Here is a 105,950-nt window from a genome sequence, read left to right as displayed (position 1 = left end):
TCCAAGCTCTGCCAGAAGCACCTGTACATGTACTAAGGATAAGAGGAGTCTTATTCTCATGCTTATAGTGCTGATTTAAAAAAATGAAGGTTTCTGAAATCAGGAAGCTGTGATTTATAACTGAGGTTGTGTTTCTGTAGAAATTTTTTTCAACCAACTCAGAAGATCTCATTCACACTTGGGCTTATGCCCACTTGTGTGAGAAAAACAAACCACATATGAAGTTTTCCACATTCATGCTAACAGCCTGGCATTTTTTCAAGCCAACTATAACTGAAACGGTTGAGTTTGATTTTTTCAACATTTCTCCTTCTTGCCAGAAGCTTCTCAGATCCTTCTCATCCATCCCTTATAGCCCACCCACACTGCTTCAGCATCCAAGATGCCTCTGTAGCTTGGGACTTAAGGAAGGCTGAAGGAGAACTTTAAGAGCCCTTTCATGTGCTTTTTAACAGGGTCACAACAACTGAGGAAAGATGCTTGTATACTTTGTGTGGTGCAGAGGTGGAAGATGTGCTCACATCCCACAGCTGTGGAAGGCAAGAGGTATCTTCTTCAGCAAAACTACTGAGGTTTCTAGCAGAAAGCCTTCAAAGATGGGTTGAGCACAATGTTTTTGCTAGTTAGTTGCATGCTGGCAACTTTTTTTTTCTGCAGTGTATACATGCAGATGCCAGTGCTTTACAGATCGGTAGACATTCCAAACACTAGAGAGTGGAGCAAATGTAAGTTTTGATATGCTCTGTGTAATTGTAAAAATGCCAGGAATATACATATAAGAATCTAACCTGGGAAATCGAAAGACACAGAATAGAGCACTAAAATATAAAAGTACTGGTAAAAAATTTTAATAATTTTACTTCAATTGCCAAGAATATGTGTTGCAATACACCCTATAGTTACCTATACATATGTTTTTCCTTGTATGCTTTTCCTCCTTATCACCTAAATTCATCATTATTTATGCCCAAATAAAATCCATGAAAAGTAATTTGAAGTTACTATTGCCATATCTACAGCAGAATACAAATGAACATTGAACATTTTCTCCTGTACACAAACATCTGAGGTAGGTTTTGCAATTAATTGGCTTTCATCAGAATTGCTTTTCAGAAATGCTGTATTATAGTCTGTAAAGAAAAAGCATATAATATGTGTTTAACCAAGATATATCATTACATATATAATTATTTTTAAAAGCTATTCTAAAAAGAAGACAGCAGAAAATACAGGTCAATAAAGATAAAAAATACTATTTTAATGTAAATATGAAAGGAGCAAAATGACATATGGTATTTAACACAGATATTGTGATCCCATCTACAATGTTCAGCCAGATTAGGAGTCTGTAGTAGTAGGTACTGTGTAAACAAAGAAAATGACTCTCCTGATTAAACACAAAAAAACCCCCCTCAACAAAACCCTAACACCCTGAAGACAAATCATTTTGGCTATATTTGGGTACGAGAGAAATAGGTCAATGTAAAAGGTAGAAAGAGAATTCTACAGGACCCCTTGCTCAGTCTGTAGCCCAAGGGCTTTTTTGGGGCTTACCAAAATATCCCTGCTGAAGCCTGTTTCCTCAGAATTATAGATCAATTCCTCTCCCAGTGGCAAAAGTAATGCTTGTTTGTAGCAGAGTGGATGGTTTCTAGCTTCTGTTCACTAGACGTTCTAGCATAGCAAAGATAATTCTTCCTATTTCGTGCACCATCAAGTTTATAGCAATAGGAGGAAAAAAAAGTCTTCTTTTTAAGATATGGTAGAGAATACATGCATGCAGGATGAAGTTATACAGCTCAGTGACTTCGGGATATGCTTTCAGGTTTACATTCCAGGTTTATACTCTTAATAGGATTTAGTAATGTTAACATTTGCAAATTATTTTTTTATTGTGAACTTAATTTGAAGGAATTTATTCTGTGCTAAATTTATTTTGATATTTGAAATATATTTTTGCTACCTACTTTGTTATATCAAAATGCTCTTTTTTATCACTGTTCGCAAAGAAATATAAGATGCCAGTTGTCTCTTGATTTTACTGTTTGCACTCTCAACGTGCTTGTATGATCTTTCATTACAATTAAGCATGCCAGCTTGAACATTCCATTTCCAAACCACTGGTTAGTGTAGTTAAAAGAGGTATTTTATAAAACCCTAGCCTCTCAATCTTTTAAACTGACTGAAAATCCTTTTTTCTTCCACTCACTGAACTTCTGATTGGTGATGTTATTAGCTTATCAGTCTCTATAGATATTCTGTATGAACTTAAGCAAAATGTACAATACTTCATGGCTTTATGGCTCATAAACTGTACAAGCTCAAATGCTTTGTTAAACGTGCAACTAGAAGAAAAAAGTGAAATCTTATCTTTTAGTATATTCTAAATAATAAATATGTCTCTTTACAGTCAGAACTGGATGGTCAAATAACAAATTTTAGATCGAAAGGAGCCCTGGGGTTTCAACATCCTGTGAGGTGAGTTAAATCCTATCACTTGATACAGGAAAAGTGATACCTTCCAAGATAAGACATATTTCTTCTCAGGACAAGTATCAGTTTGCCTCTAGAGTATCTCTTCTTATTAATGCAGTTTAACTACTCACCAGACTCTGTAGATCTTTCTCTCTCCACAAGAAAATATGCCTGGGCTAAACAGAACCTGAAACAATATGCTAATAATGAAATAAGAAAAAAGTAATATTAAAATAAGCTATGTTCTTCTGCCTCATCTAATTTTTATTTACATTTATTAATATGATAAAAACCCTCAAAGCCCAAATAATTTCTATGAGTAGCTGCTGATGGAATGTGATTTGTTACAGATCTGTGTCCTAAGGTTGCCTAAATTCGCTCTTGAATAAAAGTTGAACTCCAGGTAAAGCTTTTCCTGTGCTGGGGGGATTTATAAGGGTTTTCACCAACATTTGGATTATTTAAGGCTCAATGACATAAAATCTCCTGATTTGGACTTTTATTTAGAGGTGGAAAATTGATTAAATATCCCTCTTCTTTACAAACACTTGTTTTTATAGAAGTTGTTGTAGCTTAAATTCTGTGTGACCTTTATCACTGTCAAACTTAATTGAAAACTGGCCAAAGAGGAACCAAGAGGAAGAGATATACATATGCACATAAAACCAAAAAGAAATACATATGTATACAGACCACATAAGTTTTGCTTTAGTGGGAAAGCTGATGAAAACCTGAAATATAAATTAAGCCATTTATTATTTCAATACAAAACAATATGAATTTTGAAATAAATCTCTCTAAGCATACACCTCCTCCACTACCTGGAAACACAAAAATCACATTAAGATCAACATCTGTGCAACAGGCATCCACGCCCAATCTTAACCTGGTGCCTTAATCTTAATTCCAGAAGCCCAATACATTCCTCAACTTCCCCCAGTTGCACATGACACTTTGATTCTGAACTGTGCTAAAAAACAAAGCAAACCGAAGTATCTCAAGCACCCATCATTGTCCTGACAACATTTTATCAGGATGGGAACTTAGATAAAACTAACACCTAATATGCCCAAAGCAACTGAGGTAACTTAAAATCAACCATACTTTTTAGTTAGCAACTTTTATTTCAGAAGACAAGAAACCCTAGGATTTTTCTCTCTTGAAAGATAAAAATAGGTTTTAATACTCAATCTAGCTTAGCTGGGAAAGTGTTGCATAATTTTACTTTTTCTCTTAAAAATATTTTCTTATTAGACTTTATTTGCCCAAGTCCAAATCCCAAAAGTTTCTTAATAACATTGGAGAGAAGGTTCTGGCAAGTTTTCCGGTACAAGCTACAATTCATTTCTACAATGACGATGCCGACTCTGAGGAAGATGAAGAAGAAATCAGTTCAGCCTAATAAGGAACAGTGGTCAGCCTTGACAAAGACAATATAAAAATCAAGAGATAAAAAAGGAGCTGCAACAAATGTATGGACAAACATCTGACTGAAAAAAGAAATACATCAAAGATCATAAGAACACTATTTATAACTATCTTAACAAGAAGAATGAGTCAATGCAACCAGAAACTAAGAGGAAATCCTTTTGTGTTTTGAGAGACTTTTAAATAAAACCCTGAAGACAAACAAAAGATTATAACGTTTTAAGTTGAGATAGTTTAAGTAACATGGATTAAGAACATTGGGAGTACTATACTTAGCTACTCACTATTTTTTTACATTGCAGTCCTGATAAAATTAAAATAGGATTGATTATGGGGCAAAATAATATACTGTACAGCCCTGAAATAACCCAAAGACTTTCAAACAACATTTGTAAGAATTTAAGTAAAGAATGATTTAAAATGCAAAGACCATTGCTTATTAGCTCCATGGTACATATCTATTCTGATATAAATGCTGTACACCAAACTGACCTAACCCATTTCAAGAGAGATTCCAGTATAAACCTCTGTCAAGACAAGTTCTAATTGTGGTATTTTCTGGGGTCTTGTCTTTCTGTTATTATCAGATTTCTCCCCTCTAATCAGAAAAGTGCCTTTTTGTCAGTAAAGAAAAAGCCTTGATTAAAAACTATGATTTAATTTAACGACACATTAAAACGTGCATTTTGTGCTACCTTTGTTTTTGTCTTCACTGCAATATTCAAATCTTATTTATACAGCTCGGAGTGCTTGAATATATTTTAATATAACTGACCTACTGCTGATTCCTGTCTAGTGGGGTTTGGATGTATCCCTCACTCCTTTGATATTTCTTTTACATTTATGTTCAGGAAGACCTAGGTTACTAATTTTCATCAGCATCTTCATGTGATGTACAATGTAGACACATCTGTTCCAACACTGTTATTCCACTAGTAAAAACTGCTTTTTCAGTATAGTTTATTTTATTCAGAGAATTGGAATAATCTCTTTGCTTGACCTTTTTGTTTGCATAAATTGTGTACGCTTGGAGAGTTTGTCGGTACTTGCCTTGTTATGCCAGCATTTTTTAATTGGCTCAAGAACTAACTATTTAGCCCCACAATGCTTCAGAACTATCATGCTTCAGGAATCTTATCTCTAATCAAAACTGCTGTAGTTTCCCTAGAGACAAGGCAAAGGCAGAATCCAAGATTCTTGGCCTTATCTACACTACTGTTGGTGGTATACGTAAGGTCATACAGTTGTAAGAGCCACTTAAAGTGTGTGTCAGATCTTCCTCTTAGTACAATGTACTGTCAAAGAAAGCGATTGTGTTATAAATTGCAAGTCTAGCAAATTAGGATTCCAAATGAATTAACATATAAGAATGGGGGATATTTTTTTAAATCTCCGTTTACAAAGTAAAAAGTCAATCTATTAATTTAATCTACACAAGGAGACAGCACCCTATAATGTACAGAATTATACATACTAGTCAAAATCATAAAGCCTGTTGTGACACTTAAAAAATTCAGCTTTTATATTTCACTCATTCATCATTTCCACCTCTTCACTCCCCAACATACAGAGCTAGAATACTGACATTTTAAAGGTCTTTCGCTTCTCTCACAAGATATCCTAAAATCATTTATGCTCCAGCTTCATCATTATTCATGGTCAATTTATTGTAGACTATGCCTCCATTTCTTCCTTGCAAGAAGCTGTAGTCTCCATCAATGCTGAGCTGAGTTCACGCCCAACATTCAGAGTTCTGCCCTTGTCTCAAGTCCTGAGCAGGGCTTTTTCTCACCTTTTAAGACACCACTGTATGTATCCGTGCTGCCATTTTAATCTGTGCTATGACACAAATCAACCTTAAGTTCACATCTTAAGTGAAGTGTGTTCTTTAAGGCAGTAGAACAGACACTGTTATTAGAAAAATAAAGCTGGATAATGGTTGATAGTCTTACTAAAGTCTGTTAGAAATATCAAAACAAATCATCTTACACAGCTGCTGAAGTCTGACAACATGGTATTGGCATAAACTGATTCCATTTCTCAGTCTCCACTACATGTTCCATTTTGTTTTCCCTGTGCTGTCAAATTCCATTTTGACATTAAGGTAATATTACTGTACCATTTACCACATTGGTAGTATTTAACTACAGTCATTAGAGGAAGCCAAAACTATTATCCTTTTCCCATCAAGCCATCTTTTTTTCTTTTTTTTTTTTTTTTTCGGCAAATGACTGCTTTTTATGTTACAATGTCAACATACACTTATTTGCACACTTAAGTAAAAAATGACTTGCAATCCCTTACCAGTTTGTTAATAATTAAGGGAAGAAAAAGTGAATTAATATAAGATCTCTGTTATTCAACTGCAGTTAACTTTCAGTTTTCAGTTCTGGTCTGTCATGTCATCTGCAACTTGACCTGGCTAAGTTTTCAGCGACCTTAGAATCATTCATCATTTATAGGAAACAGATAACAAAGCATCCCCAAATAATGAGTTTATTGTGACCTTACTACTTCAAAGCAAGACTAGAAACATAGTGTTTTACAGATTAAATTGTTGGCTCAGGATCTCTGTTCCACAGAACTTCCCTTACTATAACAGTTCAATAGCTGTAACATTTCCAGTAAATGCCACCTTTCCATTCCCATGGTCTAAAACTATGACAGTAAAAGACAAGTTAATGTTTTACTGGTACATGAATGCTGGAGAGGTCTCTAGACAGTGTCTACAATTTCATATTTCTGCTGCATATACTCACATGAAAAATCAAAATATGTTCATAAAACAGTCTTGAATTCTACTTCTAAGCTCTTTTAAGACAAGTTCCTGAAGGATGTATATATCCAAGGCAAGCATATCTTTCCATGACATTAAAGTTTGCTGAGCATTCTTTCTAATACAATGCAGTAATAATTTGGATTAAAAGAAAAAGAACTGTCACTGAAATGATGTTTTTTTCTAAATTGTGTTTATACTGAGTAACAACAGTAGCAGGACTAAATTGCCACAAATGCAAAAAGGCAGTCTTCACAATAGCAGTTTTATGAGCTCTAGAGACAAAATGCATCCAATTCACTGAAATATCTACCATTTGATTACACTCCATATAATAATGATTTCCAGACTGGATTAATCTATCGCCTGCTTTTAGCAGAAGGCTGAGAATTAAGTTGGTACATAAACTGCATAGCATACCAACAAAATTCACTTTGGCAATCTCTAAGGAAACTGACAGAACTAGACTAAATGCTTCCAAAACTTTCATCTCAGAATACGGTTCAATTCATTAATAGAGGGAGAGAGACAAAAAACTCCATTCATCTCAGTTTTAGAGCTGACTGGAAATCTAACAGCGCAGCAGCAAGCAGGACTTTGCATTAAACATTGTAGCCATTCTGACTCAAGTGCCCCTGGAAAAGATACATTATGGAACAAAATATCCATACACTAAAGTATTTATGAAGTATTCTGTTTGTAAGTTAGAAATACTTCATCATTTACACCCACAAATGAAACTAAGGTCCATAGAAATCGCCTGCTAAAGAGATCAAGTATTCAAAAAGCCTGTATCAAAAGAGCTTTGGAGGCGAGTTTCTCATTGTACCTGTAGGCGAGTGCTTTCGCATGAATGTAATCAAGAGAAACACTATATTAGGGCAAAGATCTTATAGTTTCCTATCACTCTTATAAAAATAAATTGCTACAGGTACAGCCAAGGCATTGGTTTGTTACCCTCTCCTGGGACAGAAACCTGGAGCAGGGGAGAAGAGGAAGACGACTTGGGCACTATTTAGAATGTCTCATCATTACCTCCATTCTCATATTTAATTTTTGTCAGAGATGGAAATTTTACTGTTTCTACAGTTATGATCTATTCTCTTCATTAAGGTATCTTTTCAGCCTAACTTTAACTGATTTAACTTACAGCAGCTTAAGGCCCACTAAGAATGCCAAAACCTACTAGTATTTACCGCCATTTTTAATGTTTATAGACCACCTAGCACGAAGGCGTTCCAATGAACAACAGAGTACCAGAAAGAGATCTACAATATGGAACTAAAACAAACATACATTTTCCTTCCTCCTAATCTCAGAAAAGCTTCACGCACACGACCTGCATTGGAGGCAGTATGAGTCCTCCCAATTCGGGCCAATTTTTAACTTTACGGAAATGTTGCCTGCAGCAACGGTATAAACATTTAATATTACAGCTTTCTGAAAGGGTCTTTGATTGCACTTACTGATATCTGAACTTTTGCCATAAAAAAAAGTAGACATATAATTTGTTACTCATCTTTTAGCCCATTCTCCAGCTCCAATCGCAAGCAGTGGTTATTTTAAAGACCATAAAAACAAGCTGACAGCATTCCATAGTATGCTCAAAACATTTTTAAGATGCCCTGTCTACTTCAGAATGCTTTAGGTAACAGCAAAGTGTACCTGCATATCTCCAGGAGAAAGACAATTCCATTTTACTACTGCTGAAATGAGTTTCTTCATTCAACATTGCTTCCTTCAAGGACATCACTTCCATGCCCACAAACTGTAATAACATTTGAGATGCTATGTTTCTTTACCTGCCTTATTTCAGTCATCCTATCTGTAGGAGCAGTAACAAAAACATACACATAATTATGCTAGCTTTTTATTCATATGTGCTTGCATATTTTACTCCACATGGTTTATACCTTTCAACGTCACAAAAGAGCATTTACCTTTTTTACTATAGCTCCCTGTTGATCTCAAAGTGGCAAAAGACTTCTATTAGTGCTTACAATAAAGATGAAGTTACGTGGATACACAGAGAATTTAGCTCTTCTGCTACTTCATATGCCTACAGCCTGTATTTGGACTGAAGCCTCCAAGCTTACGGCATTCAATACAGTGCAACGCAAAAGACCAAAATCCAAGATAGCTTCCCTTTCTAATCTAATCACTCGTGTGACTCCATTCACAAAGATTCTCTTTCACTACTTCTCAGCTTCAACATCACAAACACATCATCTGTGTTGTTACTATCCTTCCCTTTACCCCCCTACACCCAAGATGGAAAGAGATGTACCTACCAGCTTTACACAGATTTGGCAACCACAGCTCTGTTATTTCTTTGGTATACAATCTTTTAACTTGAAACAGTGCAACCTTGGGGTTTCTTTTCTTTTTTTTTTTAATGACAAGTTTACATCTGCATTCATATAAATACCACTTGAAGGAGGAATCTGGTTTACAAGATTAAGTTTATAGCAACACGTGTAAAATACCATCAATCTCTAACATGATACAACTGCAAAAGAATCCTAGAAGGTGCATTAAAAAGCATGGCTGAAGTTTCATCATTTGGTTTATTTCAGCAGGGACAACATAGTCAGTCTAACTCTACAGGTTGAGCTATAACAATACACCATCAGTAAGTCAGAAAGGTGAAAATAGGGGCAAATTTAGGTTTTTGCCTTTATTTATTTATTTTTCCTCAGTCTCAGAGAGGTATGGATACCTGATACCCTGTCTTTGAAGGTGTATGTTTTGTAAAGAAAAGCACTACTAGCAACACAGTTCAATCATTTCTGTTTTTTTTCCTGATGATATCTAAGGCAAAATCTGTATAAATCCCACTAAATACCTATAGCTATAAGTGGCTGTACGTTTACAAAAGGCAGAATCTCTCTTTGCTTTGCTGGTTGTTGCATTTCTTTTTCTTACTCACAGTCATAGGCAAGAGCATGAAATGATGGATCCTGAACACCTACAATTCCCTACAATACGTTTATTGGCCAGTATACACTGTTGCCTGGTTTTATTTTGATCACCAATGCAATTTCAAACATTAATGACAAACATTACTCCTAAGTTGAAGGAAAGGTCACTACAGTGTCTTTGAAGCACCGCTACACACTAATGACAGAAAAGCAAAGATTGAGTTTCATGCCTGCAAGTTTTACTTAAACAAATGGCCCCAGTTTGCCCACTCACTTAGGTGCCTCTGTCAGTTTTCCCATAATTGTGAGGTCTGCAGTTAAATGAAATGGCAGATTCATCACTGATACAATCTTTGTCCAAGGTTTACAGTCCTTTAATTTGTGTGCTTTCAGGGCTTGAGGGTATTTTCCAGTAGCTTTTCTTTATCCTGAAGGGATTTGGGTATCCTTAACAGGGGACTAAATTAATCCTTACATCAAATGATAGCAGAAATGTGGCCTTCACTTGTCAATTTAGAATTTAAAATGAAATTGCTTTGTGATAAAGCAAAAGGAATGTAGAACACAGGTAGAAATTACACAGAAAAAAAAAGATTACATCAGTGTCTACAATGTGAGTAGAGAACTGACAGAGTAAATACATTTTTGTGCCTGTTGATCATAAAATCTTGAATTCACTCTAGGTATGGGTGTTTGAACACATAAATTAAAATAGAAAGGCAAGATCATGGAAGCAAATAATAGCAACTGGGGGCAAACTAAAAAAATAAACTTCACAAACAAGTCTACACTACCAAACAAACACTGTACTGGTAACAGTCATTAGGTTTAGGTACAAATACTCATTCTTATGAGATGCCCCAAACAAAAATATATATCTAAAATCCACTATTTCGGAGTGAAATGTTAAAAAGTGTTTTTTCCTTCATTAAGAAGGTATTTTGCTCCTACCCAAAATACCTAGCATGGTTTTTTCCTTCAAATGTGGGTGAGAAAAACGTCAAACTACTAGATGACCAAGAACTACAAGTTTCATATTCATACCAGATCAATTGTCACCAGATCTTCGGACTTCCCACAGCAACTGATGGTTGTTTCAACTGATTCCTAGAGAACTGGGGTAAGCTTCCTCACACAAATTTTCAAAAATGTGCTATTATATTTTAAAGAAATAGTGATTTTTTAAACTAAATTCTCCGCTGGTCAGAAGTTGGCTTATAGACCTTACAAAAATAATGAGGCTCTATTCACTGGTCTTCATAACTAAACTAAATAACCTTGAGCACTGAAGATAACTGGATTTATGACTCTTGGAAGAAAGGAAATAAAAACTGTCTCTCTGCTCAGCAATGCATACATGAAAGACAATGCACCATCGAAGAAACATCTGAACCACTGCCATAACAAGTTACTGTGCTTTCAGCTATAACCTCAGCTATAATAAGAAGGACCTAATGGTTCCTGTATTTCCAGAAACTTCCTTGAAAGCAGTTTTTGGTATTTTTAAGAATGATTAAAAAAAAGTCATTTCAAAACATGTTTCAGAAAGTCTTCAAAACCCACCTTCCTTATTTCTGGTAATCTCGATATTTCCTTCCTTATTTCTAGGAATCTTGGTATTTCAATAAGCCCACCAATTTGAAGAAAAAAATAATCAAATTTTGCAGAATAAGTTATTGTGTAAATAAAAATACACCTTTACCCAGGACAAATATAGCACCACAGAAAAATGGCTAACTTTGAACAAGTAAAAATTAGTTACATTTTATTGATATTTACAAATGAGAACTGTATATTTACAATGTAAACACTTCAAATTAATGTACATTGTAAAAACCAAATATTTCGAACATTTGACTACTGGAAGACATTTTATCTCTCTGAATTAAAAGGGAAACAGAATCAAGCTACATCCAAAGCTATTCCTTTCACTCTCAGAGGGAAATTACAAGCAGTAATCTATAAGCAACAGAATACTATTTTAAACTCGCAAAAATGGTTAGATAAATTAATGTGGCATAATTCTCATACCAATGCAGGTTATTAAGGTGCATGTATAATAATAAAATCAAATCATCTCAATGAAGTGTGTTACCATAAATTTAGAGGGGAAAAAAAAAAAGCAGAAATTGTGGTTTATAACTTGGAGAAGTTTAATTTTCCTTATGTAACACTTTTACGAATCTATTATTCAAATAGATCATAATAATGACTATCTGCTATTGCAGATTCCTTTTTCAGGAAGGAAAAACATTCTGTTTACTTCACTGATGGAAATATCCCTCAGGGCTGGAATTGCTTCTTCTTGAAATTTCTTCTGCTGCTGCCTTTTTGCATAGTTATCTACAGGAGACAATGAAAACATTCCACACATTAAAGATTTTTTTATTTCAAGAAATGTTATGTAACACAACACTGTATAAATTTAGCTACTCTAAGCAATGCTGAAAACCCTGTTTTGTTGAGGAGTAATGAGATGGTCACCAGAAATGCTTCATATCAACACGTATTAGCAAAGCCCTTGAAGAAACTGACCCTACCCTCCTGCTGAAATCACTGTCTGGGACTTTGCTTGGTTTAAGATGCTGTGTGACATTAAATCATCACTACCCAAAAATCAAAAGAATAAACAAACAAAAAACCCCACAGTGAATAGCTCAGTCTGTAATCTGAACACTTAGTACTAGGATTTCTGCTGAGAGACACTGTCCACCTTCCCTTTATCTTAGGGAAAAAATTGTGGAACTGTTCTGTCTGAAAAAGAAAATTTTCAAATATAGTTGTCTTTCGAAAAGAGTAGGTCCCCCATCCCACCTGCCATAGAGCCATAAAAACTCTTGGGTTGACACCAAATGAGAGTGCAACATAAGAGCATGAATGAGTAGCCAGGAACACAGGAACGACTAAATGGCAGTTCTTGACTCATCAGAGTAATGCAGTCGAACTACAGCCTCAACTGATTTTTTTTTTTCCCTTTGCAGTTCAGCATAATGTAACACACTGTACATAGTTGGTTAAAATGATGCAACTTCAGCAGTCTTAGCAACAGGTAACCTCCTTGCCAAATTTTAAATTCTACATTGTTTCTAAAAAAACTGGCCAACTGTGAATAGAACACGGTGTGGAGGAAGATGCAGCTGCCTGAAGAATACTGTGAATGGCTAGAACAGGTCTCCTTGGCAGGAATAAAGATAATGTGGAAGATGAGAAAACTGATGAACAGCTTTTTCAGACAGGTAATCACTAATAATAATGCAGCATGCTCCTTCACACCCCCTTGACTCCAGCATGCCTTTCCATTCTTGCCACTGTCATGTAGGTACTCAGGCCCTTCTTCCCACAACACTCTTCACTGGTTTGTTATGCAAGGTACACATCTGGGAGAGCTTTGTATGCTCAAGTCCTCTTCCTTGTGACACTCACCCTTTATATATTTATAAACATTAAGGAGGTCACTCCTCAGTCTCCTCTTCTCCAAGCTAAAGAGACCCAGCTCCCTCAGCTTTTCCTCATAAGGGAGATGCTCCACTCCCTTAATCATCTTCATTGCCCTGCGCTGCACTCTCTCTTGAACTGAGGGGCCCAGAACTGGACACAATATTCCAGGTGCAGTCTCACCAGGGCAGAGTAGAGGGGAAGGAGAACCTCTCTCGACCTACTAACCACACCCCTCCTAATACACCCCAGGATGCCATTGGCCTTCCTGGCCACAAGGGCACAGTGCTGGCTCATGGTCATCCTGCTGTACACCAGGACCCGCAGGTCCTTCTCCCCTACACTACTTTCCAACCAGTCATTCCCCAACTTATACTGGAACCTGGGGCTGTTCCTGCCCAGATGCAAGACTCTACACTTGCCCTTGTTATATTTCATTAAATTTTTCCCTGTCCAACTCTCCAGCCTGTCCAGGTCTTGCTGGATGGCAGCACAGCCTTCTGGCATGTCAGCCACTCCTTCCAGCTTCGTGTCACCAGCAAACTTGCTGACAGTGCACTCTAGTCACTCATCCAAGTAAGTGGTGAATATATTGAATAGTACTGGTCCCAGTACCGACCCTTGAGGGACTCCAGTAGATGTTGAGGGCCTCCAACTGGACTCTGCCCCATTGATCACAACTCTCTGGCTTCTTTCTTTCAGTCCACCTCACTACCCAATCATCTAGTCCACACTTCCTCAGTTTAGCAGCGAGGATGCTATGGGAGACTGTGTCAAATGCTCTACTGAAGTCAAGACAGACCACATCCACTGCTTTGCCACCACCTATCCACCTGGTTATGTCTTCATAAAAGGCTATGAGGTTGGTCAAGCATGACTTCCCCTTGGTGAAGGCATGTTGACTGCCCCTAATGACCCTCTTATCCTTGATATGCCTTGAGATGGCACCAAGGATAAGTTATTCCATCACCTTTCTAGGGATGGAGGTGAGGCTGACCGGTCTACAGTTACCTGGGTTCTCCTTCTTGCCCTTTTTGAAGACTGGAGTGACATTTGCTTTCCTCCAGTCCTCAGGCACCTCTCCCATTTCCCACGACTTGGCAAAGATGATGGAGAGTGGTCCAGCAATGACCTCAGCCAGCACCCTCAGCACCCGTGGGTGCATCCCATCTGGACCCATGGATTTATGGATGTCCAGATTGCTTCATTGGTCCCTAATCTAGTCCTCATCAACCACGGCAAACTCCTCCATTGTCCTGACTTCCTCTGGGGCCTCAGGGATACAGGGCTCCTCAGGACAGCCTCCGACAGAGTAGAGAGAGACAAAGAAGGCATTCAGTATCTCTGTCTTCCCTGTATCTTCTGTCACCAGGGCACCCACCCCATTCATCAGTGGGCCTACATTGCCTCAGGTGTTAGTTTTATCTGCCATGTATTTGAAGTAGCTCTTTCTGTTGTCCTTGACCCCTCTTGCAAGGTTTAATTCTAAGGAGGCATTAGCTTTCCTAATTGCCTCCCTACATCCTCTGACAACAGCCTTATATTCTTCCCAAGTGGCCAGCCACTCCTTCCATGATCTGTAAACTCTCCTCTTCCACTTGAGTTTGCCCAGTTTCTTGTTTAACCAGTTTCTTGTTTAACCAAGCAGGTCTCCTGGGTCCCTTTCTTGACTTCCTACATGTCGGGATGCTCTGATCTTGAGTTTGAAAGAAGCAGAGGGCTGCCTTGGCTGCAGCAATCATGAGATGGTGGAGTTCAAGATTCCATGTGGTAGGAACAGAATACCAAGCAGAATCGCAACCCTGGACTTAATAGGGCCAACTTTGGCCTTTTCAAGCAATTGCTAGGGAAAATCCCATGGGCAAGGGTATTTGTAGTTAAAGGGGCCCAAGGTAGCAGGTTAGCATTTAGAGACTGCTTCTAGCAAGCTCAGGATCAAAGCATGTGGGCTTGTGGCTATCTTTTCAATCTAGTACTTGAGTACTTCCAAGAACTCCTTTTCTAGATCAAAATATTTAAGGGCTTAAAAATATTAAAAATTAAATATATGGCTACATATATGTATTCACAGAAATTACCAGTTGAGTATCAAAATCTTAAAACAAACACCAGTAAAATTACCTGTAATGGTATCTGTGGAGTTAAGTGGAGCTGTACTCATCATGTTAATACCAAAAAGTAATATATAACCAATTCCTACAGCAACTAGTAGGTACACTGGCAAAGCAACTGCCCAGTACCTGAGGAAAAAGATTTTAAAAGTTTACATATCATAATAACAAACATCTAATAACATAACAGTTTTAATGTAGTGGTTGTTAATGTGTCTAGCACAACAATAGCCATGAGGAAAGGAAACACCACCTCTTAATACAGACCCTGGTGCCTCCCAAGATTACTGCCTGCAGTCACTGTAGCCAGTTTGGCGTGAACCATCAAATAGATTTCTTACAGAGGGTTTTTATTTTTTTAAGTATAGTTCAAAGTTTACTGTATTTTATCAGCAAAGTTCCTAAAAACAAAGTGTCAAATTTATCATAAAACATTCAAATACTATTTCATTGCACAATGAAAAAAAATCATCATAGTTACTTATCTATATAAAATAATACTTCACAAAAATTACAGTCCTTTATCATCAGGAAAACTGGATTAAATACAAGGCCATTATTTAAAAATAAAATTTTGCTATTTGAAAAATAATTACGAGTGTCCTATACTTACACATATTCAGGCTAAAGAGTTCAATGGTTTGAACTTACTTTTGTGGCCAGTATGTTAGTCCCAACGAGAACAGCCAAGTCTCAGGAACATATGCCCAGATAATATACAAGACTGCACAGAAGAATTAAAAAGTTATAATAGTATGACTGATACTGTTTTGGACTTCCTAAGTTTTAGAGCAATACTTCCCTACTGATATGTGCTATGTTTTGCTTTTACACTATTTAAACCAAAATAGGTCTGCCAAAACATTGTAGAGTGTCTCAGACACAAAACCTGCCTAATATGGGGGTATATATCTAGCTGATTCTACAACTTTTATATTTGCTTTAACATTGAGTTTCTCATTTCCTATGTAGACATACAAGAATTTATTCCACATTGAACTGCAGAACAAGAACCCCTCAGTAAAACGTTGCCAAATTACTCTGAATATAGAAAATACTAAAGCAGAAAATGATCACAGAGTGGGTCATTTGTCTGAAATAAAAGTTGGTAGAATCGCAGTCCTTGGATGGAACTGTTCAGAAAAAGTTACTGGAAATACTTTCTGATTCTTGTTAAGTTAATAATTTTCATGTCAACAAACCCAATACTAAGAAATATTGCTCTCTAACAACAAATCCAGAGTAAAGTTTAACAAAATTTGAGGGGAAGGGGTTAGCAGCCAAATAGTGACACAAGATATGGAACTGCAGTGGCTTCCTGTGAGAGGAATAGAAATCAAATTACTTTCATTTCTACTTACCTCCTAAGGTTAAGACAGACTTACAGTAGTACTCTGTTTAATTATTAAACTACGTCGTATTTGCAGCACCTTTTCTTGTGTTTAAAAAGTGCTCTCACGCTCTCAAGCCTTGATCCTGTGTGGGCAGGCAGGATATCCCTAGTGAAATGCTAACACACCTGTCATACCAGCAAAGAAATGCTGACATATCCCGAATAATTTTCAATTGCTGTTGACTAGATGTATTTATTTATTTATTTATTTTCAGTATTTGGGAAAGGAAGGTTGCACTACCATCTACAACGGTTACTGAATAGTGACAATGTATGAAAAAAAAAAGTTCCTAAAATGAGAATGCAGAGAATTTTTTAAATAATTTGACTCTGCAATACTATTGGAGCGGACATAACAAGGTTAAAGGCAGACAAAACATGAGGAAATCACAACAGGCGATCACAGATCTTTGTGACAACTGATACATCTGGCAAGTAACCCTCCCTTAGTTCTTCATTATACACCTTTACAACAGGTGGTGCAACAGAATTTTGACCCGTTTCAGATGGTCTTATTGGAATTATATTTGCGTTGTGAGCAAAGCAACGCTTTTCGGCGAAGCACTCAGTTCCCAGCATACTTACTAAAGCCAAACCACGATCCTAAAAAAAGAGCAAATCCATATATTGCCCTTTCTGGCAATGGGGCCGGAGAGTTTTCAACCATACTGGTCTCTTCCCTTTAACTTCGGGGCGGGGGGATGGCGACAGGAAACCGAGGGAGCATGGCGGAGGGCGAAGACACAGTGAGAGGCTGTTAGAAGTTTCTCGGCACGTTCCCCTCGGGACACCCCGGCACACCGCACCCCCCTCAACAGCGGCCGAGCCCACGCACTCGCCTCCCATCCTCAGGCCCTCAGCCTTGGGGAGGAGTGGCGCGGGAAAAACGCGCACGCGCCCATCCAGCGCGGGGCGGATGGGCGCGCGCAATGGCCGTTTAGCTCGCTCCCCAACGGACACGCAATGAGCCGCGGTGCTACCGACGCCCGCCCCGTTGAAGCCGCTTTGCTCTGCCTCCTCCCTTTAGAGCTCACGGCCGGGCTAGGGGAAACCACACCCAGGATAGCCCCCCAACAAGGGGAAGGCGAAGGCGCCCAACCGTGCTCCCCGCCCCGTCCCGCTCGCCCGTCCGTGCGCCCCCCCCGCGCCAGGCCGCCCCTCGCACATGCGCAGCCACAGACATACCCCGCCAAACTCCCCGTCAGCGGGCGCGGAACCTCTGAGCCCGCGGTGGGCGGGGTCTGACGAGCTCTTGCGGCGCGTTGGCTCGTTCCCGTGACGTCAGGCAGCAACTGGCCAGTAGCCAGGGCCCGGCTGGGTGTGGCTGCTAGCGCGCGCGGTAGGAGGGGCTGTCGGAGGGAGGTGGGAGCAGCCTCGGCCCTGCGGAGTCGGCGGGAAGCTGAGGCGGGGGCTGGTGAGTGAGACAGGCAGGCAGGCAGGCAGGCAGGCAGGCAGGCAGGCTGGCAGGTGGGGGGAATAGCGGGGGCATGGCGGGCGCTCCCTTGCCGTGCCTCACCGTGCTCCTGACCTCCCCATCGCCAGTGAGGCTGGGTCCGGGAGGGTGACGCCTGTCTCCCCGGAGCCCCTGGCAGGGTGACACCCGGCCCGGTCTGGTCCCCTTTGAGGCGGGAACCGGCGCTGTCGGTCCCAGGAGCCGCGGCGGAGCCCCCTTGGCTCTGTTGGAGCTCTTTGCTGCGGGGAGGATCGGGCGCGGGCTGGGCTGTCCCAGCGGGAAGCGCCGGGCTGCGACACGTCAGTGACGAGCCTCGGGGCTTCCGGGGTCTAACGGAGGCAAGGCAGCTGCCATGAGCACAGCCCGTCCCCCTGGCCTCTGGCGGAGCTGCCGGGGTGGGACGAGCGCAGCCGGTCGGGAGAAGGACGCGCGGCCTGGGCGGGGGCTGCGCCGCGGGGTCTGTCAGGCGGGGCTGCCCGTCGGAGTGGTTGGGAGGTGTAACTCCGCTGTCTGGGGATGCGGCAATAGTTCTGAGATGCTGCCCCCAGACCCGGCCAGTGGAAACTGCGCAGCTCCCTCCTCTGCCTGTCAGGTGTGAGGTAACGTACTGGAGTACTGTCAGGCGTCAGGGACTTAGAATGTTGTTAATCGATTTGACTGCCTTGTGCTTTAGGTTGCTGTCTTCCAAGATTAATCTATGCTACGTAAAAATGAGAACGCGTATCTTCTATGAAAGTCTCGCAAAGTGTAATTTGATGTGATTATTTTAATGCACATGCTATTTGCCTCTCGCCTCCCCCTCATATATTTCTCATAATCCTTTTCTTTCAGGGTCACGTACCATGGGTGAACCTATGTCTGAATCTAAGTTTGGAGCCGCGGCTTTTTATTTTGCTGAAAAATCTTGCTGTGAATTGGTAAGTAGGTTTGAAACTAGATGAAAAACTTGAAAGGTGTTCCGATGGGATTTATACCTAGATCTGATCCACAGATGCAAAGATGCTTTATACCACTGTATGTTATTCACTTGCAAAAGTACTAAACTGAGGTGGAGCATAGAGACTGTGTATCCTTTTATCAGGCAAGTTTTACTGAATGCATACTCAACTATGTAAAATTAGACAGTGGTGCATAGGTCCTGTTAACAAAACTTGACTAACTTGTTGGCTGTATATCTGAGCCATGTTTGGGATGATATACCTCAGAGTGACAGATTCAGTTCCTTTAATAGAACAGGAAACACAGCTGAGTTCGTGGAAGCTCAGGCCTACAAATTAAGTGCAGAGAGTTCACCCATTCTTTTTTTTTTTTTTTTTGTCTTTGCTTGCGTTTTTTCTTCTGCCCTTTGTGCCCGATAATGCCTCAGCTTATTTAGTTATTGCTTCGATCAAATAAACCGTGGCACTGTCATGTCCCAACCTGAAGTATGGGTGGAGAGGTGACTCAGGTTTGTGGGTGCCCTTGGTTGGAAAACAGTACACACAGTACTTAAGGTCCGTAAACAAAAGACTTTCATTTTGCAGTTTGGCCTAATTGCCAAATGATTTGGTGGCAGAAGCATTTACGTTATTTTAGGTTCAATTGGTAAGCATCAAAAAAGTGTGTGGCACATGTAGGACTGTAAATCTATATATGTATATGTTACTATATTAGCTATAATAGGGAAAGCAAAAGAATACAGGTATAGGAAAGAGAGAGAGCTCTCACCACCCTTATGACTCCACTCTGTGTATGATGGGGTTCGTAGTCTCAGATCGAGTGACGTGCGGCATTTTCCTGTGTCTTGTTCAGTTCCTGTGGTGAGACTGGTGGGCAGGGTGGTCCTCAGGATGGTGAGTGGGCGCCACCTCACTGCTTGCACAGGTGGGCTTTTCATGGTCCTCTGGATTGCCTACTTGCCTCATCTTTGGTCTCTTGTGCAGGCATCACTGGGGGGTGACAGCAAAAGATGGAAAAGTCCCAAAGGGTCTTTCCCTTTGTGCCATGCTCTTCAATGCATCCCTCACCTCCTGTATCAGCCAGCCTTTGCCTGTGGCTCCTTAGCTTGTGGTTGATCTGTAAATTGCAATTAAACGTGAATGTCCCAGCTCCTGCGGCTGGATGAAATGGTTTTGCCACAATGTTTAAGCTATTGTCCTTTTCAGTCTCTAACACACACACTTTTGTATTAATATTTCAAAGAATGCTTTCCTTGACTTTTTTTTTTTTTTCCTTCCTTCTTGATATCCTTAAGGAGTATTACAAAACTCGGTAGTAGGTAACCTTTCTACTGCTTGGAGAGTTCAGTTACGAGTTACTTATCCTAATTATTGCTGATGCCAAGTTTAAACTAGCTGGCCTACTCTTCTTCTTCCTTTGCAGGAATTAAAAATACAGGTAAACTGAATTTCTGATTTGTAAAGCTATGTCTTTACAAAAGACTGTTACCAGTAGAGTAGTGGGTCTCATCAGAAATGGTTTATATCAATAAAGATTTTTTTTTTGATGCCATGGACAAAATAAAGTACTTTTAACAGTTAAGTTACTAGACATTTTATTTCTTAAGGTGATGTGTGTGCTGTGCTATGGAAAGAAAACCCTTGATTCTGTCCAAGTGCTCAATCTTGGTTTTCGGGTTTGCTTTAGTGGGAATTCCACCTGGGGCTTGGTGTATAGAGGGGTGTGTGTGTGTGGTTTGTTTTGGTTTTAAATATCGTAGCAAAAACTACACTGTGGAGTGAAGGAGACATTCAGTCATCTTTCAAGATTAGCTGATTTTGTAATAATAGTTAATCCTTTTCCTCTGATCGAATGTCCTGATCTGTTAAATATGTCAATGTTATAATAACTTATTTTTGAGAGTAAGCCTTGATTTACATGTAATGTTGTGATAGTTCAAAAATGCTATGTCAGGTGAAATCATGTGATTGCTTGTCATCACCTTAGGTCAAATTAGTAAGTTGTCACTGCATAGCATGCTAGCATTTCCAGAAAGTCAACCCCTGAAAGAATAAAGGCCTGTTAAATAAACATTATAAAAGATGTGTTTGATAATTAGGTTTTGTTTTTTTTTTTTTTTTACTTTTCTCCAGTCATATTCTGAAATAGCTTTGCATTTCCTTGAAATGATAATGCAGCAATCCATACACATTATATGTGGTATTTATTAAATGACACATGTGTAATGTTTGTTAAAATAATAGACTTTGTAGAGATCTGTAAAAGAGAGCACAGTGATTTATTCTGCAGCTTGAGAAGCTCATATGGAGTAATATGTTTTAAACCCTTTAAAGTATTGATACAGTGTGCTGCCATGAAATAGTAAATTGAGCACTCATTCCACTTATTTTATATATATATGTATATATTTATTATTTATTTAAATATACATGCACTAACTGTCAAAACTTAATCATCAATTTTTGAAAACCTGTGTTATCTTCTTAAGCATATTTCCTTAGGTATTCTTAAGCATTATATTGCTGCACTGTACCTAATTGTGAATTATTAATTTTTAGAATACTATTCTACTGTGATTTAATACAGTGTTTAAACTGTTAAAAGTTTTACCATCCATTCATACCTATTAATCTATGAATATTTTTTAATGGATATGCAGGTAAACATTTTTGTATAAAACAGCAACTAAACCATTGTGTTAGATAGGTCTAGTAAACATGCTTTTTCCCCCCATTTGTTTTCATTTTGTTTGCTTGCTTTTTGGCTGTGCTTAATGTGAATTATAAAGATTGGATCGAAAGGGGTTTGTTGCTTGGTAATGCAAAATATTGCAGACTTCAGATTTCCTTGTTTTCCTCAGAACACCGCTGGCAGAACTGCAGAAACATGTGGGAGAAGGGGGAATGCCAATAGTGTTTATTCTTGGGGAAATGGGATGGGGGGAAAAAGCTTGGGGAATTCACCCATCTCATGTTGGTCTTAGCAGACAACGAGATGCTGGTGGGCATTGGATGAACATTATTAACATTTTATAAAAACCTTTTGTTCAGCATTAGTAGGTACATAGAGATAATATTGCTGTCTAGGTCCATGGTATATGCATGAGTATCTTAGTTAATTACTAAAGAACTGTAGCCAATAATAGTTAATTAAATATTTTTAGTTATTATTAATTTTGTTGACTAGCGTCTCTGAATTAGTATTTTAGTTTGGATCAGGAAAATGCTTTTGAAGCAAACATCCCAATTGTACCTGTCTTTCATGTTTTGGCTTATGTTGTGAGAAGGTCTCAGAGTGAGCTGTGGGATTCATTGGGCATGAAACTAATCTAGAAAGTGCTTTTAAGAATATAGGTAATGTGCATTAATCATGAATGAGTGTTCTGCCTATGGGACTAGATTTGAACCAGTGCAAACTAAAACCCCCTGAAGAGCATGTCTTGTGAAAGCAGATTGCTCAGTACCAAATACTTTGCCTTATAGATTTGTTTCCTATTTGGTCATGCTGTTTGATTATGAGGATAGAACCATGTACCATCTTTTATACTGGTCTAAATATGTGCAATGATTACTTGTTCTTGAGGAAAGGAATTAGTGATGGAATGTAAAAATCACTTCAATTCCTCCCTTCCCCCGATGTAAACAGTTTATATTGGTTTCATATTTAGAAACAGTTGAGTAATTGTTGCTTTAGTTATTGTGAAATATTTGTAAGATATGCGATGTTAAAAAAAATTATTTATCTTTAGAGTCATGGAGTGTTTGTACAGCGATCACAGCAGAAGCCTAAAACAGGTATGTAAACTAAACCAATATTACCTAACTTTCTAATGCACTTCTTGTGCCCTGCTTGGACCTTCTGATTGCTATTTCACTCTTCTTTTTTTTTTTTTTTTTGTTGCTGTTGTCTGAATAAGTATAAAATTATTATTTCTGAGCAAAAGCATTATTTTGTTCTTTTACACTGGAAGAATTCTCATCTTTTTGTCCTAATGTAATATTCAGAGCACTGCTTTACATTTGTAAGAACAGTGTAAATAGTCAATAATATGCACATACATGCAGTAAATTAATATTATGAGGATGGAGATTTAACGCTTGCGTTCATTACCCATGTTTTAGTTGTAGCTATGTTTTAGCTATATATGTGTGAAGACACCTTTAAGTTGATCTCTATAGGTAAAGTTTTGCAGTTATATATATATATTTTTTTAATAGTTGTAGAAGAGCTCAACTGTGGCTCAACAGTTTGTCAAGTTCTTCAAAACTGTATTCACTGTACAAATGGTAACCTGAGATACATAGGAAACTCAGATGAATGCAACCAGCTGTGTAAAATGAATTTTTGCATATAGACTCTCAGATAATACTGCTTCTGCTCTGAGAGTACTTGATGCCACTTCAGTAGTCTAATAAGGATCTTTACCTTTTAAAGACAGTCACTGAAGGAAATGGATTGTATTTTTGAATGAGCCATGTATCATACGCATAATGGCCTCTGGAGAAAGAAGAATAATTTTGCTGATCTTTTAGTACCATGTTGCTATGTGCCACACTACTCTGGATTTATTGTAGAAAATAATTAAATGGGTAGAGCTAGAAGAAGGTCGTGTTTTATCTTGAAAATATTATCTCTTACAGCCATTAAACAGATCACAGCCCTTATTTGGCTCCTCATTAGAACCAGGCTGCATTTATTCATTTATAATCAATACAATTCAGAACACAGGCAATTCCTTGAGCAAGGAATGTAAAGCCTACCAGCAGGTCTCTGTTCTTACCTCCGTATAAATTCTCTCTCCTCCTTCAATTTATGAAAAACCTCAAGTTGACAGATGTATTTAGAGTGTTCAAGTTTTCTTGTTTCGGTTAGATAGTACTTAGGAAAATAGTATGGAAATAACTGATGTTTTTGAATATTTATTTGGACTTTGATTTCTTTTAATGCCTGAATTGTGTAGTCAAATTCTTAACTGTTTTCTTGAAGGTGTTGATCCCTGTGAAGTGTGGTGCAATCAGCCAGTTGACATATTAAGAGAATACTGCAACATTATTAAAATACGCATCTTTTGGCCTCTTCTCTTCAATTGTGAAAGTGATTCTTTGGTAGCTGGTTGGAGGTAAGTAATCGTTCTCAGAGTTGTTTCATCAGCCTTTACATTTCTTTTTGTTACCTGTGAAAGATCATTGTATACTTTCTGTAGTGATTAAATTGTCTGTGGGAATGTTGTTTTTACCAGTGGGCTAGGTTGGTTAAGGTCAGAAGACATAGTTCTTAAATGTACAGAAGAAAATACTAACAATGAGTTTCTGAAGTTTGGAATATAAGAGTATATTTAAGCACTTAAAAGTTACCAAAGATTTACAGCTTTTTTTCCCCATCTCTGAAGGCCTTTATCTGAGTTTGTAACTCTGCTTTTGTTTAGATCTGATTACCATAAATTTAGTAATTAAGACTATGTAACACCATTTTATTTTTCTAAATAATAACTTGTTCTGTTTTTAAGCAGTTCACAGATTTTAGAGGAAAAGTGGAAGAGACTCTGTGATTTACAGGTTTTAGAAGACCTTGTGGATTTAATGAAAAAACTTGTGGTAAGTACTGTATTTTAACTTAGTATAAGTTTTCAAATATAATAGATAAGTTAATTCTGTATGTTCTGCAGCTTCGGATTGTATCTTAAATTAGACATTTCCTTTTGCTGGAATGAATAAATCATCTGATACTTGAGTTGCAGCTTTCTTTAAAGAAAGTGTGTCATAGGCTTTATTGCAGTTGGGATAACTTATAAATATTTGCAGAGTCAATGATACAGTTGACTGGAGCCCTTGTAAATTGCAAAGAAAGAGAGTCATATCAGTGAGAAAAAATGCACCATTCCCTGATGTTCGATACTTTTTTTTTCTCATTCAACAAATTATGTTTAAATATGCTATTGTTGCTGACTTGAAACAGAAGACTAACAGTGCAGAGGAATGATGTAAGAAACATTCTTGGCAACTGAAGGGAAGAGTTTTTTTCTTTTTTTTTTTTTTAATTTAGATATGACATGCTTTTAAATAAATTTGTGGTTTGAAATTCTGTGTTCAACCCCAAGCTACACTTTTCCAGTTCATCTTACTGTTATATGATTTTCTATGATTAGGTGTTAATGTACTTTATTAATCTTGTGGATTCATACTTCTATGTGCTCTTTTTGCTGTTTCTTCTTTCAGGCCATCCGAGTTCTCTGTTTTCAGCTCCTTGTACTTCAGGATGTCCCTGCAGTTCTCCCACTTTGTGATGGGTTCTTTGTACTGTTTCCTTTCCTGGTAGTCTTCCATTTGATCTTTATACGCAAGGGCCTGTGCCTGCGTATATTCCCATTCCCCTGTTTACTTCTGCTTCCTTCTTCTTACTTCCTCAGCCTATATCTCCTTCTCCATGTAAAAGGTTTTATATCCAATAATAACATTCATTTGGAGAAGCAGAAGATCTCAGGAGAGGAAATACTGTTGTTTTGGATTGTTTTCATTGGATGTATCAACTGGTTCTTTGGTATTAATATGTTGATAACTGCAGAAGTGTTTAAAGTGGCTGACTTTACTAACTAGATGTCATAGTATCCAACCATTCTCTATTTCCTTGTCAACTTTTTTTTTTTCCCGACAAAAATGGTAGGGCATTTGCTACTGATTACAAAAATATATCCTGAAACTTTGAAATGGACCAGAGCAACTGTCCAAATGATACTGCATTCAAGCAGAACAGAAAATGCTATTGAGTTGAATCTGAGCAGATAGAACCTAAAGTTATGAGAGTTTAGTAACTTGATTTTTATTTGTTTTCGATGTCTCTTCCAGAACGTTCCACCTATTATCGGTGGCATACTGAGAATTGGCAACAGAATACACAATGTAAGTTTCTTAAACTGTTTTTTAATAGGAAGGCTTCTTTACAAAACATTTGTACAAACATCCAAAATTTTAAAATGCTTGCATAGAGTCAGTAGTTTTGGGAATATGTAGTATATAGGGCTGGGGCTGCAGCTGCCAGTTGTTGCAACTCTGATCCACAAAATTAAATCTGTGTGTGATAGGAACTGTGAAATAAATGTTGGCTGTCTAAGAAGACCAAAATGAGTGAGAACTCTAGGGGTAGTTCACATGCTGAAAAGAAATGGTTTCTCTTGGAAGTTACTACTGCAGAGTGGTGGGTGGGTTTTGGTTGTGTAGCTGAAGCCCACGTCAGCCCTCGAGTATCAGCTGTGTTGGTACCTGCTGGTGGCTTTCCTTGTTGCTTTCTCACAGATTTGATGCTTCTTGTTGAAGGTTCTTTTCCTTTGGGATGTCTCAGTGCTCTCTCTGCTTTCTGTCTTGAGGACTCCTAGATTCCATCCCATAAGCACACAGTTCTGTTTCTGTGGTGTGTTTTGCTTTGTTCTTTCTTTCTGTGCTGGTGTGTTACGCCAGAAGTCTAGGTACAGGCAAAAGGCAAACATGCTTTATATGTAAAGACAAGAAGTTGCTGTTAGTATAACTGGAATCTTCCCAAATCAATTGTTGCAGAAGAGGAAAGAAAATGAAGAAACAAATACAACTGAAAAGGATAACTCTTTTATGATGATACAGTTAAAATTGTAATATACGCTCTCCTAGTATCTGACCCTTTTCAAGGGGTTGTGTTCACTCTTGTATTGCTCCATGGGATCCTAAAGTGAATGGCTTCTGCCTGGTGCTTATGTGTGTGGGTTGGGTGTATAGTCATCAGTACCTGGAGTGTTTTGTTGCAAGGACTGCTGTTGATGTTTTCTTCTTCCTCATTCTAGGATCTATTTAAGTTAATTTCTTGTATTTGGTAATGCACTCTTATACCCTGCTTTTTATTTTCTTTGGTCTGCAGGTTTAACTGACATATGATTTTACTATATATAGTATGTTTTGTGTATGTTAGAAACTTCTTTTGCCCAATTTTGTACAGCCCTTGTTTTTTTCATTTGGCTACTTGTTTATATCCATTGTTTTTCCGGTGTCAGCTTGTGCCACATCTTTTACTATTCCATGCGTGTGCTCTTCTAAACTGCATTGTGTGTGTCTAAGATTTTCATGGTCTGTGCTCTATCATATTTGGTTTGCATTTCTGCTTACATCATATTAGTCATAGCAAAAATAACTACTTTTTACTGCTGTCTATGGGAAAGCTTTGGTTTACCATACAAAAGTAATGCAAATTAGTCATAGTGACCTGGTCAGAATAAAACTGCTGTTACAGTTAAAACTGAGCTTTAAGCAGGTCAGGACAAGCTCGGAGCAAGCCCCATGATTTGCAGCCCTGTGGTCTTGCAAACTCTGTACAAAGTCCGTGGCCTATTACTAGCAATGCCAATGCTGTATGATGGGGCTTCAGGACCATAAGTGGGCTAAGCTTGATCGCTGAAGTGATGCAAAAGTACTCCTCCTTGGAGACAGGTTGGAAATCTTTTATAAGGTTCCCAAATAGTGCTGCTGATTGATTCTGAAGGACTGTGAATGGCTGAGTAAGGGTGTGGTTTGGAAACTTGCTAATCCATCTTCAATATCAAATTCAGTATACAGTAGAACTATACTAATTACATTTTTCAGCTTGTAAACTTTGGACTGTGAACATTCTTGGTTTTCCTCTGTTTGTCACTTTTTTCCACTTTCTAGTTTTTGCTGTCTTCTGTAGGTTAACTGCAAAAGCTAAAATAAAAACATTGAAGTTAGAAGACAGTATCATAGCTCAGAGTAGCAATAGGAGAAGCAGAATAGGTACAACTGTATGTTACTGCTGGATATCCCAGTTCCTGTATTTTTAGTGAGGTTTGTCTTAGTTGCGTGGGTTCTTAAATTATTTTTGAAAATCTGCAGGCCCGGATAATGTGGGAGTATCCCAGGCAATGGCCATTCTTCACTCAATCTCTCTTTTTGAAATAAAGCTCTGTAGCTCAAACAATTTAAATTTAGTTTGAATTGAAGTAATGATTTGCAGAATTAAGTCTTAGCCCTGGCTTGCATGTGTAACAGCCTGGAGAACTTGGTGGCTTTTTTTAAAATCAGTCTTGTCGCTTCACACTGAAGCAGTTTTGTGCACAGTCATTAAAAAAGAAATTTCTAAATAAAATTGTATAATTTGATTGGCAGCCCTGTCCCCTGATGAAAGAATGACTGTTTTCATTTTGTGAATATGCTGTATTATGCTGTGCTCGAGTTATTCAGATATTTATATTTTTAAACGTTTGTTTATTTCAAAGGCTAACAAATAGGGAACATGTGCATAGTGTAAGTGCTACAGTAGTATTGTCTTTTATATTTACATGGAATGCTTCCACTATATTGTCAATGGGCTGTTGGTTTGTGTGTTGTTCTTTTTATTTTAAGACTTGGTTTTGTATAGTATTAGTTATCATTTTTTCTTTCTTTCCCTTTTCTTCAACTGAAACAGGGTTTCTTTGATATAGGGGATGCACTTGATTGGTTCAGATGCACGGGTGATGTCAGTATTCTGGAAAGGCTGGAGAAGCTTGGTGATTTTGGTTGGTTGCATCTTGAAATTTTCTTTGCTGAATGTAAGTATGAACTTTTGAAGAAACAATGCTGAGAAAAGTCACCTGTGTAGTAGTTATGACACAGTTAATGTTTGTATGCATTTCATTAGTCTGGAAGTGACTGGAAAAATAGTGGTGGTGGTGTGGAGTTTTTTTTCTTGTTTTTTTCTTATTTGAACCAGCCGATTCTTCCTTGAACCTCTGTATGTGGGTTGTATTTACAATGCATGTGTTCTTTCTGAACAGGAGTTCAGAACATTTTTTCACTTTGGTGTCCATTATGACCTGTATGTGCACCCTGTAGTCCTTTAACTTAGTTGAAAGTTGCCTGAAATATTATTTGAGTCTTTCTGTTAAACATTTGGCAGAGGATTTTGTCAAAATACTGACACATTAGTCGTATTTCAAAAATTAGCTCGTGGGAGTTACTGTAAAGCATTAACACTAGCAGAGAACTTCTGCTGAAGTGACAGAAAGCTCCTAGATCTGCTGCTGTTGATGGGTGTGAGGTGGCTTGTATTGTGATCTTACTTTTTGCATATATGCATTCTAACTCAGCTGTTGCGGTAAGTAATAGAGTGGTAGAAGTCGAACTTGCATATAAGGAGAAGAATCTTTTTATAGTTAAATACTCAAATACAAAATCTTTAAAATACAAACCTCTACAAATCCTCAAAGTGGAAATTCTTTCGAAAAACAATTGAGTTCAATTGATTGCTTGAAATTAAGGAAGTGCTGAAATGTTTTACAGTCTGCAGCCGATTATTTTGGGCTTACCCGATAATAAATAAATCCTTTTGTTCTGCATGTTTCTTTTGCCGAATTTGTTTCTGTTAGTTGCTATGTCAAATTTCACTTCCTGTCAGAAAACAGCATGATTCTTAGCAGCAGAAGATAAACCCTACTTTTCATCTTTGGTAGCTTCTTCAGGCACTGTATTTTTCTGAATTTTGTCTACAGGCAAGCGTTATATTACCAAAGTTGCTTTGGAAGATTGTAATTTAGTTGAAGAATTTAAAGCTGTGACCTGTGAAAACTGTAGGAAGGTGAGAGAAAACATCAGAATGTGTTTGTGGGGAGGGGTTTGTGTGGTGGTGGTTTGTGTTGTTTGTTTGGTTTTTTTGTTTGTTTTTGTTTTCTTTGCTGGTTTTGGTTTGGTTTTGTTTGTGGTTTTTTTTTTTTTTTTAAATTATCAAGGGTTATAAAAATGACCAAATGATTAAAGATAAAGGTTTCAAAAGCTTGAGTGAGTAACCATCCTGTCATAAATAGTGATTTTGAGAGATCTTGGTCTAATATACTGAACATTAGTTCTTTACGTGTCCAGTGTATATTGGAGAGTGTTTCCCTCCTAACTGCCAAAAAAACCTCAAGGAAATGCAGTTACTATTGATAGATGATTGTTCAACTTGATCTTTTTAACACAGAAATAAGTTGCTCTCAGATTCTTTGCCTTATATTTCTTTAGTGCAGATATTTGTTGTTGTTTGTTTTTTTCAGTGGGAGTTTAGTTAATTCCTGTGTCTTTGGTACAGTTCTGTAGTTCAGGAGCTACGCTGAAAGGCGTTGAGTAGGGAACTGGTTGAGCTATGCTGTACTCAGCCTGCTTTGCTATTTGACACATGCTCGCTTTTGATGATGACTACATTATGGAACCCAGGAGAGCTTCTGAGTTAGTCCTGCTCTTTTGTTATTGGTCATTGTATTCTTGTCTGTGTAACATTTCCGTTTGTACATTTTTAAGCTTATTAGTTGCAATGAATTAAAAGCATTAAATTACAACTAATAGTGCGTATGTAACGTTCTGTTTTTGCAAGTGTAAAGACTTAGCTGCCCCTTGCTAAATGTTTTCTTTACTTCTCATTGCAACTGAGGTTAATTACAGTGGCTGCCAAATGTGTTTGTTTTTTCTTGATTTCACAGAACAGTGAATCTATGAAACAGAAAGGAAATGAGGAATTTTCCCAAGGAAACTTTGATCGTGCTATAATGTCATACACTAAAGCTATAGAATTTTGGTAAGAACAAAAATGGTTTACGAGTGTGTGTTGTATGTATTCAGCTTATTCAGATTTACCCTGATGCATGAGCCAATCTACTTATAGGCCAAATGATTCCTAATTAAAAAAAAAAAAAGCTACATAATACATTTTTGTTTTATTTTATTTTATTTTATTTTATTTTATTTTATTTTATTTTATTTTATTTTATTTTATTTTATTTTATTTTATTTTATTTTATTTTATTTTATTTTATATCTTGTTGCTAGTGGTTGCTTATGCTTTTACTGCCCCAAAAGTCCTGTTAGGGTTTAAAACTGATCTAAAATGACTAACAGTAAGTGGGCTAAATCTGATAGGAAACAGGTTATTGGGTATGAATAGCCCCTTTTGGTATCATCCCTGCTAAATATTCTTCCAGCAGAACAGTATGGCCAACTGTTGCAAGTATTTATCATCTCATGTATGATGCAGAACCAGTGAACAAGAACAGGTTTTTAAGTATCTGCTCTTGACAACTTTGTATGCAACAGGCTTAATTTCCTTTTGGAAGTCTTGTTTAATTTCTTCTCAAAAGTCATTTGCTGAAAGGCTTTGGGGACTTTCCTGGGCTGTCTAAAGGGGCAAGACGACAGAGATTAAATGAGAATTTCTGCCCTATGCATATAAAACATATATCCCCCTACTGTAGTCTGCATGTATTATAATATGAATTAACCACAGAATGCAGGTTTGGTGTAGTCACTGCTTGTGCTGTAGTCATGCAAATGCTGCTTTTACAAGTTCTGGTGTGTGTGAAATATGGTGAAGTTCACTAAGTCCCACCTTTCATAAAATACTCATTGTGCAAACTGTTTTACTTTTTCATTTTGATGTCTGTAGCTTTATGAATGTGCAGTTGAAAGGATTAGCATTTTGCTGATGTCTTGCTTCAGATTTTATGTCACAGAGTAGGATACATTTAAATCCCAAATTCAAACTGATTTTAGCCTCCTTGAAAAGTTGGGTAGGCTGACTTTGAAGTGACTGTACCTGTGATGAGGGAGCAGGCTGAGAAGGCTTTGCTCAGGGCAGCTGATGAGGGGGAGGAAGGATCAGAATTCAGTGAAAGAGCAAAGGAAATTCTATTGCTTGGAAAGAGCAAAGGAAGCCTCATGGTTTCCAGGTGGCTGTAGAGCTGAGCTGTTGTTATAGCTATTTGATAGAAATTGTTCTTTATCCTTAAGACCCTTGGGTGAAGGCTAGCTCAGTGATTTTTGCCAGCTAGGGAATCCTTCATCCCCTCTGTGCAGTCTTCCTTTTCTCATTCTGCCAGTGTTGTCTGACTTTAATCTGCTTCATCATCACACACCTTCCCTAGCTAGCTGCATCCTCCCTTGGCTTCCTTTCAAATGGCTGCTGGCTTACAATACTGATTCCCTCCTCTCATTCTCCATTAGGTATGTTGGGTGCAATTCTTTAGCTCTTTAGAACTGCTGCTTAGCCTGACCAGAGGGTGTCAAGTCTCAGCCAGAGGTATGGGTGCAGGGAGAGGGGACTCAGGTTCGTCGGTCCCCTTGGTTGGAAAAGTGTATACAGGATTCTTAAGGTCTGTAAACAAAAGACTTTCATTTTGCAGCTTGGCCCAATTGCCAAATGATTTGGTGGCAGAAGGATTTACATTATTTTAGGTTCAACTGGTAAACATAAAAGTTTGTGGCACATGTGGGGCTGTTAATCTTATGTTACTGTATTACTTATAAGAAGAAAAGAAAAAGAATAGAGGTATAGGAAAGAAAGAAAAAAGAGAGAGAGAGAGAAAGATTTCGCCATCCTTATGGCTCTGCTTTGTGTGTGATGGGGTTCATAGTGTTGGATGCAGCGATGTGCGGAATCCTCTAGTGTCTTGTTCAGTTCCTGCTGTGAGACTAGTGGGCAGGGTGGTCCTCAGGATGGTGGGTGGCTGCCAGCTCAGTGCTTGCACAGATGAGCTTTTTATGGCCCTCTGGATCACCTACTTGCCTCATCTTTGGTCTTTTGTGCAGGCATCGCTGGGAGGGGGGTGATTGAGAACGATGGAAAAGTCACAGAGGGTCTTGGGCCACCTTGAAGGGTGTCCGAAGTCTTTTCCCTTAGTGCCATGCTGGGTCTATCAGGACACGAGGCTGCATGCCCTTCAACGTGTCCCCAACCTCCACTATCAGCCAGCTGGCCTTTGTGGTTCGTTAGCTTGTGGTTGATCTGTAAATCACAATTCCCATCTCCTGCCACTAGGGGTGTCCCATCTTCTGTGGCTGGAGGAACTGGTTTTGCCACAAAGTTTGAGCCATTATCCTTTCCAGTTTCTGACAGAGAGTTATGAAAAAGCTGTAGACCCAGTGATCTAGAAGCATTCGTGAGGTGTTTGATTTAATTATGTCTTCAAAGTTAGGAATTCCAGAACAAAATAAAATGGGATGTATGTGACAGTCGAGCTAGCTTTTCCATACTTTCCACCTTTTTAAGCCTTTTTTTGGTGTTTTATTGGTGTTTGGTTTGTTTGTTTTAAACAAAGCTGAGATTGTAGGGAACATACTAGCCATACCTTTGCCCCATTTGAGGTGTGCTTTGTTTGTCAGAGCCTAGTGAGTTGGGGAAGAAGTTTAAATATCTGTCCTTTTTTTGGTCCTGTCTTTTTTTTTTTTTTTTTTTTTAAAGGAGGCTGAGCGTGATTTGAATTGGTTTGAATTGGTTGGCCCGAATCTTACAAATCATTACATGATTAAAACTAATATTCTTAGTGACTTAACTTGTATATCAATGGGACTGTTCAAGGAAGCTTGTATGTAATTGCTGATGCTAGAGTGCTTGCAGACAATTATTGTGAAAACTCACTTTTCTTTTTCTCCTGAAGATTTTAAAAAGTATTACGCATTATTAACTTTTTTTTTTTCTTTTTTTTAAGTCCTGCAAACCATCTTCTATATGGAAACCGAGCTCTTTGTTTAATTCTTACAAGGCAGTACAAGTAAGTAACCCCTTGTTTATAATCTAAAATATTGTGGTGGTGGGCAGTTAAAAATTTGCAATATACTTAGGAGAATAGTATTTTAAAACTTAAATATATAGTAATGGTGATTACCTTATAAAACTGATATTTAGAAAAACAAATAATTAGCTGTATCTATTGGCAGTCTGTAATACCATTTACAATTTGTGTGTGTGGGTATAAAATAGGAAAAAAAAAATCTGTGTACTAGTGAGTATAATGGTTTTTATTAAACCTTTTGAAGAAGACATCAGTGTGTATGTGGGGGTTATTTTCCTTAAGCCAGTTGTTAAGCTAAAAATCTTGTGGATACCTATAACTTTTATGTAAAGCCAACCCAAGAATTTATTGTTAGTATAATTGAAGTTTGGCACTTTCAATGCATGTTACTTTTTATTTGTTACTCTTAAAGTTATGTTTGTCCAGGACTAGCATGTCTTTAACTGACCAGTGGTTAGTTGTTTACAGCCATGGAGTCTGTGTCAGGCCTGTGCCCCATCTCTTGTCATCTCATCCATGTACAGATTTGTGTTGCATCCTATGTCTCTATCTAAATCTATGGTTGTACCACACAAAGATAAACAATAGAACAAGTCACCGGTAGACACTTGGTCAATTGGACGAATTGCTGTCACAGTTCAGCCAAGTAGATGAAAACCACTGGCAGGTCATGCTGTAGTTCAGCCTGAGCAACTCCAAGAAGCCTCAGTCCTGAGACTCTGCAAACTCAGTACAGAGCTTATGGATGCTATTGGCAGTGGCAATACTGCATTATGGGACTACACAGTTGTATGGTGTTCTCCAGATCATCTGCTGGAGAGTTTGTGGCTTTATGCAGGCTGTGTGTAGTCCTCCCATTTTCAGAGCCTGTGAGGAGAGGCAGTGGTCATGTTCCCTCCCAGACTTTGGTGGGACAGGACCGCTCAGGGTAGCTCAGCCTCATGTTTTGATTTTCCAACAGGGCTTGGGAGCAACTTGCTGAGCACTGCACCAGGCTGTCGAAAGGCAGCACTGCAGGAAGGACTAGGTGGATAAAACAAAGTGTAACAGCACACGCTATAGAGAACAAAACAAGTGCTTCAATTTTTTCTGATCTTTTTACTCCTTTTATAATCTCTTACTATCTTGAGATTCTGTACCTTGCTATCTATCTTTTACTCAAGCAATTCTTCCTTGTGTTTGCTTCTTTTACAATATGAATATGGTGCAATTTCTACCATTCTAATCACTAGTTCTGCTGTGTTGGTTTTTTTTTGTTTGTTTGTTTGTTTTTGTTTAATTACTCATTTTTTAAAATGTGTTGCCACTTCTCTAGATTCTGCCATTACTACGTGGTGTTTCTCTAAGTTGGGGAGGGGTGGTTTTTTTTTTTGTTCTAACTTGCTTTCATTTAACTGAATTCTTCCTGAAATCTCTGAATAATTTTGCTGTGTGAAACATGCTTGCTGTCCTGAAATTGTCTCTTTCAGGCTTTTCTTTAGTGTCCAGCTTTTGTTACCACAGAGCATCTCATTCTCCTCCTTCAGATCCCTCTGTACAAGCTCCTCTGCTATAACTGTTACAACAAACAGTGATAGTGACTAGGCAATTTATGAACACTTTCATGCGAAATGAGATTTTTTTTTTCATGTTCCTTCCCTTTATGGAGGTAAAACAGTGAATGCCTGATAGGCGTTCTCAGGCCTCTCGAGTTAGGTGTCACTGCAGACATTTTCTAGGGACCCCACTGAGGCAGCGTGATGCAGCTATTGAAGGAGTGAGGTATTTGTAAGCTTCCTAATCTGAAGTAATCCACGCGTGACCACTCTTTGTTGTAGTTTACTACATTCTGTTTATGTGACACATAGCTGTAGTTCCATGGAGAATGAGTGGTGTATCCCAGAGTTATGTGAACTCTGTAACTGCCCGCTTTTGGCCAGCATTGGTTATCGACAGAGGCCATCACTGCTGCTCTGTTCTATCCTGGAGCTGTAAGGATACTTTGCTTCTCTTCTGACCTGACCAAAATTGTAATTCTGGTTATTCCATGACACCTTGTATATGAAAAGTCAGTTGACCGTATTCTTTGGGCTTCAGTTCTTGGGAATTTTGGAGGTTACTGTCTGTCAGTGCTCAGCAGTTAATACTTGTACCCTCAAATCTCTAGCTATGATAATGTAACTACTCTAATAGGATTTCTGTAAAAATATTTTGGCTTAATATTCAATCATTTTTAGTAAGGCTTTGCTTTTTAAAGGAGCATTTTGATGGAACCCAGTTAAGAGTTTGGTACGTATGCAGAAATGCTGGAAAACCTAGTAGGTAAGGGAAGGGAATAAATACCTGATGGGTGAAATAGTTGAGACTGTAACATTTTAACCCAGGTGAGTTTCAGCTGAGTAGTATTGTCTGACCATGCCTTTACACAGGTGAATTAACTGTTCTTTTATTTACTTTGTATTTGCATAGCACCTTGTATATCTGATCTGCAGATTTTTCTGAAATATAAATAATAAAACCCCTTATTTTTCCTCCCTTTAATAAGGAGAGCCCTTGCTGATGGAAAAAGAGCCACTATTTTGAAGCCTAATTGGCCAAAGGTTAGTTTCATTTACGTTTCAAAATTGTCTTTTGTTTGCACTGTAAACAAAGGTAAGAACTGAAAGTCTGAATTACGCATTTGACCCAGGTGGATGTGAGATGTTCTCATCTGCATTTAGCACTAATGAGAGTAGAATGAACACAGTACTTTGTGGACTAACAATTCTGCTTCTTCAGCCAAGTACCATAGTTTGCTTGTGTTCTCATATTTAAAATGTTATTTTCACACATTGTTACACAATGTTCTCTGCATATGTAGGCAGAGGAAAACATTTATTACATTGTTGCACATAGCTGTGTTATCACAATGCTTTAAAAAGAATATATGTTGTCCTTACAGTAAAAAAAATCCTGATTAATGATCAACATGTATTTCCCAGTATTGTTGGCCTAAAGAAAAGTAAATAAGGGATAGTTACAAAGTTGCAAAGTAGTAGTTGAGATTAGGGGAAAAAGTGAACTTGCAATGTTGCAAAGCTAGAGGCTAGCTGCTACTCCCAGTGAATTATCCTTCTGTTTCAGTGTGCTGAGTTGTTGAAAACTCTGATTATTTGTCATTTGACCTGAAACAAGTGGAGGAGATAACTTTTGAGTATGATAAATTTTACTTTGTATTGTCTACTGCAGCTGTTTTTTACATAAGTTGTTTTCTTCTCTGTGTGAATGCTTGAAATTGTGTCACTTGTGTCCATATAGGGTCACTACCACTTCTGTAAGGCGCTGTCATTACTGGGGGAACATGAACTGGCTTTGAAAGCTAATGAGAGAGCTCAGGAACTATGCAGGAACATTATTGATGGACTTAAGGATCTTATTCAACAAAATTACAAGTTAAAGAAGACATTAGAAGAAATCAATGGTAACCTTTTCTGATTTCAAGATTACCTTGAACATAGCAAAATTCCTTCATTGGTAACCTTCCTTTGAAAGTAGCTAATTCCTTGTATTTTTTTTCTTCCCTTCCTATGTAATTTTTATAGGTGTTAAACAAGATAAACAGAAACCGAAGAAGTCACTTCCTGAAAAAAAGTAAGCAACTGTCCAATTTGCTTTTCTTATTTTAGTGAGCGATGCTTGGTATAAGGTTTAAGTAATGCATAGCATAGATACTGCTCAATTTTATCTATCAGTAAATAAAAATGGAAAGAAAAAAAATATCAGAACTGCAACCAGAGGGCAGCCTAGGAGTAAAGAGAACTTTTAGGAACTAAATAAGCTGTCTTGAGATGTGTTCTACTTCCAAGTAGTTTCCTTCAGCCTGAAGTTTTACCCATGTTGGAAATAACAGGAAACAGGTGCATTTTCATGTTTTTTGTCTGTCCATCTTGAAGTACTTCACTGTTGAGGAAATTTAGTGTCTGAAAATGTCAGTGCAATAACAGAAAAAAATGGGCATGAACTTTGCTATATGAAGTTCACTAGGAGATTAAGCTGATCTGAGGATCTGAATGCTAGCAAATGCATTTTGGGAATGGTAAAAATGAATGTGCATGCAAATATGTAGAAACTTGGTATTGCCACATCCATTCTGTGCTTTTGCATTGCACAGAGAGAGAGTAAAAGCGAATCTATATATACCCAGATTCAGCTAATTTACAATGTATGCCATAACTCTTGTATTAAGCATTTTTCTGAAAGATATTTTTGATTTCTATTGGTCTATTTGTTACCTGTGCTACCTGTCATTTAAAAACAGTCAAGTAAGTAAACTACTAAACAGCTGTATGTAAGCCTGAAAATTCTGGAAGAGCTTAAAGTTTTGTTTTCCCTCCTATATTATACAAATAGAATGTGGCCTTGGGCAAGACTGCTTTTTTAAAAAAATAATTACCTATATTTATTTTTAAATAAACGTGCAGTAATTCAGTTCTTGTGCCTTTTATAGAAAATGGTGTGCTTTTTTTGCTGTTAGATTTTTGCATAGCCTTGGACTGTGCAATTTGAAGGTACAAAACCTGGCTGTTTGATCAAATCCTTTAAATATGCTTACGCCATTACACTTATATGAGGGGTGAACTTGTATTCATCTTTGGCTTTTTTGTGATACATCTACGGTATGTGTTTTAAATATGGGGAAAAGACATGAACATTGCAAGAACTAGGGTTTTCTCTTTTTACACGTTAGAGACGACAGTTCTTCAAAATCTCATTTAATAATCTCTCAAGAACAAAAAGAAATAGAAAAAGGCAGAAAGAGAACACAGTCTGATCCTAAAGATCATCATTGTCCTCAAAACCAGGATACCATGGTAAGTTGCGCTACAGCTGCAATTACAAGACTAACGGTGTCTTAATTTTCTTTGCCCTGGAATGTGTTATTTAATGGTGTGGGTGAAATTTTGCAGCCACTGTGTTATAATAATTGTGTACTTTCTCAGCCAAGCACTTTTTATGTAACATTTAACTACCAAGTCTATGTTCGGAACTTTGGATTTGAAAACAGGTGGGAGCTGGTTGCTTGAATGAGGAGGAGGAGACTCGATGTTATGAGGAGGAGAGGGGTCTCTTTGGGGTTACTGACAGTGAGACTGAAGTCCTGTCTGATTTGATTGACTGCCCGTTCCAATGTGCATTCAAAAGTCGGCTTCCCTTGGGCTTTAGGAGAGGATTCAGTTAATGTGTACTGATGTAATGGAGTTCAGTGCAGGAAGAGGCTTTAGCCAAAGTTAATTCACATGCAGAGCTTTTGCTATACCGGAGCATCATTTTGCATTGATACTGTGACATTAAGATATTTGTGTGGCTATAGACCACTATTTTCATGCTGTGTAAACAGATTTCATTTGTATGGGAAAAATGGTAGTTAAATAGTGTGCCTGACTGGATTGTATTTAGAACTAGGGGTTTTGTGGTTCTCAAATATACGTTTGGCCGGTGTGTTTAAATCAAGTGTAGTATAGTGATAAAATGAAAGATGGACTTGTGTTATTTCAGTAGCCCTTTGTAATTCTTTAGATGAATTCATTCAATTTAAAAGACAGTTTACAAGCACAAATATTCTATTAGATTATTACACTTTCATTAACTTTTTTGGTGAGAAAGGCTCAAAAGAGAAAGTGAAGCTGTTGTGAGGGAGATTTAGACTGCTTAAAGAACCACTGCCAAAGATACCAGTAAAAGTGGTTTTATTGAAGTGAGATGTTGTAAAAGTGAGGCTTAATGAAGTCCGATGGCAAAGTTCTATCTACTACTCTGCTGCACAGAGGATATAATAATGAATCACACACACAGAATCACACAGAATCGACTGGGTTGGAAAAGACCTCAGAGATCATCAAGTCCAAACATTGGTCCAACTTCAATCCATTTACTAGATCATGGCACTTTGGAATTACCAATACAAGACCTTAATGCTGTGTGGTACAAGATTATGTGCAATATCAGTCACTTATCAAAGATCTGAAGTTGGTAAGGGGTCTCTCAACCTTGAGATGTCCCAGCTCCAGGGGAGATGGTTGCCATACTGCTAGCTACGTAGGAGGGAGAGCTTAAAAAAAGCTCACCTAGGCTGTCATATTCATGGAATAAAGTCATTGGCCCATAGTCAAACTACATGCGATGCAGAAGATAGGCATGAGACCCCTCGTACCTGTGGCTTCCTTTGTACCTTGACCAAATTAGTTTTGGAAGAATCAACTGCTATTTAAGTGTTAATCCCATGATTGGTGTTCTGGTTTCTAAGCTCATGTATGTCAAAGCTCACTGTGTCACCCTGTCACCGTATAGGTTGGAACTAGAGAAGTTCATGGCTTGGTCATGGCCTAGGCCTTTACCTTCTTTGGAGCCTGAACAAAACTACTGCTAGTTTGGTCAGAGTTGAATGCATCTATCACAGAAGCTTAATAGAACAAACTTCATTCTCTACTAGTGGTTGAGTTTTGTTCCTGAAAAATACTTAAACTAAGGGTACATGCTAGTGAAGGATGACTGAAGAAATCCACTAACAAAAGCCTCTAATTCTGCCTTTTAGAAGGTAATTTTACTGTTGAAAGTGCAATAGCATGCTGTGTTGGCATTCTTTAACCCTGGTAGGCAGTTCAGCCCCACACAGCTTCTTGCTCCCTCCTCTCAGCAGGATGGGGCAGAAAATCCTAAGGATAAAAGATAAAATTCATGGATTGAGATAAAAACAGTTTAACAGGCAAAGTGAAAGCTGCACAAACCAGCATAGCAAAATAAGGAATTAATTCAGTGTTTCCAGGCAGATGTGTAGCCATTTCCAGGAAAGCAGAGCTTCATCGCGCATAGTGATTACTTGGGAAGGCAGATGCCGTAACTCAGAACTTCCCCTCTTTCTCCTTCTTCCCCCAGCTTTTATTGCTGAGCATGACATTATATCATGTGGAATATCCCTTTGGTCAGTTGGGGTCACGTGTCCCAGCTGTGTCCCCTCCCAAATCCTCATGCACCCCCAGCCCACTCGCTGGCAGAGCCGTGTGTGAAACAGAAAACTCCTTGACGTGCAAGTCCTGCTCAGCAGCAGCTACAGCATCCCTGTGTTATCAACACTGTTTTAATTGTAAATCTAGAACACAGCACGATATGAGCTGCTATGAGGAAAATTAACTTTATCCTAGCTGAAACCAATATGTATGATTTTTCCGTAAAAAGACAAACATGTACTCCCAAAAAAGTGGAAAGTTGGGGGATTTTGTTGGTGCTCATGTTGTTTTAGGTGGTTTTTGCTAGTGGATGTCAGTAGAATTTCCCAGCTGTTGCTGTCTTAGTTCCTATCTCATGTCCAGTGTCAAGGGGATCCTGTAAACTATTCCTGTGCATAAATTTTCCTGAGTGGTTTGTTTTGCTGGATGCATGCAGACTCTGATAATCCTGCTGTAACAGCATGGAATTAAAAATTTAGTAGTCAACTTCCAGTTTGCTACAGACAGTTCCTCTCTTTCACACAAATTATTAATTTAAAGAAACATTTGTACCTCTTTCTGATCGTCTTTACCATCAATATTGTAAGGTTATTGCTAAATTGTTATCATTTAGCATATGAAGTGTGCTAATAAGCTAAATAATATAAAAAACAAGATGATAAGTAATGCGAATCTAATAGCAAGGTCAAAATGATTTAGCATGCACATGTGAAGAAACTCTTTCAGGTTTCACGGGAGGGTGTATCAAAAAAAAGGTGACGCATTCGTGGGGAAGATGAAACCAACATACATGGGCAAAGGAAAGGAAACAAAAGTTCTCATTTGTTGAAAAGGCACTCATTTGTTGAGTGCACAAGAAGTGCTTAAAGATGTTTGACAGTCTCATGAAAACTTTTGTCTGCTTCTATGCGATGAAAATCTTCATAATGTAGGTCTGTGTAAATTTATCTTCCCTTAGGATAAATATTACTGCGAAAAAGGCTAGTATTTGTCAGACTGGTAGATAATATAAATTGATATGAATTTGATGGAAAAAGGTTTACGTGTACAAACACACTTTGATTAATGAAATGTTTTTTTCTTTACCTCTTAATTTGGGACAGAATATACCATATTATGATTGTGATTTCTTTGTTTAAGGCAGTGTTTTAGTTATTTTCTTCGTTTAATTTTAGAGATTAATATCTGCTTGTTTTCTGTTATCTGTGTTAAACCAAACTAATATATTTTTCGTAAGGTGACTGACATCCAAAGAACAGAAAGCAAAAGTTGGTCTCTGGAGTTTCCACCGAGTAAGTTGTTTGGTTTTTTTTTTTGCTATTTATCAAGTCCAAGTTGGTTTCTCTCTTGCTGTTTTTGTTACAAGCAAAAGTGTATCTGGTGTTGTTTTCAGAACAGTAAACTATCATGCTTCACTTCCTTTACTATTAGCATGCAGTTACTTAGATACTTCTCTCCTGTATTTCTGTTTTACTTCAATCATGCTTTTGTATTTTGAATCTACTTTACATGGATGAATTCAGAATTGAAACTAGAACTAAAAAGTAGAATGCTGAATCACAGACTAGAAATGCATTCCCTCCTTCTGAGACAGGTATGGGATCTAAAAGGATCTAAATTTGAGAGAAGTGTGTGGGTAATTTCAGTATTCATAATTCATTTGTGATTACTAAAAACTCCATATACACCCTTAAGAAAATAATCCTGCAGTTAGAGAGGAAGGAGGCCACAAAATATTTGTTAGAATGGATCTTTAGCTACAAACTTTAAAAGGTATAAGTTGATGTGATTTATTGTTTGTGTTTGTGTGTTTCATTTTGGTTGTTTTGTTTGTTTGTTTGTTTTAAAGTGATTAAAAAACCCAACCTAGCTCTTTAATTGAGAGAACTCTCACCCCTTAAAATCCCATAGTGCCAGAGTTACTTTTCTGTGGTGAAAGTGAAGTGCAAGAAGTTTTGATCTTCAAAGTGAAATCTTTCCCTGAATTTGCTTGGGTTTTTTATCACCTGCTAAATGTGCTGTAACCAAGAAAGCATAAGATATTTCCGTGACCTTCAGAAATTGTTCTTATTTGTAATGTTTGTATGGAATACTCCTACTGGATCTGGACGAGCTGCATGCTTATGCTGTATTCTGAAACTGTGACCTCCAAGTACTGACCCACAAGGATCATCAGGTCCAACTCCTGTCCCTGCATATGACAACCCCACAGTTCACACCACGTGTCTGAGGGCTTGTCCAGTCTCTTCTTGAACACTGTCAGGCTTGGGGCCGTGACACCTCCCTGGGGAGCCTGTTCCAGTGCTCCACCACCCTCTGGGGGAAGAACCTTTTCCTCATGTCCAACCTAAACCTCCCCTGGCACATCTTCCTGACGTCTTGGGACTTGAGAGGGTGGTACTAGACATGAACATTGTGGGCAGCGCCTGCTGCCTGTGGTGGAGGGGCCAGGGTGTCGGCAGCCTGTCTGCTGCTGATACTGGTCAAGGAGAGGGTGTCTGCAGTGCCTGTGCTGCTGATACTGGTGAAGGAGCAGGATGTTGGAAGGATAGCTGATTTTTTTTAGAGGTTGAGGAGGGAAGAGAGAGAATGAAAGGCTGAATGTTGAGAGAGAACTGAAAATACTTCTAGAGATCATAGGACTATGAAGCATTGCGTTAAATGTAGTAATTTCAAAGATACCCGTGCTGATTCCATGTTTTTTCTTTTTTCTTTTTTTCCTGTTCTTCCTTCCTCCTACTCCTCTCCCCCTCGTACTTACTATGTCAGTACCGATGTAGAAGAAAATATTTGGCTTGGCTTTGATTTGAAAGGAGGAGTTACTTGCTGAGTGACTTAGCTGATACCAGTTTACTGTGGGTGGGGAAGAAGAACCTTTTTCTTAGCCATTGTCCGCTTAAAGGCTCAAGACTTGCAGTTGATTTAACACAAAGGAACTTTATGCCAGTGTATCTTCTCTTAAAGTTGCTGTCCTTTTTACTTTCAGTTTTTGTCTGCGTGTACTATTTTCTTGAGTATGTGTATGTTTCTGTTAAATATCTTTGTTTGCTTCTAATGGGAATGTCCAGCAAAAGCAATACTACTTCTACTAATATTTTAAAATGTTTGTGGGGTAAGTGAATCATGTTTCCTGTTCAATTAATTTATCTTCTCTAGTCTATTAACAATAATTCCAAAGGATTTGCTTGTTACTCTTATTTAAAAGTATTTTTTTTTAATCTGAAAGTAGTGTATTTTTAAGTTGAGTGGTACATGGGAGTAGTAGTGTCTATAGGAAATTCTTCTGAAATAATTTTTGCTGAATGGCTTTGAAAATTAGATTATTCAATGAAAAAATAGTGCTGATTAATTATTTCTTTTGATGATGGGGGGAGCTTGTATTTCTTGATCTTTTAAAGATTTTGTTTTGAATGATAGAGCAGTTCCTTAAGGTAAAGGAAGCTTTATAATGAAGAAAAGGTGTAATATATCTCTATCTCTAAATGGTTAAATGATGATATGCTTGAAGTCTTTTCTGGCTTTCAAAAAGATTATTGCTTTCCATCATCTAAATGTTGATCTGTTATGAGGAATTTGTGATGGTTATTGGTTAGCTTTGGAGTTTTTAATGCTAGTGAACTGTTTCGATAGACACCTATTCAGACCCCTGTGAGAAAATTTCAAGAACTAATTCCTGAAATAATCCTGAGCATGTTCAGTCTTCATGATGCTTGATTTTTGTTCTGATTAATTTAAATTTTATATCACTAAATAGTTTTTAATGAGAAATTACTTGTGGCACAAGGCATGAAGTGTGTATGCATACGATTTAACTTGAGAAATGAGTACATGAGACATCCCACTGGCTTGAGTGAGATTACTCAAATGGATAGATTGGTATTTTTTCCACAATCAGTGTCTTTCAGTATTTTGTATCTAATCATATAAAATACTTTGAGTATCATGAAATTAACATTTTTTAACATAGTTAAAGAAATGTTATATATAAAATTAATAACTCCTTATGCCAAATTCCATTTTATGGTAGTTCAGCATAAGCATAGTAATTGAGCAATATGTAATGATTTAGGTAGCTGTAACTTATGTCTGTGTTCCAGTGCTTGAATAGCTTGAATTCAGGTGCTGGACTGTAAGTTATCTGTGTGATTGTGTCCAGTATTAGGAAGCCACAGTTGCCTCCTAAACTGTTTCTGAAAAATAAGAGCTGTTACTATCCCCTCTTGGAACAGGTAGCTGAGGCAGAAGGCAGCGTTCCTGTATGCCTTGTTAAATCCCTTGGGTTCAACTAGCAAAAAAATCTGCTGCTCCACACCCCTTTAACGTACCATATGTATTAAGAAATATCTGCAATGTGAGATGTTCAGCAGTTCTGCAACTGAATTCCTTAGCTGCTTGTTGGTTCCTTACCAGTCCAGAAATCCTATTCTTTTGCCTTGCTTGTCTAATTGTCTGGTTACTAGAAGGCAGCTCTCCCATAAGTGGGTTTTGTCACCATTGCTGTTGAGTCATTAACACCTTGTAAAGTTCTAACTTAAGATTCTTGAAAATTAAAAACTTACTGCCTTAGTCATGAATGTGCCTAATGATATCCAGATACCTAATGTTATGGTTTAATTCCACAGAAAACGGTTGAGAGCTTATTTTGCAGTTACTGGCATGGCTTCCTGGTTTTGACCAATTACAATAAAGTATTAAAACCTGCTTCCTTCTTCCTTGTTACTGATTAATTGTTTACTCAGTTTGTAGACCCTGTAACAGTGTTAGATCTGTGAAGCTGTTAAAGTGTATTAGTGAAGTTTTGTGTTACGTCTTTGACATTAAGTTTCAGAGTTAGAAATGAATCAGTGTCACATGATAGATTCTTTCTCATAATTGTGATGCAGTATTTCCACATCCTCAAACATTTTTATTTTGTAATTGGGGATATTTATCTTGATCTGACTCATATGTCTACAGTTCTAAGATTAATGTGGCTTGAACTTAACTCCTTTAGCAATGTATTTTTGAAGTAGCAGACTCTTGTAAATCTTTTGTAGTCACACTGGAATATCCATAGTGATCTATTATTCCCTTTAAAAAAAAATGTAGTTATCAAGTAATAGTGGATATTATCAACTGCTGTTTTTTAAAAGGTACTGATTTATTCAGCTTGACATCCACTTTATTAGTTGTTACAATATTGTAAAGTCAGATCATATCTACAGAATTTAAGATTCCTCTGTTTGAAGTATGTTTTCCCCTGTATAGGATTAATAAAAACTTACGTTACTTAATAAAATCAAATTCCTACTGTAATGCTCAGAGCTGGTTTGTTGAGAAACTTCTTGGTTGTGTTTGGTTTCCATATTGTCAGTGTTTAAAGATCTATTATTTACAAAGCAAAATGTGAGTTCCAAGAGCATTTTTTTCCTTTGTTTTAGGTGATGGTCATTTTGTTTGAAATACTTTTTCTCATTACAGGCCAAAGTCATCACAACAAAGGCAGGCCAAAAAACAAACCTGGTGTCTCTGAAAAGACCAAGTAAGAAATTGTGTTTATTTTTTAATTTATTACTATTTTGCATTATTTAATGTACCACTTGAAAGTGAGTTAATGCAACTTTGACTTGCTGCTTGCAAACAAAGCTTTGTTTACATTGTTAGTTCATGTTAAGATAGCCAATTGACATTCTCAAAATCCTAGTTTTCATGAAGGGCCTGAGTTATTACTTGAAAGCTAGGTGTTTTCCAAGGCTCAGTTGAATTTTAGTAAATGAAGGTATAATTTTAATAACTGCTGTTTAAAAACTGTTGCCCAAAAGCAAGTCACACACTATACCCATAATAAAAAACTTGCTACCCTTATAGCAAAAGAGAATAGGAATCTTGTTCCAATCGTTACATTCAAACTTCCACTGCAACATAACTGAAACTGTATCTTATTTTCAAGGTCTCTTTGTACTAATTCTTCTGTGTGTACCAAATAATTTTTAAAACTTCTCTGCCTTTCATGTGCTTTGTAAGAAAAAGAGATTTGCCTGTGAGGAAAGCATTGTGAATCAGTCTCAGAATTGAATACTAGAAGAGAACTTTTACTTTAGTTGTTTGTAGTCTTTTAGTTGTTTGTAGACTTGAATCTTCACTTAAAGCAAATCAGTGTCTAGTTTTAAGTACATAAATACTCTGAGTAGAACATGCTGAATGTCAATGAATGTTTTGATGGTTTGGGACCAAAATTAAATTAGTTGAGATAAAAAGCACAATAGATTTTATGGACAAAATGAGTGCTTCCATCTATTACAATGTTTAAAACAAGGTTTAATGAAAGAAATCATTATTTCCAACCATGCGGGGGCCAACCTGCTCCAAACAGGTTTGAGGAAATTGCTGCATTTATAGGTGATTCCATTTGCCAGTGTATTTCCTCATCTAGTAGACAGTTAAGGAGTGAAGAGCTGCTACTGCTGACTTATTTCTGAGATGACTGAGGCAAATCATGACTTCATTCTGTGTGGCCTTAAGTATTGAAGCTTTCAGTGTTTTAACTGGAGCTATGAAATCAGACAAATTAAGCTCTGACTGCACTTTTTTGCTTTTATACTTCTTTGGCTAGTGTTTTTCAGTTGTGTTTAGGATGATTAAAAACAGATGAGGGGTACAAGAAAATAAGCTGTTTATATTGAAATAGAAAAGTTTCCATTAACTGATAATTTTTAAAGGCAGATTTTTCATGTAGAAGGGTCCAAGCCTTTAGGAAACCTGGGAGCTGCACCTGATTAATCAAAGTGTGACACAAAGCCCTACCATCTTTTAATATATATTATGGTACAATCCTTTTGTTTTTCCATAACTCTTTTTGAATACCACTGTAGCTGAGAAAACCGAAACTTTGTCACAAGAGAGGTCATTTATGTTATTTAACTGGCTTGCCACTTTCTTGCCACTTTCTCCTTTCATTTTAAGTGGAGCAGGGGGGCGAAGCATTAGAGAGAAAAACATTAGAATTCACTGTGGGAAAAAATCCTCTTTAAAGTAACTCAACCATCTGCAAAATAGCTTCTCTTATATGGGTGTTTATTAGACCCATTAAAAAAATACAATATTTCTCAACAGATGAGGTGCATGGTCAGTTACAATCTTATCTCTATTTCTTTAATTAGCAAGTTGCTCAGCTTCCAAAAATGTAAGGAATCCTTTGACATGGTAAAATAATTTTATCTCAGCAGATGAGTGTTTGCTTTCAAATGTGGGCCTGAACTGAATGTATGTTAGCATTGAATAGCAAACTTGGCATTGAGGATTTAGTTTAAAGTATCAAGCAATACTTTTCATTATTCTTTCTCCATTTTCTAGTTGTGCACAGTGTTTCTGCTGAGGTAGTAGAAAGAAAGAGCTGGCAAGAACAACTCTGTTCCTCTTTTCTCTGCTCTCCCTGCCTCCACCATGTATAACTGCTACATGTATTTGATTTTAAGTGGTGGTTGTGCTAGGATAAAGCATCTTGTACTTGGGAAGAGTAGAGGGGGGGAAAGAAGCCTAAGCACCCATCTTATACAGCTGCATTTGGTGTAGGAAAGTTCTCTAGTCACCTATGCTACCCCTTCATAAGCTCAACTAACCTGAGAATAAGTTAGAAAGGATAAAAGAAAACAAATTAAAAAATGGAGAGGACTCCTGCTTCCCTGGAAGCCCTCGTGATTCCCGAGCCAGAAGTATATGAACTATATGAGTAGCATCATAATACAGTATCACATTACTTGTTAATGTGAGAGAAAGTGTGCCGTAATAATCTAGCATGTAGGTGAGTGTGATGTGGTTGATAAAAGTGCAGAAATTTGTTCCTTGAAAATAAGATTCCGTATAAAGTACACGTACAAACTCATGCCGTTGTCCTGTTATTTGTAGGGATCACCTTGAATTGAAGACAGACTCTAAAGCCATCCAAGATAAACTCTTCTCTACTGCGCAACAGGTAACTGGGAATTTATTAGCATACAACCTTAAGCATAAATGATTTGTCACCTTTTAGCAATGCTGTCCAGAATCTCGGTTCATTCAAAAATTTTATACTTCACACTTAGCCTGACTTTTATCAGGAGACAAAGATTATATGATTACACTGATTTATACTGTCTTGTTGCTCATAGTCTTCTTTTTGCTTCTCCTCCTGTAAGACCTTGCACTGGAAATTAGCATAACAAAACTCAGTGTAGTCACAGCTAAAAAACATTAATTAAAAACATAGCTCACTTGTATCTTCATTTGTAAGAAGAACTACGAAAATAACTGGGGATCATTCCCGAAGTTCTGACTAAACATGTTTTCCTGGGTTTTATACAAACATTTGGAAATAATTGTAGAACATTATATTGAATTGCTGCTTAAAATGCTGTACAATTCATAAATTGAGAGTTTTCCTTCTCAGGTCTTAGTAGTAATGGATGATGAGCATCCCAAAGCTCTTTAATGAAATCATGGGGACATACATAATTAGTAATTTCCTCTCTGTTACTTTGGGGAATTAGATACCAGAAATCTGTATTCAAAATAATTAGTTTATAAGAGAAAACTGAATTCAGAAGGTGCAGGTTCTGCCTGCATTAAGACCCTTTAATTCCTTTAAAATAGCTAGTTTTGTGAGGCTAATACATTACTAGTATAAAAAGTAACATTTTTTAGTTGGCTTAATCAGCTTCACGTGTCATGTAGCTTAACATTAAGTTAATACAGATTGTTCTGTTCTATGACTATATGCTCTGACAGAATTACCTTGTATCGGTAGTTCTAGGAAATTAAAATATTAATAAGTGTTAAGCTTTTTTTCATTGACTAAATTCTGTGTTTTGGTCTTTTTGGTATCTATTTGTAGTTTCCACTGTCTCTGACACTTGTTTATAACTGTCATTAGATCATGGCTATTTTCTTCTCTTTGTCCTTTTGGGTCAGTTGAAATGGGATGAAAGCAAAGTAAGATTGAAATTCATAGATGGTCAGGAAAATACATTCAGGACTTGCATTAAATTTAGTATGTCAAAAGCTTAATTCAGTTCAAATTAATACAATTAAGCACACCGTTAGAGGAATGTTAAAAAGACCCACAAAAAAACAATAAAAAACCCCCACAAAAAAAATCCAACTTCCTCAAAACTACAACGAAACCAAACAAAACCCATAAACCAAAACAATAACAATAAAAAAAACCCCAACTAAATGAATAAAAAACCTCAAGCCAAACCAAACCAAAAACAAAAAAAACCCCCACAATATGGGAACTCAAAAGTTATTATGTTCCAGAATCTTCCTATTCTTTCAATTTCTTTCTGCCCATGACCCTGACTACAGAATTCCAGGCTGAAAATTTAACATATTGGGGAGTAGGGGGAAGGGGGAGTGGGGCACTTTAATTAGAAGCTTGTAAAGCAGACTTACTTCATACTGAAGATTAATTCATACTGAAATGATGAAGTGGCCTAAAATACACAGTTGAGTCTCCTTGTTCTTTGTTTTTTCACTTGTGATTGCAGAAGTAGGAGTTGGAGAAGCTTTTAAAATACTTGAATTACTTTTACCCTGGCACAATGGTCTGCTTCCCAAAGCTAGTTTTATTTTAGTGTTTCAGAAGATGAAGAGAGTACAAGTTCCTAATTCTGCCACTGCCGATCTTGATTTACAGTCTCACTGCTCAGAATTCCCACAGACTTCAGGAAGTATCTATAGTGAAAGGTTGATCACATAATGCATTCTGAAACCTTCTAGCATTAACTGTTATCCTAGATGGAGACAAAGTGTAGACAGAACGAAATAGTTCTGAGGTTTTTCAAAAATGTTTGTACACAAAATGGAGTGTACAAGTGGGGAAAGGCATAAGTCTGGTGTGAGGTTTTTTAATGTGTAAGAAGGAATAAAATGATGCTTGAACTAAACTTGAAAGTTTCTGGAGGGAAAAGTATCTAAGCTTAAAACAAAAACTAGTTTCTTAAGAGATTAGCAGCAGTAGATCCATGAAAATCTTACATTTTTAGAAGTTGAATTTAAAAGGAAGTTTTATAAAAATGTACCTGAATTGCTGCTTCTAAAGTGGATTTGTGATAAAACTGAAAAAGGAAAAGATTATTTTCTTTTGGACTTACTGTTTTCCTAAATATTTTAGGTTGATTTGACTATGTTGCTGGAAGCAGTTAAATCCCTTGTTCATGATGGTTATACAGCCTTGATGGACCAGCGGTGTCACAGTGCTGAACAAGCCTTTTCACAATTGCTGAGCATTCTGAATCCTTCAGAATTAAAGGTAAACTAAGAGGAATAACTTGGTTTATTAGAGTAATTGAAGTTTATGCTTTCATTAGCAAGCTTTATTCTTTTCTTCCACCAAAATAGACATTATTATTGAATTGTTGCCTACAGTTGACTACACTGCCAAGTGTTTCACTGATATGTGTGCCAAGGAGTTTACAAATGAGAACAGAATAGTAGCACAGGATGTAATTTTGTGATGTTCAGCATACACGTGCATTTCTAGATGCAATCTAAAAAATATTTACCAAAATAATAAATATCTTATTTGACAAGAAACTACTACCCATTATCTGTTTAACCTTTTTTTCATAATAATGTATAGCAAAAATAATTTATATTCTTCAGGTCACATAATTCTTTGATGGCAAATACTGTGAAATTTTGTCTGTATGTATCTAGTAAACCAGCCATTGACCCATTTGTCATCGTTGATTTCTTTAATTATTGTACTGTAGTATTAAGTTTTGTGTGACAGTGTGTGCACATGCATTGCTGTGTTTCAAGCTCACATTTTACTAAGGGCTGCTGCAGTGCCAGCAAGGCTGTCCAAGCAAGTAATGCACCAATCCATCTGGAATTGTGACCCAGTTTGTTAGGAAGAAATTTCATGTATTTATTTTAAAAAATCTGCTCGATTTTGAACATAAAATATAGCAAGACAACACTACACCATGTTAAATCAATATAGTAAGGCTTCTAGCTGTAGCATTTCTAAACGAAGGCGTTTCAGGCTGTATCACTTTGAAATATACAGGGGTGCCAAATGACCAGCAGTAAAAGTGTAGTTAACCTTCACTTTTGATGATAATTCTAACATAAATCTGGGTAGGGGCTATGCTAAGAAGGATAAGAAAAGAGTTCCTTATCTCTGTTGGAGTGAAGATCTTCAGTTCACAGTAGACAGTAATCTAGTTACCAGCAAAGTGTTTTTGTGCATTCTGCTACAATAATTTGACTCTATTTGCAGCAACTGAATCTTCGTATTATTAATTATGTCGTCATCATCTATGGACATGCCACTGCTCTTCTTGGAATAGGACAGCCTGAGGTATGATATTAAGCCACTATATTGCTTTCGGTCAAAATTTTTGGTTAGGTCATTGGTCATCCGTTATTTTCTCTTCTTAACAGACATAAAATGAGTTGGTAAGGAAAGCTTTTGTCACATTTTAGAAAATCATACTGTTTAATATCTGAGACTTGATCTCTACTGGTTTTGGATAAATTAAGCTACCAAATAAAATTTCCTTTTAAGCTTTCAAATGAGATTCTTAAGTATTAATGAAGTATAGTAAACTATTTTTCCTCTAGTTTGTTGTAATGTGGTTATGCACTAGTCTTTCTAACACAAACATTCTGCTTCTAAAATGAGAGAAAGGGAGGGAATGCTTTTAATTTTGGAAAACACTAAACCACACATGTGAGTTGTTTGGGGTCTTTTTGATTTCTTTTTTAATTTTTTTTTTTCTTGCAGTGTTTAAAAATATTCAGTGTCTTACAATGGATTTTAAAATGTCTGGTGGTTTGTAGCTCAGTGAGCACAATCGTTTAATTTCATTATTTCAGAGGAAGCCCATGTTTACAGAATAAGCTTCTTTTTTTAAAAAAAAGGGAGGGCTTTCTGTGTGATCATAAGGTTGCTTAACTCCCTTTACTGTTCATATGACTGATCAAAGAATAGGGCATACTGACCCACTCTACTGGAGCAAAAAAAGGAGAGGAAAAACGAAAAGCTTCTGGCAAAGTGTCACATGTTTATCTGAACTTTATTTTGAAGGCATTGACTAAGGCTGAAGACCAGTTTAAGAAAATAATTGAACAGTACCAGGAAGAAAGATTCGGTTGTTTAGCATACTATGGAGTTGGAAAAGTGTACCTCAGACAAAACAGGTTGGTATAATATAAAGCTTAAAGAATTGATACGAAAAAAAAAAAAATTGTGAAACTGTGGTGTTTTATGTTTTTCATTTCTTTTTAAATAATTTTTTTGTTAATCACTAAATTCATACAGTGACTGATTTATTACTATTACGACTTTGTTACTGCTAAAGATGTAATGGAAACCACTGAACTGAGCGCACTCCAGGGCACAGGGATATATGACTGACCAACACCTGCCTGTAGTGGAGGAGAGCTGATAGGAGAAGGGCAAAAAACCAATAATCTCAGGGGAAAATGCATTGTAAAGAAACTTAACTTATCTCAACACCAGGGAGGCTGGAGGGTAACCTTGGTTTTAGATAAGGCAGCTGCACCAGTGAGTCATCGGGTTCCCTGAGACAGATAGAGAATAATGTCTTCCTGAGCTCGCTGGACCAGTGTGGGACAGTGGGAGTGTATATGTGGCTCAGCTGAATGTTCAGTGCAGAAGCTGGACAACTAATAGACCTGAGAGCAAAGGGCTTGAGCTGGCCTCAACCCATGTATTCCTACTGGGATTTCTTCCCGGTGTCCTGATGCTAAGCATATAGTGACTGGTAATGGGAATCACATTTACATCTATTCGACTGGATATTGCAATTGCTATATTGTGCTTGTGTTACGATTTCAGTATATCACTGTATTGCTCTGCCTAATCAAAATCCCCCATAAGGCCTGTGGTGGGTTGACCCTGGCTGGCTGCCAGACCCTCACCCAGCTGTGCTCTCACTCCCCCTCCTCAATGGGAGAGGGGGAGAAAATCAGATGAAAAAGCCCAGGGATTGAGATAAAGTCAGGGTCACTGGCTAATTACAGTCATAGGCAAAACAGACTCATCTTGAGGGAAAATAATTTATTGTCTGTTAAAATAGAGTTGGATAATGGGAAGCAAAGTAAGAAAATAAAATTACTTTCCTCCTACCCCCGGTTTATCCCAGGCTCGACTTTGCTCCCTCATTCCTGTCTCCTCTACCTCCTTCTCCCCCAAAATGGCCCGAGAGGATGGGGAATGGGGTTGTGGTTAGTCCCTAACATCTTCCTTCTGCCGCTCCTTCCTCCACACGCTGCTCCTGCTGCGTTGTGGGGCCTTTCCACCAGCTGCAGCTCTTTCGGGGCACATCCACCTGCTCTGAAGGGCTCCTGCATGGCTGGAGTGTGGATACCTGCTCCAGTGGGGTCCTCCCCAGGGCCTGCAGGCAAATCTTTGCTCCGTGCCTGCAGCGCCTCCTCCCTTCTTCTTACCTTGGTGCTTGAAGGACTGTCTCTCACCTATTTTTCCTTGCTTCTTGTCCTTTCTTACCCATATTTTCTCTGAGGTGCCATCACCTTGCCTGAGGGGCTCAGCTGTCCTCTGTGGTGCGTTTGCTGGAGCAACTGGAACAGGTTGTGTGAGGCACAGGGCAGCCCCAGATTCAGAGAGGCTGCCACTACAGCACTGGCCCCCACCCAGCTTTGCCAGATAAACCCAATACAATGCCAAATAAATAAGTTTGATATTACACATGACAGGGGCCTGATGTTTAGTATCTAAAAGCACCTGGTCAGAGACTGTTGGATGCTGAGAGGAGATTCTTCCTACCCACTGCTGCAGCATGGCCACCCTAGGCAGAGCAGCTCCCATGTATAGCACTACCTGAACTCGTAAAATACAAGTACAGGTAGCAGTGTGCTGTACCTACTCCCTGGCTGGTCAGGGTTGAAGGTCACTAGTGAACATACATGTGCTGTCACTCTCTAGATTGACAGGCCCACACATGTTCCTGGGTGCCTCGAATATAAGTGGAAGCTCTCAGTCTGCCTCATGTCTGTGCCTGGACTCTGGGCCCCTCAACCAGGTTGGCTTACTGGCCATATACTGAAGAGTCCTTAAACAGATAACCTAGTGAACCAGCTGCTCTTTCATTCCATGTTCTCTACACTTACAATTTTGTTTTCCTTGGTTCATAAAATGAATCATGTAACTATTTCAGGCCATGTAGAAGTTATTTGTGTATGGTTGTCAAGCACTGGAACAAGCTGTCCAGGGAAGTGGTGGAGTCACTGGGGGTGTTTAAAAGACACATAGATGAGGTTCTCAGGGACATGGTTTAGTACCAGAGTTAGGTTATGGTTGGACTTTATGATCCTGCCAACCAAAATAATTCTATGATCTCAACATGTTGTATCCATTTCAAACTTCAGATTTTCAGATGCGCTTGACCAGTTCATGAAATCACAAACAATGATTAATCACAGGATTGTACCTGGAGTATTAACTTGGCCCACAACATCTCAGGTTATTGAAGAAACACGAACAGAGAAATTAAAGGTATGTTAAAAAAAAAAAAGGCATAAAAACCTTGTTTTGTCAACTGGCCTTTAAAAAAAAAAAAATAAAAATTGTCATCCTCCTCCCTGCCTCCTCATTGTCAAGGCCAAAGAAGGATTAGGGGCAAAAGGGATGTGTCAGCCTGAAGCAGCCAGTGCAAGTACTTCTGCTTATTCTCTAGTGTTGTCAGGCCCAAGGCATGGATTTTGTAGAGGAGGACTCAACTTGCAATGATAAATTTGAACACCTGGGAAGCATCCTGTTTATAGCACAAAGGTGGAGGCTCTGTGTCAGGCTCTATGCATGGGTATTTCTATGTAATAATATGGTTCCAATCTGTTGTTTCATAATGGGTTAAATTCTTAGTTGCACATTACCAAACTTTAAGTAGACGTGAATACTATACTCAACGTAATGCTAGAGAGAACTGTTTAAAAATTTGAGTTAGCAAAGCTGTGAAGTTGAAAATTTCAGCAGTGATGCTATATTAAAAACGAATAGGAGAGCTTGACCTTGTAGTTATTGGTAGATGCGGTGGGAGTTGTATGGTAAAATTCCTTGTTTGACTTGGAAACTCTAACTTTTGATTCTGACACTACAGATTGCTTTCTCACACTGAACAGCTTTCTTAAAATTATTATTATTACTATTGCTATTATTTTTAAACAATAATTGAGTCACTGTTATTTGTGAAGGGTTTTTGGTTAAACCATGCTGTGAGAGGTAAGATGTATGAGCTGCTCTGCATGGAAGCAGTTTGACACAGTAGAATATGCTAGGTTATTCAGTGTGGGAACTTGGCTATACTATGCTGACCTGTTCTGTTTCTGGTAGAAGCAGCTGTGCTGTTGTTTCTTAAACCAAAGCTGACCTAAAGATTTCTCATAGATCCCCAGCTGACACCATTATAGCCTGGTGTTGCAAATGGAATTTTTTTACACAGCTTTGATTCACCAGCAATTTAGGATTTGTTAATACTTCATGGTAGATTACAAGGTTAGGCTCTATAATTACTAATTGCACTCGAATCACTCTGTTAAACTGGCTGATGATCAATGAAATTTGTTAGAATCAATCAAAACAGCGACTTAGTTAAAGATTCATAAATGGCAAGGTTCACACTAAACTTACAGCTGGGTTTTCATAACTGAAAACACACATAAAGGGCTAAATTAAAGCATACACAGACAAACAGGCAAAACAGTTTTAAAATTAAATCACACACACACACAAAAGGTTAACCTGTGATTAAAGTTTCCCTTTCATGAGTTTTATGAATTACCCACTTTTATGGGTCAACATTCATTGGCAGATGATCGTCAAACTGCGTAAAATTAGGTCTTCGGTTCCTTGTGAAATTGTCAGTAGATGATCATCGAATCTTCACGAAATTGGCCCTGAAGAGGTGTCCCAGTCAGGGGGAGTTATGGACTCGGAGCCTGCTGCGATCCAGGAGAGCTCCAAGGGCCTCACTTTAGGATCGCTATTTATAGAGTTACAAGGTGATTGACTTTGGTCAGTATTTTTCCATTGTGGCCACAACTTCACCAGGCAGCCCTGGGCAATGACCCAGTTTGTAGAGGTTTCAGGTGCAATCAGGGGGCACCTAATTGTCCCAATTCACTCTCTGGTCAAGACATGAACAATGTTGGCCTGCCCTGTGATGACCAGGTGCGGAGTGATTAATTGTCCCAACTCACTGCACCCTTTGATCAAGACAAGCCCATTTATCCCCTCAGCAGGCACATAATGGTGGCCTGGCTAATGATCAGGAGATGAGGAATCTCTGTTCGTTTCTACTTCCTGTGCTTGTGATCACAGCAAGAACCCTCGTAACAGGATGTTGGCTTATTCTTGAGATCTCCGGGTGGCCCCTGTGGTCTGTACCGCCACACTGGCCACAGTAATACATCAGTGGTCCGGGACTCCTGGAGAGCATACTGCAAATATCTGAAAAGCTGTAACCAGTAGTTTTTATTAATCTGGGCTAAATGCCAACACTGTGGGACTTGAACTGACTTTCCAGAAAGCCACTGAAATATTTTTACCTCAGATGCTCTTCTGGGAGATCTCACTAGATCCAGTGCAGGACTGGGTCTGAGCTGTCCCTGGGAATGTACTTGATCCTGTAATGCAGATTCCAGGTGAGGCACCCCTGAAATGCTGGGAGATGATGGAAATGAGTGGGCACTCCATTTTTGTCATGTCTGAGTAATCTGGCTCATCATTTTGACACTGGAAAACTTCCTATATTCTTACGTATTTGGAATTGGTCAGCAGGTAAAACATTGGTCCAAAATAAACCTGCATGCAGGGAAGCTATAAGTACTTAGTTGATAGCAGTTCAAATGAGCTTTTGAATATTTTGCCGTAAAAGGACAATCTTCCATAGCTTTCACTAGAAAAGAGTTGTTCTTTTGGTATTGGCCCTCTGCTGTTCAGAAAGAGACGTGTGTTTCATTGCAGTTCCCTAGAATTTTGTAAGTAGATATTGAATCTTTTTGTGGTTTCTGTGCAATTTATGATATCATTTTATGTTTCTCAGTTGACTTTAAGGAATTGTATTGAGGAATGCAAGTTCCCTCCAGAACCAGATGCAATTTGTCGATATCAGCAATGCCATGGCCACTCCAAAATCCAAATATATTTTACAGACCCAGACTTTAAGGTAAATTTTTGGTTTAAAAAGGTTTGGGAAATAAAATTTCATGTTTACATGTTTTCTGCCCACTTTCAGATTAAAGAGCTATCTGGAACACACCATCTTATCCTATCTACTGTTAAGTTGTGCAGTGTTTTTTAGTTGTTTTTTTTTTTTTTTAAGATGTTAAATTAATATTATTTCTCAACATTAGGGTTTTATACGTATTACTTGCTGTCAGCAATGTAGAGTGGAATTTCATATCAGCTGTTGGAAAAAGTTGAAAACAACAAACTACAGTGATAAAAATGACAAGGTAAGAGCTGTGTCAGACAATAAGCATTTTATTTTTTCTTGTTTTAGTCAAGATTTTATTATTCCTTTAGTTTCTGATAAGTGTAGTGCTAGAGCCTGATGTTCCACTGGCATAACAATAGCAGGAGGAGAGACAGGGAAGAGGAGTCTTGTGCTAAGTTGTCTACACATGAGTTTGGGCAAAGCTTGCTGTTATCTACAGAAGAAAGGTCTGTCTGTGTGAAGGCTTAGTATGGTTAGCCTGTTTGTCTTACATCATTTATGTCTTCCCATGTGGAAGTTTTATTCCTTCTACAGCCTTATTGTTGAACCAACATTTTGATGTTAAATGTGTCTAAAGGAACTTCACAAAATACAGTGTTGGCAGACAGTATAAAATGAAGTGAAATCCAGGCAGAATGTGAACTCGTAAAAGAGTATTCTTAAAGTTAACCCTTGAATGTGAAGTTGGAAGAGAAGGGGCTTTGCTATAGCTTTGGGAATAACAGGTATATGCCACAGATGGAGGATCCTTTTGATTTGCAGTCCTTGCCAAGTCAGCTGTCACTTGCTTTCCTCCTCCAGTATGAGTGCTAGCTTTAATTATCTTGGTCACCTTCAATTTAAGAATCTGTAGTCTGTATAAGAACATAGATTTTTATATGAATGTAAATGTCTTTATTGTCTGTATTATCTTCTCTCACAGGATTTTCTTCAAGAATTATGCTTTACTCCTGATTGTACAGGCCTTATTTCAAAAATAGTTATTTTCAGTTCTTCTGGTCTGGTAAAATGTGAAGTAAGTACATGTTCATACAAAATATGAAAATAATCTTTAAAATATTTACTCTGGTAATGGAGGTAAAGTGAAGATGAGAACGTAACTGCAAATGCATAAGTAATATGCCATCTTAAGTACAGAATCTGTGCATTATTTAGGAATATTAATTACCTGCTCTCTTCTTAGTTGTTCTTCTGGTGGAGCAGGTTAGAGATGTCATGGATGGGAACTGGAGCTTTGTTTTATATTTAGCTTGTGCAGCATGAGAGGAACTGTTAGTTTAATTCAGAGCTAATCTAGCTAAATGAAATAATTGTATTGGAAGGGTGCTCTTACCCTCTACAGAGGCACAGGAAGATGGATACTTCTTCCCCAAGTGGTATTGATCTGTGAGAAACACTGAAAAAGGATTAAAGTTTGATTTCTGCTCACTGGTAAAGCAAAACAGCCTCCATTTCTTCCTCACTTTGTGCTACCTCTCAACCCGTCTTTTCTGCCAATAGAGAAGTATTGCTATATACCAAGCTGTAGCACTAAAAGATAATTCTAGGTAGACCTTCATGAGGCTTATGTAGGCTACATTATCTCTTTCATAGTATTACTTTTAATGCTTTCCAAAGCATCAAGTATTCCTGGGTTTTGAGTACAGCAACGTTCCATTGTAACCCCAGTGTAATTAATATGATGTCACTTATTTTGGTAGTTTGAACAAAAAATCACAAAAGCCAAGGAACCACCAAGAGCCAGTATTAAACAGAAATGTTCAAGGTAAGCTCTCTACTGTTTAAAACTAAGTTGAATCAAGTTGAAGACAAAACAGTTTTCTCCAGGATTGCTTTTCATCCCTTTTTAAGAATTTCTGAAATACTACAAATTATTTGGAAAGCTGTTTTTGCCCTTTGCCGCAGATAAACAAAGAAGTCTGATAAAATATGTAATGATCCAATTATAAAAGTATAATATTTAAATTTACTTGTTAAAGAAGATACAGAGCTACAGATTTATAATGAGCATGGGAGGGCATTAGCTGGTATTGCTGAATAAATTATTGGTAGCTCTCTAGTGCTCATACAGTTCTTTAAAAACAACATCTTCAGTTTGGCCACAGGAATCTGTTTTCAGATATCCAGGATATGAGTTGGGACAAATCTGATTCCCCACACCTTTGTATTGAGGGGTAAATTGTCCACTGCACCATTGACTTCTCAGCAATTTGGACCAATAATTTTTGAATATAAATTGCTGCAGTCATCTTTAAGTCTTTAGCTCTGAAACCTGATTTCATTATGAAATCTGTGGGCAGGGAAGTAACATGTTGTTTAGGGAAAGTGAGATTTGGAGGCTGCGTGCAGAACTTGAGGACTGTTTCTTTACTTTTGCTTTCCATACACATCTTTCATTTTTGCTAGGATACTAAGCAATTGGAATGCTGAAAGAATGGGTGTCTGTGACTATTCTTAATGGATTGAGTGTGTTAATTACACTCAACTTCCACTGCATGCGTATCTAGATTGGAGTACCACCTCTATTTTCAGTCTTGAGACTGCAAGCATCGTTCTATTCCTTCCCCTTGCTGGAGGGAAGAAACTTGGCAAGATTATTAGCTGGATGGGAGAGGTATCGCTGTGTGGCATAAGTTAAACACCACAGCTTTTACTATCTAACTAACTTTTTGTGAATGTTTAAAAAGCGTAAATAAAAACTATACGTAATGAAGTTACTTCTGCTGTTGATGCACGTACATTTGATGTAACGGAGTTTATACTTTTTGGTCAAGTAAGGCTATAAATAATTAGGAATCATGCTGAGAGGATGAACAAAATTCATTTTTAAAAGTTATAAATTAAGAAAAAAACCTGATAGTATTTAAATAAATCTCAATTCAGACATCATTAATGGGAATAAAAATGATTGCATCCTGAGGATATTCTTACACTTACATGCTTGATCTTTATGAAACTTCTATGACGTTTTGTGGTCTCTTAAATTCTAAAGGAAAAGTGGCTTTATTGTGTTTGTACTTTTCAGCATAATACTTTATAGTAGAATGGAGCTTATAGCTATTGTGAGATGCGAAAAATAACTGAGATGTGCCTAACTCTTTTGGCAATTTCTCTCAGCTAATGTTAGGCTTACTGCTTAATTGCTTTTTCAGTCTTAGGAAGTTAAAAATGAAAGAAGAAAGAAAACTACAAAGAAAAGGTGCACGAGAAGAGGCACGGAATTCTGCTAAAAAGAAAATAGAAGAAAACCAGATGGGAAATGAACCGTCTCAATCCAGTGATCACAGTGGTATGTGGAAGTACAGATTGCTGTTCTAAATTATCACAAGGTAGCATAATTAGCTTTCTGAATGTCCTAAGTCAAATTATAGCAGACTACTAATATTGAATATAATGCCCCCATTAAAGACTTGCATTTTTTACATAAAGTTACTTTTATTTCGGTTCTGGTTTTAATTTCTAAATGTAAGATGTTAGTGTATGGTTAAGTTCCTTGTAGAAAACCTTTTTTCTTGCTTCACTGGCTCATGAAGAAACAGCCTGAAGAGGGCACAGGCTGAAATTTCAAGTTAGTCTATTTAAACGTGGTTTCAGAAAAAATGTTATGCTCAACAAGTTAAGACACTGCTATGTGGGGATGGGGGAAAGTACTGCATCTCAGGTAAAAAAATAACAATATCCTTACTGAAGACACTGCAGTGAGTTGAAATGTATATTTCAGAGGATTGGGGGAAAATAAAATATATCACCCTGCAAGTATGTAGCCAGTTAATTCTTCAGCTTTTGTGTTCCATTTATGCTGGTCTGCAGCATTCTGTATTTCAGAGGTGTGAACTTCCACTGCATTTTGTATTAGGGCAAGCTACAGGGCAAAGAAAAATGGGTGATTTAAAAAAAAAAAAAATTCTCTGTACTATTAACTTTAAAATAGTGCTCGCATTAATTTCCTTGTAGAATTGCATATTAAATACTTTGAGGGCATTTTTTCATCCCATACATGCTGCACTCGGAATTCTTGAAGAGCCCCATTGCCTGTTTGGTGGCATATCCTGGCACTTCCTCTTTAAAAAGCTCTTGGGTGCTCATCTTTTTGATTCTTTTTCTTAACCATTTTGTTTGAGAGCAGTCCTGTCCATTAACACCGTAGATTACTACTTTTGCTTCCCAGTGGTTTTCTAAAATCACATTCAGGTGACTTTGTTTGCTTTATTTTCCTATGGCTTATCTTTAGTTCTGATCCTTGCATCCAGTGTGGGTCACTCAGTTACATGTATGTGACCTGACTGTCCTAAATGCCCCTAAAACTCCTAAGAACGAAAAATGCCTGTTGTGTGACAAAAACACTCTGGAGTATTGTGGGTAGAAGCTGGGACACTGATGCAGGAGTGAGTCAGTGCCAGGCAACTTAACATAGTTCTGCAAAAAATCTGTGTGTTGGTGTCAGCCAGCCTTTTTTATTTGTCCTGAGTTAATTCTGTAATAAAATTGAAACCTTGCATATCTTTGAAGACAAGCTGTTACCCTGTTTTTTCACTTGGGGAAATTTTATTATGAAATGTTAAAAAAAACAACAAACATCTAATTTAATCTCCCAAGCTGTCAGAGAGGTTGAGAGGCCAATTTCAGGAGACAATTAGATCACAAAGAGGTTTGGTTTTGTTCTTAGCAGCCATAACTACCTTTAAATAAGAATAAATCTGCTTGTAAATTGGAAAGGGGTGCAAGGGACAGGAGCATTTGTTTGCACATTTGTAAGATATGGAGGTTTTTAAGGCAGACTCCTGCAGGATAAACACAAGCACAGCTTATACCTGTACAATTCATTGAGTCTGTTAGCATGCTGGCAACTGTTTGTGTTACAATGCTTAATTATTCTAGGTGTAATAAGTTGTGATTTCTTTTTTTGGAAAAATTCTTTTCAGATCTACATCTTTTGACTGTAGTTACTGTCAGTTAAGCTCTGAAAGTGGCATTCTGTACATACGTGGTGTTGAAGAATGACAGCTGAAGGCTGATGAGCCAGTAATCTTTTTCACTCTTGTTCTACAAAGAACCAGTGGCAGGGTCAGGGCAAAGATTTGCTGCTAGGTGTGTGCTCGAGCATTCAGAAGGCTTTGCTCTGGGAACTGGTGCTCGGGGGAGTTCTGTCTCCACATCAGGGCTCGTGTGCAGCCCACACAGGTCAATCTGTACAGACAATTGTTTGAAGCTACTACTACTGACAGGTATTTTTTTTTTCTTTCTGGAATCTAGTTAAGGTGCCACAGATTGTTTCTTTGTGTAAACCAAATAAAAACAAAATGTTGTGTCAAATTCATAACGCTAAGGCTAGTTTATATGGAAAGTTATATGGTTTGTAATATTCAGTGTCATGATAAAGCAAATAATTAAAATACCGCTTAGTCTAAATTATCTGTACTTCGAAGTTGATGTCTCTCCTTGTAGTAAACAAACATGAAATCTTGTTTTGTTTGGGTTTTTTTGATCTTCTTATAGGTTATATTGAGGATTTGTATGCTGGTGATCGAGTCCTGCAGCATATCAGTCGAAATGCTGAGCGAATAAAAACAGCTGTTCACGATGCTTCCAAACTATTAAAAGAATTACTTTCATGGTTTGTAATCAGTGAAGAGGATTACATGTCATATTCCAAAACTTGCAGCATGTCACATGAAGTGATGGAGCAGCTCATCAGTTACTTAATTCAAGAAAAAAACAGAGTAAAAACACGAAGTTTTATCCACGTGCTGAGTGAGCTGGAAGAAGTGGATCTCAAATTACACAAGTGGCTGAAACATCTTAACAACTTGGGTAGGCTATGTGTTTTATGTAATAGCAGAAGACCTTAGCCTGTTGTAATTTTTCAGTTTATAGATGAAAAGATAACCTCTCTATTTTTCCAGTCTTGCTTTCTTAACTTTAAATGGTAAAGTAAAACTTTCCTCTTTTTCATTTACTTGATCCTTAGCCAGGATTTCTAGAGAAGAAAGTATGACCATTGGTAACACAGGAACAACCTCTCTTGTCTCTGCAAGTAAAGCATTCTAATGTGGGCAGGGCTCTGTGGGTGTAGGAGAGAGATAATTGAACAGATTTATTTTAATGTCTTTAAATTCCAGAATAAGTTTAAATGATTATATTTGTATAAATAATAAGGTACTAAAACCTTGGACAAGATTTGGGTTCTTAATTCTATTCTGTTGCATCTGCATCTTTTAGGGAATTTATGTAGATTTATTATACAAGTAGTAATTTGAAGTTGACTAAGAGTAAAATTTCTATCAACCCCATTTATCATTTTTGTTTCCATTTTCAAGATACAAAAGGTTTTATGTGATCTATTTCAGTTACTGTATATTTAATTTCTAGAACAACCTGTTCCTCTTTGGAGAGGAATATCACACTGTAAGCACTAAAACTCTGAAGCTGGAATGAAATGTTGCTTTTTTTTCATCTCGTTTAGGTCTGACAGCTACAAAGAACTTTATTCTTCAATATGGACAATTTTTAAAAGAGCTTGACCTTTCTATTTTCACCAGACTTTGGAATGAGAAGTATGGTAGTAAATTTGACTATGTGACTACTAGTTGTGAAGACGAAGAAATTCGTGATTATTTCTTAAAACCACCCCTAGAGAAAACCCGTTGTTTTATATGGCTGTTAGAAGACAACAGAGAAGGTTTTCCATTTCTTCATCAAGCTTTAGATGAATTCTTTGATAAAATGGGTAGGTATGCAAAGCTCATCATTCTTAGAAGTATTGCATTTTGTCTGTTTGACACATTTGGTGAGTTCTGTAAAAGGCTGAAACCTCAGCAAACTACAAACCGCCCCATTACATGGGATCTTCTGTGACCAGTGCTTAAAAGGCAAGATGGCCTCAAAAGTCAGGCCACTCTTTTTTAGGTTATATTCTGATGTTTTGTTTCACGTGCTTCAACAAGCAAAATAAGTATTTAACAAACAAAATAAGTATTTAACTTTCAGTTTAAGCACAAAGATTCTGCAGCCACAGTCTCTGAGATGCTTTGGTGGTGTTTGATAAAGGATTATAATAATTATTACTATAATTTCATAGCTCACAATTATAAGTTACATAAAATATTACTGTTTCTGTTTATGGATGCAACTTTATTATCTTTTCAATAGATGACCCTACTATTATATTAAAGAAGCAGGGAAATGAAAATATATCGGTAAGTGAACTGAATGGCTCTTTGGTATAAGCTCAGAAACAAATGCGAGTGTAGTGTTTTAAAAATGTGCAAAAGTGAGTAGAGAGCTGCGTTTCTTCATTTATTTTACATCATCATCCTTCAGACCTGATTAGCAATCTACTCTTGCGTTCTGTCTTCTCCCCTGACCCTCCCTTTTCTTAAAGCATTTGAAGACTGCGTACCATTGTTCCTAAACTCCCATCAGTAAAATACTTGTTTAGGGTTTTCTTTCAGTTAAAACACAAAGGTACCTTTTAGGTTATGAGAATTTCAAGGATGCAGATGAGGAGGGTACACAGATGTGCGATATCGCCTCTTTTGGATAGGGAAAATAAGGCAAAAAAGGTGTGTAGAAATAGCATTTACATATTACTTGATAACAGCAGTTTGGTGTTAACTTTAAAAAAGTGTCTCTAAAAGTATCATCGGGGAATTAAAAGGAAAAAAAAAAGTGCCCAATTTACAGAGAGACTCTTACTAACTGCTCTATCTGTGTATTTACTATTACAACTGAACCTGAGCCGTGATTCTTCCTTCAGTGTGCTTGACTTGAACCTGCATAATTTTGGACACTAATTGTACTGTGTGTTTTACCGTCCAAAGCAATGAATGGGAAGGTAGTGTAACCCAGCTTTAACTACATTGTAAGGTTAGGAATATGACATTTGTTCCACCAGCAAGGAAAGTAAAATGAGTTAGGCGTATTTTGCATTTGTTCATTAAAATAAATAGATGCTTCTAAGATTCAGACCCATAGGTCTTAAACTGTACATCATTCTGAATCACTTTTTGATTAGTATCTTAATTCAAATCCATTCTGATTGATAGAAGTATTTCAGTTAATTATATGTTTGAGGCCCTCTCATTTAAAATTATTCTAGCCTGCAGTTAAATTTATCTGGTCAAAGCCAAGATTTGCTTCTAATCCAAAATAAATCTTTACTGTTAACTAATTAATATACATCCTAATAAGATGTGAAATCCTTCGCTTTTTCATTTCATGAATTGGAAATCCAAGAATGAAATGAAAGCCATTACAATAAAACTACTTCTATTTCAGTGTTAGTTCTATCCTAAAATACACTGTTAAGTTACTGTTAGTAGTGTTATGTCAATCTATAATCACAGTCCTATTAAAAAGCGACGATGCATGTTAGTTCCTTCGTCATTGCATATATTAAATGTTTTGGTCCCTTCAGTTTTCTGCCAGTTCTGTTTGTTTCTTATTCCCCAAATGAAACTGGTGTGTGGGGTTTCACAGATGCTTAAATATGCAATTTCAGCTGTTCCTAAGGAATAAGCATCTGAAATACTAAAATGACAGAATATTCTGTTTTTTAAAATCACTGTTCTATGCATTTAAAGAGGTAAATGGTAAAAAGGAACAAAATGGATAAAGTCTTGCAAAACTTTGCTTCTTTTTCTGTTTTCCAGTGGGGGATGGAGTGAAGAGTGGAAAGATTGTGTGCTTAAGCTTGTAAATCTTGCTGGCCAAACCAGAATGCGAATTTTAATATGAAACTTTTAAAAAATTCTACACTGGTTTTGGAAACGCATCATAATTTTATTCTAATTAAAAAAAAAAAACACAACCCAGTGACTTTATTTTTTTCTGTTTCAGACTAATGGTATCAAAGTTAAAAACAAAAACAGGAAGAAAAACTCAAAAGACTCGAGGGTTGGTAACTTTTTAGCTCCTTACTACAAACAGGTTTTTTTAGAACTGCTGGCATTCAGATGTATAGAGGCTGTTCTCTTAAATTCCTTATGGAGACTCATTCTTGAAGTAGTTTTTCCTAAAGTAAAATAATACTGTTAAGATGCCATTAATACAGTTTTGTTTGGTTAAAATATGGATTTGTCAGTATAAAATGTATTTCTAAACTTGGAAAAAAGAGTTTGGCTCTGACTGGATAACAATATGTTCAATCTATTCACTATCTTCATCCTGAATAACTGTTTTGATCTTAATTTCCCATATGGAAGAATGAAAAAAAACCACCTGTGAATACAGCACACTAACTGCACTAAGTAATTAATACATTATGCTCCATTTCCATCTGCACTGACAAATAGCAAATTTGGAGAAGGACTCTTTATCAGTCATTTTGAGAGAGAAAAATGTGTCCTTACACCTCATGAAATAGATCTGAAATGGCATCTTTAACTGCCTTTTCTGATAATTTTATGGGTGTATCAGTGATGGAAGATGCAAGCCATTTATTGCCATGTTATTAGTTGTCCAGTATTTTATAGATTTTGCTAGGAATAATATACTACCTGAAACTTATACTGTCTTTTGTCCTGCTTTTGTAGGATTTTGCTTTATTGAAATCTCCAGATAAAATCTTCTTTATTTCTTCTGTGCCCCCAACTTTTTGTAATTTTACTAGAATTTCAAGAGTAAATTTAGGATTTTTCCTGTTCTTGTGAGCCAGGTTTTTCTTTTTCTAGCTTGGATACATTTATACAAGTCTGTGTGTTTCTAAAATTATTAGACAATAAAAATTAAAAGACAACTAAAATATTAGTAATGGTGAACATAACAGATGTTATATTAAAACCATGTGGAACCAGGGATAGCTCAGACTTATTTGTAATGGAATTATTAAAGCTTGAAGGCTCTCAAGTATATAGGAAGAGATTCCTAGAAAGTCCGTGGAAGGAAGTGATACAAAATGTGAAAAAAATGAAGCTGTAATGTTTGTTTATTAATTCAAACCCCATGAAAAATCAGGCATGTCCAGGATTTTGATGAGATTGGTAAAAAAAAGAGGGAGGCTGGGCTGAACATCCCCGTTTCTTTTTCCAGAATAAGTTCTGAAGAAGGAATTAATAATTTTAAATTAGGAAGTTTCTTGATGTGACTTTGTACTGATAACAGTACTTAAAAGTGTTGCAATTCATAGTATGGCATCTGAACAAGATAAAGTTATATGAAGGTTCAGTGTAAATAAGTTGCTCATAGTCTTTACATTTTGCATATACTTTTGTGAGATTAAAAAATAATAATCTGTTTTTAATTAGTCTGTTTTAGTATTATCTAGTGGAGTAAGTACAGCAGCACGAGAAGAAGATGAGATACATATAGAAGAAAATACTTTGTAAGTACCATCATGCATCTTTGCTTTTATTGGCCAAACTCTGAAGTGCTTTGCAGATACTGGAGAGGACAGGAGTCTTAGAAACACCAAGTCTGGCTTAACATCTAAGTGTTTCTGCTATAAGCTTGTGTAGAGCCATTACTTCTCTGCTTCCGGGACAGGCGTAAGAGGTATTAGAATTTTGAAGCTCTTACCAATGTAGCAGGTAACCAAACAGGTGCCAGGCTGCAGCCCAGTACATCTTCTAGGCCAAAAGCTATTCTTTCAAGTGAGATCTTACTTGCTCTGTGTTCCATTTTAATGTAGCAAGAAATTACTTGATAAATTTCTACATACTCCATCGGTCACAGCTGAACTTTGTCATCTGTGCCGTATCAAGAAGGTTGTGATGTTGAGTCAATCTGTAGTGTATTGCTCAGAATTTGTGTTAATCAGGAGTCAAACTCTTACAACAATTTGTAAATTTTGCTCTTGCTTATAGATGTGAAAGCTACGAGGCAAGAGCTTGGCCTTATTATGATAATGATTATTATTAGCTATTGGCAGGTCAGTTAATAAGTTTAACTGTTAAGTATTTTGGGGATAGTGTCTATTCTGCTCGTCAAAAAAAAGTTTGCTATTGAGGTATACTTTTAGCACTATGTAGTTACCATACAGTATACTGTTTTCAGTATATGTGAAAAATGCAATTATTTTCAGTGACAAGAATTGTTGTTGATATGCAATATTTATTTCTTTCCTTTCTCTTTTTTTTTTTTAATGCTACAGAGATTTTACAAATCCTTATGAACCATTTGTAATCCCAGAATATCTTCAGAGTCAACTAGAGGAATTTGAAGCTCTCTGTGACATATCAAATAGTTATCAAAGACTTTCGGATAATAACCCAGCTCAAACCTGTGAGAGTTTATATGAGTATGTATACATTTCTGCGCTTAGCACTTTAAAAGGTTTAATATTATTTCATAATTTTTATAATGTATTAAGGCCAGAATTTGAGTCCTGGTGGTCTGGTGTATGTAGCTATGTACATAAAGCTATGAAATAGTTTTCAAAAGCTTTGAAATAGTTGCATGTTTTTAGTAAGGTGTGGACAAGCAAGAGTATTACAGAAAATTTTTATGCTTAGCTAGAACACCATCTTCCAAATGGTTGTTCTTCAGTAGTTGTAGAAGCTGTTTGCTTTTAAGTATTATTGTGAAAATATAACACGTGAAGTACAATTTTAGAATTACATGAAAAACCTTTGATGAATAATGACAACTCTTCTTTTTGTTTAAAGATATTTTTCTCAAATCTTGGAAGAACATGGCCCTATGGAAATTGATAATAAATTACTAATTGGGGAATATGAACATTTCCCTGAAGAAGCTCGAAAGATTGTAGAAGATGAAGGCGGTCTGAAATCTTTTCTTCTGAAATCCCTTCGTTTCATTATGGTGGATAATCTTGTTGGATTAAAAAAGCATGCAATTCTTCTTAAAGAAAATACAAACAGCAATGAGACTGGATATAACAAAGAAGAAAACAGTCTAGCCTGTAATGTGCAAGAAGATTCTTCCCAGAAAAAGCTACAGTTAAATCCAACTGCTAAGGAATTCAAACCACTGTCTTATCCTCAGCAACCCCCTATATCAACACCTAATGTCTTAACAGTAACAAGTTATGAGACTCCACAATATTTGCCCTGGTCTCTTCCTGCTTCATGTAAATTGGTGCATTCCTTGCATAGTCAGGGTATTAATGCCACAGAAAATAAGTCGTCATTTTCAGACATTGTACTAACGTGCTTTGATTCTGAAAATCCTGGTATATTTTTGCCTCAGACTTCCTGGGGTTATCAATATGAAAGAATATTGCCAGTGCATTCTCAAATGCCTCACATGTCAAATGTTGCCAAGCAACCTACTTGTGTTTATGCTGATCGTAAAGCTCATCAGGATAATGATGAATCTGCAGCTTCAGACAGAAAATACAACTTCAGCAGCCTTATACCAACTGAAACACCAATGTATGAACACCCTCCGTGCCAACCGGAGAACTCAGATAATGCATTTTATGAAGACAAAGTTGGTGTTGCAAATAGTACAAATGAAGCTGAATGTGGTATACAGGTTATTAAGGTGGAAAAAGAAAGCAAAGACATACATCTAATGAAGAACAATCCTCATACAAGGATGGTAGCTGTTCAGGTAAGAAATTCAGGTGGAACCATTATTTGAGTGCTCTTAAGTGACAAATGAGAGTGTTGAGTACTGGGAAGTGCAATTCCTTTCTGAATGATTTCTTTGTGACTTCCCAAAGGGTCAAATGTTGTGTTGAGATTCAAGAGCAAATATTCAAGTAATACTTCCAGCCACCTAAATGTAAGGAAGCTTAAAAGTAGTATTTAGCATTCTCTAGGACTTATCTTCCAAAGAAAAGGCCACAAGTTGGGAGATAGATACTCAGGTGTTTGTTAGACTGGGAACTTCCTTAGAATTTTCAGTTTAAGTTGCTGAAACTTTCTACAACAACTCTTGTTTTTCATTTGTAACTTTTTAAGAGATGATCACTGAATTTTGTTCTGCCTGAAGTTTTCACAGATCTTTTGACCCAGGATCAGCAGAGGGAAATGGTGCACATCATTTTAAACTTCACTTTAGATGCTGAGGAAAGTCTTTCTGTGCCATCTTTTTTCTTTTTTTAATTAGTTGAATTATTTTTTTTTAAACTTTCAGAATATTTTAGCCTTTAGATAGTTTGCACACTCCAACAATTGCTGGCTGATGCTTCTCTTGTGGTCTTAAAGTGGTAACTGAGCTGTAGGGTGTGTTCAGGGAGACACTCCCTCACATTTCCCTCCTGAAGTAAAAAACCAACCTGTAAGTTTAGTGCTGCAGGCAGAGGGGGTTTTGCTGAACACCCTGCAAGGCGCAAGGCACGCAGCTGATCAGCAGAGAGGGGCTGGAGCCTTCACGCTGTAACGGTGCCCCAGAGTTATATCAGCACATGCCCTTGTGAAGACACTTCAAGTGACAGAGGAATACAAGGGTCACATCCACATTTGTTACAGAAACATTTTTGGATTAGGATGGTGGCTTCTAGGGGTTACAGATATGGCAGTTTCACACATGCATTTATGAGAGTTATCGAACATGCTAGAGGGAAGAGTTCCTCATCTTAATTTGTTTCTTGTCGTTGAGGGAGGAATAGCTGCTTATAGCTGTAAGATAAATAGGTGTCTCTATTATTGCTTTCTAAATTAAGAAAATGTTAACTTTTTTTTTTTTTTTCAAACTTGTTTTGTATACAAAACTTTGCTTTAAATCTTTCCTGAGCAGTTGCTGAGAGTTAGTTTCCCATCAGTCTTGGCAGATGAATTTTATTACTAGGCTGACTGGGCTTTTAAAATGAGATTTCTGTAACATGTTCAACAAAGAGATAACAGAAGAGGCAACAGTTTTCAATTTAGTGAATTCTGGTTGGCAGAGATCAAAAGATCTCTAAGCAACAAATACATTTCTGTTTGCTAAAGCAGGGTAGAGCAAAGCATTTAACATTACCTAGCTATGATTTTTAGTAGCCTATTAGAATGGCGACATGATAAACTGGATCTTGAATATGTTGCGTGATTAGATTTTAAACTTCAGTTCTTTCAGCAGGTCCTTGATGGGTGGTACTGGAGGAAGAACAAGCAGGGAGTCTGAAGGTCGCTGAGTCCAGTCCCTTCTAAGTACAGGCACTTGGGTAGCAGATCCTGGGTTTAGGAGGACACAACACAGCTCCTCAGTGAGCTGCCAGACGCTGGTTTTGCAAGTCTTAAGTTTTCAGACATTGAGAGCACAGCTGTGTGTTTTAAAGACTCAGAGAACTGTGCTCAGTATAAATACTTCATGGTCAATTAAACTAGGGAGAGATCATGACCAAAAAAAAGGCTTTTCAGTATAGATTGAAGTCCTTTTCAGAAACACTTGCATAGTGTCTTTGTATATTGTAGACTAATCTACTTCATCATGAAGTTGGATTTGTAAAATATAGGTTTAGGTGCAAAAGCTCCAAAACAGAGCTGACCTAGCAGTTGCGTGTATAAACTGGAAAGCTTTTTAATCAACTAATGATTCTTTCTATTCTAGGTAAATCATGAAGTAGCTGATAGGGAAACTAATACCTTGCCTTTTCACCCATTTGAAATGCAACAAGTAAGTTACCTATGTATTTGTTTCTATTTCTCATGAAGAAGATTAAGGAATACTCCAAAATTTAATAGTGAAAAGACAAAGGTTCTCTGAAAATGACATGTTTTAACAGATTTTTTTATTGTGGTTGGTTTGGGGGGGTTGTTTTGGGTTCTCCTCCCCCACTTCATGTTGGACTCTATTCTGTGATGTTATTCTTGGAAAGTTCACATAGGCCCAAGATGAGGAGGCTTTGGAGCTTTGCTCTGTAGCTGTTCAGATGCTGGAGTATGCTTTATGGAAATTTAGTATTTCTGCTCCAAAAATCTCAAGGTTTGATTTAAATACTGTGTTTGGGCTTACAGACAGCTTAGGCTGAGGTTAAGGGTAATCTTATGTCTGTACCAGGAGATACAATTGAGACAATGTGGCCTTCAAACTTGTATTCCGTTCATGGTCAGACAGGAATGTTCGTTTTGGAGCTGGATTGAAACTGTTACACAACTTCCTCTTAAACATCCACCCACACCCTGAACCAACCAACAATCAAAACCCCACCCCAACCACACTCAAGATTTTGAATCTCGGCTGACAGCAGACTGCTCCTTTTAGATGTCATGAATGTTTGCTGCCTTATAGTAAGAGACAGCAGATTGGTTTTTGTAACTTGTTTCTTTTTAGGGAGATATTTTACGTATGGAAAAAGAACATCAGGTGTTAAAAGAGCAACTTAAAGAAGCACAGGAAAAATACGAACAGTTAGAAAGCCGAAGCTCGGAGGAAATCGGTGCTGTAAAGGAGCTCCTAAAAAAGAGTGTTGAAGAGACTGAGGTAAAGTTTTCACCCATGACGTGGTGGGACAGACTGCTGTGGCTCACGAGATCGGTTGTAATCGATCAAGAGTATTTGTGAAACTCGACTGGTGGTCCTTATTGCTGCGAGGTCTGACCCAGCAAACCTCACAACCTTCGTGTGTCATCTTCCTTCCCGCACACTCAAACACAGGAGGTTGGCTGCTTCCATCTAGTGGATAGGTGTTGTTTTATGTTCAATCTGAGAACAAAAAAAGCACTGCACTGCTGACACTCCTTGATTTGTTGGGTTTGTTAACAGGCTTTTTTTCCTTGAAAGTATCTGGGAGCAAGAGCAGTAGTCCTCAGACAGTGCTATCAGCCTGTTATCACTTCGACTTGATTAATCTTATAGTTAAAGCTGTAGAAGCTGCAGGCTACCCATTTGTCTACATGGGAAGGAATTTTTTCATTTAAAAAGAAATAATTCAAGTGAGACCAAATCCATCTCTCCCCATGCTCTGTCTTTAGTAAGATGGGGACTGTCATTCAATCTCAATTTGATGTATTTTGTTTTCTTTCACCATTGTAGGCACTTTAAAAAAAAATATATATATATATAAATATTTCCCAGTGATGCACTGATGCTGCTTTGTTTTTTGAAGCAGTTATGGCAGCCATAAGATTCACTTCTGTCTTGCTCTGTTATGAATTGTAACTTCCCAGTTGATAGTACTGATACAACAGTGTCAGCTCTTATTTTGAGCTGGATTTTGAGTTGGATTTCAGTATGTGTTTGTATGTGACATCATGGAACTGTTTTTCTTCTTTTAGCTGGCTGCAAAACTGGATTGCAAGTGTTCTGAAGCCAACTATGTAAATCAGGTGTGCAGGTCATGGCAGGAAAGCATTTATGAGTATGTTGCCCACACTAAACACCTGAACTAGAACAGTGAATCAAGCACTAGTAAAACTGTAATTTTTACTGGCTTAGTTTTTGATCATAAGTGTCAACAATCTGCTCTAACTTGCATTTGAATACAATAATATTTTTAGAAATAATGTTTTCTTATTTTCTGCTTTTAGGTATCAAAGAATGAACTGGACTGGCTTCATCAGGACTTAGAAATAAAAGTGAAAAAATGGCAACAGGAGAAAAAAGAAAATAAAGAGAACTTAAAAGCACTAAGGAACACAGCTAAAAAGCATACAGATACCAATGATAGGTACTAATTTTATATACAGATTTACATTACTTTCCCTTCGTTTGATATTTTTTTAAGCAGCATTAAGTCCAGTTATTTCTGATAGACTATGATAAGTTTCAGTATGTATTGATTCCAAGATGTATGCAGAGTGAAAACGCAAACTTGTTGCCCTGATTGTGTCATTCTGCAATTCTTGGATTAGAGCTACTGTTAGTAGGTTCTACAAAAAAACTTTATTTAACCTAATTAACAACTACTATTCCTTCACTATTTAAGATCTTCCCATGTTTTCCAGAGTCCTTCAGATCTGCATGGCTTTTTCCTGTTCTGCTCCATGACTTCCTATTGCTTATTGCTTCCTCAGCGTACTCTTCTACTGCATTACAATTAGGTTTAAATTTTCATTTCCATTTTCATTCTTCCTTCTTCTATTGAGAAATCAACCCAACCAAACTCTGGTCTGCATCTGTTTTTCTTACACGCTTTCTGTCTGTCCTGCCTCAGAACCTGGCTGAGGGTCATCCAAGGATGTGCGTTTCCTTCTTTTCTAGTCTCGTCATTCGTTCATTTCTCAGATTCAAGTAAAACTGCAAGAACCACATAGCTGCGTGTATTTTGTGGGTTTTTTTACCCATCCAGCAGCCTGCAGCACTTCTCATGGAACTTAAATTGAAAATATCAATGTGTGAGTCTGATCATGACCCTGTGTGCAGCAAACTCAGCTGTTCTCCTGGCTCTGGAGTAGCAACAATCAACTTGAGCCAACTTCCACCATAGTCAACAAGCATCCATGAGAACACATCACTGATGTACTGAAAAATAAATCATGTGTCATTTGAGGAAATATTATCAGTAGCTTTCCCCTAAACATTCTAAAGACTTCAGAAATCTTTAAGTAACTGTGTAACCAGCTATATGTTTTACCACAGTAATAGGCTGAAATATTTATGTCTGCTTTTATATTTTGATGTTTTGGCAAGTTACATGTAAACATCTAAAATAGCTTCTAGATAACTGATGAAACTGTCTGACTTAGCAATAATTTTTCTAATCAGATTTGATAATTCCTACTGTATTTTTAGTATTCTCTCAGTTTACAGACCTGGGAAGACTTCTGTCCTTGAATGCTGTTCTCTTATCTTCAGTCTGAGTAGTTTGGGCCAAATCTCTCTTGAAAAATCATTGGCATGCTTTTATATTAATTCCTGCTTAATGAGGAATACATTTAAATGCACTTCTAGTACTAAACAGCATATAAAACATATAGATTGTCACTGCTACATAATTGTCACTATGGTAGTAGAGGAATGTGTCACATATTTGCTTGTGAACACTTTTCAGAACAAGCTTGAATGTTTGATTTTTGTAGGTATTCAAAGACCATAGATGAGAAGGAGAAGAAGTATAATGGATATTTAAATACATATCTGGAAACCAGGTAAAACCCTTGTACCTTTCAGCAACGTTTTTCTACGTTTCCATCATTAATTGGAGTTGTCTGCTTCACTCTGGGCAAAGGCTTAGAAAAAAGAAGCACTTCATCCTATATCTCTCATTCTCAGTTAGTTTACTTTACCTATTTAAATATTATTTTCTCTTAGATATTCAGAGTAATAAAAGTCTGGGTTTTCGAAATGCTCTCATACATTTCCCCTTGATTATACGCTGCCGTGTCCTACAGCACAGGGTAGAAGTTGGGTGGGGTACAGACATACTGAACCATTGCATGTAGCTTTAGATCTTCAAACACTTATAGTCCTAAATGCATATAAGGCTATCTAAACTTTTTCTAAAAGTTACTCATCTGCACATGGTATAAAGTCAAGGCTTCATTTACAGATACATTCTTCATATATGTGATCAGGCTCAGAACAATTATACTTGCATGACTGCGGTAGTTAAATGCCTGTCAGCTTTTTAGGTTGTGCAGTGAGATGTGCTTAAGAAATCCCAAGGTCGTGTCCGTGGAGCCATCAGTGTGGCTGTGCCAGCACGATACTGTACCTGAAGGCACAGGCTGTACATGGAAATTGTTCCAAACTAGAGAGAAGTTATAGCTGTAGAAAACCTCTAAAATGCCCTAAATTTTAACTACTGCTCTGTTGTAAACGTTACTCAAATATTTAACTTCTTTTTATTTCACAGTAATAAATTTGCTAATGATAAAGTAAAATTGGAAGAGCTTATAAAAAAGAGTCAAGATGACTGCCAGGAGTGTGTGAAAAGAGCTGTTAAAGCAGAGGTACAGACTATAAAAACCTTACAACACTTTTGCTAGAGCTTGGATCATTTGTGCTGATAATAGGTGGGGAAGATAGCTGGTAAAGTCTTGTCTAACAATGTGCTTTTTAAATAGCATCTAAAACTTTTCCTAAGTGTATATCCAAAGTGTTATTCAAATACTGACAAGTGCTGTTCGTGATGTCATCCTCCAAATCTTCGCAGATCATCAAGGCATGTTGTTATTATTATAGTCCAGGATTAAAAGCGCACAGAATTTGGGGCGTGTAGTCTTGCCCCAAACAAAATAAAATTAGTAACTCAGTTTCATACTTATCCTTGAAATGAATGGATTTCATTAGTAAGAATTAACCATAGGAACATTAAAAGTGCCTTGCTAAAACTAAGTTATGGTTAGTGAATATATAGCTACTTCTTAATCAGGCGGAATCAGAATGCGACAACTGACTTGTGTGTTTCACTGAAAGGAGGACACTACTGATAAATACCAAGATCTTTTCTAAACTGGTATGTTTTATACTGGAAATACTTGGGATGTCATTAACAATTCTCCCTTCTTTAGAAGGGCTTTAAGGCTGTCTTATCTGCAGGAGGATTTTGTAAAAAGATTAGATTATTGGTCCACGTTACTCTTCAACCACGCAGTATTTAAAAAGCTGCCTTAATCACTTTGAGTGTGTATATATATATATGTATATATACACACACACACACACTTATAGGATTAGTTGCAAATGAAACATTTATGGAAACTTTCTACTGTCAGTTGAAGTGAATGCAGCCTTTTTATCCTCCCAAAGGCCTGCCAGAGCTGTTACTTCCACCTGAAATTCCTCACCATGAGAATTCTGTGTGTGTGTTGTAGTTGTACTCTGTATCATCAAACTATTGTTTCAGATGCTTGTTAAAACATATTTTGAAGTTTTATTCCTTGTGCTACAGCAGTGCTGTTATTGCACTTTTCTTTTTCCTTAAACAGTTATGTTGTGTTACAGATATCAGTACTCAAAAACTGGAAGGAAACTGAAGTATACAAGCTAAATGGCAAAGCTGCCAATGCAGAAGCAAATCTCAAGATGCTGAAATCATTGAGCAGGTATGGAGAGTTTACACCAGAGATTTCGGTACTACTGGTTACTAAACACAACTACTGAATGTTTAATCACGGTCATTTAAGAGTTTTGCTCATAAGGAGCTGCTTGCCCCTTATGTAGAAACAGGATAGTTAAACGCAGCTTTCCTGCAGCTGAATTTCTTCTTAGTCTGAAATTACCAAGATATGATAGTTCAGCAGGAGCAAGCTGCTTGTCTTGTTCTTTCTTAGCCAGGGAAGATCTGGCTACTGGGAACATTCTAGTTGCTCCTGCACAGTATCACTGGGAAAAAAGGCTGTGATGTACATAGAAGAGTGCAAACAAAACTGCTGGGTGTGTGCAACAACATTGTTTTCTTCCTTCCAAGGAACTAATTTAGCCCTTAGTGTTACCTTGTTTAAAACTTCCACCATGTTTTCTTTCCCTGTCTTTATGTTGCTGCAAAATGCTTGAGGAGTCCACTTGTAAGATTGGATAGGATCTAAGTACCAGTAATTTAACTGATTTCAGCTCAAAATTGCTGGAAGTTTTTAACTGCGATTGAGTTGGTAGGGGAAGGAACTGTTTTACTAAAACCATTGGTCTTAAACAAAAATAATGGGAATGTTGCAGTTTAACTGAAAATCTTGAATACTTCAGCAGCTTGCCTTCAGCAGCACCTAAGTTGAAGTCACAGATTGATTCTTGGGAAATATTTATCTCAGATGTGAAGAAACAACTGGAAAAAGTAGAGGTAAACCTTAATTTCTCTTAACAGTCTTTAAATTAAACTTTGGAAATTAAACCAAAATAAATACATTAATAATTCTGCATTCCTTTTTTTGAAACACCAGTGGCTTGTCCTCCAAACACTGTGCTGCATTTATTTTAAATACAAAGAAAGACAATTTCAAGTCCAGATTACTTAAGTATAATTAAGATACAATGAATATCTTCAGTTTTATAAAGGCAGAAGCCTTTATAGAAGTGTCCTTTACACTCTTCCTTTAGAACTGTATCCCACATTAACAAGTCCAGTCTGTTGGTTCTTTTGTATTTTTTAACTTTAGAAATCCATGCAACTTCTTTGAAAACTCTCTGAAAAGATGTAAAATGTCTAGGCTGAGTTTTAAGAACTAGAAAGGGTTTCCCAAACCCTTTCAAGCACAAAGCAAGTACTTTTTAAATACAGATTTATGTTTCTATAGCAAATGGCAACCTTAGGTCTCCATTTGAAACACCTGGTGTCTTTGGCATTTTGCAAAAAAGTTCTTGTGTTAATGCCATTTTCTGTAAAGACGGAGCTTTAGTTCATGATGTGGAGGATAATTTGTTTTCCTGCTACAGGCTGAGTATGAAGAAAAAATTCAGATGGTGAAAAATGGTGTACAGAACTGCCTCACTAAAATGGAAACTGTGGAGCTCCCTTCTCCTCCCTGTGTCCTAGTAAGTACCTTGCATCTGATAGCAGTTTGTTAATAAGTTCTTTAAGTTTGGATTGGCATAGCTGTCTGTTGTAGGGCACATATGTGAAGAACTTGAATGTATAGCCTTGAATACAAAGTGATCTGGCTCTCCGTAGGTCCAGATAATGTTCAGAAGGAGAAAGTGACTGCAGATAAACATGACGAGGCCCAGTGAAAATCACATTCTGAAGTCTGTTGAGAGGCTTAAGCTGTTTAACTTCAAAATGCTTCATGTTCTGTCTGAATTGGGACTAATGTAATGTTTCTGTATATCGTGACTTCCCTGTAGCACCAAACTCTGTAGAGCCCATCGCACCAACATGTGTAATTGATTACGAATACCAAAATCAACTTCCAGTCATATCTGTTAGGAACTAGACGGAGTATGGCCATTTATGGAAATGCATCTGTAATGACAACATCCCAGATAAATACTATATAAAACCCTTTTCTCATGGGCCAACAGTTCCACAAATGCTTTGCTCAAATCATGTCAGTTACTTCCAGACCCTGCAGTTGTTCCTGCTGCAAGGACCAAGTCAATGCAAGTCAGTACTCCTTGAACTGCCCGTCACTCTGCTGGTGAGGAGACGTGTGACAGTGATAAAACACTGATGGCTAAGGCAGCCGCAGTGGCGGCGCAACCCAGCTGCACGCTGCCATTTGGTGAGGGTGACAGTGAAAGCAGGGCACAGAGCTGGCACCCAGTCCTGAAGACAAAGAGCATCCAGAAACCACTGCACCTGGGACAGTTTGGAGTCAGGAAATAAGGGTTCAGTCGTCTCTCAAAATAGGGGAGATTATGGACTCAGTAAGTAAAAGACATTTATAGTACACACACAAATTAAATCCCTGAATTCACTGAAGATGCCACACAACTTTTTAGTGTATATTCTCTACAGAAAGTCATGTTTCCTTTTTTTGTTTCTTTTCAGTATAATTTAGATTTCAGGCTCTGTTTTAATACTGCAGATTTATGATTGTTACTACAGTATTTCTGGGCTTATGCAGGAGAATATAACTATTACTTGTCTGCCTTTTCTTCCCCACTGATTTCTAGGTATCTCCTTTCTACTTATTGGCACAGAACTCTTAAGAACATATAGATAACTTTGTCACCATCCTTAGGTTATCATCAATTTACACGTTGGGCAAGAGAGACTTTTGAGCCCCTTGTTCTGCATTTGCTATCTATTTTTACTGCAGTAATACAGGAGTAACCTTTTAGAAGAGAGATCTGCAATTCTTTCAGCTTTGAGAAGACTTTAATAGGCAAATACTGAGTCTAAACGAAAAAGATTTGATGAAAACCCTTCTTCTCCATGTTTAATTAATTCTGTTAATTAATTAAACACCTTCACAGAGAAGGTAAGAACATTGATTGAAGAGGATGTTAAACTAAAGAACGCAGAACAAGAATCAGGAGGTTTTTCTATGAAGAAATGTAGAATTTGAGCTCTGTTAGGACGCCACCTGCCTAGAGCAGGCACGTTCTGAACCAAACTGCAGTCATGGGGTCAAACAACTGAACTTATTTGAAGGAGTTCTTTCCATTTATGGAAGAGATGCGTTAGTGCAAAAAGAAGCCTTCCTGGATCATGTCAGCTCCAAGTTTTTCAAGATGATGACTATAGCTGACACGTGTTTCTGTTTAAAAAAAATTACACTGGATTATATATAGATTAGGTAATCCATTAAAAGCAGTGAATTTTGTATTTTCAAACTGATGGCATTTATTTGAAGCAGTTCTGTTTCTACCCCCAACCTCAAGCTATACTTCTGTACAATTTACATCTGTCTAACAGCCAGGCATTCTGTAGCAAAGCAAGAAAAAGTTGAAGGAACAGTTTGCACATCTGATGTCCTATTTAATCCCATTTCAGACAGGTTATTTATACATAGTACCAATTAAAGAGCATCTTTGTGCAATATTTTTACCTAGGTAAAGCAAGTTATATTGATGTGACCTTCCAGTTCCTTAGCGTGACCACATGGAGCATAGTTCATGCTGCGAATGCTTGGGAATTCTGCTCAATTTATTTTGATCACTATTTTTCCTGTGAAATGTGTTTATTTCCTAGGCAAGACAAGGCGGAGCTCCAGCCAGTGATCCAGCCATCGTCACATATTCCTCTGTATCTGCTCATCCTAATTTACTTCCTGCATTTTCAAATTCTGAAGATCCAAGTCCGACACATGCTTCATTTAATACACAGGCTGGAGTTCAGCCAGCGCACGGAAGTTCTAAGTCTTGTTCTGCAAGTGACGGGTCAGTGAAAACGTGCTCCACATCTCTGGAGGGATCATATTCTGATAAAGTTTCAGCAACTTGCCCGTCAGGGATTTCAGGAAGTAAAACTCAGAATGTCCAGCCAAACCAGAGCCACCAAGGTGACACAGCTGTACAGCCAAGGCCTTCTGCACTTCAAAACAACAAAATGATTCCAAAAGCATTTGAAAATATTATTGTGCGTCTACAGAGTATATTCCCCAACTATAGCAGGTGTGTTTTTTAATGTGTGTAATGTTATATTGGCTAGCAGAAGCTCTGAACATCCAATGATAAGAGTACAGAAAGAGCTGATTTCTTAGCATATGGTTCCTGTTCCACAAGAACAGTAATATCCATTGTTTCTCTTTCTCCCCTCCCATTCAGTGGGACATTCCTTTAGGGAACAGACCTACAGTGTTACGTGTGGTGTTTTTTTTCTAATTGGAACCACCAGCAAATAGAAGTAGTAGTATTGTTTTATTGTGGTGCGTGTTTGGTTGGTTTTGATGTGGGGCTTTTTTGCTGTTTGGTGGGTTGTTTTGTTGTTGTTGTTTTTTGGTTTTTAATGATTAAGGTAGCTAGATCTTAGTTTATTCAAAGGTATGGGAAAGCAGGTACCTGCTATAGTTCATTTGAGCAGTATCTTTTAAAGGCTTTGCTGTTGTGAATCAAATGAATCAAACAGGGAAGCTACAGCATTCTCTAATGCTGATAACAGCCATGTTATTGCCAGTCAGTAATTATGTCATTTTTGTCCCTTTAGTTCAGACTTGATCAGCTTCATAAAAGACATACAAAGAAGAAATGGGAATACATTGTCAGGTTTGAGCTTGGATGAAGTTCTAAGCAGAGTGACAGAACTCATTCTGGACCAGCAGAGTAAGGTACGGTGCTGTACGCAGTTGCGGCCTTTTCTGCTGTGCATATCTGACCAAGCAAAGAGCGCGGCACCGTCCAGAAAATAATGCAAACTCCCCTTTGCTGTCAAGCTCTGAAATACAAACTTGCTCAGAATTCTTTTCCAACACCTCTCTAGGCACCAACTTCAGCAGGGATACCTGTGACATCTGTGTCCCCTGCTTCACCCGTGCAGACTGGAGCTCGGAGTCGGGAGGTACCTGCAGAGGAGAACGTGCCCAGCCCACCCAAGGCAAGACCGGTGCCTAAAAATGCCTTGAGTAAAAATCCATCTCAGCCCAATCTCCAGCCCTGGGGAAATGTTGGAGCAACACCTAAATCTAAATGGAAAAAACTGGACTATACAGTAAGTTCTCCAGTGTTTCAATGAGAAGTTGCCATGTACTTCTTATAAGTCATAAAATAATCAAAGTATTGCTGGACAAAATAATTGGCTTGTTCATTTTGTGTACAAAAGTATCAATATACTTGGTTAAAATTAGTAACATGATTAACTTACTAGAATTTGCTGATTAATTGTTGCTAGTTCTCAAATAACTTAGTATTTTATGTATAGGCCTCCAGAGATGATCCTTGCACAATATGTCATGATGACCTAAGCAGAGACACATGTGAACTAGAATGCGGGCATCGTTTTCACAGAGAAGTAAGAATTTTTGTTCTTAGCACTTAACTGAATAGAGTTCATAAACATTTGCATCTATGTCCTTGTTCCCCTTTCTAAAAGTAATTGTCCCCCCTTGCTCTTCAGTACTTAAAGAACAATGCACAGTCTTCTTTTACATACTTCATACACTGAGACTTGCTATATATAGGGTCTCACTCTGTCAGAAAGTTTCTAGTATTAGATTTTTAGCTAAAATATTAATTCACTATAAACTCTGCACTTAGCCACCTGATAGCAGTTGCATGTGTAACTTCATGTAGCAAGAAAGTCAGAATTATGTTAGAATAATTTGGTACTTCTGTCCGTGACCTTTTCCCCGTATTTGTCTACTGCTTTGTTATTGCAGAATAGGTGCAAATTTAAATTGATCAGTACAGCATCAGAATTGGAGAACAGTTTTCTAACCGCCGATTTTAGCAACATAAAACACGTTGGGAAAATCACTTACCGACTAGTGACAGTTATTAACATACTTAAGCTGAACTATTTAATGTCAGACTTAGTTTCTTCAACATCACCTTCCTGTTCTTGCAGTGCATTAGAACATGGCTGAAGCAACATTCAAGTACCTGCCCTATCTGCCGCGTTCACGCTCTCTTACCTGAAGACTTTCCTGAGCTCCCTGCACGGAACAAATATGCCTAGATCTTGTTTTATTTGAATGTCTTATTATAAGATGCAAAGTGGCTGCAGAATAACCACTGTGATAAGGAACCAGAAATGTGATGCGTAGAAAGAGACAGAACCCTGGTTTTATGGAAAATTGTGGTAGAACTCAGATGGATTCAGTATTTAACACTTAGCATTAAGCTGTAAGATGCTGGTGCTACCACAGCACCTGCAGAATCCAGTTGGCATATTTCAAGATCCAGTGCTTTCCTTGTCACTGCTGAAAGGTGTGAAGCCGGTACAGCTCAAAGGTCAACAGCACACAAAACTGGTCGTTTTCTTGACCAAGGGATATTTAATTTGCTGTATCTACTTTTCTCCAAGGAAGCTGCATAATTCCTGTAGAGAGGGGTGGTTTTTTTCCTGCAGAGTTTACACCATACTGAAAAGAAATTCTAATATCAAACAAATAGGTGACCTGAGCATCACACTGGCAGGACTAGGAACAGCCACAACATTACTTTTCTCTGACATAATTACAATTTAACTGCAGGACCCAAATCAGGCTTTTGATCATATTACTGCAGTTCATAAAACTGCAGCTCCTTTCTCTGCATAAATGCATAGCTAACAATTCAAATCATTTAAATAATGACTTTTAATCATATTTTGAAGCAAGAATTTTTAAATATTCAGGTGTTTGTTGCTGTTTCTGTATCAAGTTGGAATAGTATGGCATAATTCTTTAATATTGAAATATAGTTTGAATTTCCCTCATTGATGAAGCGCTGATTTGTTTAAATCGGAATTATAGGATCTTTATTTCTGACAAAGCAACTCTGCATTTGTATTCTGTGCATGAATGTTCATCAACAGCACGAGGTAAGGAATACAAACAGCTGAAGGAACAGTTGTCCTACTGCTTTAAAAGTCTGAGCTTGTCAGAAAACCTTTGTCACTATAAAGTTTGCCTCAAATAGCCAAAAGACCAGGACTAGAGAGTGTACAGCTTAACCACTCTGAAAAGAGAGCATGACTGTTGTTTGTTTGGATACAAGCCGTATTGAACTGATTATATGAGATCAAATTAGCTAATTCTAGGGATCATTTGTTCCTGTAAGAAATATGTATCCTCCAGATTAAGTTTTAGCCTGTTTTATGATTAACCAGTATACTAAGAAAAAAAATAAAATTACTGCTGCAGCTGATGTGGGTTTTTTTATGTAATATTTTTACTTAGTCTGTGTTATTGCTAAGTAGTTTTCTGTGTATGCTAGAGAGCTATGGCACCTTGTGCTTGAAGAACGAGGTATGCTGCTGCTGCTCAGTGTTATGGCACTTGCCTCCTTTTCAGCTTCCCATAATTTTTTGGGGCAAGGGATACATACCCTGTCATCTTCTTAGCTTTTCACAGATGCAGCCTCAGTGTCCTCAGGACACTTTTCCTGAGCAGACATATCCTTGACTGGCAAAGCAGTCCCACACCTGCCATACCAGAGACTGTCCTCCAGTAAGAGTGAGCTGGCTGTGGAAGCAGTGGGGGGTCTCAGCACTGAACAGATACACACATTTATTCCTAAATAAGCAGGATGGTTTTTGATCCGTGTTCTCTTTTTCTCTTTGGTAAGACAGACGGATTTTGCTGATTTCCAGTTCACTCACACCCTTCAAAAAGAAGCAGGGAGGGGGGCAGCTGGGGAGAGTGTCGTTCTGACCCACTGTCCATTGTTCCCAGTAACTCGGGAACGTGGGAGGCGAGCAGCAGGTGGCGCTAAGGAGAAAGCAGCTTTCATCGGCCTAAAATCATCCCGGACGATTTCCTGATCTTGAGAGAACGGCTAAGTTACAGTAAATAGCATTTTTCCCCACAGGAGACTGTTTAAGACACTGAAAGAGAATTACAATGTTTATTCCTGAAATACAGATGATACAGAACGAGGGCCCAACCTGGAATTACATTTTCCTGCTTGGCAATGCTGCTGGAGAAAGCAAAAAGAAATTATATTTCAGCAGTTTTCTTAATTCTGTCTTTTCTGGTTGTCATCTTTACACTTTTACTTTATATAATGGGCCTGCCTTCATCCCATACATCGTATGGAAAATTCACAATTCAAATGAGATTCTGGCTGTTCTATTAACTTAAAACATCAAAATCCAACCTGTTTGTGTTAGGAAGGCTGTTTCTTGCTGAAATAGTTTTCCCATGTAGTTCCTTTGAGATGTACAGTCACACAAACGGCCCTGTATTTACCTTAACTTATTCCTTTCCTGGCATTTACATTTATACTTTAAGTTGAACAAGTGCCAATATGAACCTTCCTCATTGAGAACAGTGACTGGCCCGTCTCCCTTGGAATGGTTATTCATATAGTGACAAGTCCCATCCTGAAGGCACAAGGTGCCACAACTCAGAAGTTCTTAGTGCAGCTTTTCCAGCACCTCCAGAGACTGATCTGCAAAAACAGTGGGGTGCTGCTTGTCATGTGGCAGACTTTCTTCTCACATGAAAACTGACCTGTAGACATCTTATGGAATGGAAGATGGTACAATGCAAAGAAAACATATATACTCAAGGTAAAAACTTTCAACTCATCTTTTTCAGTGCCATTTCACACAAACAGCAAAGATAAAGTAAATGCATTGTTTTCTAATCTGAAAAACCACAAACAAAACAACTTCAGTTCTGAGCATTCCTCCAATACAGACACATATTCCCAATTTGACCAACATACATTTGGTGTTATTATACGTTTCACATCACTTATTTCGCATTCATCTTGTGATATTTCTCCCACAACACCACCTTGCATTGTTGTAGCACCATTTTTTATACCTTCAAAGGCATTATTCAGTATGATACACCCTCCCCACAGTATATACACAATGTCTAACAGGACTTACTAGGTTTAAGAGCTCTTCAAAGGACTTTGGAACAAGTATTACAAAACAAAATACTACATATTTCTACAGCTTGTAGAAATAAACAATCATTCCTTCACAATTTGTATGAGGAATACTGGGGAAACCGTGGTGGCTGAAGTCAGATACCTGACGAGGCTGGCTGGATAGATGTGTCCACATTGGCTGTCCTGAGGCAGGCAAAGTGTTAGCAGGATCTATTGAGAACTGAAAGCACAAGAACTGCCAGCAGGAAAAAGGAAGTGATGTGTTCTCAGTCAAAATGAGACGTATTCAATTTCACTTTGCCTCTGAAGAATTTTGTCGTGTTTCAGTCTATCCTTCAGTGATTCTCCTCTGGCTATTTACATCCTGCAGAGCTTCAGTGGGAAGTTCTCTGTGATGAGATGATCATCGTGCAGAAGGACAACAATGTTAACTTCAAACTCTGGAAGAAGGGAAAAAAAAATAGGAGTTCCATATTAAGAGGAATTGTAGAAGTGGGAGGAGAGGCAGGCAGCCCCTGCTGTCAGACACAGCACTCCACAGGGCTCTTCCAATCTCTTCCAACACGCAAGATTTTCCTGTGGCAGGGATGAACACAGACATCCCAGACCTTGGGCCATTCCTAGAGAGCCCTGGCTCATTCTGATGTTCAGGATTCCGCTGGATTCATTTCCATATCACTAAAAAACTATGACATATGGTCTTCTGGACAACAGGCAGGGTTCAGACATCCAAGATCAAAATGTTTTGAGAAAGACACCTCACACCAGTGTGTGCTGTTCAGAAGTAAGCAAGTGGAGAAGTTTGGGAACAGACTCCTCCCCTGCTGTCAGCATGTAGCGTGGCCTTAGAACCCTACATTATGTATGGCCTTAAAAACTTAAACGCCAAAATACAATATACCTGCAAACTATGAACAAAATTCAAAATAAAATTTACTGTTTAGATATTATATGATGTTGTTCAAAACCAAAATCGGTATCAGAACTATAATCAGTCCTAAATGGAGACAGAATACAAAGTCGGGTAAAATTAATAAATGAAGGGAACCAGAGAACAAAAACTAAGAATAGTCCTTTAGAATCTTCATAGCTCTATTAAGACTGATCTTATAATTAGAAGTAGATACTACACAAACAGTAGCCATTTGTCATTGTAAATTACTATTTGATAGCTAGAAATGGCAAAAGGCAGAGATGAATATTGTTTTGGGGAAAACAACTGTACTTATCAGGTGCCAAAATGCTCTCAGGTGAACAGATAAACATGTAGGTCAAGCTGAAAAATCAGTTGTGCTCATCTGTCCAACATGAACAGCAGAAAAGTAGGAGAGGCTTCCATTGGGAAGGATCCTAAAGGGACAGACTTGAAACTTCAATCTGATACAATAAAACAAGCAAAAAAAACCCAACAAATTCCAGCAGGATGAAGAGAAGATAAACAAGCTAGCAAAGAATTTTTGCAGTAATTATTTGAACAAGTGAGGAAAGTCCTAAATTTCAGATGTTGGTTAATGAAAATGTTGGATTTTGGCAGCAATAACCAGGAACAAGCAGCTGTAGATCAAGAAAAGCAAAGTCACATACAGTGACACACATACTTTTTCTGAGTCTGCAGCAAAAGAATGGGAAACAACAATGAGAAGAGATGGAAAGAGAGGTTCTCACTGGTGATGAAAAGAAGGAAGGGGTCATCTTGGCATTTTATCCATGGACTATTACTCATGCGTTTAATCACATCATTTTTTGGCAGGAAAAAATTACCTGCCATTACACTGCTTCTCCTGTCCCTTCACCATTTAATTGTATTAGAAGTAGCTTAATAGTTGCACAACTGTTTTCCATTACAATTATTTCTGCTGTGTTTTCTCTATATGAAATACAGCATACTGCAATCCCATTCAGGAAATCTCTGCAGGGACACAGGTAGATGTCCTTGGTTCTTATAGTGCCAACAGTGATTTATCCCGTTACCTGCCAGAACCTAAAGTGAAACCAGAAACTTCTCTCAGATCCAAGATGCCAACACAGCACAGAGTCCTACACACTTACCAACTTTGAAGTTTGTTGTTTCCAGGGTAGGGCAGGTGAACAGCCTGGGAAACACCATGTATATGGGAATTGGTAGGCCCCTGCAGACATCCCCATCAGCAATCTGAATATTCTGTATCTCTGTGGCATCTCTCGCATAACCTTCTGCGCAGCCTGTGAAAGTGGGAAATTCAGAGGGACAGCAGCGGAAAGGAAAGAAGAAAGCAGTGGACAAAATTTAAAACAAAAACACACCAGGGCTGGGGGGAGAGGTACGCATAGGCACAACATTTTGCACTTTGACCTGCAAGTTTTCACATTAGCACTCTGAGTCAAGGGTCATAGAGGTTACTTAATTTAATGTTTGGACTGTTCCATCTGAAGTGCAAACCTATTTCATCTAGTCTTTTTAATTGTATGTTTTTTGACAATCTTTCATGTTTAAGCTGAAAGGGTGCCAGTGGTAATTACTCCAGTCTATACACATTCCATGTATAGAGAAACTTACCACAGGTTTCCACACGTACTAACTGCAGCTCGATGCTTTTGACTGCAGCCTCTGCATTCTCCACTACCAGCTCCCCTGTTAGTGGCTGTGTAATAACACAGTTTGTAGAACTGAGATGACCTCTGATGAGAAATTTTGGAAGTGAGGCTCTCTGAAGGTTTTAGGAGGAAAAAAAGAAGACACAACTGTAAGAGCAGACTAAGAAAAAAAATACCTTTCAGAAAGACAGTTGTCAAAACATGTAGGAAATCACAAAAAGTTGCAAAGTTAATAACTCAAAAGTTCAAAAATGCCTCATGTAACTTAAATAATATAACTTTTTAAATATGTGCATCCTTACATAGATACATGGATATCTCTTAACCACCCTCCTCAGTGACATGCATCCCCCCTACCCACTCCATCCACAGGAGCATTTTTCCTGGGATGGACTGACGAAACTTGGCTGTTACAATTAACCCAGAAGTTGGGAACCGCCTGGTGAAGCAGATAGGCTGGCAGAACCTAACAGGACAGTCAAGTTAATCAGCTTGCAGTGCTCTAGAGAACTGCATTCTGGCCCCATTTTGTTATGGATTACTATATAGTCTATAGTTTCAGTGATTTTTTCCCACCTTTTAAAACTTCTCTCTCGTGGCTGCTATTGGGAGGGAAGACAGGCATTTAAAAATCTTCGTTTAATGCAAGATGTACCAAGATACCAATTAAGGACAATTAACAAAGAGCTTAATTTAAATACAGGATCACACTTAACTTTAAAATTTTCTTAACAGCAAGCGTGTTTCCTACTTTTTAAGGAAGGAGCAGTAGGAGCAGCTGATCAAGGATGACAGTCTATAAAGCAGTTTCCCTAAGAGACCAAAGCAGGGGGGAGGTGGGGTTTGCTGTCTCTGCCCTCCCCTTTCTCAGGCCAGCAAGCACCACAGATACTCTCTGCCAGCAGAAAAACTCATATGCCAGAAGCTCCAGTTCCATGCCAGGTTCTGGCAGAAGCCACACTGAAACAGTTGACTTTTTAGCCACATCTTCAGCTCATATCTTTACCATCCAACCTTCTTCACACTCTTTGAGCATCCTGCTCTAACTTGCCCCTCCTTTTGCATGCCTTATTCTTCTCCCCCTCCTGCATTTTTTTTGTTACTGACATCTTTGATGTCAGCCCCTACCTTCCAAATATCTGGTCACGCTTGTGGTGCTGGATTTTCCTTGCTCATGTAACTGATTTTCCCTTCTTCCAAACCACCTCTCTTTTCACAAACTGTTTCTCCCAGTCTCTTTTGTTTGCTTCTTAGTCCTGGCTGCCAGTAGCAATGGCAGAAAAGTTCTCCTCAGCTATTGTTTAGACTGTTTCACTCAGATACCCAACACCTCTGCAGAATGTAGCTGTTCCACTCTAAGCAAATCTTTGGGGGAAAGGAAAAGAGAGGAAGTTTAATGTGCTTAGTAAATGTGACCTCACTGGGTGTTTTCTCCTAAATTAAAGAACGGAAGTTGCATCCATGACAAATGCACCCCATGAAATATTGAGTCCTAAAAATGTACTAGTAACATGCTTTTTTATTTTATGATCCCTCACAGGTTCTTCTCGTTAAAACTATTAGTGAACACAGAGTTACTTCCCTACTTCACAGGGACATCATACAGCTGTTCACCAAAGTACATGGTCACCAATCTAAGAGACAGAGATAAAAGGAACTTGCAGAACAAGAACTTGAAGCCATTTTCCTCAATCCTAGTCTACTAGACTTGCTTTTTTAAAAGTATATTTCCCCTAGAGCCTTACTACTCTTATCAGTACTCTTCATCCTTTAATCCTACCTGGGTCTTCTCTCGTCTTCTCTCTTATGCTCTATTTCATAATGTCCAATTATGGGGTTGGCTACTGCCAACCTCCTCATCAGTTTTCTAGTAGTTTACCAGAAACTATACTTCAGTCATAATCTCCAGACAAGCAGAGAATTTAAGTTTTAATACTGTAAATATACAAAAAGAGTAACTTTTTCTACCTGTCCACCAGAGAGGCACTTCAGACTCATATATTCTTCTGAGACAGAGAGACGAATAAAAAAAGGCCACTGCTTGTGCTACCATACACATTTAATACCATTCTTTAGACAGGTCCACCATTAAATACCAAGATCTGCTGGATCAGAGATGTCAGAAGTTTTAGAATCTACTTTTGTGGTTATGTACTTAAAACGGAGAAAGGCACAGTGTGCGCTGTTAGACTCAAGAAAGAGCTTTTAAAGGACGGGACTTCCTCCTTCTTTACCAGTGAGTCTTTGCTAAGCCAACAAGTACCAAGATCCAGAAGACGAAACACAGGTTCATAGGAAGAGCAGACTGCTGAAAGCTAACTATTTAGCAGCAGTCTCAAAAGTAATTTCACCACCAAGAATAGCTGTTATATCCTTACATTTGGAAAAACACATGCTTTCAAGTGTGTGGCAGTCTCTAGAGACATGAGAGGCTGCTGGACACAACCTGCTCATCCTCTAACTCAGCAGGATTTAAGGGTTCAGCTATGACAGCTGGTTGGTTTTCTAGGGTCACCTCCTCCATGCTTAAGAATGATCCATTCCAACATGCAGAAAGTCAAGCAAAGGTAGGAAGAGACCTCCATGGATGAACATGAAGCTACTGATAAAATACTGATAAAAGGAAGTATATAAAAGATGGAATTAGGATCAGGTGACCCAGGAAGAAACACTACAGGAATGTGCAGGGATGGTTTTGGAAAAGCCAAAGCCAACCTGGAGTTGAATCAAGAAACTTGAAGGGCAGACAACAAAAAGGGACATCTATAAGTGTACCAGCTGCAAAAGGAAGACGAGCTTAAATGTCAGCTTGCTACTGAACATGGCAGGGAAGCTAGTGACAGAAAACATGAAAAAGACAGAGGTATTTAATGTCTTTTCTGCCTTGTTCTTTACTGGTTAGAATTACCTTCAGGTATCCTGGGCTCCTGCAACCACAGAGAAAGTCTGGAGCAAGGAAGAGTTATCCTTGGTAAAGGAGGAACAGGTTAGAGAACATTTAAACAGACTGATGTACACAGTACATGGAACCAGATGGAACCTGAAGGAAGCTGACCCATGTCACTGTGGGGCCAATCTTGACTATCTTTGAAAGGCTGTCATGAACAAAGAAGGTTCCTGAGCAATGGAAGGCAGTAATGTCTTCAGTTGGAAAGATCCAAGGAACTATAGGCTCATCAGCCTTGCTTCAATCCCTAGGAAAGTGATGGAGCAAATAATAGCGGAAGCCATTTCAAAACATATAAAGGACAAGAAAGTGATTGGAAGCACTCAGCATGGATTTATGAAAATGAAATCATGCTTAACCAACCTGATGGCCTTCTATGATGAAATTACTAGATTGGTGGACAAGCAGAGAGCAGTGGATACTGTTTATGTTGCCTTCAGGGCAGTTTTTGATACTGTTTCTCCTAACAACCCTGACTGACAAACTGATGGGGAGTACAGACCAAATGCACAGACACTAAGGTAGACTGAGACCAGCCTGAACTGCAAGACTCAAAGGTTTGTGATCTGAAGCACAAAGCCCAGCTGAAGGCCGGTCACTAGCAGTGACTGCGGTCACTACTGGAGCCAATATTACTTCACATCTCCAGTGATGGCTGGGATGATAGGAGACTGCATCCTCAGCAAGTCTGCAGATAATACGATATTGGAGGGAGTGATTGGTGAACCAGATAGTTGTGCTGCCCTTCACAGGGACCTCAACAGGCTGGACAAATGGGCCTACAGCATCCTGAGCTGCATTAGAAAGTGTTGCCAGCAGGCTGAGGGAGGTGATTCTCCCTGTCTCTTCAGCACTGGTGAGACAAAACTTGGGACAGTGTGTCCAGTTCAGGACTTCCTGGTATGAGAAACACACACCTAAAGCAGGGAAGTAATATTATTAACAAAAACTGCACAACAAAAAATCTGGAAAAACAGAACACGGGTTTCAGTAAACAAACAGAAACAGGTATTCAGAAAGCTAAATGACCAAGACAGCTACTACTCTTCATATAGGCCTCCAAAAGCCAGGTAGGGCTGTAAAAAAGGCATAACCAAGGATCAAAGTATACTTTTTTAAAGGATGTTGGCTACACATGGTATAGAATATTTTCCCTTGCCTCACTGGCATCTTTCACTCAGAAAAATGACAAAAGTGTTTAACCATTATTGAATAAGGTTCCACCTTATGTTAGTCACAACTATCACAAGAGATCAGGCAAAATCACTTTATTGCTTACAAAAATGAAAAAGGAGAAAAAAGAAAAATAAGAGCTGATTATCTGCAGGGTAGTATTTAATCATTCCTCTCTTGTTCTCACTCAGAATCACCCAAGCATTACATTTAAAATAATAAGAAAACTCTTACCTCTTTAACATTTTGCAGAGTTTCAGGAGTAATTGTGAAGTCTACCGGGCTTGGCATCAGCTTCCCTTTCTGTGACTATAAGTAATGAAAGAGCTAAACTGTAAACTATGATTTACAAAACACACACAGACAATATTAAAAAAGACAACAAAGCCAAGGAACTGTGAGATGTATTACTTTTCAGGCTTGTTTTCATACTGAAAATATGCACTTCTGTAATAAAAACCCAGAGATTTCCTGTCTTAGCTATTAAATAACATTATGATGTTGTCTAAAAACAAGTCGCAACGCATCACAAATCTGAATTGTAGAAACGGAACTGTGTCAATTTCTGGTTACTTTGTATTTGCCATTTCAGTAAACCACAACAAGGTCTCAATTTGTACATTTTTGGCATAAGCTCTACCTACATTAAAGAAAAAACAACAAACAAACAAAAAACCTCAAACAAAACAAACATAGTTGACTACTATAAACCACTTGGAAAAGAAAAAAATACCTTGCCTATCTGAAGCATATGACATTCTATAGAAAAAACTTAAATTTCATATTTCTGTGCTTACAAATAATTACATTTTATATGTCACTTGCAATGTTTCCTTTCATTAGTAATACTTAATAAATTTAGGCAGGGGAGAGATTACAAATGAACTTGCTCCACTGCTTCAAATACATTTTATAACATTTCCCTTCTTCTTGTTATCTTTGAGCACTGTGAACTCTTTCTGCTGCCCTTTCTCTAACAGCTCAGATCTCTTAAGAAGCCATCCTCATATTACTAGGAGATCCTCGGCTGATGGAATCAGGTGTAGCATTGATTTGGCTTAGCATTCCAGCTTCTTTAATTGTAAAATACACAAAACTTGGTCCAGGTTGGCCTTCCACACTGGAGAAGCAATTTTGAGGGCACATTATTACAGTTTTTCAGTACCTATTTAAACCACTTGTCACAAAACCAAGAAGTCTTTCTGGGCCCTGAGCTCTGCTGAGATGGCAGCCTGTACTCTGCATCAAGAAGGGAAGCTTTGCTTACCATCCACTGACCTCTGTCCATCCTTATCTCAGTGACGTGCACCGTCTTTCCCAACATACTTAGAAGAAGTGGCCAGCACAGCATCAATTGTGAGAGACCCAACTGTACATAACTGGGATTTGGCAGAGCACACCACCACCACTGGGCTTAAACTTAACTCTTAGGATCTACCCTCACTACTTAGGAATTCAAAATAGCTTCTGCTGTCCAGCTGCCAGAAGGAAGATATTAGCAAAAGACTGACTGCATTTTCCCATAAGTGACAAATTGTGCCAAAGAATAACCTAAGGGAAATGGTACATTGAGCACTGACAGTGAGAATTATATGTTGAGTAAAACCTCATTAATTCACCCTGACTAAGAGATCCATGATTTACTGACTTGTGATCTAAGAAGTGGCAACAAGAAATAAAACCAGGAAACTGCATAATATGTAATTTGTTCACTATTTTGACAAGTGTGGCTTACTTAGAATGTAATAATGGACCAATAAAATGTAACATAATATACTTCAGAAAATGAAATCTTACCAACAGGAAACTTCTTTATAGCACCTAGCTAAATTTTTTTAAAAGGTGCTAAATCTTAAAAAAAGATACTACATCACTAAAAAAGGTACTATAGAACTAGAATAACATATTCCCACCATTATTCAGAAGTAAGACAAAAGATTCTAAGACTTTACCATCCTGCTAGATTTCAAAGGAACGATACAGTATGTTCTAGCAAGTTGTGGGTAGAAAAAGAGATCCTTATTTAGGCCTGCACAGTCTGTACTGACATCAGACGCTCTGGACATGCATACAAGTCAGTGTAAACTAAAAACCAATCTGATACAGGAAGTTCAAATAACAAGCAGCAAAGCATTTCTTGTGACACAGTCAGATCTCATCCCACAATGATTTCTCCACAGAAGGAAGGCTGTCTCCATGTTGCTAACTGCAGGATGTGGTACTTGTTAACCTAGTTATCTTAGCGTATTGCCAACCATGGGCTTACTTAATAGCAAAGGTGGCAAGCTTATTTCCAACATAATACAGTCCCAGCTTTGATATTTTGAGTCAGGGCTCTAAACCACAGTTAGCCACCTGAAGAACAGAAATCCTATCTTTTCACCAATCAACTCCCATTTCTATGGCAGGCATTCCAAGTGCCTGGAACCTTTGGCTAAGAAATGCTCAGATATTCTGAAAGTGTGTTTAGATTAAAGCCATAATATTTATCCAACCACGCCATTGTTTCAGGACTGAAAGGACAAATAAAAGAATAAACTCAGTGCAGTATAAAAAACATCTTTTTGTATAAAAAAATCCTTTTTGTACTATTTTCTTTAAATGAAAAGGGAGATATGTTATTCTAGTCAGAAGCAACAGACACCCTATCTCTTCTGGATGTTTTTGTTTTGAGGCCAGTTTCTTTTACCCATATATATCCCATGTGGTGTTGCAAATTACGTGGTGTTACTTGGTTTTCTAACCTTACTGCTAAACTTCACTTAAAATGGAAAACATAAATAAATCTCATTTTGTATAGTTAATACAAACAACACTTACCAGTGAGTGGACAATGAATTCACAAGTCTTAGTTAGGTCTTTTGCCAGCAGAGAACGTCGCATATCACACCGCAGTGTATACTGGCAAGAACAGGATGGTAGAGAAAAAGAAAAGAGCCTTAGTTAAGATTTCCTCTCTCTCTCTCAACTTTTCATCACATATGTGCAGAATGTTACTGTCATTACTATTTAAGGCACCATTTACAACAGATTAGTAGGAAAGTACCTACCAGTGACAGGGAGAAGGGAAGGAGATAAGAGACATACAATGATTTTAGATGCTTCCAAATAAACCTGATTTGATACACACTTGTATCTGGGTATGTACTACTATATAGATTATCTACAAAATGGTAAATGCAAGTTCTTTCACAATAAAATCAAAACTAGATGAAAACACTACCCTGTAGGAGAACTGTACGAGATTTAACAAGCACGGCTAATATATTTTACCCTTTCTCAAAAAGCCCCTCTTTCCAGCGTGCTTTTAATTCCCTCTTGTACATCCATGCTACATCTGAATTGCTGCATTATCATCAACTATTTCAAATGAAAAGCTTAAACTTGCTGGGAAAGGAAACAGACATCACAACAATTTTTTAAAAGCAGCATTATATTGATGGGATTCTGAGCTCTCAGGATGGTTCCTTTGCCACATTTAAGCAATGTTACCACCTCTGGTAAGTGTTGACTCCTAGAAACTGGAACTGAAAAAGGCAACTAGTAACTACCTCTAAATTAGTACTTGAAGGTTAACATTTATTATTTTTAATCTAAGTTATATCTAGAAAATACAGTGCACATCAGAATAACGCTATATTAATAAAGCTACTTACTTCAAAGGATCTCTAACTTTCTGCTCATTCTTCAAATAAGAAAATATGTTGCACTACAAAAAGACAACTCTATCACAGAACTTTATCCTCTGCTTCCATGGAACAAGAGATGCTTTAGAATACATTCTGCAGATAACAAAAGTTCAGATTTTTTTTTACAGATATGACTGCCTTACCTGAATATTAACAAAGACACCATGATATGTTTCATACAAAACTTTGTTCCCCTTCATTTGCAACGGAAATTCAAACGGAATTTCTGTCTTTCCACTGGGAAGTTTCCCTGGTTTTACCATTTCAATAGTGCTGTTAATAATCTGGATAGGCTGCAAAGATAAATATCAAGAGGTTTAGTTTGAAGCAGAGTGACAGCCCCATCATTTCAAGAATCAACGACATCCACTAAACTCTAATAGACTTGCTGAATTTCCAAAAACTCAGGTATTTCTTCATGACACAAAGCTCTCTAGTCTTACAATGAAAATAAATATTAAGAATGTTTTCCTCAGGAAGATAATTTGTGACCTATTTTATGGTTATATCATGCTAACGACCAAACAGAAAGAGCTAAACAGAAGAGACTCAAGTGCTTTGGAAAGTGGAGCTCCATTTCCTAAATTATAACCCTCAATAGTAGCAGCTAGAATCAACAAGTACGTGTGTCAGCTGATCAGCTAGCCATTCCTTCTTACCTTCTCCTTGGCCCTTTGCCATCCTAAAGCTCTATATTTAGGGCTAGTCTCACTGGAACAATGGCTAACTATGATTCAACTGGGGAAGTCTGCTTGAAGATTACACTACTTTTGTCTCTCTGCAGTCTTCCTATTATTTTTTCTCTGCTAGACAGGTATAAGAAAATCCATTGCTTCTACTGTTTTGTTCTGTTTTTCAATCATTCATGGACAGATTATTCATACTGCAAACAAATTAACTATGATACAAGTGAAGACCTTAAGAGGCTGTGCACCGAGGCTATTTTAACTTAAGCAAACTGTTCTGCAAATGTAGCTGTACAGCCTCTAGACAGAGCCAGCCCAGCTTCAATCAGCACAGCCATGTTCGTGTGAGGCCTGAGACAACTTGCCTCACTAGATTCCACACATCCAAACCTGGAGAGCAGTACAGAGGCCATCCAGGTGCTCTGCAGTCAAGCAGTCTGGGCACAGCCTCATACTCCACATAACAATCTGTGCAGGTCCCATGTCATGCCTAGTAACACACAACCTCAATGACCTCAGCAGAAACTATTGTGATAGTGACTGATCTGTCACAAAAATCCAATTAAACTCAGTCACTTTAAACAAACAAAACCACCAAATGCGACTTATTATTTTTCTTTAAATCATGGTCCTTCAATGCATCATCCAGTAACCATACTATTTATGTTACTGAATTTCAGCCCTGAAGAAAACTCTCCAACCAGTGCAAGTTCTACCCGCAAAATGTCATCATATATCATTAGGTAATGGTAAGTATTTCTATGCTTTCTATCATTTACATACCACGAAGTGCTGTAACTACCAGAGATGCATTATGAAAAGATTTAATTTGAGAAAATGGCAAGAGTTTTGTGCTGAAAATATTAACCGGCACAGGTCTTACCTTGACAGAATTATAGAAAGCTTCGAACACACCCACACTTTTGGAACTAAGCTGCAGATTTACCGATCCTTCCATTGTTAAAGAGATACCTTGGTGCTGGACTGTGTCCTTACTTGTTATGACCACAACTCCAGAAAGAACTTCCTAATAAGAGAAAAGATAACATGAAAGTATTTGTTTAAATACGTTTCTTCTATAGTTGAAAATCAGCATGCTGAGTAAAAAACTCAAGAAAAGTTGTCACAGAGAACAGTCTAACCTTGTTGGAAAAGATACTGAAAGCAATGTGAGGAAGAGACCTCTGTGCTTCTAGTTTATTTTTGATAAAAATATTCTTCTCCTCCTGGCAGAAGTACTAATCTGAGCTTTAATTTCTTTCCAAAGTTTCAAGATCTTCCTCTTCAGGAGGATAACAATACCCTCATAAGCAACTATTGGGTCAGTTGGTAACAGACAAATTCCATTTCACACATTAGAATGAAATCCCAGGAAGAATTTTCATATGGGACAGTCAGCCATGGGAGATGGAAGAGAAGGCATAACTGTAAAAATGATGGCCAAGTTGAGGATAAAGACTCACCTCAAGAATGGAGTGGAACAGATTTTATATAAATAAATAGGTAGATAAACAGTTTTTCTGCCAACACAAGCAAATTCCATGCTGTGTGGTAAATAGTTTAAAAGCATATCCGAATTGAAGGCACAAGTTGTATGACTCAAGAGATGCATCACGTATCCCATTAAGAATGTTTTCTCTGTAAAACTGTATTTGCCCAAGAACACTGCATCTTGGAAATATCAACTTAAAAGTTCTAATACTGAAACAAATATTAACTGCAGAGCAACATACAGTTCATTTTACATACCCCATAGTTTATCCTTCCCCTCTCATACAAAAGAGAATCTACTCCAAGCCAGAGTTCCACGCCAAACATTCATATACATCTGGAAATAGCAGCGAGTGATCTGAGAACCTGAAGAAAGTTTCTTGGGGCCAACCCTCTCTTCTGCTCTGCAGTTACGCTCTCCACACTTTCACCAGGCTCGCAAACTAGACACCAAACTACAGATCACTCCAATCAAAGGATAATTCAGAGTGCCCACTCTACGCTTGACCAGTTAAAACCAGTCTAGTTATATTCATCTCTGACAGGCACTACTTGAATTTTGCCAGCCTTTTGTCTTTACTGGTGGTACAGGATGGCAGTACAGAAAATGGGTCAGGCAGTTTAAAGCAGAACAGGACAGCAGCAGAACATGAAGCATCACAACAAAAACTGACATGCTGTAAGTCTGAGAAGAGAACCTGCAGCAACTGGGAAATGCCAGGAACAGGCGGCACAAGCACGAAAGGACAGTAAAGAAAAGCTGACCTAAATACTGTACTGCTTTTCTAACAGGCTTTAATTAGTACAAGCAATTAGGTTATTGCTTTGAAAAATGAGTACAGATGAACTATAAGCAGCAAGGACAATCCTGAACATATGAACTGCTTTAATAAATGAGAACATTCTCCCATCACACAGGAACAACCTATTCCAGAGCTATCGCCTGCATACTTTCAGATGATAAGAGTGTATGTATTTGGGGCAGAAAGGAGAAGAATGACTTAAAGTTACATATGAATTTTTCTTATAACATTCAATGTTTCTTAGAAAATAAATTAAAAAAAAACCCCACCTCCAAACCACTTTCTAACAAAATCTTTTAAAGGTCACTAGTATAGGGGAGAGAGAAGTATCATGAAAAAAACCTATAATATTTACTTAAACAATTTATATGCAATTAGATTGTATTTCTGTTTTATACAGGGGGAAGTCAGCTATGTCTTTTCTGGAGAAGAGCCATTTTATCCTTCTTTGTGTAAAACCAGGGTCCCCTCTAAACACAAAGCTGTCAGTACACGTGTTCTTCTGAGAAGTACAACTCAAAGAATATAAGCTTACCAAGATGTTCAAATACTTACACTTAGCAAACAATTTGTGAGAAAATATTATTTTGTTATTGTAAAAGTTATGTGGCATCACGTAATACTAAACAAGTACTGTGTTCAGTCCATATCAAAAGGGGTTAATTTACCTTTAACACCACAAAACTAAAGGTACAGAGAAAGTCACCACTGGAATTAATCCTCACTTACTACAATGTAGTAACTTACAATCAGTTGTTCTCACTCACTCATTCCCTTCTCCATTACTAGGGACTCCTCATGGCTTCAGCATGTGATAGCAAAACTTTGCAAGACAGAACAAAGCTAATACACTTGTACACAAAATTATTCATCTACACAGAGTACCCACTCACGAGGTCAGTGTATTATGTGAAGCAGACAGAGAAGCCAGGTACATATGCTAAACTGCAAACAAAGCACTTTTGTGAGAAGACACAAAAGTTAACTCAGGTTAACGATTGCAAAAAAACTTTTTAGCTTTCTGTGGTCAGTTCCTTACCATTCGGATATGCACATGAAACTGCCAGAAAGACTGACACTTTTAAAGTTTTGGTCACTTTCAAGGTCGCAACTAAGATGAACACCAGCTTCATCTGATCCAGCACCACAATCTCTTGTTTCTCTGGTTGTTGAGCAGAGTTATCCAGGTCTGGCTGAAGACAATTTGGAATGTTCTTCAATCAGTTACATTAAATGGTGCATAAGATGGATCACAGAATCTCAGCTTGAGAGCGCCAAGTCACATCCAGACTTCTGACTGAACTAGACAGCTATTCAGTATCTATAAACTTCATGTAAAGACCAAAAGGATCAAAGTAAACACTATGCTGTCCCATGCATTGCTGGGAAAATTACTATTAGTGTTAAAATATATACTAATTTCAACCTGTTTACACTGCCCATGGTCAGTTGGTTACTAACAAGATGTCTTAGGTTCCTTTTAGATTCCACTTTCTACGTCACATGCATTCACTTTTAGGACAAACACTTGGCAATTTAAAAATTCCCATTGAGTTCATGTAAGTCACATTTACTAAATATGCCTGATCATTCCCTTCCACATCTATTCCTCTACACAAGCCACCTGCAAATCTTAACTACATAGTCTTCTGACTATTTAGAAAGAAAATGTCCATGCTCAATAGAAAAAGTCTGCTAGACCCAACTAACTAGTCATTAGATGCTTTAAAACCTCAGTGCTCAGATGTACTAATTAGTTTGCTTTTTTAGAAAAAGTAAAAGGCTTCCTTATGGGCAAATTCTGACTTGGACTCACTTGTCGTTAAAAGTCTTGGCTGACATTAACTCTGACACCTGTCTTTGTACAATGCATTTTTCAGGTCTTTCAGCCTAGAATTCTTTTAATTATCAATCTCAGACTGTCACAGTTACTCCAGTCATCTGTTTAGGTTTTCTAAATAAAATGCATCATTACTTGTGCCTGTCCCCTCATTCTTCTATCATTCCAGACTTTATTAAATCAGCCTCAATGACTAAAGAATTCTCCATTCAATTAAAGAAAAAAAAAAATCTCATAAACACATATCTTCTGTTTCAAGGAACTTAAACACAGTTTTGCTGCAATAAGCCTTATTTTGCTATTATAGGACTGTGTTATTAGGATCCATTTTATTGACTTTTTGTTCTTAAGCCCTCTATTGCCTTTTTTTTTAAAAAAAAAACAAAAACAAACCAAAACAATGCTATTACTCTTTTGGTCCAAGAAGTGGCAAACTTGGGTTCTTTTACTCACAATTTGAAGTATTTTGTTTAATCTAGTTTTTCTCAAATTGAAGTCTGAACAAAATAAAGGTCTTTATTTGGTTCCTCCAGCTTCTGATGATTATAACTAATGACTACAGAAAATGCTTACTGTTTATTACAGCATGTTATTTTAACCAACTTCCTTTTTAAAACCAGGAACACAATCTCAGGCTAGCATGATGCATGACTATTTTACAAGTTTTGTGTCTAATTTCTCCCAATTAAAAATGAACAGTCCACACAGGAGCAAAGAACAACTAAAATGAACAAAAACGTTGCCTATTCAACTACCTAGAACTAAAGGAAGTTTTAGGAAGTGACCTCCCCTTGGTGTAAGAGATTGCTTTGTAACAATGAAAAATACTTGTATTCGGCTAGATTTAGCATAACCACAATCACTGTACCAGGATGAGAAATAGTCTGACCCAACACAAGACAACCAGGAACAAAATTTGAAGGTTCTGTTGTATGATATTTTAGCACCAAAGAGAAATTTTAAACATCTTGCCCTGATGGAGCATGCCTATAATGAAACCTATGCATCACTCTGACCTTACAAGAAGCAAAAAAGAAGTAGTTCTCCTGGTCAGCTATTTACTTTAGACACATCGTTATCTTCTCCCCTCACCAGCCTTCTCATACGTACTTTCATCAACATTTTCCCCTAATGAGACTCAAATTCAGTTCTGCAATAAAACTAAAGTTTGTTAACTTTCAGAGTTCTTCCCTATAAGTTTATATTAAAAACTCCCACACCTTCAGAGCCTTATTCAGTATGGAATTTACCATTAAGAGATCCTGGGCACAGCTCCTTGTTAAATATGGGTCTCTCCTATATCTGTTTCCCCTCTCTCCTCTTAGAGGGAATAAAGATGCCATAGCAAATTCACTCAACAGCTGTAAAGACACTGGTTGACATACACATAACAGATCAGAGATACTGATTGCTAAAAATCCCTGCATATTTCACCCAGACTATGCACTCCTAAGAGGTACAAAACTAGAGCCTGAATGGAAGAATCAGTAGCTGTTGCCATTATCAGTTCTTCGCTCTATTATCACCTAAAATCACATGCTGAGATCCTTTAGACTGTTCTTTATCCACTCCATTTTATTATGTTTGTCAATTTTCCTGTTCCATTGGAGCCACTTCACTATGCCTCATCTCTTTTCTATAGGCCATCCAGCACAAGACCATTCTGACACTGATTGTTCAATATTCTGTGTTCTACTCAAGACGACATTTGTAAGAAAAACAAAAAAAGGATGTGCATGATTCACCAACTTTATTTTTAATTGTTTATTTTTCCTGGGTGTCAGGCCAATCAAACACTATCTGTTTCCCTGATCTGGTTTACTGCGTAGCTAATACTGCCAGCACAAGAAAGGTGGCAGAAATTAAATGGCTAGGGAGGTGAGTGACATTGTGGAGTTATGCCGGATCATTCATGGTCTTGGGCAAATTATGACTTAAAAACTCAGTAATGTTTTGGCAATCTTTTGTGCTATTGTAATGTACTAGGCATAACAAAAAGACTATTATGCCAGTGCATAATTTAGACATCACCTTTTTCCATATCCAAATGCAGCTTTAAATAAGTTGAGAAAACAAAAAGCCAAAGCACATCTGTTGCCTTCCAAATGACTAGCTAGACATACACGTTGGGATGAAGTAGTGTCTTTACTAAGGGAACTCCTTCATTTTCAAGTAGCATTGATGCAAGCATATTTTGGGATGAAAGTTGTCATATACCACAGGTATTATTAGCACAGCTACTGTCACTGAAGTATATAACAACCAGTAAACTTCTAAAAATGCCCACCACAAACCTGCATACATTCCATGCCTAATTAAAGAGAGATTTGTAATTCCTTTCTGTGCCTAGGAAACTTCTATTAAAAATTCATGTTGTACTTCTAGTGTACAGCTCTTTCATCATCGTGTCTTCCCATCAGTCAGACCTCCAAATTTCAGGCCTAGTTAATGAACTACAGTTATAAACCTTTTCACATGGAATTGAAGTGGAAGCAAACAAACAATACTGACAGATTTACTATCTATAATCATTTAATATCAGCTTAAAGAAAGAAGAAATATCCCTTTCCTGTTTAAAGTCCCATTTTGACTGATACAAAGCAAGCCAAGTGAAGAAAGAGAAAATAGGCATAGCATTATGATAATGAAATAACTAAGATCCTTCTAATAATGTGCATTAGCAAAACAGTGTGAAAGTGAGATACAGAAAGTAGTCTTTACCCCAGTATGGTGCCACACTTAAAGGGATGTGTTGTTCACAAAAATATAATTTAGATTTATGAAAGCTATTCTCCAGATGATTTGACAACTGCACAAGAGATGCTGCATATCCTTCCATTCAAATCCATTTAAAGCAGTTTTCCAGGATTAAAACCATGCAATAAATAGAAACATGCTTTATACACTGTAACAGCCAAACTACTAATGTATAGGAAAGCTGTGTGTGAAAAGGAATTAATAATACAAGCATGTGTCTGGATAGAAAAAAACAAACAACCAAACTGAAAACTTCTGCTTAAACAATACCATATTTCTAGAAAAACAGTGATAAAAACAAATCTTGAAAACATGTGCCAGGCGATTTGTATTTTTTTTTCTAATCTGAGCTTGAAGTCTTCAGCAATGAAAAAAAGGCACAAGATTTTTTCAAGTAGGTGCAAAAGCTGAAGTATACACAATCACTTTATCACTCTCAACAACTACATCAGTGAAAAGAGTAAAGAAATCAGATTCCTGCCCAATAGGAAAGGAAAAATAAAAAAGGAAAAAAAGGATCTGTTCATCTATTCTTGCCTAAGTGCTTTACCTAAGAGGAGATCTACTACCGGCGCCAAACGGCAGCTTAAGACACCTTCAGGTTTCTTGCAGAGCACAGAAACGGAACAAGACTCTGTAACAGCAACTGGCCGCACCTGCATAGCGGCGTACCAAAGCACCTGTCCTGCTGTAATACACCAGTATAACCAACGGAAGCGACACTATCCTGTAGCTGAACTCCAAACTGTCATGTCTCAAGAGGCCTCGCTCCTTCCTTCCCTTCTGAAGCCGTGCCGCCTTCCCCAGAGGCAGGTCAGCGGTACTCCTACCGCATCGCCCCGCTACCGAGGGGAAGGGGGACAAAAAGCAGCCCCTAATCCCAAAGACGTGCCGGAGCTGAGCACCGCTTTGCTACAGGCCAGCGGGAAACCCCGGCGTCCTCCGTAGGGAACTCAGGGGCTGCCACGGGGAGGGGAGAGGCGGCGGAGAGTGAAAGGCCTGAGCAGGGGCGGAGGCGAAGCTTCCCGCAGCCACAGCCCCACCACGGTGGCAAAGAACGCCACCGCAAGGCGAGACACAGAAAGAGGCGAACTGTTCCACTTTCCGAGGAAGAGCCCCGCTGCCTCCGCGCAGCCGGGACGTCCCAGTGGAAAGCCAGGAGCCCGGGCACGGCACCAGGCTGACAGACCGGCCCCGCGGCGACGGCATCAAGCCCCGGTCGGGGCGGCACTCACCCCGCAGCGGTAGACCTTGTTGGCCCGCTTGATCTTGATGTCCAGTGCGGTGCTCATCGCGGCCGCCGCGCGCTGTCACGTGACGCCGCGCGCTGTTCACGTGACGCGGCCCGCGCCGGGGAGGGGAGGGAGCCGTTCTCCAGCCACTCGCTTCCGCTGCCGGTGGGGCGGGAAGTCTGTTCCATAGACATCCGGGTCTCCAGTTGGCGTCATTTCTCAGCCGGTGACTCCGCTTCCCGGCCGGCTCCGCCTGCTTCCTGGCAGTCATAACAACGAGCGGGGGTTGGGGTGGCGCTTCCTGCCCAGGCATGTCGGCGCCTTTCCGCCGCCGCGAGGGCGGTGGAGGAGGGGGGAGCCGAGGAGCTGCTGACGAGACACTCCCTGTAGAACTACAGCTCCTGGCGCGCTCGGAGCGCGGGCAGCGCCCGCTGTAGGCGCCGCATGGCCTGACGGGACATGT

At 38.0% G+C, this 105,950-nt stretch overlaps 4 protein-coding genes across 14 annotated transcripts in view; 2 read left to right on the top strand and 2 right to left on the bottom strand.

Annotated features, from left to right (window-relative positions):
* RIPPLY3 (ripply transcriptional repressor 3) overlaps positions 1 to 3,877 on the top strand; it is a gene marked incomplete at both ends in the record, with an annotated part of 6,985 nt that extends 3,108 nt beyond the window's left edge. The window contains 3 exons of the mRNA XM_080354909.1: positions 456 to 546; positions 2,411 to 2,478; positions 3,730 to 3,877. Coding sequence (XP_080211035.1) covers positions 456 to 546; positions 2,411 to 2,478; positions 3,730 to 3,877 — 307 coding nt within the window. The remainder of the gene's footprint in view (positions 1 to 455; positions 547 to 2,410; positions 2,479 to 3,729) is intronic.
* Positions 3,878 to 11,480: 7,603 nt separating this feature from the next.
* Positions 11,481 to 17,757, bottom strand: PIGP (phosphatidylinositol glycan anchor biosynthesis class P). Of its 2 annotated transcripts, XM_080363941.1 has the most exons (5): positions 17,725 to 17,757; positions 17,125 to 17,225; positions 15,798 to 15,870; positions 15,157 to 15,275; positions 11,481 to 11,943 (listed from the first exon to the last, which is right to left on the bottom strand). In XM_080363941.1, exons 2-5 carry the CDS (start codon positions 17,204 to 17,206, stop codon positions 11,813 to 11,815), a joined length of 405 nt encoding a protein of 134 aa, XP_080220067.1. In that variant the 5' UTR covers positions 17,207 to 17,225; positions 17,725 to 17,757; the 3' UTR covers positions 11,481 to 11,812. The 2 variants fall into 2 exon arrangements, with proteins under 2 accessions (XP_080220067.1, XP_080220066.1); XM_080363940.1 differs by lacking the exon at positions 17,725 to 17,757 and having other exon boundaries at positions 17,125 to 17,505.
* Positions 17,758 to 17,896: 139 nt separating this feature from the next.
* TTC3 (tetratricopeptide repeat domain 3) lies at positions 17,897 to 84,683 on the top strand. Of its 9 annotated transcripts, none has more exons than XM_080351389.1 (46): positions 17,897 to 17,953; positions 18,824 to 18,909; positions 22,680 to 22,725; positions 23,918 to 24,050; positions 24,441 to 24,525; positions 25,774 to 25,827; positions 28,373 to 28,496; positions 29,436 to 29,521; positions 30,399 to 30,493; positions 33,399 to 33,461; positions 36,007 to 36,061; positions 36,759 to 36,921; positions 37,043 to 37,091; positions 38,188 to 38,311; positions 41,682 to 41,736; positions 45,905 to 45,965; positions 48,329 to 48,395; positions 50,574 to 50,711; positions 51,687 to 51,767; positions 52,497 to 52,609; positions 54,821 to 54,947; positions 57,493 to 57,615; positions 57,803 to 57,904; positions 58,589 to 58,681; positions 59,367 to 59,431; positions 60,819 to 60,955; positions 63,163 to 63,477; positions 64,130 to 64,393; positions 64,816 to 64,862; positions 66,505 to 66,561; positions 67,911 to 67,987; positions 68,756 to 68,902; positions 69,270 to 70,179; positions 72,103 to 72,168; positions 72,826 to 72,975; positions 74,022 to 74,161; positions 75,513 to 75,581; positions 76,289 to 76,385; positions 77,380 to 77,480; positions 78,091 to 78,211; positions 78,805 to 78,903; positions 81,005 to 81,426; positions 81,959 to 82,079; positions 82,232 to 82,459; positions 82,670 to 82,759; positions 83,315 to 84,683. In XM_080351389.1, the coding sequence occupies exons 2-46, from the start codon at positions 18,835 to 18,837 to the stop codon at positions 83,423 to 83,425; spliced, it is 5,946 nt and encodes a 1,981-aa protein (XP_080207515.1). In that variant the 5' UTR covers positions 17,897 to 17,953; positions 18,824 to 18,834; the 3' UTR covers positions 83,426 to 84,683. The 9 variants fall into 9 exon arrangements, with proteins under 9 accessions (XP_080207515.1, XP_080207516.1, XP_080207517.1 ...); XM_080351390.1 differs by having other exon boundaries at positions 24,438 to 24,525; positions 36,010 to 36,061; XM_080351391.1 differs by having other exon boundaries at positions 24,438 to 24,525; positions 38,197 to 38,311.
* A 649-nt stretch (positions 84,684 to 85,332) lies between these two features.
* Positions 85,333 to 105,717, bottom strand: VPS26C (VPS26 endosomal protein sorting factor C). 2 transcript variants are annotated; one of them, XR_013923127.1, is made up of 9 exons: positions 105,491 to 105,717; positions 98,248 to 98,391; positions 96,822 to 96,971; positions 95,810 to 95,890; positions 93,224 to 93,298; positions 88,832 to 88,982; positions 88,345 to 88,497; positions 86,438 to 86,735; positions 85,333 to 85,842 (listed from the first exon to the last, which is right to left on the bottom strand). XR_013923127.1 is itself a non-coding variant. In XM_080357566.1 (8 exons), exons 1-8 carry the CDS (start codon positions 105,545 to 105,547, stop codon positions 86,653 to 86,655), a joined length of 894 nt encoding a protein of 297 aa, XP_080213692.1. In that variant the 5' UTR covers positions 105,548 to 105,717; the 3' UTR covers positions 85,333 to 86,652. The 2 variants fall into 2 exon arrangements, 1 of the variants encoding a protein (XP_080213692.1); XM_080357566.1 differs by having other exon boundaries at positions 85,333 to 86,735.
* Between the last annotated feature and the right edge of the window lie 233 nt (positions 105,718 to 105,950).

Source organism: Nesoenas mayeri (genome assembly GCF_963082525.1).
Source record: "Nesoenas mayeri genome assembly, chromosome: 1".
In the NCBI taxonomy this organism is placed as follows: Eukaryota; Metazoa; Chordata; class Aves; order Columbiformes; family Columbidae; genus Nesoenas; species Nesoenas mayeri.
The sequence above is the reverse complement of the archived record's forward strand: the minus strand, read 5'-3'. Positions and strand labels throughout refer to the sequence as shown.

What these genes read in the sequence shown, in the direction of transcription:
- PIGP (XM_080363941.1), bottom strand. Translation starts at nt 17,206, where the DNA reads ATGGTTGAAAACTCTCCGGCCCCATTGCCAGAAAGGGCAATATATGGA. An exon ending in AGGATCGTGGTTTGGCTTTA is followed by an intron (nt 15,871 to 17,124) that starts GTAAGTATGCTG and finishes TCTTCTGTGCAG; the next exon opens with TCTTGTATATTATCTGGGCA. An exon ending in CTAACATACTGGCCACAAAA is followed by an intron (nt 15,276 to 15,797) that starts GTAAGTTCAAAC and finishes CTTTTTCCTCAG; the next exon opens with GTACTGGGCAGTTGCTTTGC.
- TTC3 (XM_080351388.1), top strand. Translation starts at nt 18,835, where the DNA reads ATGGGTGAACCTATGTCTGAATCTAAGTTTGGAGCCGCGGCTTTTTAT. An exon ending in CCTGTGAAAACTGTAGGAAG is followed by an intron (nt 29,522 to 30,398) that starts GTGAGAGAAAAC and finishes TTGATTTCACAG; the next exon opens with AACAGTGAATCTATGAAACA. An exon ending in TGAATTCTTTGATAAAATGG is followed by an intron (nt 64,394 to 64,815) that starts GTAGGTATGCAA and finishes TCTTTTCAATAG; the next exon opens with ATGACCCTACTATTATATTA.
- VPS26C (XM_080357566.1), bottom strand. Translation starts at nt 105,547, where the DNA reads ATGAGCACCGCACTGGACATCAAGATCAAGCGGGCCAACAAGGTCTAC. An exon ending in AATTCATTGTCCACTCACTG is followed by an intron (nt 93,299 to 95,809) that starts GTAAGTGTTGTT and finishes CATTACTTATAG; the next exon opens with TCACAGAAAGGGAAGCTGAT. An exon ending in AGTACGTGTGGAAACCTGTG is followed by an intron (nt 88,498 to 88,831) that starts GTAAGTTTCTCT and finishes CCACTTTCACAG; the next exon opens with GCTGCGCAGAAGGTTATGCG.